Genomic DNA, 144,179 nt, shown 5'->3' with positions numbered 1-144,179 from the left:
AAATTTAAATAAGTGATAATGACTCACAAAAATTGTATTGTTTCTGAAATTCGACAAATAACTAAAGACTTTCGGTCACTGTAGATAAGTATTCCGATAGCTGCTTCTATAAATATATAAATATTATTGCAAGAAGTTACTTAGGACTTGAACCAATGAAAATAAAACGTACAGAATAAAATATTTGTTATTTAGCTGGCGAAATATTAGATGAAACGCAATTAATTAACTTAGATTAAAGTGGAGTTGAATGTGATGGAGAATGTGATTTTGAGACGGTCGTCGAAAGTGATATTATGGATGACATTTATAATGATTACATTGAAATAGATGAAGGCCATGATCTTAAAATATATGTATGTATAAAAATTATGTTATTAACCGCGTACGTAAGTGTTACAAAATATTTAATAAATCGAATGATAAACACATATATTGCAAACTAACGTTTTGTTGCAAGAAAAGCATGTAGTTCATCTTATACAAGATTTTGAACATCGTTGAACATCTTTGTCTAACAGGTAATAAACTTTTTGCGTATTTGTAAATTCGTCAATCATGTACTGCCTGATTTTAAATTAGCCACATTCACTGACAATAATATCAAACTTTGGACAGATTCCTTTTATTGTGTAATTTTCCAAGACCACTTTATTAAGAAAAGATTCGGCAACGTTGATAGAGCTTGATGTATAATATAATTTGATATAAATAATTTAGAAATAGTGAATAATTAATTTACTAAAGAATTAGTTACGCAATTTAAAACCCGAATTATTGAACGCCATAAAAAAGTTCTTAAAACGTTTATATTGTATTTGAATCATGTCCAGCAAGGTAAATTTTTTTAAAGCATAGCTCCAAAACGGAAATTAATGAGTTTGCTAGTCAATTGTTTTGCAGATTGTTCGGGAGTTAACCGATCACAATATTTCTGTTGAAAATTTAATGATGGACTTTGTTTTCGAACGTTTTTTAACATTATCGATACTTGAATTGCTAACATTAACGTTATTTTTGTTTTTCTTTAACAATAAAATATTAAAAAACAGACATCAAAGCTTCATTCTTTGTTTTTTAAAAAAAAAATAAATTATTCGAATAATTCGATTAATTTTAAACGTGTGATCGAATTATTCGAACAAGTTAAAATCTCTTATTCGAATTATTCGTTTTATTCGAACAAGAGAAAAATCGAATAATTCGAATACCCTAGTGTTTACCAACATTTTTAAGCAATTTATGCACGTTGAAGTGATTTTCGGAAGCGGGTCTATATGGGAGCTATGACTAATTATAGACCGATCGTAACAAACTTTGGTGACATACATTTTGTATATATAAAACTTATTTGGAGCGGAATTTGTGGAGATACATATATAAATTAAACATTTATGACCGATAAAGTCCAATTTCGGGAGGACATTTGTATGGGGGCTAGGTGAAATAATGGACCGATTTCAGCCAGTTTCAATAGGCTTGATCCTTGAGCCGAAAAAATAATATGTACCAAATTTCATCGAAATATCTTCAAAATTGCGACCTGTACTCTGCGCACAAGGTTTATATGGACAGCCAGCCAGCCAGCCAACCAGACGGACGGACGGACATCTCTTAATCGACTCAGAAAGTGATTCTAAGTCGATCGGTATACTTTAAGGTGGGTGTTAGACTAATATTTTTGGGCGTTACAAACATCTGCGCAAACGCATAATACCTTCCCCACTATGGTGGTGTAGGGTATAAACAGCAGATGTGGACAATTGGATACCTTTTTGAGCAAAATCAGTGCTGTTGAAAATCACATTGCATAGCTACTGTACATCTATTCGTCAGTATTAAACAGTGTCATCTCCCACTGAATTTCACAAAAATGAATTAAAACTCTTTTTAAGTTACACATTCCATATTTATTATAATCTCATCCTAGCAAACTTCTTAAATTACAAATTATTATTATTAAATCATTATCATTTAATGCACATTTATACTTTTAATTGATAAAGCAGTGTATTTAAAAGTCAACCTAAAAACGACAAAAAACTTTTGAAATAACAATATTTAACATTTTGCCATATTAAACACTTTATAAAAGATAAAAGTATTGCAGCAGTTTTTGAACACACAGCAGAAGTTTTATTTTTTATAATTTTTTTAAAACTTCAAATAATATAAAGAGGAGAACTTTGTTTTTGTGTACAAGACTAAAAGGACATAATGAAATTAGGTCATGCAAATTATGACCGGAAGCAAATAATCATATGGAAATTTAAAATATAATTATTTAAACATACAGGCGAATGATTAATATTAATTGTTTATTGAGTTGTAAATATAAGAAATTCTAAGTTAAACTAGTTAAGGACAAACAAATACAACTTTAATTCAAAATAAAATAGTTTGTTGATTAACTAAAATGTTTTAACAAAAAAAGTTAAACAACGGTATTACTTCCTATGCGTGTTTCTATACAAAAAAACTAGGGTTTTTTTTCTAATTTTCCACTTGGCCAAGCAAAGCAGTTGAATATTTTCTTTATTTCTCTTGTAGTTATTAAGATGCTGGAGTAAAAATTGTACCCTTACAATATTGTTTATTTTACTACGTTTTCTTTATTTTATTTTTAGTAATTTTCCTTTTATTTTTTTCCATATTCATTTATTAAGATTTTTGTACATAGAGTTATACATTATATTTTTAGTGGGAGTGCATTTTGCCTTACTTTGTTTAAGTGTTCTTGAAATCGTTTAACTATCTCTTTCTCTCTCGCTCTCTGGGGAGTCATAAGTTGGTTTCATCATCACAATTTCTTATCATTTTATTTTTTAACAAACCATAACTAACCACAAAAGTATAGAAAATTTATAAGAAACTCAAGATATATTTATAAATTCAGTTTTTTTTCATGTTGTATGCTGTTGCTGTCGTATTTCTGCTGCGGAGTTTTTAACCAAACTGGGGCATAAAAGAAGCTGGAAAAAATAGAAACTATTTAAAAGTAGAAAATTCATTCAGGCGGAATGATTGTTTAACTCTCTTAACTCTGCCATAAAATATATTTAAGTAAAAAGCAGACGCACATGAAAGAAAACTTAAATTTTATTTTGTAGACAACTTGAGTCGCATTATTAACAAAATGAAAGATGGAAAAAAACTACAAATTACCAAACGCTACACATAGATAATGTAAAATAGTTTTATAAATGATTAATAACATATTTATTATGAAATGAAGGGGAAACTCCTAACAGGTTTAGTGAACTGAAAACTATTAAAAATGTCTTATGAAAATGTAGTGTATAGTATTTATACCCTACATCATCATAGTGGGGACGATCACTTTCTGAGTCAATTAAGCGATGTCCATCAGTCCGTCCGTCTGAAATATATTAGTATCCAAATAAAATTCAACACAAATATGATACAAAAGTCATCCCACCAAATTAAAAAGACTTTAAAAAATTCGATATTTTTTACCTTTTTGCCCCTGCTCAGGTCCATAGGTAGCAAACTGTTCAAAATTCAAGGAAACAATCAACTACAAAAATGTACCTAAGATCTCAATAAAAAACTTTCTGGAACATATGAACTTCCTAGGAATGATTCTTAATACCGCTTATGTAGGTCAATATAAGTTAGTAAGAAAACAAGTAAGAAAGTATGGTCGGTCAATCCCGACCATATAATACCCTACACCAAATAAAAGAGCAAAAACATTTTTCTTTTAAAATTTCAATAATTTATATTTTTGAGTGAATTACGGAAGTGGGACTTATATGGGGGCTATGACCAATTATTAACCGATCACCATGAAATTGGGTCGTGCGATTTATGTCTATATGAAAGTTTACTATGTTGCATTTTGTGAGTATACCAACATTTTTAAGCGATTTATGCACGTTAAAGTGATTTTCGGAAGCGGGTCTATATGGGAGCTATGACTAATTATGGACCGATCGTAACAAAATTTGGTGACATGAATTTTGTGTATATAAAACTTATTTGGAGCGAAATTTGTGTAGATACCTATATACATTAAACATATATGACCGATAAACTCCACTTTCGGGAGGACATTTGTATGGGGTCTAGGTGAAATAATGAGCCGCTTTCAGCCAGTTTCAATAGGCTTGGTCCTTGGGCCGAAAAAATAATATGTACCAAATTTGATCGAAATATCTTCAAAATTGCGACCTGTACTCTGCGCACAGGGTTTACATGGACAGCCAGCCAGCCAACCAGACGGACGGACATCGTTTAGTCGACTCAGAATGTGATTCTAAATCGAGTTTAAGGTGGGTGTTAGACTAATATTTTTGGGCGTTACAAACATCTGCACAAACGCATAATACCCTCCCCACTATGGTGGTGTAGGGTATAAAAACTAAAGGAATTAAGCGTTTTGAGCCATAAACTATTAAATTATTATAAACTAAAGCATACTTATAGGCAGCTTTAAACTGATTTATTTCGAAATTTTTGAAGTTTTTTGCGATTTTGATCTTGAAGATGAAGTTTTTTGATTTTATTTTATTCACAATTTTTGTTCTTTATGACAAGGGCGACAACTTTGCCTCGGAGAGTAAATCAAAATTCCAAACTGTTTGCAAGATATGAGCCTGAGAAAATTATAACTTTTTTGCAAAAATTACACCGAGACCCGAGACCCCAAATCTTTGGGGGCCCATAAAAAAGAGGACATGACTATAGGCAAAACTGTATCCGTATATGGTTATATTTCCATGACTCAAAAAATTACACACAGTGTTATAATTAACCATGAACAATTTCATTGTGTCTTTTAGTCCAAAATATAAACATCAAATGTCTTTATTCCATTAAGTATTGAAAATGGCATGGTTAAAATGTAGCTTAGAGGCACACATCCTAGATGTTCAATTTCCAATGACTCTGTTACCACAAAGGATCATGTGCCAATTTATATTAAAAATATATTTTTTTTTTGTCCTAAAAAAATGTTAAAAACCACATACGCCTTTTTGCAAAGACATTAAGACATCAACATATATGTAAATGGTACTTATTTGCTAAAAAAGATCAAAGAAAAACTTTCAACTACTAGATATATACTAGCCCCCTTTAACCACTTAAAATCCCTGAACTATTTAGTTAACCAAAGAATAAAGGACACAAAATGAACATATGTTGAAGGTATTTTCTATTTATTTAGTTTTTTTTGCTACTAAGTATTAAGTTTGCTTTTAGGCACGTGAATTTTTTTTACAAATATTTTAAAATATCAAATAACATTTTTTTGTATCTTTTGTATCTGGTAACAAGAAAACTCACAAAAAAAAACTTAAAAAGGGTCAAGTTATTAGAGCAATAAAATATTTTCATAATTTTGTTGTTTTTTTAAGCCCATAAATTCATATAGAATTTCTCTACATTCCCCCAAAAATTATTTTCCTTTTGCGTTTTTTTTTTTTTTGTTCTTAACAGCTGTATAAAACCATTTTTATATGAGGTCATATTTATACTTCATTAAGTGTCAATTTCAGATAAATTATTGCGTTGTTTTTTTTTTGTTCTGCAAAATAAGAATGCAAAGAAAATAGGAAATTGTATGGAAAACTACACAATGTATGAGGCTGATTTTAAAATATTTTTATTTTCAAAAAACTTTTGTGATTTTTAGATAAAACTGAAAAATAATTATAATAATAATTAAAAAACCAAACGGTGTTAAATTTCAATTAAACATTTTAATTTAAAATACACTTAACAGTCACTAGTGAGAGATACCTTTTAGTAGTAACTTTATTTAAAATGCGGGAAGTAAAATGATAATGTAGAAATTAGCTTTACTCAGGTATATCACAGACATCAAATTCGTATGAAAGTGAAAACTAGGTTATATGGAAGTAAAAAATTAACAAATAAAAGTAGTATATTCGGTTGTGCAGAATCTTGCCATACTCACGATTTAATATGTAAGTATTTATTGACAACTAGCTGAACCGACAGACGTTGTCCTGTCCAAATTAAAAAAAATGCTTGTATTCGATTTGTGAGAAGCGTTTTGAAAAGTCTTGCAACAACAGAATACATGTAAATCAATGTACACTCAGGTCTTGTTTAATGCGGATTCAAATTTATGCGATTTTTAAATAAATTTTTTTTTTTAGAATTTTGAAATTTTAGATGTTTTTTAAAGCTTTTTTAAACCAAGTTTCCAATTGAAGCCCCTAAAAATTCTTTGATGTAGTCCCCTATTTACTAGATTTATTAATGATATTTTACCATATGATGACAATAAGATTATATCATCTAATGATGAAAGTGACGTTGAACCAATTCCAAAACGATGGAGACATTCAGTGATTCAAATTAATCATACATATTTACAAAATTTCCTGAAAAATGGTTTTAGCTCATTTTTTTGGACCATTTTCACTTTATCTGTAATTAATGAATTAATATTATATTTTGGTTTATTTTTTTTAACGTATTTTGTTTTTATTGTTTAAGTAAATTAAATAAATATTATTTTTTTATGCGATTTTGTTCTAATTTTTTAGTTAAAATTTGAATTTATGCGGTTTTTCAGAATTTTGGAACGAATCATTAGTTTTTATATGAAGCTAGAGTATCGTTTTATGCGATTTACGCATCTATCGCATAAAACGAGACCTGAGTGTACATATTTTGAGTTTTTATATAAGTAATACAATTTTGGTCTGAAATATATATGAGTGATCACAGATCGAGCTCCTTTTCTTGATTAAACGCTTATTGGCCAAGTTATTAGCGAATTTAGATATTTTGAGTTTTTATATAAAAACACGATTTTTGTTCAGAAATATGAGTGATCATATTATTAGCGATTTTATATAAAAAAATCTATTTTTGTTGAGAAATATGAGTGATCACAGATTGATTAAACGCTTATTGGCCAATATATTGCCGAATTTAGATATTTTGAGTTTTTATATAAAAAATCAATTTTTTGTCAGAAATATGAGTGATCACAGATCGAGCTCCTTTTCATGTTTAAACGCTTATTGGCCAAGTTATTAGCGAATTTAAAAATTTTGAGTTATTATATAAAAAACCGGTTTTTGTTGAGGAATATGAGTGATCATAGATCGAGCTCCTTTTCTTGATTAAACGCTTATTGGCCAAGATATTAGCAAATTTCGATATTTTGAGTTTTTATATAAAAAATTGATTTTTTGTCAAAAATATGAGTGATTACAGATCGAGCTCTTTTTCTCGATTAAACGCTTATTGGCCATGATATTAGCAAATTTAGATATTTCGAGTTTTTATATAAAAAATCGATTTTTGTTGAGAAATATGAGTGATCACAGATCGAGCTCCTTTTTTGATTAAACGCTTATTGGCCAAGTTATTAGCGAATTTAGATATTTTGAGTTTTTATATAAAAAATCGATTTTTGTTCAGAAATGTGAGTGATCCTTTTTTGATAATTTAACATAAAAATGTTATATGGTCAATTATTCAGCGATCCTCACAACAGTTGGTAGAAAGAAAACTAGTTTGTATCCAATTTCATTGCGATATTAATTATTAGAAAATAAATACAAAAGATCAGCTAATTTTCTGAGACGGACTTAAAACAAACGTTGGCTGATTTTCGCCACACTTTACAGTATAATTTCAGAGTACTTAGCATAAATGTGTACACAATTTTAGCAGATTTGCCGCATAATTAAAATATTTATTACTGATCAAACAGTATTCCGGGGGGACGTTTTTGTGAGTGCTAGCGTAAACCATGCACCTATAATGTCTATTTTCAATATGAGCCAACAAAGTATATATCTTCATTGTTCTGAAATTTTGTCCTTATTCTCATATCTCTGTCTCTGTGAAACACTCGTGCGTCCAAATTACATAAAATAATTATAACTGACCTAAGAATTTAGTATTGAAAATCGGTAGGCAAAACGTGATCTCCAATAAATATATTTTTTATGCTCATTCGCACTTTTCAGTCTTCCCTCGTACAGCTAATGAAAGAAAAAACAACGATAATTTCATAAAACACCCATGTTTAGAAAACAAAAAAAATATTTTATTTTTTATTAAGCAAGCAGGAAAAAAATATTTAGGATTTCTATATTCGATCATATAGAATATTATATACTCTTCATCTGTGAAAAAACGGCATTTGTAAAAAATTGCTTTTGGGGAAACCATTTTGTGTGCAAACCAGATTTTACATGAGAACCATGCAGTCAAAATTTTACTTATTTTTGGTCCACTATTAATGCAAAAGGCATCAAGTAAATCAAGTGTTTTATAGTGTTGCATTTTAAATGATTTAATTCTGACAAAAAATATATCAAAATTGATATGACGATGATATTGAGAACTGCCAAGAACAATATTAACGTAGAATCAAAATTAACTACTCGAAACATTGCTAATGCAACATAAGTAGCTCAAAATGTCCTAAGTATAAATACAACACAATTTTACACCGGTTTAAGTACTTCTGCTAACTCCACTTTCCAACACATATTTTTTTTTAAATAATATGCCAACAAATTATTTTCACATTTTCCCACTTTACTTTAAATATTACCAACAGAGCAGCAAACATGCTTTACTTACTTCCTGCATATACCCTAAACGTATGTGTATTATATTTAAAAATACTGGAATTGGGTGTTTCTTCACCTATAGTCCTTTACAAATTATAAAAATATGTATTAGAAGAGCAAAAAGGAATAGAAATTATGCTAAAGCAAAAAAAAAAAGAATTGCAGTTAAAAAGGAGGCAAAAATGCCAATAAAAAAAAAAAAATTCCTGACCGCGGCAATAAGTATGGCTACAAATCATTAGTTGGCATGAAATATGTTAAGAGCCAAATACAAAAAGCTAAAAAAATAAGAAAGCAAACAAAGTGCTGGTGTGAAAAAAATATTAAAAGGACGTGATACTTTTCACAGCATGATTTTAGGCTGGAATGTAAGAGTGTGTTTGTAAGTGTAGGTGTTAACAAAAAAAACTAATGTTTGTTGCTTTTTATTTCCTTTTCAAAATATGTAGATATAATTAAATGTTGATGGTTATTAACGTTTAATGAATTTGTGGCAGAAAATTATATAATTTATAGTATGAGTAAAAATGCACCATTTTTTTAAATTTTTAGCTTTTATTTTGAAACATTTGTACAATATAAATTTATTCAAAATATTAACCATTTCCCATCTTTCTGGCAACATATGGATTCCGCTCCAAAAGAACTGCTCAACTTTGTAGCCCAAAAATGATTCCAGTTCTGAAGTGAAGCGTATGTCAGAGAGAGCGTTCTGCATCGATCGAAACAAATAGTGGTCGTACGGGTCAAGGTAAGGACTATAAGGCTGGTGAGGTAAAACTTCCCCACCGCTTCTTGTCATAATGGAATATTACGGTTTCATATAAGGCAGCATATTCTTGACGAATCAGTTGTGTTCAGTACAAGTGCCCTGCGATGGTCTGGCCCGATTTTAGAAGCTCAAAATAAATACGACCCTTTTGGTCCCACCAAATATAGAGCACTAGTTTAGCGCCATGGATTTTTGGCTTTGATATCGATACAGCTGGTTGGCCGGGCTTCTCATGTATCGATTACACCGTACGATATTCAATATTAGACACTAACCGGATGATATACATCTGAAACAATAAATTAAATGGAGAAAAACTGCGTTTTCAGTTTTTCATTTCGTGATCCTGTTTCCTTTTAAAAGGACTTAAAATTTAAAATACTTTTAAAATACTTCTGATCATTCCACTATGTCAAGTTTGGTGTCGAATGATCAACAAGAGTTGTAAAATATTTCGTATTATTTTTATTTTATCCTGTAAGGATCAGAAGATGTCAAAAATGTCCTTTCAAATTTGTATCCTTGAATATCCATTTAGATTTCCAATAATTTTTTTTTAAAAAAATAGTATGTTAAAGATCCAAATATTGAATACCACATGCCAAAATTTTATCCTTCTATCTTAACTACTTAAGTGTTAAAAAATATTTAAAATTTGAATTATTTGATTTTTTATATTTTATTTTAATATTTCATTCGAAAAAAATATAACAAAATGCGTTGTGAAAAGCAATGAAGAAGACTTTTTAATACGCAATTAAAATGGTATAGTCTGGTAAGCCCGACCTTATGATACGCTACACCGGGTATATGATTATAAAGAGTTTTCTTTTGATATGAAACTTACTTGTTTTGAATCTTATTTGAATACACACATTTTCGGTAGTGGGCAGCTGTGACTAATTATGGACCAATCGTCACAAAATTTGGTGGGATGAATTGCGAATATATGAAACATATTTGTATTGAATTTTGTTTGGATACTGACATATTTCAGAGATTTATGTATATTAATGACATTTTCGAGAATGTTGCTTCTATGGGAGCTATGGAATATTGTTGACCGATCGTCACGAAATTTGGTCGTGAGAGTATGGCATACATACAACTTAATTGTGCTGAATTTGGTTTGAATATGTTTATAATTAAGATATTTATGAGAGCTTAACTATTTTCAAATAAGCCAATTGTATAGGGGCTAGGATAAATAATGGGCTGATTCTAACCAAATTCAATAGCCTGGGGCAATATAAAGGTTTGTGCCAAATTTTTCGCATTATCTTTAAACCTGCGACCTGTAGTTTGATTACAAGGTTTACATGGATGGACGGACAGACGGACGGACATCACTTAGTCGACTCAGAGATCCTGAGCAGATTGGTATATTTTAAGGTGGGTGTTGGCGCAATATTTTGGTATGTTGCAAACAACAGCCCTAACCCATTATACCTCCCCCACTATGGTGGTGTAGTTTATCAACATGCACTTTTCTTAATAAAACTTTTTTGTATACTAATAAATTTTTTTTATATTTTAATTTGACCTTTATAAATAAAGGATGAAATTTTGAGATTTAATATAGAATATTTGGGTCTTTAACGCACTATTTTTTTAAAAGGAATTTATTGGCAGTCTTAAAGGATATTAAAGGATAAACATTTTAAAGGATACTTTTGACATCTTTTGATCCTTACAGGATAAAATAAAGATAATACAAAATATTTCACAACTCTTGTTGTTCTTTTGACATACAATTTGTCAATGTTGGAATAGCAGGAGTATTTTTAAATATTTTTTGAAAAGTGTACTTCATTGAAACTTTGAAGTCCTTAAAAAAGGGCACAGGATCACGAAATGAAAAACTGAAAACACAGTTTTCTCCATTAAATTTATAGTTTCAGACGTATATCATCTGGTTCGTGTCTAACGATTTGTTTCTCTATTTGTCGGACGGTGTTATTCATCGTAAGGAATCATTCGGTGCTAAAATTATTTTCTTTTGTAGCGTTCAAGCAGAATTTCAGACATTTGGTATGTCTGAAATACATCTTCTATTCGTATGGTGCCCAACATACAGAGTATTACCTTAGCGCCATTGCTATTAGCTTTGGCGTCTATTTGGCTGTTTGGCAGGGCTTCACGTACGATCTTTTACACTTCAGGTTATCGTAATGGATCCATTATTCATCGCAAGTTGAAAAATATTGGTATTAAAATAAAATTCAAGTTATGCCGCCTAATTTAATGGCGATTTGTCCATAATTAGATTGGTGTAGGGTATCATATGGTCGGGCTTTACCGACTATACTTTCTAACTTTTTTATGAAATAAATTAGTTTTTGTCATAAATAAATTCAAAATTACTAAACTTAATACATATGTGTGATAATTGAAGTATTTATTTCTAATACAAACTTTAAGTAGTTTTTTAATAATTAACCAACTCAATTCTAAATTTAATGTAAAGAACAAATAATTATAATTTTTAAATAAATACAATTTAAGTCTATAATAACAAACCGCATATTCAACAAATTATTAAAAAAAAAACAACAAGCGCACGAGTATTTACACGTTCTACATAATTAATTTAGAATTTTTAAAAAGGGAAAAAACACATAACAAACAAAATAATTAATAAATGTGCCAGCAGTATTAGTAATTAATTTAAAAAATATAGGTTTATAAATACGAACGAATACAAGTAACAATGTAACATTAAAACCACAAAACATTATGTTAAAATTAATAAACAAATAAATTTAATATTAATGCATATAAAAAAAAATTAATAATTTACTTAGTTTTAGCATTTTTTTAAAGTTTATTATTATGTACAAAACTGTTGTTCATTTTTTTTCCAACTCACGCCTAAAAATATGTGATTGTTTAGAAAAGCTTTAAATAAACAGTAACACATGGATTTGCATCAGTGGATTAGTATTGACAGTGGATGTTGCTTAAAAACAACCCTTTATAAAATGAATCTTATCATTTTGAATATATTAAACTATTGTTCATTATATTTATGGTTAATTGTATAGTTATGTAAGTTTAGTTGTTGTACATAATGCATTGATTTTATAAAATTTCAATTTATGACCACTAAAACCTCTATTGTATTGTTATTTGTTAAACCGCATAAATTTATTTATTTATATTTCGAATTTTGGAAATAATAATAAACAAATACTAACATTGGGGTTTTTTTATATTAAGAACAAACACTGACATCTTATTGTTTATTCTATTAAATTTCATTTATTTCAATTAAAATTTTAACATTAATTTATTATAATTAATAAAGTTTATTTAAATAAATGCTTGCTGTAGTAGTAAGTAGTAAAAATTTTATTTTAATATGCTTATTAAGGTGACCCTTATTTTAGACTTTTTCGATACAGCTAAGGTCGATATTTTATTTATTTATTTACTCTATGGATACGAAAAATCCTTACAAACTAGAAACTTAAATCTAGATCTAACATTTATAATAAACTAGCTTGACCCGGTGCGCTTCGCTACCCCTGTCAGAGTAAAATAAAAAAATATTTCGGAGAAAGTTTGAAGAATCATGCAATTTTAGTTACTCATATATTCAAAATTGACTAAGTACCTTGTATCCATACCCACTGTTCCTATTACAGTGATGATAAATGAATTCACACAAAGTTTAAATACTTTTACGGTTACAGTTCTCTAAATATATTAAATTAATTTTTCACTTTCAAATGGTCGAATTCCGTCAATTTTCAGACAATTTATGTAAAGTTTGATGAATATTGTAATTTTGGTTTTCAAGTTGTTTAGAAATAACTATTTACTTTGTTTGGTAGGGCACTCATCCCTGATCCGATCCCTACCTTTTTTGGTTAAACCGTATGCAGTGAAAGAAATTGATTCGTATAAAGTTTGAAGACTCACAATTATAGTTCTGCAGATATTCGAAAATACTTTGAATGGGAGGGGCCTCGGCCACAAAAATAATTCTCAGCCAGACTATTGAAAACTATAAGTGAGATATTCGGACAATGTTTGAAGTATATCGTAATTATAGTTCTAAAAATATTTACAAATAACTATTTACTTTTTATGGAAGGTGACTCACCCCCACTTCCGATCCATACTAATTTTCGTTGAACTTCATGCAGTGATAACAAATTGATTCGTATGAAATTTGAAGACTTTCACAATTATAGTACTCCAGATATTCGAAAATAACTATTTATATTGTTTGATTGTGACTATTAATACAATGAGCAAAATTCCGTATAGTGATAAGTAGGGGGCGGATTTTCATGCATTTATTATTGGAAAATATGCGCCTAAAATATGCTTCAACAAAATCAAAATATGACCTAAAAATTTAAAAAATATGCACTTATATTTTTATGCAGAAACATAAAATAATTAAGTATGGATTTCGAAATGTCCAAAAAATGCATAACACTGTTGCCAGCAGTTAGAAATCTTTAAATTATACCAGGAATTAAACAATTAAAGTTCTAAAACTATTTTTAAAATAATTTTTCTACTGAAAAAACGATGGATATATTAATTGTAATATCTTGGTATGAATAGTAGTTTAAAGCCATAATCTTTATAGCTTCTATATTGTGACTTTCCTTTTAAAATCATCAATATTTTGATCGTGATGTAAGTAGCATCTAACTTTAATTTTTATCTCGTAATAACCCAGCAATTAAGCAATTAGTAAATGTATCCCTTATAGACGGAAAATGTTAATAATATCTGATCACTTGGCTGACTCCAATTTATATATTTTGGGTCATTTGACGTGCTATTTGTAATGCAGAGAGTAGGGACTTTAACCTTCGCTTTACCAAAGGTTTTTTTATGTACATGGTTTACCAATACCCAACCGGGTGGTCCTGCACTTCTATACATAGTATATGCGACGAACAAAATTTTTAAAAATTAAAAAAACCTTATAAAAAGTTTAAAATGTTTCTATTATATTCTATAGAACTCTAAAATTAGTTCAGTGAGTATAAATTTCATTTAAATCGAAACAAAATTAAAAAAATATTAAACCAATAAAAACGAAGTGGTCACCCGGGTGGGTATTGGTAAAGCGAAGGTTAAACGTTAATTGTGTAGTGCATTTGTCTCTAAGTTATCCAAAATCACTTGTTTACGACAGTCTCGTAGAACTGCTTAGAAAAGACTGTCAGGAACGGTAACTGTGTATGTGAAGTTACAAAATCTTTCGATAACGAAATCTATAATAAATCGAATTTGCAATGAAAACAAATATGAATGTTTTTCGATACATTTAATGAATTTTTGATACTTAAAAAAACTAAACTTTTTTGAAGAATAATGTTTTGAAATGATAATTTTCAATTACTGATAGAGAAATGAAGAACTTAATGCCAGTTTCTCGATGTCGAAAGAAGTTAGTCGATAACATTTACTGCTATTTCTATAACAAATTCGACAACAAATTTTTGGTCGAAACAATGTATTGCCCATTAACGACAAAAAATTATATTTTTATTAAAAATTGGCATAATATGCATATAAATATGCATTTTGAAGTAAAATATAACAAAATATGCATTATCAATAAAATATGCAAAAATATGCACTAACAAATCGATGCCATTTTGCAGCAAAATGTGCGATTCGGATAGATAATTAGTCTACATTGTTTTTGGACGTTCGAGAAAATACATGCATTTGCATATAAATCCGCCCCCTAGTGATAAGAAATTAATGTGTTCAAAGTTTAAATACTTTTGCAATTATAGTTCTACAGATGTTGGTAATAAACAATTTACATTGTATGGGAGGTGCCACGCCCACTAATTCAATACAGCCAAAATGCAAAAGATGCTCTTCGGACAAAGTTTAAAGACTTCCACAATTATAGCTTTCCAGATATTTGAAAATAATTATTTACTTTGTACGGGTGGTGTACACCCCCTGTTCCGATCCGTCCCGTTTTCGGTTAAAATTGATGTAGTGATAAGAAAAGGATTTCTATAAAGTTTGAGTATTGTCTTAAATATAGTTCTGCAGATATTTTAAAATAACTATTTGCTATATATGGGTGGTGCCACGCCCATTTATACAATCCCGCCCATTTTAAGGAAAGCCGTGCACAATGGTATCAAAGTAAATCCCGCGAAGTTTTGTGACTTTCACAATGTTTTGGAGGTGCCACGCCCTCTTAAAATTTCAAAATAAAAAATATTCTATTGGTCGTTTCAAATATATAGAAATATAGAGTAAAAATGTTAAAAGGGTTGGACCAGTGGTTTAGGCTCCTATAAGGTACAAACAAACAAATAAATAGACATAAATATGGATAAACACAAAATTCCTAATTTTACCAGCTTTTAACCCCCTGCAGGTAGATTTTTGAAAAGGTACTTTCTAAATACATATTTTTGTAAGTATAGTGATCTAAATTAAACATGTTTTCCTTTTAAACAATTATTCAATATTTAAAAATTAAAGGTACCTATTTTTCCCCATTTTTCCCGTTTTTATCCCTTTATGGTCAAAGTTATGAAAAAGTGTATGGCCTATTGATGATCCAAGTAATAATCTATCTATGTTCGTAATTTCAATAAAATCGGTTCAGCCATTTAGTATTTATTGTTTAAGAACTCAAGGTACTAATTTTACCGGTTTTCCCCTGTTTGTCCCTTTCTGGTCCAAACATTGAAAAGAGAAATATCCTTAGCAAAATAAGTCCCAAATATCTTAGATAGGTATTCTTCAACCTTTAAAAAAAAAATTAAAAAAAAAGATTTTTGATATTTTTTTTTCGAAATCAAAAACTGTTTTGTTTTTGACATTTTTTTTAACCCATTTCGCTCTGCTGTTCGATTTTTCGAACAGTAAAAATAAAAGATTTCAAAAAAATGTTTATATGTGAAAAAGGTGGAATTTCTGAAAAATTTTTGTACGAATGTTAAGGCTCATCCTTTAGCTAATAAAAAACTATAAACCGACGTGACCATACAACTCCCCCTCATTGCTTGGGGCAAATTTCTGCAATTACATTAAATTAAAAAAGAAATTATAAAAATAGACACTTTTTAAATAAATTTTTAAAAATAGTAAAAAAAATAAAATTAAAATAATAAACATGAGGAATTATTGCCAACATATGTAGCTGTTTCATAAAATATAAAAACCACGATTTACATGTGTGTAAACTTAACTGTTCGAAATTTTGAACTGGCTTTTCTGGGAAAACGAAAAATCGGAAAATATTTTTGACCAGATATTTGCAATCAGGGGGTCATAATCACACTAAAAAGTTTATTTATTTTTAAAAAATAAATAAAAATTTTATGTCGAAGCGAAATGGGTTAATGGGCCCTTTTTATTACCTCTTGTTCAAAATGTGTCCCAAATAGTTTAGATAGCTATTTCATTAATCTTTCCGAAATCTTGTTTGTTTTTTTTTGCTCAAAAGAAAGCTTAGATATTTTCCTTGAAGACCTTTGTGGTCGCTTATAGATCCCACTATCAAAATAAAAATTTTGTAACTCAAGATATAAAATTTTTGTTTTTTTTTTGCAAAAGAATTATTTTATAATTTTTTCATCATTTTTTTTAATATAAAATTTACTTAAAATTAGATTTATCTTATTTATAAAGATACTAAAATTATATTAAAATTTGTTATTATGAATTTGTTTAATATATAGTCATATTTATCTCCTAGATGTATTGGCCTTAAAGGCTTGTAATCTATTGAAATATTAAATAAAAATAAAAAAAAAATAATCTAACTTTTTCAAAATAACTTTTCAAATTCATACACACAGAAAACAGATTCGTAATAGCAACCGAATTTGTTGCCAATCGAATGATTCGGTTGTACACATAGAATTTTTCAGTTTTAGTAACAGAAAATCAGTGGATAGAGAAGAATTTCGATCGAAGCAACCAAACTTTTGTTGCCACTTCTAAAATTTTGTAGCCACAACTGTAAAATTCGGTCACTAAGGCAGAATCATTCGATTGGCACCAAATTCGGTTGTGAACACGAATCTGTTTTCTCTGTGTAAATTTTTTCCTCAAAAGAAAGCTGAATGCAACATTTGATTCTTCATAAAATAATGAGTAATTAAAATATGACGATCACATTTTTTAAGATTTAAAGGAAGCGCATTTAGACTAGAGAATAATTCTATTTATATAATTCTAAATCACTAAAATCATGATAGTTCATCATCTAAAGACATATTTTCCCCGTTTTACTAGTTTGAAAATAAAAAAAATTCAAAAATTAGAATGCCACTAATTGAAGCACATTTGGATCTACATGAAGTCCAAATTCTATTGAAACTGGCTGAAATCGATCCATTATTTCACCTAGCCCCCATACAAATGTCCTTCCGAAATTGGACTATATCGGTCATAAATATTTAATTTATATATGTATCGCCACAAATTCATGTCACCAAATTTTGTTAAGATCGGTCCATAATTAGTCATAGCTCCCATATAGACCCGCTTCCGAAAATCACTTTAACGTGCATCAATCGCTTGAAAATGTTAGTATATACACAAAATTGAACATAGTTAACTTTAATATAGACATAAATCACACGACCTAATTTCATGGTGATCGGTCCATAATTGGTCATAGCTCCCATATAAGGCCTACTTCCGAAAATCTCTCAAAAATATAAATTATTGAAATTTTAAAAGACCGACCATACTTTCTTACTTATTTTTCATATTAATTCGTATAAAAAATCTAACAAACACAAAACGACACAAAGTAGGTTCGGTTTTAGAGCAAATGGAAAATGCTGCGCTTCTTCCAATCTTAGGCCCGATTGAAATTAAGTTTATGCGAAAATTGTTGAGTATTGGTAATTGGTAAATAATATGTACCAATTGAAAAAATAGTTTTACAACTGGTAAAATCTACAAATTAAATTCTATTTGATAATAAAATAAAAGTAAATCGTGTTTATAAATTGTTTCTGACTAACCCCTGTATTTAATATTTAATTTTATATTACTTCACTATAAAACTATTTATTTGCCATCTTCTTTATTTATATCCTCAGTTAGTGCCCTTTTCAGGCTACTTTCAACTAATTTGAAAATTTGTTACTTTGTAACCTCAAAGGACTCTTTACTATGAATTACTTTCATTCATTCATTAAAATACACAGCAGAAAGTTTTCAAAGGTCTTTAAAATGAAAGTTTATGCCGGATCTGTCACAAAACAACATGATTGTGTGACAGTAAATGTTAAGAATAATTTGCCACATTTACTTGCAGCAAACATTAGCTGCAGCAAAAATGTCCCCTCAGCATTTTATAAAGATTTTTTTGATTTACAAAAGACTAAATTTAATTTTGTATTTATTTTAAAACAATAAAACATTCTACCATTAAATATGACTACTTTTTTCCACAAGTCCACCAACCCAAAAGGCATTTAATCTGTCAGAAACATTAACTTTCTACTAACCATTAAAAAAAAGTACATGGCAAAAAAAATAAATAAAAAAGAGACAGCAGCAGCAGTAAAAACAACAATAGCAAGTTACTTTATGCTTGTAGTTAAGCAGTTTGTGGACTACAAAATTTTTAACAAATAACAGCAGCAACATTGTCATATATTTAAACCAAAAAAAAGAAGCGAAACCCTGCATTGAGCAGGAGGCTGGGCCAGGAATAGCCTGATGCTACACTTTAGCACGGTGTGGTAGGTCATGTACATTTTTATATATTTGCCTAAAGGAATAACTTTATTTTGTTTTAATTTTATTTTTTTATTTTTAATAAATATTAAGTACTACGGGTTGAAAAGTGTATTTAAAATAAAACATGTATATAATAAACCATTTAATGCTTTATGTTGTGGTAGAGATGTAAAACAGATTTTGGTCAACTTATAACAACATATGCACTTATATGCAATAAAAAAAAGTTTCAAAAAAAAAAAAGAATTTAAATGAAAACCAACCAACCAGAAACCAAATAACAACACCCCAGTCAATAATCTTTGAATTTCAACTTAAAGCCTGTTGGTTGGTTTTTTGGCTTTGTTTCAAATAACTGAAATGTGGTGGATTTAAGGATTATTCAATAAATTTTAAAGAGTAAATGATTCAATTTAAATTTAATTTTATTTTAAAGGATAGCAAAGCTGTTTTGCAGTTGATAGAATTAGAATCAAAATACCTCTTCTTAAATATTTTACCGTCATATGAGCCTTAATTTAATATTTTTTAAATTGTTATAAAGTTTTATAAGCGATAATCATGAAATTTACTCATTTCATTTCCTGCCGTATCAATTTAGCACAGATATTTAAATGGTGAAGTTGTTACGGTTTGTTACTTAAATAAAAACTATTCGATTATTCAAGGATAAAACATATTTGACTGATGCCATGAAATTAGGTCGTGCAATGTATTTCTATGTGAATTTTATCTGAATATGAACTTTAATTTGGATACCAACATTTTTAAGAGTTTTAAGCAGTTTAAAGTAATTTTCAAAAGTCGACTTTATATAGATGGCCAATTGTGAATTGATCTGCATACAATTTTATGGCGGCATTTAATTGTATATACAACTTATTAGTGGACCGTTTTTTACCTGTTTGAAAAGGTTTTTTCGTCCTTGGACCGAAAAAAATATATATGCCAAATTTTATCAAAATATCGATCAATATGACAGCCAGACAGACGGACGGTCATTGTTTTATCGATTCTAAGTCTATCGGTTGGGTGCTACAAACATTAGCAAAAAACGCATAATATACTCCTCTTTATGGTAGTGTAATACTATGGAATATTCGATTTTTTTTACTTTTTTCCCCTGTTCAAGTCCATAAGTAGCAAACCGTTCAAAATTCAGGGAAACAATCAACTACAAAAATGTACCTAAAATCTCAATAAATTTCTAGAACTTCCTAGGAATGAATCTTAACACCATATAGGTAGGTCAATATAAGTTAGTAAGAAACAAGTTAGAACGGTATATTTGGCTTTGCCGAATCTTAAATACTCTCCACCTGCATACATATTTTTTAGGTTGATATATATGGGAGCTATAACCAATTATAGGCCGATCATCATAGAATTATATATAGAATTATGTATGGATACTGCAGTTCTGAAGGCATTTATAGACCATAGAACCATATTTCGGGAAGAAATTTGTATGGGGGCTATGAGAAATCATGAACCGATTCTTATAATTTCCATTAGAGTTAGTCCTTTTATTATAAAAATAACGTTTGTAAAGTGTTATGGTATTATCTGCAATAATATGAAAATTGTCAATTTTTTTTAGGTTGTCTCACATTTTGGTTCATAGCTCTTTTTCTACTGAACCGTTTTTACTTATTTTCAATACCAAACTGCTTAGGACAACAATAAACATATTTTTTGCAAGTCTACCAATTTTGTTGGCGTATTTTTGACGTTAGCGTGTTTTACACAGACGGACAGACAGACAGTCGGACATGGCTCAATCGACTTAGAATTTCATAAGGATCAAGAAAATATATACTTTGTTGGGTCTCAGATGAATATTTCTCAATGTTACACACGGAATGACAAACTCATTCACCTCTTGTGGCGGTGGAGGGTATAAAAAAGAAATTAAGTGTTTTGCTATTAAACTATTAAATTATTATAAACTAAAGCATACTTTTAGGCAGCTTTAAAAAATTTGTTTCTAAATTTATTTCGAATTTTTCAAAGTTTTTTGCGATTTTTATCTTGAAGATGAAATTTTTTGATTTTATGTGTTCACAATTTTAATTCTTTGTGACAAGGGCTACAAATTTGCCTCAGAGAGTAAATCAAAATTCCGAACGGTTTGCAAGATATGACCCTAAGAAAATTATCACTCTTTTGCAAAAATTACACCGAGGCCCCAAATGTTTGGGGGCCCATAAAAAAAGTGCATGACTTTGGGCAAAACTGGGAGACACGGATCTTTTTATTTTGGTCTTTTATCACGTAGTGGTGTCCGTATATGGTTATATTTCCATGACTCAAAAAATTAAACACAATGTAAGCAATAGAAGTGCACAAAACAAATTGACGCAAATAAACAATATTTTTGCTCGCCTGAAAAGTTCTTAAGAAAAACATAAATGTTTTTTTTAATTTTGAAAATTTTTCTGGTTTTATGTATTGTATATTTTATTAATTTATTCGAATAATCGAGAAAATTTCAAAAATTAATTGATCACTCGAATAAAAAAATATATAAACTTTTATTCGATTAAAACAAAACTCGAATAATTAACAAACATATTTGCTACCCTAGTTATATGTATTTTGCACTAGGACCAGCAGTTTTTGTCGTCAGATGTGCATTTTTTGTAAGCAGACTCATAAACGAAATATTTGTGCAAAAGTGTGTTGAAAATAAAGTAATATGATGACAAACAGCTCTTTTAGTGATGGCAATACATGATTTTTACTACAAAAAAATATTATTCTAGTGGGAATAATATTTTATATCTCTAAAAAGCTCGAAGGCATACGAACCACCTTCTAATAACAAGTGATTGAATAAAAAAGTATACATCAAATAATTAAATACTAAGCATTATCCTTAGTAGGATTTCTATCAGCCCTCTAACAGAAGCGAGTAGACAAGGCCTTGACACCCAATAACAAGCCATGAAAAATTGAAACGCGGCTGACAGTCATTGTGTCTGCAAAATATTGCCTTTAAGAATGCCTCTTTACTGCATCTTTTACCCGCTGTGATATTGCTAGTGTATAATACATAGATATACCGTATGTGTGAAAAACCACACACATGGGTAAACAAAGTAAGTCTATGGTGATATGGTGATATAAATAGAAGATTACACCCATAGTACTATACATAGATTCATGTTTTTACAATCTATAGTTGTGTAATCCTAACTAAATCACTGACGTTAAGAAAAATGAGTGCAGTTTCCTAAGATACATGATTAACCTTCTATACTTTACTAAGTTTTCTAGGACCTTCTACTTCTGCTTTCCTTTGTAACAATGTGGAAATCCTCCTGAAGTTTTAAATTCATCCTTTTCAGACAATTTTAATTGCTTAATTTAAACTCCATGAAATAATACATAATTTCTATTACAAATATTATTATAATATACCTTTCAGAAACCTTTAAAAATTTACATATTAATTATCCTTTTGCTGTGTTTACTATTATCATTCTCTTTGAATTACTATTAAGCGAATATTTTAGCTTTTTTTAAAACACCTTTTTATACAAGTAAGTGTATGTTTTTTTTTTTTTTGCTGTTGTAAAATATTGTGCCATGTCCCTTAAAAACATTTTGTAATTACAATATAATTACTGTATGACCATGTTAAAATATAATTTATTTTTGTTTAAAAGTCCATAATTCATTGTGATATTTTAAGCTTTTAGCAAAATGTCTAATGTAATAAACCATAATAAAAATACAAAATTAAAGACTTAACCCAGTAAATGCGTTCAATGAATAATATAAAAAATAATTACAATAATTTATTATGTAAAATAAATTATAAATTAAGGAAAATGTCTAAATTAAAGGAATTTGGTTTTTTAAAATGGTCATATACAAAGAATTTCCTAGCACCAGGTTCATAAAAGGTTAACAGCTTAAAATGTTTCCTTAATTTATTACTTTATTTTTGATTGTACATGAAAAAATCGTCTGTTTTAGTAATGTTTAGGCAATGTGAAACGATTTTTCTTATAGCATTAACAGCGAATACATTTAAGTACATAAGTACATAAAGGTCCAGTAAGTAAGATAATTGTATTAACTACGAGAACAATGGTGTCAAAAAGGGGGAAATAGCAAAACTCATAATCAAGTTTTGTCAAACAATAATTATGTGAAATCAACTCATTACTAGGGTTTTTAGGTAGTTCGTTGTTTAATACCTAAAGCAATCAAGAAGTCAAATTGTTTGAAGTAGTGGGGCAGAATCAACAATTTTTGGAAATAAATCTAAACGGTTAGTCCGATCGGCATACAATTTTACGCGGGTGTAGCCAAGGAGTATTTGAGTTTACATTATTAAAATGGGTCCTACAAATGCTCAAGGTGCGACGCCATCGAGGCTCAAACACGTGCCATTTTATTGTTTCCCATCCGATTTCAAAGATTTTTATATTTTGGAAAAGCGTTCAGATATGTAAGTTATTTTTATGGAGAATATTTTGGCATAAAAAATATTTCCTATTTTTCGAATTTATCAAAATTTCAACTTTGTGCTAAATTGTAAAAAATACCAATTTGAGAGCGCTTTCCAAAAAAATAAAAATCTTTGAAATTGGATGCTAACCAAACTCGAATACTCCTTGTCTACGCCCACGTCAAGTTTTATCCCGATCGGACCAGCCGTTTAGAAATGCCAGAAATTTTGACTCTGCCCCAATGTGCAACACAAAGAAAGGATTTTTCTTTGATTTGATTGTCTGAATGTTTAGAAGTTTTTGTATAGGGTTCGACTGTTGACAATTTTGGAACCTATGTATTTTTCGCACATATGCAAAAAGCTACACTGGTGGGTATTCCTATAAACGCGCACTATATTTTTTTAAAAAGATTGTAAAAATTAAACATGAATATATTTAGAGGGCTACAAATTTGTTTGTTAAATTAGTTAAGACTTCAATTAAAATATTGTTTACAAAAAAAAATCATTTGTACTTTATTTATTTTTTTTCCTTAAATTTCTAGATTAACAGCCATTTTTAAGGGTGTTTTCCTATAAACGCACTTTAATTTATGGGCCACTGTAGCATTATTAATAATGTGTGGATGATGCTTTGTTATGGATTATTTCAAAAATACGGCCCGGCATTGATTCCACTAATTTTTTAAGCTGATTGGAATCAATTTCCTCCCAGACTTGTTTAATTCTTAGTTTCAGCTCTGCCACAGTCATTATGCTTTCATTCTGAGCATTATTTGCATAAACTTTACGGGCAATCTATCCCCACAAGTTCTCCATTTGATTTGAGTCCATACTGCAAGCCGGCCAGTCCAACAGAGGAAGGAAATGTTCATTAAACCAAGATTTCGATTGCATAGAAACATGGATTGCAGCATTATCTTGTTGGAATATGCAATCTTCATCCATAAATGAGAGAAGAGCATCTTCCAACAGTTCGTTATAAATCGCACTATTCATTTTTGTCGGAACAAAACACATTTTCGACTTGCTAACTGCAGAAAACGCTGCCCAAACCATAACACTGCCACCACCAAAATTGCGTTTTGACATACGAACATCGTTTGTTCTCAAATCGTGCCGATATCATCCGTCCGTCTAAATTAAATTTTGTTCATCAGAGAATATTACTTTTTTTCCACTCATCTGTCCATTTCATATATTTTCTTGCGAATTTTAGACGATTTTCTTTAAGGTGCTTTTTTAGCATTGGTTCACATTTCGGCTTTTTCCATTTTATGTTTTCATCGTTTCGTAAAATGTGTGCAACATGTTTGGAAGTCACTGGAAGATTCAATTTATTCTTTATTTGTGTGGAAATCAATTTGTTGCGGGTTGCTTCTTGTTTTATTAGATTTAGTTGTCTTCTTGTTAGTTTTTTATTTCCCTTTGTAGGTTTGCGAACTCCATAATTTTGACCTTTCTTCAAGAAATTTCGCACCACACTTTCCGAACGTCCTTGGTCGTGAAAAAATTTAATTTGAATATTTTCTTGATCAGACAAAAAAGTTCCCTTGGGCAACTTTAAAAGTGATGAAATTTATTGATTCAAATAGAAAAAGTTGCAGTAAATTGAAATGTTACTATTAGAAACGTAGCTTTGGTTGAAAAAAAACTAAAATTGATAGTATTTTATTTTTGGTAACTTTTTTAAAAACAAATTCCACGTCTGCGTTTATACGAATCTTCCACTTAAAATAGCACCAAGAACATTAGATCGCATAATTTAGGCAAACAACAAAAATAAGAAAAAAAAAATTGTTTACTTTCAAAAAGTACCGTTCAGTTGTCCCTCATTAAAAAGTTAAATTTTGGTTTAGGATGAGAACAACAAAGATATAACAAAAATACAGAAACAAATTAAGTGTGCTTAAAGGAATATGCACCAGTGTAGCAGATTAAAGGTCCTCATAATTATTTAGTTGTTGGTTCTAAAATTCGTTAACATTTTTATTTATTGAATTATCATATCGAGTGATAATTTAAATATTTGTTCTGGATTGTGCACAAACAGACAAACAACAGGTTATTTGGGGTTTAGAAACGTTTTTTTTTTTTTGGGAAATAATTCGGTATCTCGGGAATTGTTATATACATTGCTACAAAATTTCACATGGTTGGATCAGAGGTGTTTTCGAGTTGATTTACGGTTTTTCAGCTTCCTAGCGCTTTAAAAAAATCGGCAAAAATCCATTTATAATCCGTATGAGCTGAAGTTTTAAATATAAATAGTCCTTAATAAGATCTAAAAAACACGCTAACATGTGAAGGTTATCTATTAATTGAAGAGATATTCAGGTGTATTGATTTATTTGTTTTTAATTTTTGCTCAAAATTGCTCAATCTTTTTATGGTTTTTTAGATATCGCGGGCCTATGTAGGGCCAAAATTTATTTTTAAAATATCAGTTATATTGGCGATAAAGTTCTCAATAAAATAAAGACATCTTGTTAACAGTTATCTCGTCCCTCTAAAAATTAATACGCATCCAAAGTTGGAACATGTAAATAGGTTCGTATTTTTTTACGATTTTTCCCAAAAAAGCCCATATATTTTTTCTTTTGTAGAAACAAATTTTCTTCGGGACTATACACAATTTTTATGTGATCCGGAAAGATAACTTTATGCAAAAGCATCTGAATTAAAATATGACTCACTTAAGCGGACATAACACCACCCCCATACATATCCAAACTTGACCAAATTGAAAAAAAAAACAAATCAGTTTGAGTTAAAAATTCTAAAAAACCAAAGAAGCTATCCGCAAATGAGCTCCATATTTGAATAACCTTATGTTTCTTAAACAACTAAAAATAATTTTTTCTATGACACGGTAAATAACGTCATAGTAGGTACTTTTCTAAAAAAAAATCAGTTTTTGGAACACATTTTCCCAGTTTAAAAAATTTCGGTATTCGAAAATAAAAAATGTTAAAAATTATAATTCCATTGAATCAAGGACAGTTAAAATTTTACATCAATTCAAATTTTATATTTTTCATAGTGGAAAACCACCATATTATAATTTTTTTAGTTTTTAAGGTAAATGGCATCCCAAATATTCATAAACTTATTTAATTTTAATAAAATATCAATCTTCAAGTCCTAGGGTTTTCACCAATAATAAATACTTATATAAAACACCTTAGCATACTTCTCAGAAGTTCCACAAACCTTGCCCTCTTTGAAAAATTTGTAAGTTTTTTGATACATTGCATGCAAAATACCTACAATAGTTCCCGAGATACCGAATTATGTGGGACATGGGAATGTTGATTGAAAAATCTAAGCCGCCAATTATGATGTTGCATTTTTTATTGAATTTCAATTATATGTCCTATTTTTCTTTTATTACATAATTTATCCAGAATATTTTCTTCAGTGAAAAGTGACAAAAACTCTTCTATTTGTATCTGGTAATATTCACTAAAACAAATGCTGTTACAAATTTTCATATACCATAGAAGTACTCATATATATTCTCACTCTTACTTTTTCAATTAAATTGCCTTTCATTGTCATTAAGTCCATAATCCAATATCTATAGAAACGATATTTATTTTAAATATTATGGTTTAAAACAAGAGATGTGTACCGTATCTCGATATTTTGTTGTTGTTATTGTGATTCCAACAGTTTATCCCTTAGAAATACCCAAAAAACAAACTTGATGAACATAAACAAGGTAGAACATAGTAAATCTTTTTCATGTGTCCATGTTTGTGCTTAATGTCACCATGAATGCAGCTTGTAAGAGGATGTGTATCTGTAATCCCTTTTAATGTTATATATGTTTATCTATAGTTAGTTGTTGTTGTTAGTTTTGTGTATCCTTTTTTAGCCCATCACAGCAACAACAACAAAAAAATCCATTAACATTTTGTTATTTAGTTCGTTTTATTTTTTTAATTTGTTTTCTCGAATGATGGATTTTTGGCAACAATCTAAAAAAAAAGAATAACAATTTAGTTTTAAAAAAGGAATTACAAAAAATCTTTACACCACTTGTCGCTGTTATGGGAAAAGTGATTTTTTTTGCAGCTACTTGTATATATTTTGTATTGGTCCATAAGGGACACATACAATTCGTTGAGGTTGGGTGGATGATATGATTATTTTTTTTCGTTTAGCACTGTTGTTTGTTAACAGTTTGGATAAAGGTGAAAACTTGTGAAATTAGATTTAGAAATTTAAAACATACATTCACACTAGGGTGATACCTCAATTGGTCGTGTTTAGGTTCCACATTTTAGTTAAAGTTTCGGGTTTTTGTAAAATAGTAGGTCAAAGTTTTCATTTTTGGTCGAATTGAGCATTACACTAAATGTTAATGTCTGAGAGAATTCTTATGTCAGAGTTATATAGTAGAATTTTATGGGGATAATTTTTGTGGAGATCTTAACCCTTTATCTCCTCAGTTTATGGGTCAATTTGACTCTTCTTTTGAGAAAATATAAAAATGTCCTTTCAAAAAGGACATTTAAGGATTCAAATATTCTACGAAAATTTTAGTGGGGGTAGCTAAAGCTACAAAAGTTGTAAATAACGCTCTCTATGCTTAATTAGCAAAATTACACGCCACCTCGGGTCTCACATTTTCAGAAAAATCGCCAAAAGTCCAAGTATGATCCGAATAAGCTAAAATTTAAAACATAAATAGTCCTTAAGGAGCTCTACAAAAAACATACATATGTAAGTAATCTCTTTTAGTTCAAAAGATATTTAGGTTCATTTACTTATTTTTTTTTTTAATTCTGCTCGATCTTATTTTGGTTTTTTAGATATGGCGGGTTATGGTGGGTCGACATTTTCTTTTAAAATATCAGCTATTTTTGCAATAAAATTCTGAATCAAATCAAAACAACTTGCTAACAGTTATCTCGTATCTATAAAAAGTTACATGCATCAAGATTTGGAACATGTAAAAATGGCAGTATATTTTACGATTTCTCCCAAAAAAGTTGCTTTATTTTTTCTTTTGTAAAAAAAAAATTTCTTCGGGACTATATAACATTTTTATATTATCCGAAAAGAGAACCTAATGCAAAAGCATGTAAAGTAAAATTTAAAACATTTAAGTGGAGCTAGTCGTCCTCAGACCTATCCAAACTTTGGCAACTTAAAAAAATAATTTAGGTTTGAGTAAAAAAAATCCAAAAAGCTCCATTTTTGTATACTTTTATATAAAAACTAAGTTTTTGGAACACATTTCCCTTCTTTAGGAATTTTAGTATTTGAGAATAAGAAATGTCAAAAATTATAATGCCATTGATTTAAGGACATTTGGATCTACATTATTACCAAACTTTGTTATAATATTTTTAACGGTTAAAATGATACATTAATTCAAATTTAATATTTTTGTTCATGAAAAATCCCTATATTATAATTTTTTAGTAAATGACGTTTGAAAAATACATAAAATTATTTCATTTTACTAAGCTGTTAATCTCCAAGTCCTAGGGTTTTCACCAATGCCAATTATTTGTATAAAAAGCTTGATCCCTTTGAAAATGTTTAACTTTTTTTTATTTATTCCATGCAAAATGTGTTTTGGAAAAACGTAAAAAATACGGTAATTTTTATATGTTCCAATTTTGTATAGGGACGAGATAAGTATTTGCAAGCTGCTTTTAATGTATTCGATGCTATTTAAAAAAAAAACTTCGAACCTCCGTAGGCACGACACACAATGGTTGAAGAGTGGCCGAAATTAATTTTTTTCATGTTCGCTGATTTGGATAATTTTTTGGTATTTTGTTGTCAGATATCTGAATATTATGATTCCTAAATATTAGGCTGATATATTTATTATTTGTTTGGACCAGTGTTGCCAATTTAGCCCTTTTTGGGCTAAATTTAGCCCTTTTCAATCTTGTTTAGCCACAAAAAAATTAATTTAGCCTTTAGCCTTTTTTCTAGCCTTTTTTATTTTCATTTAGCCATATATATTTACTCTAATGAAAATTATATATTTACTCTAATGATCTGAAATTTTTGCTGTTGAAAATTAGTAAAATCAGTTCAAAAAAATTGGCAGGGATATTATGTCAAAAATTAACTAAAAATGTTGAACCAGTAAACAATTTAAGCACATACAAATGGTTGGACCTTCCATACATTAAAAACAGGCCATAACTAATATAGAGAAAATGTACGTTATTTAAATAAAAATTGCTAATAAATATGTTAATGTTTTACGCGCGAGTACGGGCGTTTATAAAATCATATATAGGGTTAAAGAGAATACTTTTAACTTTATCTGGGCGATGTATTGAAGTAAATATAGTACTTTAACAAATATTTTATGACACATGAAATGTAGTATACCGTTTTCAAAGACTACAATCCAACCAATTTAGAAAGAAAAATTCAGTTCATTATCGATAATAATTTAGGGGTGATCATTTTTATCTGATCAAATATAGAAAATTAACTTTTTCCAAATTTAAATTAAATATTTATGTTTACATATTTTGGCTACCTTAGTTTTGATATGTTTACTAACTAATGGCAAAATTTATGTTTTTGCCAATGAAAATCAATTCTGTCCGGCGACGTGTATAATTTTTAGAATATTTTTTTTCTGCATTACATGAGAGGCATATTTGCCATATATTCACTTATCAAAATATTCTTCATCGAAGTTATCACAAAGGATTACTTTATACATAATTTGTCTTGAGCATTTTGCAGGCCAGGTGATAAATACGAGGCTTTAAAAACATCGGCATATGATATACGTGTGGCCCCATATTAAGTTATTTTAAAGTTAAGGATCAACATACAGGAATAAATATGCTTATTTTCTTGCATTTGAACGTGTGTTATATTCATACATTTTTGTTTGTCTATTCGACATTCTAAGTTGTTTTTTGTGTCAAATGTATGTATTTTTTTAATTAAAAATTTTAGCCCTTTTTAGCCTTTTTTTAGCCCTTTTTTAGACTTTTTTTCTAAGTATTTAGCCCTTTTTGTTCACCATGAATTGGCAACACTGGTTTGGACAGACACGCTAGAAGTTCATATATGTTCGCTTGTTTAAAATGGCATGCAAATTTACTGTATATTCAATCTTTTGGTACAATCACAGTAAACTTATCATTTGACCTTGATGTATATTTTCGTAAATGGCAATTTGCATTAAAAAAAGTTGGAAAAAGTGCTATATAAAAAATTTCGTAGAACAAAATATAAACAACATCAAAATGTCAATGTTCATCAACTTCAGTGGACTGCATCTTTTTAGCGCTGTGGAGCGCTGTTTAATGAAAGATGTCAAATTACAGCTTGAAGTCTCAGCTAAAAGTTAAAAAAAAATTCAGCTGCTCCTACCTGCTCCTTTCCAAAAAAAACAGTAAAAACTATAAAGTGATAAAGTAACAAAACATGAATTTTCGTTCATGCATGTTGTTGTTGCCATAATTATTTAGTTGTAGGAATAAGGAATTTATCTTCTTTCCTGGGTGTTTTGTTATTTTATTATTTTTTATACTTAAATTATTAAGTAAATCCAAGCCAGTCGATCAACGTCAAAGCTGGGTAATACTTTTTATTTATTTATTTATTTGTTTAAAGGGACAAATCGGACTATAAAAGTCTTAATCTGTCCTCTTTAGTATTATTTTTTATTATTAAAAAAAACATGCATTATATTATTGTCTTCAGACCCATTTATAAATAGATTTCGCTCAAAGCTGCAAATTCAAAAAATTGGAGTACGATAATGATGTTAAAAAATTATTAAAAGCTTATGCTTAAATTACTTATTCATGTTTTTTCTATGGGAGATGGGCGTAAAAATGGGCGGATCAGGTATATATTTTCAGGAGCCCATTCTACAATTATAATATTTATTTTTTGGGAAAATTGAGTTGATGCATTAAAAATCAAGGGAGTTATGCCACTTTTTCAAATTTCACACAAATGATTCTGAGTGTTTAAAAATGCTATGTGCTAAAAAACAATGCCGTAGGTCAAAATTTAATTTTCACTTTGTATGGGAGGTGGGCGTAAAAGTGGGCGGATCATTTCGATTTTTCCAATTTTTCTTGATTCAAACAAAAACTACCTATATGCCAAGTTTCATTGTCCTTCGACAACTTCTTCTATTTTTAGCCGCTCGTTGTATGAACTTCAACCAATGTGCGACATATCTAAAAAACCCAAAAAAGATCGAGCAGAATTAAAAAAAATAAATAAATAAACCCAAATATCTCTTGAACTAAAACAGATAACTTTATGTATGCACGTTTTTGTGTAGATCTCCTTAAGGACTATTTACATTTTAAATTTCAGATTATTCGGATCATACTTGGATTTTTGGCGATTTTTCTAAAAACTGTGAGTCCCGAGGTGGCGTTTAATTTTGCTAATTAATCATAAAGAGTTTTATTTTCAACTTTTGTATCTTTGGTGACCCCTACTGAAATTCTCCCGCAAATATTGTCATAGAATATATTAATCCTTAAATGTCGCCCCTAAGGCGAGAAGCTCGAGGGTTAAGATATTCCACAATAATGATCCTCATATAATTTCACTATATAACTCTTACAATAAGAATTCTCTTAGACATTAACTTATAACATTTTCACAATTATAGGGTCGCTATTCTGTTCCAAAAATGTTGTTGATCAGTGTAATTATCTCATCATTCTTCCCATCCAAACCGACTGATTTGAGGAGCAAATTCAAAAATGTCATGATGGAACGTTCCACTGTTGAGTCTGTAACGATTCTTTCATGAGGTGGTTTGTTTATAGGAACGGTGCTACCTATTAATACGGCCGTGCTCGTCGGTGGGGGGGTGAGGTGTGTTCCCATATTAACTAAAAAAAAACTAATATATTTGAATCCGTTACATTGACTTTACTTTAGGTAGCTAATTAAATAAATAATTCCCAAAGTAGAGAAGGAGAAGCGGTATAAGGTTGATGTGTAGCTTTAGCTGGAATTCGCTACACTGTTCCATAGCCCTCCCTCCATGCTGACAAAATTTAGATTCGACTGTCAGCCCAATAAAATAAAATAATATTAAAATAAAATCAAATAAATCTACCTACACCCATACCCTTGACTTCACTTTTCGCGAAAATAAAAACAGATTTATAATTCCATATTGAAAAGTTTATACAATATTAAAAATATTTATTAAAATTAAATTATAATAAAATTAGTTTCATTTGAATTTAAATATAATTATATAAAGCACAGAAAAAAATTGGTCACCTTAATTTAGGTAAATGTAAATATTATTCAAAATTATGAAAATTAGGTGACCTTATGTTTAAAAGAAATGAGAGGAAATTGTTAAAGTTGTGGAGTTCAAAAACAAATATAACATGAACATTTAAAATTATAAATTTTGTATGTAATAAAATACAAATTAAAATACAATGGCAACTCTAGTAGCCGTATAAGAATTTAATGCAAAATTGTTCATATTATATGTGTGTATTTAAAATTGTGAATGAGAGTGTTTCAAATAAATGTCAAATAATTAAATAAAATTTCACAACTTACGTTTATTTATTATCCATCGATGTCAGCAGGCGCCGGATGACAGTAGACGGTTGCGTATGATTTATAAAGTTTCTCAATCACAATTATAGTATTTAATCAGAGTTTGTATTACGTATTAATGTATGTATTTAAGTATGGATTGTATTATAATATTAAGTTTAAAATCAATTTGTTATACAATACAATCCACAATATAGTGTATAGTGTAGGTTTTTAGGTGTTGGTATAGATTAAGTGTTCAAAGTGTAATTTTACTATAGCATATTTTAAGGAGTTAAAATTTATATAAACAGTAATTAAGGTGACCGTATTACTTTTGAATGAATTTAATTAATTTTGACAAGAATTTGTTATAAAATTTAATTGAATGCAAAACAAGAATTAAAATTGGTTTTAAATTATAGATTTTAGAATTTAGAAAAAGTTAAAATATTAAGCAAAATTAAGGAATTGTTGAATTTAGATTTTAAAGATTAATTTTGGGATTCAAATGTTAGGTTTAAGTTTCAATGTTGAAATTCAGGATCAGGATCTGAAGAATTTTGAATTTAACAAAGCAAAATGCTTAAATATGAATTTACGATCAATAAAAATTTTGTTCAAATTCAATAAACAGAACTTCTGGAGCAATCAAAATATTTAAAGATCTGGTCACCTTTATATGTAACACACAAAATTGGTTTGGGATTTGTGTCTTCCCTTAAGGGAAGACATAAGTCAAAATATACACAAAAAAATCACTGCAATTATAAAACAAACTGCTTCCAACATCAAATCTTAATAAACTCTTCCGTTTAAACTGGGTTCTCTTCACAAAATTGCTACTTGAAGTGATAACTGTACGACACAATTATTATAATCAATGGTCTTGAATGCAATGCCTTCTAAACAACGCCCAATACCCTAAAATAATTAACAAGTTAGACCACTAAAAACCATTACAATTTATAAAATCATTACCTTTAAAATTTGCTTAAAAAACAATGTAATAATTTTTCCTTTCTTAAATCCAGTTGAATGTCTAGTTTCAAAAATTCAAAATTAACGGCGACTATTCGAATCAACAAATTTTTTCATATGATGAAAATTTAAATTTTCCTGACAATTTAGAAATTACAAATTCATAGCCAACTCAAAAATCAAAATAAATAAAATTTAGTATTCCCTTACAAAGTTAAATTTCCTACACCCAACAAAAAATTTAGTAATAATTAAAGGTAAATTTAAATAATTTTAGATAATAATTAGACAGTCACCCTCACAAAGCAGATAAAAAGCAAAGCATGCTGAAGAATTTTATCTGAAAAAGGTGGCAGACTACTTCATATTTCAAAACGAGTTCATACCCATATATCCTTGATATGGTAAACTGCTGTATAACCGCCATGTACGTCCTCTAGCTCATAATTCACGTTCCCAATTCGCTTCCTAACAATTGCCTTAACACCAGTAGGTGCTAACTTAGCATTAAAATTATCAACCAAAGAACTTTGGGCGAAGTTTCGACGTATGACTGTTTGTCCGACATTAAACTCTCGTTTCCGCGATCTCAAATTGTAAGATTTAACGTTTCTGTCATAAGCCTCCTTTATCTTAGTACGAATAGAATTACGTAATAAATTAAAATTGTCCTGTCTTTCAATTTCGGTGTCTGTCTCCTCTAAAAGTTTCAAGTTCCTTAAAATCTTATAATCTTGACCATGAGTTACCATTGTCTGTCCGAATAAAAGCTCGTACGGAGTCCGACCTGTTGTCTGATGAAAACTACTGCGAATTGCACAATTAACACTTGGCAAAAACTCATCCCACTGTCGTTGATCATTGCGACAATAAGAGCGTAGAGCTTCATTTATCGATCTGTTTACCCTCTCGCTCGCGTTCGACTGGGGACTATGGATTGCCGTAAACTGATGTTCAATACCATATTTATCAACAAGTTTCTTAAATTCCGTAGATTTAAATTGGCTTCCGTTGTCTGAAATTATAATTTCAGGAACACCATAACAACAAAAAATTTCGTTCTGAAGATAATCGACAATTGGCTTGGTTATAAATTTTTTCAAGGGCTTTAAAAAAGTAAATTTTGTAAAATGATCTAAAATTATCAAAATTCCTATATTTCCCTTCCTAGTACGTGGAAAAGGTCCAATGATATCAATGTATAAACGCTGCAGAGGTCTTACCGTATCCACCATTTGACCCATAATTGGTCTAAGTGACATAGTTGGTGTTTTTGAAGTTTTGCAAGATAAACAATTGGTAACATATTCCTTGATATCAATCACTAATTTAGGCCAATAGAAAAATTGTCGAACACGATGTACGGTCTTTGCGATGCCACCATGTGCGGCATTTGGTATATCATGTGCTGCGAAAATAACATCCTTACGTAGTTCCAAAGGAACATATAGTTTCCAATTATCAGATTCGTCGAGGTTTCCAGATGTAAAGTTTGTCCTTTTGTATATAAATTTACCAATTACACGGTAATCAGGTAAGTCTGATTTGGAAAATTCATTCAATTGAGTATAATCAGGTGAGTCAAAGGCTGGTGAATTCAGATCAATGGAAGGCAATGTTTGTAATTCAATTTCGGCTACTGTCTCATCATCATCAAAGGCACGCGACAAAGCATCCGGAACAATGTTATCTTTACCTTTTCGGTGCTCTATGGTAAAGTCGAAGCCTTGTAATTTCAGCGCCCATCTGGCCAATCGACCAGATAAATCCTTTTGTCTCATGAGCCATTTGAGACTGGCATGGTCACTGATCACCCTAAATTCATGACCTTCGATGTATGCTCTAAACTTTTTGATTGCCAGAATCACAGCCAAACATTCCAGTTCTGTTATTGAATAATTCCTCTGGGCCTTGTTCAGTTTTTGGGACATAAATGCGATAGGCTTTTCGTTGCCATTGTCATCAAGTTGAGCTAAAACAGCTCCAACACCAACTGTACTAGCATCACATTGGATTATAAACGGTTTTTCAAAATCCGCATGTACCAAAATGGGTGCTGTAGTCAACTTCTCCTTAATGGTCTCGAAGGACTTTTGTGCATCATCTGTCCAAACAAATGCTTTTCTTTTCGACAATATTTCCGTCATAGGAAATGTAATAGTAGCATAATCATCGATAAATCGACGGTACCATCCGGCCATACCAAGAAATTGCCTGAGTTGTCTAACCGTTTTAGGAACCGGAAATTGGGAAATTGCATTAACTTTTCCGGGGTCTACTTTCAATGAACCTTCACCCACGACATAACCCAAATATTGGACTTGACGAATACAGAAACTACTCTTCTTAACATTTATAGTTAAGTTAGCTTTCCGAAGTTGTGTCGCCACCTCCTTTAAGTGTTTCAGATGTTCGTCAAAGTTTTTCGAAATAATCAGTAAGTCGTCAAGGTAAACGAAAACGTTAGTCTTTAAGTTATACGGAATGACTTGGTCCATTAATCTACACATTGTCTGTGGTGCATTGCATAATCCAAACGGCATTCTTGTAAATTGGTACAAGGGCCGATTGGGTATTGTGAACGCTGTCTTTTGTTTTGAGGTTTCGTCCAATTTAATTTGCCAAAATGCATCTTTAAGATCCACTTTAGAAATATAATAAATTGGAGGAAGCCTCGAAATTAGTCCGTCTATGTTTGGTATGGGGTAGGCGTCTTTTTTCGTAACGGAATTTAACTTTCTACTGTCCAAACAAAAACGTACTTTTCCTGGTTTAACAATTAAAACACCAGGCGATGACCAAGGAGATGACGGACATTCTTCGATAACGCCTAACTTTAACATACGGTCTATCTCGCCACATAGCAATTTCTCCCTTGCCGGTGATATCGGGTAATAACGTTGTTTGATAGGGGTTGAGTCGCCTGAATCTATGTTATGTTCCAATAATGTGGTACATCCCAGACCATCTCGTTCGGAGTTAGGGAAATATTCAACAACGATTTGTAATTGTCGTTTCTGCGATAATGTTAAGGGAATTTTATCCGAGTCTTCGTCAGAAACGATTTCATTAACCGAATTCAATGTGACAATTTGAATGCTAAACTTATCCCAAAAATCCATGCCACATATAATATTCTGAGTGATTGAAGGTATTAACAAAAATTCAATCGATTTATTCTGACCATTGTAACCTATTTCAAGACTTACTGTACCATGACAACGCTGGCGTTGACCGTCGGCTGTCCTCACATTACCAATACCCCGTATGTAGTCACCACATTCAATTATTTCGGAACACAATTCTCCGCCTATGACATTAACGTTTGCCCCACTGTCTAATAATGCAAAGTAGTTTCCATTGCGCAAATTTAACCTAACATAAGGTCGGTTGTCATTTTCCCTATTTACCAATGATGATATTGAATATTTGCTAAACTGTTTCCTATTCTTATAGAACTCACGCAGCCTTTTAATAGATCTGTTGACTGTCCGTTCACTATTTGATCCATTAAAAATTCTAGCTCTAGCAAGTTTATATTCCCTTAGGCGAATATGATATGGTCTTTGCAACGGATGAGTAATCGAAATCTCAGTAAAATTTGTCATATCCGGTGAATGTTTCCTCTCTAGTTGGTCTGTTATATCAAGTGTATTCGTATTAGCAGGTGAAATAGTTTTGTCAGGTTTAGTGTTGTGTAAAATATCATTCAATTTATTTTCGGATGTCCGTCCTTTTTCGCACGGACACCCTTTGATACGTTTCCCTGTTTGAGGCAACAATTAGGACATTTGGGTTTGAAAATATTCTTCGCCCCACAACCGTAACAAAAGATAGTCCTTGGTTCTAAACAGTCTATGAAACTGTGACCAATTCTGTCACAATTCCAACATTTTCCCGTTTTAATGATCATACATATTTCCGTATCATCCTCAACCAAATGTTTGTCCCTAACAAACTCATCATTATCGACGATGACTTCAGAAACCTGTGTCTTTTTGTACTCTCGTTTGGTATAGTTAGTCGATGCCATGTCTTTGACAAATTTCTCGTGTCTACGTACCGCACGACGTAAATGTGAAACACGAGATATTTCCAAATGAAGAATATCATGTCTGATCTCCGGTCTTAAATTTCGTTGTATAGTCTCACACAACTCGTGTTCAGATAAAGGAGTACGAAGTTTGTCACACAGAACCATGATTGCCTCATAAAATTCGTCAAAGGTTTCGTTATGTCTTTGCTTTCTTCGTATTATATCATCCCTAATGTCAAAATCCGTTCCACCATCCTTATACTGTCTTTTCATTGCGTCACATAGATCTTCCCAGTCCATGTCAACACAACTGCGGTGGAATCGCCAAAACCACTTTAACGCCTTTCCCTCAAACAAAATATGGGCGTGTCCACAAAGAAGTCCGAAATCACCCCTAAGGTTCGCATTCGTCAAGGTATTTATCCTATATATGAATTCGTCTACGGTAATTTCCGAAGAATCACCAGTAAAACGAACCTTCCAATTTCGGATTATGTTTAAAACTCTTTCCGAATTCCCACCAAAAATCCTATCTTGATATCGATCTTCGCGATTTTCCGGTCCATTTCGATGGTTTCTCGATGTTTCGCTTCTATCATCTCGATGTTCCGTTCGAATCGGAGCTACTTGTTCAGTCCTATCTAATCTCTGCTGTCCTACGGCTGGTTCCCGATTGGTTAAAGAAAAATTCCTAAAACCTTCCGCAATCATATCTGTCATTTCAGTTCTAAACTCCTGCAAAGAATGGTCAACTATACGACGAATATTATTCTGAACATTTTCCTGTTCGATGGCTTCCCTACGCGTTTGCATACGAGTCATTGGTCTTCGATTTGAATTCGCAGGCGTCTGTGCATCACCACCAGCTTCAGGATCTAATATATCCTGTTCCACTTGTGATGGTATATCTCCCGTACTACGAACTAGTGGCATTTTTACGATAAAACTAACAAAAAAAATCTATAGCTCAAAATCTATGTCCTTCTAACAGTTGAAGAAAAATGAAGTAAATAAAAACTGTATATTCGTTAAAATAAATTGTAAAAAAAAAATCTATCACAAAAGGAAATCGCACAAAAATATTTATAATGTAGCAACAATGTCAAAATATATCACTACTAGGTGAAGTCTGAAGGTAGGGTATAAGGAAAAAAAAATAAAAGGATAAGAAAACTAAAAATGAAACTTAAACAAAAGAAAAATACGGATAAATCAATCATCCTATACCGCAAGAAAATAGAGAAAGTATGAAAAAGAAAAAGAAAACTTGTAGCTGATGGATACTTTCGACAAACGTCAAAAGAATCAAATCCTAAACAACCATAAGTTTCAGAAAGATAATAAGAGATTGATTTTTCGTTATAGGAAAGTAACCGATTACAAACTCAGATACTTTAAGTCCATATAAACGAAAAATACAAACTAAGAAAAGTAAATTTTGAAGAATTAGAAGGAATCGAAAATTAAATAGAAACAGATTTAGAAGAGGGAATGTGTCGAACGAGGATTGTATCCGATAACCACCAGATCAACTTCTCAAGTTCGAACCCAAGCCCTGATAAACTTCTGACCCACTAAATATCAGACCGGGAATTGTTTATAATAACCACAATAAACAAATAAGTCCACAGCGATAAAATAATGAAACAAAAGTTAAAGGATAAATGAAAATATGATAGTTAAAGAGTCTACAGTGAAAATCATAACCCACAAAAGATTCAGAGTCCTCAGCATCTAGGTGAAAATTGCACAAAAAAAAATCTTAAAAATACGACTACTGAGGCCCCACGTTGGGCGCCAAAAATCTCTGTAACGATTCTTTCATGAGGTGGTTTGTTTATAGGAACGGTGCTACCTATTAATACGGCCGTGCTCGTCGGTGGGGGGGTGAGGTGTGTTCCCATATTAACTAAAAAAAAACTAAAATATTTGAATCCGTTACATTGACTTTACTTTAGGTAGCTAATTAAATAAATAATTCCCAAAGTAGAGAAGGAGAAGCGGTATAAGGTTGATGTGTAGCTTTAGCTGGAATTCGCTACACTGTTCCATAGCCCTCCCTCCATGCTGACAAAATTTAGATTCGACTGTCAGCCCAATAAAATAAAATAATATTAAAATAAAATCAAATAAATCTACCTACACCCATACCCTTGACTTCACTTTTCGCGAAAATAAAAACAGATTTATAATTCCATATTGAAAAGTTTATACAATATTAAAAATATTTATTAAAATTAAATTATAATAAAATTAGTTTCATTTGAATTTAAATATAATTATATAAAGCACAGAAAAAAATTGGTCACCTTAATTTAGGTAAATGTAAATATTATTCAAAATTATGAAAATTAGGTGACCTTATGTTTAAAAGAAATGAGAGGAAATTGTTAAAGTTGTGGAGTTCAAAAACAAATATAACATGAACATTTAAAATTATAAATTTTGTATGTAATAAAATACAAATTAAAATACAATGGCAACTCTAGTAGCCGTATAAGAATTTAATGCAAAATTGTTCATATTATATGTGTGTATTTAAAATTGTGAATGAGAGTGTTTCAAATAAATGTCAAATAATTAAATAAAATTTCACAACTTACGTTTATTTATTATTCATCGATGTCAGCAGGCGCCGGATGACAGTAGACGGTTGCGTATGATTTATAAAGTTTCTCAATCACAATTATAGTATTTAATCAGAGTTTGTATTACGTATTAATGTATGTATTTAAGTATGGATTGTATTATAATATTAAGTTTAAAATCAATTTGTTATACAATACAATCCACAATATAGTGTATAGTGTAGGTTTTTAGGTGTTGGTATAGATTAAGTGTTCAAAGTGTAATTTTACTATAGCATATTTTAAGGAGTTAAAATTTATATAAACAGTAATTAAGGTGACCGTATTACTTTTGAATGAATTTAATTAATTTTGACAAGAATTTGTTATAAAATTTAATTGAATGCAAAACAAGAATTAAAATTGGTTTTAAATTATAGATTTTAGAATTTAGAAAAAGTTAAAATATTAAGCAAAATTAAGGAATTGTTGAATTTAGATTTTAAAGATTAATTTTGGGATTCAAATGTTAGGTTTAAGTTTCAATGTTGAAATTCAGGATCAGGATCTGAAGAATTTTGAATTTAACAAAGCAAAATGCTTAAATATGAATTTACGATCAATAAAAATTTTGTTCAAATTCAATAAACAGAACTTCTGGAGCAATCAAAATATTTAAAGATCTGGTCACCTTTATATGTAACACACAAAATTGGTTTGGGATTTGTGTCTTCCCTTAAGGGAAGACGTAAGTCAAAATATACACAAAAAAATCACTGCAATTATAAAACAAACTGCTTCCAACATCAAATCTTAATAAACTCTTCCGTTTAAACTGGGTTCTCTTCACAAAATTGCTACTTGAAGTGATAACTGTACGACACAATTATTATAATCAATGGTCTTGAATGCAATGCCTTCTAAACAACGCCCAATACCCTAAAATAATTAACAAGTTAGACCACTAAAAACCATTACAATTTATAAAATCATTACCTTTAAAATTTGCTTAAAAAACAATGTAATAATTTTTCCTTTCTTAAATCCAGTTGAATGTCTAGTTTCAAAAATTCAAAATTAACGGCGACTATTCGAATCAACAAATTTTTTCATATGATGAAAATTTAAATTTTCCTGACAATTTAGAAATTACAAATTCATAGCCAACTCAAAAATCAAAATAAATAAAATTTAGTATTCCCTTACAAAGTTAAATTTCCTACACCCAACAAAAAATTTAGTAATAATTAAAGGTAAATTTAAATAATTTTAGATAATAATTAGACAGTCACCCTCACAAGTCCACAACGAAAATCTGCGTACGACACTCTTATGAATGTTGTGAAAAATGGAACTTTAGGGATTTTTTATTGGACGCTCCCGGTGGAACTGGACAAACTTTTTTAAAGCGTTAATTTTTGCAATGATACGCTCCCTGAATGATATTGCACTTGCTTCATCTGGAATTGTAGCTACGTTTTTGGAAGGCAATCGAAAAAAGTATTATCTTGTTTTAATTGGTTACCTGAACATCGACCTTTCAATCATAATGTAAACTAGAGGAGCAACTGTGAGTAAGCTGAGATTAAAAGTAATTACTCTCTCACAAATTTTATGACTGATACATTAAACACATTGAAGACAGCAGGCTTCACGACTTCACGAATACAAATGCTTCTGGCTGAAATTGCAGTCGTGCGGCAGCCGCTGAATTCTTTCAAAGACGACAGCTTCAAAGTAAACAGCTGATTTATAATTCAGTGGTATCACTTTAATAAAAAATAACCGTGCAAAATTCCAAAGTAATTAAGATTTAAACAATTATTTTGAGTAAATTTATATATGTGGTAATAATTTATGTACCTGTTATTAATTTATTTCAATATGGTTATCAGAAACTTCTCTTAATTAAGTAAAAAAAATATATTTTTTTAAGCACTAATTTGATTTACATTTTTTATTATATTAGCAACACTATTTCTGTTTTGAAGTTGACAAAAATAGAAATTAACCTAATTGGGCAGCAGCAGCAAATGAAGTCGTGTCGTCGTGAAGTTGTGCTGTCGTCAAAAGAATCGTCTTCATATAAACATGTGTATTCTATTTTTGACAGATTGAAGTCGGAAGTCTTCTGTCTTCAATGTGTTTAATGCATGACACAACAGGTTTAGGATTTTTGTCTCTCAGTAACGATTCTATGTATATTTTATTTTATTACCATAAGATTCATTGTACATATTTTCAAATCTAATGTAAATCAAACATAACCCAAACCTACATATGTGAATAAAAATTATCATTCAAAAATACGATTTTTTCTCTTTTTAACTATTTTTACACATTTCAAGCAGCTTTTCACAAATTCACATTTTCTTATGGGGACCTTGTATTGGGACTATTGACAAATTTTGCCCTATTTTCACCATACCTTACAGTATAATTGTAGAGAACTTAGAACTAATTGGTGCAATGTATTGTATCAGTATTGCCGCATAATCAACATATTTATGGCTGCTCGAACAATTTTTTTTAATTTAGTTTTAAATAAATTTTGAAAATGTAAAATTAGTGATTAGAAGAAAAATGTTATAATATTTATTTTTCAGAATTTAATTAGAAATTTCAAATAAAATGTGAAACCTCTAAACTTTATCTGATTTTGCTGAAATTTTCAGAATATGGTTTTTAGATAAGGAAGAACAATTTTAGATCTTGGGAGTATCGAAAATCATAAAATTGCAAATTTTGTGTGCAAATTAATGAACTTTTCTGGAGGAATACAAAAAACATATCAATACTATCTTTCTTAAATAATTTATTGCCTAAAATTTTGCTATAATTTAAACCCTTAAATAATTTTTTTTTTTCAATAATTTAATTTTGTTTCAATAATAATTTCACATTACAATAGTCATATCAAATCTCATATTACAATAAAAGTAAACAAAAATAATAAATCTGTTCAACAATACAAAAATCACAAATACTTAATCGTAATTTACAATTGATCACCTTATAAATATAAAAATAAAATGTAATATAACCATTCACTCCATTATACCCTTATAAATATTTAATTACATTTAACTGGACAAATAATTAACAATGCATTGCACAATCAAATTATGAACGCCATTCTCTTCACTTCTGTTTTATGTACATGAGGTAGCCGGCTCCTTTTTCATTCTATATACTACATAAAACACACTCAATTTTATTTAAATGCGTCTCGTTTCCAATTACATATTTATAATTTGCCCGGGGGATAAAAAGTATTCCAAACACTTTGTATTTTTTGCAATTCTGGCAAATCAATATATTCCAATTTGTTGGAAATATTTAAACATTTAAATGTTTTGTCCTTTGATAGAGGCTCGTATTTAACATCCTGCAGTGAGGGACAGTTGGGATCACTGTTGGTGGCAAAGCTAGTCCAAATATCTATCATGGCCTTAGTGGTGCGATATTCTGCCGAATCTACAGACAAGCGATGGGAGAATATGAAACGGAAGATGTAGCACAAATCATCGCCATGACACACGCCTCTCACTTCACGGTTACACAAGAGGTTGCGTATGGCATTGGCATCGGCTGAATCAAAGTCGAAACGGTATACATAAGTGGGAGCCTTGGCATAGTTCAGACGATATAAAGCAGTGCGATAAATGGGATGCCAGAATTCTCTATAGCTTTCAATCTGAAAAGGAAGAAATTTTAAATTTATAAACTTAAACAAAAACAGTTTGTTATAACTAACCTCTAAAAATTTCATCATGGTTTCCGGTTTACATTCCTCATTACCCAAATAGGCTTTTTTGATTTTCAAACCCATTTCTTTGGCTTCTATACTATGGCGCTCCACTTTCACATCCATTGGCAATAAATTCTCACAATCACCCACTTCATTCAAGGTAGCCTTGCGTCTTGTCACTTCGGGATAGAATAGTAAGCCCTCAAAACTGGTGCCACCTATCATCATGGGTATATCATTACTCCAGGTATTCTTTAACACTTCCAAAGGATCTTCAGCCAATATGGTATCTTTAGATTTATAAGGTTCTATCACTGGACCAAAAGCAAATAAAATTCGATTGTGTTTCTCCTCTTTGCTCAATAATGTTGACACAGCCTTTTGTATATCAGGTCCAGCAGCTGCATGTAGAAATTTATATATATCTACCGACTTATCCTCGCCCTTATAGCCTAACGCCTGGGCCAATCTCAAAGCCCATTGATTAGGTGGTGGCAATACCCAGGGACACAAAACACTGCCCGACATTACTATACCTCTGTTTATTAAACCCTTAGAGCTTTCACTCAACATACATAAGTGTGTTGAAGCCCCACCGGCACTTTCACCAAACACTGTTACATTATTGGGGTCTCCGCCAAAAGCCGATATATTTTCCTTCACCCATCTTAAAGCCATAATTTGATCTTTAATGCCTGCATTACCGGGCACATTGATGCTGGGATCATCAAAACTTAAGAAACCAAATGGTCCCAAACGATAGGATATTGTCACTAGAACAACCTCTTTGGACATAAAGTAATCGGGACTGTACATATCACGTGTAGCTTCACCAATTTGAAAACCACCGCCATAGATCCATACCATAACAGGTCGGGGTGTAGGGGAGGTAATCTGAAAGTGTAAAGGAATTTTGGATTAAAAATATAAATAAAATAAAAACAATTAATTTGGGTTAGTTGAATGGTCTGTCAGAGGGAGTCAAAAAAGTGTCAATTTACCAACTCTTTGGTCAACGTCATGACAAAGTGACAGTTCCATTACTCATTAAGTTCTGAAGACCTCTAATCTCGAGGAAACAAGACTAGAAATGCGAATAGTTCTGTGTCGATTTCTTTCCTCTAGGTTTGAAAAATATATAGAATTTGCCATATTTTAGAAGGAACTTTATTCGTTTTTCATAAAATTATAATTTTTGTTGAAAGATAAGATCAAATTTCAATTTACGAAATTGATTTTAACCTATGTAAGTTCATCATTACCCCCTGCATATACCTGATAAATTTGTATCATGATAAACGTGAAAATGGTTGTCATGATAAAATATTATCTGGTATAGTCTCCATTTATTAGTATTATTGCTTCGTTATGACAAAATTGTTAGTGCTTTTACTTAGACAACTTTGTGTTGACAACAAACGTTATTAATTGTTATGATAAATATTTGTCAAGTATAGACAGGGGTTTAAATTGACTTATCTATCGAAACAAATAATTATAATATTCCAGAAAATACATAATTTATAGATTCGCTATTAATTGCAGAAATTACAATCACTAGGCTAGAATATATAAAAATATCATAATAATGCTAAATCATCCGAAAATTTTGGGCTAGTACTTTTAGACTATCTAGACTTTTACCAGCGTACGAAATATGATAGATTGCCGAAAAGCAAATTTATATTATAATGACTGTGTTAATTTTTCGGTTGATAAGTTTTTATCAGTAAAAGTAGTTCCAATAGATCTATGATAAGTTGATATTGATTTCCTTATTCATTGACAAAGACTAATATAAATATAAAGTATGAAGAACAATTAATTGGTGTTATATTTAAAATCGTTTACTTTAAATGCGTTTTAAAATTTTGTTAAATCTATATTTAAAAATCTGATAAAAGTATAATTTAAAAAGGTTCAATGATCTATATATCTTTTTTAAAGTCCTTAGCATACATTTCTGGCAAACTTTACCATAATTTTCTAAGATTACTTTTATTAAACTAGACTACACCATAATATTAAAAATTTTGTTCACCAAACTACTTAGCCTACAATAACATATTTTGCATATTGACCAAATTATTGCCCCTGAATAGAAATAGTCGATGTCAGCAAATTAGAAATAATGGATCTATTAGTTTGATGTCCTCAATTATCTTCTATAAAAGTTATTTGACATGTAATGATTAATTTTACGACACAAAGTGTACAGAAATGTTAATATACAGTTTATCTTCTGTTTTTTATCTTCTGTAGTTTTATATTGATATTTTTCTTCCATGACTGGATTTTAAATATATAATATATATATATGGGGGATTTCATGTCAAGTCGACCAAATTTTGTAATCTATGTCTTCCAATCGGAATGAGTCCTATTGGATAGTAATTTAGAATTTTCAACAAGATCGGTCCAGAACTCTCTTTGAGTTAGAAGGGGTCAAAATTTAACATTTTGGGAAAACAGGTGTTTTTTTCATATGTAACTTATTACCCAATTGTTCTTAGCAAAATGTGTCCCAAATAGTTTAGATAGCTATTTCTTCAATCTTTCAATAAAAAAATTAAATATTTTTGATTTTTGTTTTTTCAAAATAAAAATCTTTTTTGACTTTTTTCAAAATGGGCAATATTTTTTTCAAAAGAAAGCTTAGGTCTTTTCCTTGAAGAACTTTTCGGTCGCTTAGTGGCATGCGAGTGGGATACACACGCATGTCTCGTTTTATGCGGATTCAAATTTATGCGATTTTTAAATAAACGATTTTTTTAGAATTTTAACAGATTTTAAAATTTTATATGTTTTCTTTAAATTCTAGTGATGAAAGTGATATTTTACAATATGATTATATCATCTAGTGATGAAAGTGACGTTGAACTAATTCCAAAACGATGCCGACAATTATTCAGTGATTCAGATTAATCATACATATTTACAGAATTTCCTTAAAAAATGTTTTAGCTTATTTTTTGGATCATTTTCTGTTTTTCTGTAATTAATGAATTAATATTCTGTAAAGTATATATATTCTGGATCCTTATAGATGCGGAGTCGATTAAGCCATGTCCGTCTGTCTGTCTGTGCGTCTGTCTGTTGAAATCAATTTTCTGAAGACCCCAGATATCTTCGGGATCCAAATCTTCAATAATTCTGTCAGACATGCTTTCGAGAAGTTTGCTATTTAAAATCAGCAAAATCGGTCCATAAATAACGGAGATATGAGCAAAAAACCGGGACAACCTCGATTTTTGATCTATATATGGATTACTAGTCATTAATATAGACAATATGGATATCTAATGATAGATATTTCAAAGTCCATTGCAACGATGTAGATAAGGCTATAGTAAGTTGGACCTACAATGGGTCAAACTCGGGAAAAAGATTTTTTAACCCGAATTTTTTTTCATCAAAAAATTTTTTTTGTCATACATTTTTTTTCCAAAAAAAAAAATTTAAAAACTAAAAAAAAAATTTGGAAAAAACTTTTTTTAAAAAAAATTAAAAAACAATTTCAAAATAAAAATTAATAATTTCTATTTTAATTTTAAATTGAAATTTTAATTTGAATTGAAAATACAACAACGAATTTTGTGTACAAAAACATAAAAACGGCAAATAAGGTATTTGAGATCATTTTTGTAAACCGCAACAACGTCATAACTCAAAATCCGTGTTTTTTGAACTGAGTAATACAAAATATGCGGCGTTCTATAATCTTTCATATAATTTTATCAGTTTTCAAAAAAGTCAATTATTTTTTGTATGAGAGTGTTTTTTTGTTGTAAACATCAAAATTAAAATTCATGTTTTCTCGTATATTTGATAAATAAAGAGTTTGGGTTAAATATAGATTAGAAAAGTATTAACATCTACTATTTATATTTCTGAAATCGCATGATTTGTTGAAAATTTATTTAAGAAATAGTAAAATATCATAAAACATTCAAAGACGTTTTTCTCGAAACGCCTTTTTTTGAATTATGACGTTGTTGCAGCAAATGAGCGATGAGTGAGTTTTTTAGGGTTTTAGTGATGAATTATGTCGCTGTTGCAGCAAATGAGCGGTGAGTGAGTTTTTTAGGGTTTTAGGGAGATCTTCTGAAATAATCTTTTATAAAAAAAATATAATTTAAACGATTTTTTTCTTTAGATTTAATAAAACTTTTCTTGGAAAAAAACTCTCTCGTTGGTTGTATATGTTTCAGAAATCAAAAGCATGATAAAGAATATTACTTTTTGGATAGTTTTAGATTTTGATTAATTTAATAGTTTTTATGATAAAAGACTCATTTCAAAAAAAAGTTTCGTCTATACATGTAAATACAAACAAAGTTTCAGAGACATGTAAATTAAATATGCCAGTTGTTATACATACTCACTAATCATGTTTATTGGATGTTCAAAAAATATCTAATTTTAATTTGTATTTGAATTGAAAGGGAAAAAAAAATACAAAAAAATGTTTAAAGTGCAAAAAAAAAAGGAATTTCGGTTAATCGACACAAATTAATCGGTTTATTTGTTATTTGAAAATCGGTAATTTTAAATTATTCGAACAGTTAACCGTCCAAAATTAATCGGTTAACCGATTAACGGTTAATCGATTGAATACCCTACTAGGTACTCTAAAAAATCACTTTGTACTTTAAAAGTTTTCGTTTTTTTAAATTTTTTGGCGTTAAAACAAAGATTTTTGGTTAAAATTGTATGTTCGAATGTATTGTGCTGCAATAACGAATAATGGGCAAATCATTATCGGTATGACACAGGCGCATCACGAACCCAATCTTGATCACGCATAACCGGCTTGATGCAAGGTATGAAAAAGGTTTTTGGAGCTTCTAAAGAGTAATATAAGCTTCTTATACAAGTTTTTGACGTTGGTGGAAACCTTAGGATTTGAGGATTGACATTTTAGTGAAACGAAATAATTTTGTGTTTTTTTCGGACGTCAACTACCATAAAAACTAAAAAGATTTAAATATGGTGATTTTCCATCAAGAAAATTTTAACTTTGAATGTAAAATTTTAACGGTCACAGATATCAAAAGTCAGTGTCATTAATACTGTTGTCTTTCTTTGTTTTCAAACTCCAAAATTCCTAAAACGGGGAAAATGTGTTCCAAAAACTGAGTTATTTTTTAGAAAAGTGCCCACTTTGACGTTATTTACAGTGTTAAGCTAGGTACTCTGTTCAAAATTCCGTGCGAAATGCTGTCAAACTACATATAAAATATTTGGAATGAAATATATGCGAAATAATTTCGCAAAAGCAGTACTCTGTTTTTATTGTGGAAAACATGTGAAATACATCTGGCAACCTTATTTTTCCACACGAAATAACATAAGCAGCACTTCTTTCGCACGAAATTAAAACTGTCAAACAGCATATAAAATTTTTCGCATGAAAAAACCATATTTTTTCGCAAATATGAACAGAGTACTAGGCTTTATAGTAAAAACGTTTTGTATGTATGTATATAAACAACATATAGGGTTATAAAATATGAAGAGTTTTTGAGGATCGGTGCTTTGCATTTTTAGAATTTTTTACTCAAACCTAAAATTTTGTTTCAAAATTGGATAAGTTTGGATAGGTCTGGGGGGACAAGGTCCGCTTAAGTTAGTAAAGTTTTACTTTATACGTTTTTGCATTAAGCTCTCTTTCCAGATCATAAAATCTGGAAAAATGTAAGCATATTTTTTTAGACCTTCTCAAGACTATCTATATTTTAAATTTCAGCTCATTCGGATCGTAAATGGATTTTTGGCGTTTTTTTTTTAATTATGAGACTTTGTAGGTCCACCCACTGATTCCCGTTCCGCCTTCGAAGCTGAACAACTTTAAATCAACTAGAAAACACCTCAGCCGAGTAATAATATTAAAATAATAATATAGCACAACACAGAAGAGTTGACTTGATCATACTATTTAAAAAAAAAATTCTGATGACAGAATATTTTGAGAGCCCACTGATTTTCAGAAATTTGGGGGCCTATAAAAAAAAATGAGTCACCAAATTAGACAAGCTAAGTATAGGGTTTTACTACCCTTTGATAGTAGAGTTATAAAATAATGGATCTTATTCCTATTAGTATTTTTTTCCTTAATTTTTTGACAAGTAATTATTAATTTTTGCACACACTAGTCCTATTGGACAGTAATTTAGAAAATTTTTCAACAAGATTGGTCAATTTTAATCAAAAACATTTTGTTTGGCCGCGGCTTTTCTTTACGGAGGAGCATTCTCCACGAAAAATTTTGGCATCGAAGGCGTCTCCCCGATTCAATGTCATCCTTATTTTCAACCAAAACATCATTGATCATGGTTTGGTAACGTTCTCCAGTTACCGTAACGCGAGGTCTGGCTACATTTTTGAAGAAATGAGGTCCGATGATGATTTTTCTGGATGAATTGGAGTCTGTAGGGTGTGTTGTAGATTGATTTCACTCCATATGCGGCAATTTTGTTTCTTAACTAACTTGTTAAGCCAAAAATTAGCCTCATCGCTGTACACAATTTTGCGATAAAACAGTCGTATATAAGTAGCGCGATTCGATGCCTGATTTTCAAAGTAAATTTGGATAATTTCAGTCGTTAATCTATTCATGATGATTTGCCAGAGTATTAATCATAAATGTCAGCAGTATGACAGCACGTTTGACAGGTAACCCTGTCGAAAGTTCTAACGGGCTTAAAACCACCATTTATGCACCCTTTTATTTTCAAGTATTTATACTAACCTCATTTGCAAACACATTCAAATACAAACAATCCTCAGAGCCTTTGTATTTCTTGAAAATATAATTCGACTGGAAGGGTATTTCAGCTGGTCCCGTACAATCTTTAACTCCCTGCCATGGTTCAGCTGGTTCGGGAGCTTTAAAGCGTAGTTCACCAACAGGCGGCTTAGCAAAGGGAATACCCTCGAATGTGAAATATGAATTACCCCATACTGACAATCGTTTGGCACCCTTAACTTGACCCTTGGTGGTGTTGACAACAATTGTAGCGCCTGTGTTTAAACGGTATTGTTCGAATTTATAATCGATAGCCCTGAAATGACAAAGAAAAAACAAAAGTAAATAGTAGTACATGAATGAAATTTAAAATCAGTATTATTATTACTACAGAACGTGACATTCGTGTAGTGTTATATTTTATTGTTTTGTGTTTTAAATTATTGTAATTTTTTTTCTTATTTTGTTTTGTGTTTTTTTTTTTGGCTTAACAAAGTACATATTGTGTAATATTTTGTATACAATTGCCGGTTTTTGCCGGTTGCTGATCAAAATGAAAACAATCTTCAATATGTCAACCTAATTGTTGTATGAGTAATTATTTAATGTTTAATTTGTTTTTTATTTTTGTTTTGCTTCGTTTTTCTTTTTTCGCATAACAGTTTAAATTAAGTGACATTTTCAAATATTAATATATATTTTTGTTTGTTGGCTTGTTTGTTTATTTATTTAATAAATTTTTAAGGTGTTTATTTATATGCATAACATGTTGTTTGCTTTAAATTTATTGTATTTTATTTACACTTTACAAATAAGATTTAAATATTGTATGCTTTTGTGGGTAGAGTTAATAGAAAATAAATTAAATGTTATTAAATTAAGACTTAAGAGCACCCTAAAGATTTTCATTTAAGAAAAGTTAAATTTTAAATATGTATTAAAGTGGCCTTTATTTGCCACTTTTGTAAAAGCCAACTACTGAAAATTTTATTAAAATCGGATAATGGTTAGTGTTTGCAGTTTCGAATTTGGATCAAAGAAGCAATATTTTGAAAAAAATTTACATGTTGAAAAAATAGAATTAAAAATTATTTTTGTATTTTAATTTAAAATATAAAAATTTTCTCACACCGATAACACATTATAATTTGATCCCAACAAAAATCAATTCAAGCATTTTCAAAATTCTTTTAAACGAAATTAAAAAAAAAATTATTTCGATTTTAATAAATGCAAAATAACGATTAAAATGGCAAACACTTGTCCCGATAATAAGACCGATTCGCAATTGGCGGATTTCGAGGAAACTTAGTTTTTTAACAAAATTTGATTAAAAATATTTCTTAAAAATACATTTCGTAGCTTATTTTCTAATATTTATTGGGTGCATTACTTAAAAATGAGGAAAACGCGGTTTTTATTTTTATATGCAATTTGGAAGTGTACATTTCTGTAATTTATTCTTACTTAGCTATTGTAAGAATAAATTACAGAAATGACTTTTGCTTTGCTTTATTTCTTTAATTTGAGAAAAAAGTGTCCTCTATCAAAATTTACTGGTCGGACCTTGAAATTTTGGGAAAAATTTGATTTTGTTGTATAGTGTTATTATAGGCGGATTTCGAGGAAACTTAGACAAAATTGGATCAAACATTTTTCTTAAAAATATATTTCGTAGCTTATTTTTTAATATTTATTGGATGACTAACTTAAAATGATGGATTAACTATAAATGGCGTATCTTTTGAACGCGGTTTTTGTTTTTAAATGTCATTTTGAAGGGTATATATCTGTAATTTATTCTCATTTAGTTATTGAACATATTACACTGCAAACAACAAAGTTTTTATACCTTTCACCACCATAACGCTCAAAAATATTAGTCTAACACCCACCTTAAAGTATACCGATCGACTTAGAATCACTTTCTGAGTCGATTAAACGATGTCCGTCCGTCTGGTTGGCTGGCCGGCTGGCTGTCCATGTAAACCTTGTGCGCAGAGTACAAGTCGCAATTTTGAAGATATTTCGATCAAATTTGGTACGTATTACTTTTTCGGCCCAAGGACCATGCCTATTGAAACTGGCTGAAATCGGTCCATTATTTCACCTAGCCCCCATACAAATGTCCTCTCGAAATTGAACTTTATCGGTCATAAATGTTTAATTTATTTATGTATCTACACAAATTTCGCTCCAAATAAGTTTTATATACACAAAATTCATGTCACCATAATAATTAGTCATAGCTCCCATATAGATCCGCTTCCGAAAATCACTTTAACGTGCTTAAATCGCTTAAAAATTTTGATATACACACAAAATTCAACGTAGTTAACTTTAATATAGACATAAATCTCACGACCTAATTTTATGGTGATCGGTCCATAATTGGTCATAGCTCCCACATAAGGCCTCATTTACTTGGTGTAGGGTATTATATGGTCGGGCTTGACCGACCATACTTTCTTACTTGTTTTGCTTTGAAAATATCGAATTTTGTTCCATCAAAGTATCATGCGGGATGTTGTGTTTTACTTCTTTAATTTGAGAATAAAATAAGAAGGAAATTTGGTACCATACGAATTGAAGCTAAGAGAACTTTAAAAACGATTTGTATGTATGAAATGCAGCTTGGACGCTATAAAAAAAAATAATTTTTACACCGACTTATTACTAGCAATGAAAACTGTATCCATTACGATAACCCGAAGAGTAAGACATCGTATGTGAACACCGACTACCCAGCCGAATCGACACCAAAGCCAAATATCCATGGCGATAAGGCAATTATCTGTATTTGGTGGGACTATAATGGTCCTATCTATTATGAGCTGCTGAAATCTGACCATAACATCACAGGGAAACTATACCGAACGCAACTGAATCGTTTGAAGCGAGTATTGACCGTAAATCGCCCAAAATCCGTAATTTTCCATCATGACAACGCTGGGCCACATGTTGTAATACCTATTAAAAAGTATTTAGAAAGAAGTGGTTCGTGTTGCCTCACCCGTCTTATAGTCCAGACCTAGCCCCATCCGTCTACTATTTGTTTCGATGGATGCAGAATGCTCTCTCTGGGATACACTACACTTCAGAACAGAGTACCCGCAATTGGCTTAATTCGTTGTTGGGTCAAGAGATAAGAAGTTCTTTTGGCTCGGAATCCATATGTGGCCAGAAAGTTGATAAAATATAAATCACAATGGCCAATACTTTGAATAAATTAACTATATTGTACAAATGTTTCAAAATAAAAGCTAAGAATTTCAATCGAAAATATTTTTTTTAATTTTTTGTAAATTTTGTTTAAAGCAAGTAAGGCAGCTATATATATATATATTCTTATATACCCTTAACCTAATTATAATTTAAAATAAATTGTTTTTAAATATTTTTAGATAAACAAAATTTAAAAATTTTTAATTTTTCAAAATAACTTTTTAATTTTTTTTTAAAAAGATTTTTTCAAATTTTTTTCTAAGTTTTTGGAAAAAGAATTTATGTAAAAAAAATTTTTTTTTAATGAAAAAAAAAATCGGGTTAAAAAATATTTTTCCCGATTTTGACCCATTGTAGGTCCAACTGATTATAGCCTTATATACATCGTTGCAATTGACTTGAAATATCTATCATTCGATTTTCATATTGTGTATATTAATGACTTAGTAACCCAGATATTGATAACAAATCGAGGTATTCCCGGTTTTTTCCTTATATCACAGCCATTTGTGGGCCGATTTTAAATAGCAACCGAGCCGGAAGAATTACCGATATATTGATGTATGAATCATGTATGTAAGTTGATTTCAACATACAAGGCTATAGTAATTTGGACCTACAATTGGTCAAAATCGGGGAAAATATATATTAAACCGAATTTTTCGTTTACCAAAAAAATTTAAAAAAAAAAAAATTGTAAAAAAAATTATAAAAACAATTTTGAAAGAATAAAAATAAATCTGTTTACCTAAAAATATTTAAAATTTGTATTTTAAAGTATAATTTGGTGAAGGGTATATAGATTCGGCATAGCCGAATATTGCTCTGTTAATTGTTTGGTATCAAATTGTAATGAGTTATCGATGTATGAATTCAAAAACAATTTCTAATTGGAATTGATCCTGATTGAAATGATCTTTAACTCGAAACTTTAAATAAAATGTACAACCTATAAAGATTATGAGATTTGGTTAGAATTTTCAGTATTTGATTTTAAGATGACGGAGAATAATTTTGGAACTTCTTTAAAAAGTTCAAATAATTTTCAAAGAACCTAAGATTAAAAGCACTTTTTCGGGCAGTGTGAAAAATGCACTTCAATGAAGTAGTAAAAAATCCTAAAACTTAAGTCACCTATGCCGGCTCTAAACAATTTTTCACATTTTATTAACATGTTTGTTATCTATCAAAAACACATTGTCATACAATAATTTTCATTTTAATTTTAACAATTACTATTCCAGACAGTTAGACTTTGTATGCCGTCAAAATAAATTGCAGATATGTAAAATAAATTTTAAGAAATACTAGATCAATAGGTCATGATGATGATTGCAAAATTTTTTTATTAAAATCCATTGTTTTGTTTTTAGAATTACCAAAGGTTGATTTATTTTGGCACTGCAAAGAAATTCTAATCTTAGAAATATTAACTTAACTACATGGTAATCATTTTATTCAATATCAAATATTATAATTGATGTGTTTAAGCAAGTCATGGTGATATCTAACTGCTTTTACGACACAAATAAAATTAAAAACAAATAAAGGTGGTTAACTATTTAAACGTAGATATTTGATTAATGTATGATATAGTAACAAATTATTTCCTGATATAAAAATAAATACGTAGGTATATATTTTAAATGCTGTGTAATATTTGCAGTTTTTTAAAGCGTTTTTCTAAATTACAAAGTACAAGGTCAGTTGTACTATGTATTAGAATATAAATTGTTAGAGATTAAATGACTGTACAAATAAATGTAATAAATTGCACTTAAAATTTATACAAATAAAATCTAAACACTTGATAAATATTTATTAAATCAGTAGTAGATTTAATAACAGTAGAAGGCGAGGAAATTTATGACTTTTGTTTGATCGGAAAAAAGTGGTAATAAAACTGTATACTCTAAACTGCAGGTCTGATTGCAAAATGAAGTACAAGCAAATCGTAGATTAGAATACAGGCTTTCACAAAATGTAATCGGTGAAACAATTTAACATACAGGGTATCTGGTTCTCGTAGTTATATCTTAAAGTTACCTTAAAATCTCATTACACCCCTGAACAATTGAAATATATATTAACCAAATGTATTTTAAGGTGTCATAAGATAGATTTAACAAGTACTTGTTTTACAATTAATTTTATAAAAATATCATTTAATATAATTTTCTTAATACATATACAATAAGTATCTACTAAAATCATTAAGCATGAAGAATGTGATTCACTTAACAAATTGCGCTATAAAAAGTGTCAACAATGAACCAGTTGCTATGAAATTATATAATGGAATAAAATATTTTAATTCCAATTAAATTAACAGAATTATTGCTGATAATATATGTATATATAAGTAATTAAATGATCAGAATTATATAGAAAATTAATACAAAATAAAGTCTAGTAGGATTCAATTGAATATCTTAGTGCAATAATGTGATAAGCTACAAAAACAAAATGTTTAACACATAGAATTAAAACATTTGAACAATTTTCTAATAATTATAAATTCTATAGAAAAAAATTACGACAAATCAATTGACTTATTGATTACCAAATTCGTCAATACATTTATTTTTTTTAATTAAAAAAGCACCAATAATCGATTTTGTAAATATAAAAAAAAAATTGTTACTTAAAGTTGTTAACACTCAACAATATTTTTTAACTACAAGATTGTGTTATTGAGTAATTAATTGATTAACAATCAACTATTATATTGAAATATTAACATAATCATCTTAAACAATATTGTTGTTAACAGTTAATTACATTTTCTCTATTGGATTTAAAAGATATTATTACTATTTTATTGACCTTCCTATACTAAGAAAAACAATGAAGGGTTTACTTATGTGATTCTTTATTAATAATTACAAGTTTTAATCTTAAAATTACATTGAAAAGGGAGTTTTTCTTGCTTCTATGCTAAGCTGTTTCATCCCAATCTTATTGGCTGAGTTCTATTACTTAAGTCGGACAATCGTGGATATAATAGAACATTGATCTAATGATTATACTTCAGGTATTGACTTTGGACTTTATAGAGGATTTTTGGAAGAATGCATTGGGGCAACAACACATGTGATCGTTGTATAATTTTTTATAATGTTGGATGGAATCTTGCATTTTATACAGATTTATTCAAAGATGATCAATCGTAGAACCATTGTACGCTTGAACCATTGTACGCTCTTTTAGATTTGTATGTGAACCCTGTGGAAAGAATATCTCTTTAAATGATTTTTCGTCCAACGTTATTCGCTTAAAAGTTACAACAACTTATTTAATAAACATACCTTGTATATATGGTTTTTAATTTCCCGAATTTTTTTGATTCCCGGGAATCGGGAAATTTTTTTCTACATTCCCGAGTACCCGGCTATTCGCGAAATATATAATGATACTGTAAATGAGGAATATTAATGCCAAATTTCATATAAAAACATAGTGTTGAAATCATTATATATCGCAGCTTCGTATTAATTAATTAAATTTGAGCTTAATTCATTAAAATTTTAATCCGTAATTAAAAAATGTCAGCCTTTCATTCCATAAGTCCATTCCCAACATCTAATTATTTAAATATTTTAAATTGAATTAATTTTGAAGTTAATTAATAACAGAATTTATTCAAACTTTGAATGATTAAATTTTTGTTAATTCAAATCTACTACAAATTGAGTTTACATTTTTTTTCTTAATTCAGGTTTATTTAATTTAATCATTTACAAAATGAATTGAAAAAAATTGTCTTAAGACTTTTTGTAATCGATTTGCATTGAAGAAAAAATTTAATCATTTAATATATTTTTTAAGCTATTTTGTTATGGATTTGAAGAAATTTATAAAGATTTAATAAGAAATTAATTCTATAAATAATGAATTCTCAAATAAATAAATTCACTAAGGAATGAATTCAATACATTTAACTGAATTCTTAAGAGACACAATTTATTTTGTCTCGAAAATGGAATTATGAATTAATTAATTCTTTCTATCCTTTGTTATGTATGTTATATAATAAAAACAACTAACCCACAAAAACGGTTTTTTAAACTCAAAATTTTCTCAAATTTTTATTATTTTTTTTTATAGTAAAACAGCGAATTTTAAAAAAAGATTCGAGCCAGGTTGATATATTGATAAAAAACTATTTCCGTTTTTTTGGATAAAAAAAAATTATCTCCAAACTTTACCGCGTTTTGTGGGTGAACTTTTTTAACAAAATCAAGACGATTATGAATTTTGATAATAAAATGTCTGCTTTCATTGTTACCAACAGATATTTATTACGTCAGCAGTACGTATTCAGAAAAATAAATTATCAAATATTAGATCCATACAGTTTAAGAAAAACATGATTTTACGTACGGCTGTTTAAACCTATACCATGAGCGTTAAGTGTAGTTCGTCAAATTTTATTTTGCGACCCCATAAAGGATATGAATATGTATATACTCTGGCATCTTATAAATACCTAAGTCGATAAAGCGATGTCCGTATGTCTTTTTAAATTATTGTATCATTCGAAAAACCCAAATAAAAACTGTAAAAAAAAACTTTTTCCCATTTTTTGATAAAAAATGGCTGTTTTCTTTGAAGTTTCTTCATTTTTTAATTCCCGGGATTCCCGACTAAAAATCCCGGGAATCGTGTAGTGAAAAATTGGCAAAATTCCCGGGATAAAAACCCAACTTGTATTCAATTCGCGAAAATTTCCATTACTAAAAATTAATATTTTATTTATAGATTTTTACAAACTTACAATTTAATTATTCTTTTTGGCGTTATTAAATTTATTGAAATGAATTATTTAACAAATGAAATACTTGATAAGAAAATAATAAAAATTGTTAATATAACAATTTACAAATAATTTAATTAAAAACATTGTTACAAAAGTTAGTCAAGTGTTTACAATTTTTTTAATTATTTAAAAACTGTTGTTATTTATTTCTGTGTATGAAAGTCTAATTTATTAATAAAAATATTTTATTATAAATAAAATGAGGATGTAAAAACAGTTTTTAAATCATTTTGGTTTTCGCGCCAAAAATTTTTATAAACTAGTTGACCGAACGGCTTCGCCCGGTAGCATTTACTAATGTTAAAAACTGTTGTTATTTATTTCTGCGTATGAAAGTCTAATTTATTAATAAAAATATTTTATTATAAATAAAATGAAGATTTAAAAATAGTTTTTAAATAATTTTGGTTTTTGCGCCAAAAATTATTATAAACTAGTTGACATCCCCGGCTTCGCCCGGTAGCATTTACTAATGTTAGTTCTTCAAGTTTCTACAACCCACATACACCTGCCTGTACTTAGTTATTTGCAAATAAAATATCTAAATTTGTACTGCATACTTTAGGGAGCTTTTTAATTATAGTCGACTGGACTCAAAAAAAAATTTAAGAGTTTTACCTGGATTTTTTTTTAATTTTTTTCTTTACAAACCATCTCCTGAAAATTTTGAATCGAATAAAAGAAAAATCAGCCAAATCGCTTCAGACGTTTTCACGTGATGTCATTACATACATGGACCATTTAATTTTTATATATATGTATATATATAGATAGATAGAAGATAAATGTTTCTTTCTTTTTTAGAAAAGTCTAACTCACACACTAGTAAGTCATAAATTAATCTTTCAAATTGTTCCCATGCCGTCTACCCCTTATATTTTACCGTTTATCCACATAAATGATAGTGGAAATTTTTTGCAAATATGGGTTATAAAAACCAGCTTCAAAAATTTTGTAATAGCCAAAGTCTAATTGGGAGACTAACAAGTTTTATAGTTTTTTTTTTATTCAAAAAAATAATATGTCTCAAAATCTAGTCACATTTATTTGCAACATCATTTTTTTTTTTTTTCAAAATCCCAATTTAGCCAAAACTCTACTATGTTGTTTTATTTGTTTTCTTGGCATAAATTTCTTGCAAAACCACGTTTTTGTGCTGTTTCGAAAAATGGAAATGTACCACAAACAAACATTTGCGTTTTTGCTTGAATATAAGCTGTGCAAAAAGACATACCGAAAAACACAAGACTGACTGTAACCCGCCAAAACAACTTAATAAATTGAATAGTCATTCTTCACCACTATATCATAATACAGCCAAACAACTCTATATATGAAATTTATTTAAATTGTTTGAAGATGTATTGTTTTTAATTTTTGGTGAGGGTACAAAATGTTAATAATAAAAAAACAAAATATTTTATGAATCATTTATGCATGTGGTAAAAGTTTGCGTATCATTGTGAATAGATATGGGTACTTCTGTGTTTATTATTGAGGTCTTGGAAAGGTATAAAAAAAATATTTTATCTTTTATAGACCAAATGAAAAATCAATTAATCTTTGTAAGGGAAGGTAGGGAACTGAAAGGATATATTAGTATAATCATGAGTTAAATTTATATAAATCAGCAATTTAAAAACAATTATTTTGAAATAAATATTTCAAGAAACATTACTTTACAGATGTCGTTTTATTCATAAGACAAATTACAGAAGGGTGGGCCCCGGATGTTCCCAAATAAAAAGTTTAATTCATGCTTAGATACCGTTTCTTAAAAATTTGGTGCTGCGTTCATTCTTTGGTACTTCTTAAGGTTTTTATGATTTCTTCATCTATCATGCTATTAGTTGAATGGTTTTTTATAATTGCTTTCAAAGACATATATGAAATTATTGTGTAACCCCAAACTTATTCGAACTTTTATAATTTTTTCCAAAAAGTGTAAATTTTTAGTTTAAATTGATTCGTTCTAGACACAATACATAAATATAGCCGAACCGGATTTTTCCGTTTTACCAAATTCAATCTAGTTCGAATTTTAATTGAATTTTTCGAAAACGATTTTCTTCCCGATCTGATGTTAGCTATATATTCAAGACATAAAATGTCTACCTAAAATTCGTAAAACAATAAACTTGTGATAACCACATTTTTGGCATTTATCCCATAAAATAAATAAAAAAATTCTCTTTTACTTATTGACTATTAATAACCTTACAATTATAATTTGGTGAAGATTTTGAAAAAACTTTTGCTTCACATTATATAATAATTATTTAAACCTAACAATACTTATAAGTAAAATATTATACAAAACTATTTAAAAACAAGTAAGAAAGTATGGTCGGTCAAGCCCGACCATATAATACCCTACACCAAGTAAATGAGTAAAAATATTTTTCTTTTAAAATTTCAATAATTTATATTTTTGAGTGATTTTTGGAAGTGGGCCTTATATGGGAGCTATGACCAATTATGGACCGATCACCGTGATTTATGTCTATATAAAGTCGTGTGATTTATGTCTATATTAAAGTTAACTATGTTGAATTTTGTGTGTATACCAACATTTTTAAGCGATTTATGCACTTTAAAGTGATTTTCGGAAGCGGGTCTATATGGGAGCTATGACTAATTACGGACCGATCGTAACAAAATTTGGTGACATGAATTTTGTATATATAAAACTTATTTGGAGCGAAATTTGTGTAGATACATAGATAAATTAAACATTTATGACCGATAAAGTCCAATTTCGAGGGGACATTTGTATGGGGGCTAGGTGAAATAATGGACCGATTTCAGCCAGTTTCAATAGGCTTGGTCCTTGGGCCGAAAAAGTAATATGTACCAAATTTGATCGAAATATCTTCAAAATTGCGACCTGTACTCTGCGCACAAGGTTTACATGGACAGCCAGCCAGCCAGCCAGCCAGCCAGCCAACCAGACGGACGGACGGACGGACATCGTTTAATCGACTCAGAAAGTGATTCTAAGTCGATCGGTATACTTTAAGGTGGGTGTTAGACTAATATTTTTGGGCGTTACAAACATCTGCACAAACGCATAATACCCTCCCCACTATGGTGGTGTAGGGTATAAATATTGTAAATATGTAAATATTAAACGCATTTGAGTGCCCGATTTTGGGACTATATTTGCAAAAAATGTATTTTATTAACTGTTTGTTTATTTGCAGTTTAAGTTAATAATTTTTTTTTGATAAATAAACGAAAAAAAAAAAAAAATTGGGCGTATGACTTAAAAACGCTGGACGTATCTTTTGAATGCGATCATATGCGGGAAGTTTTGTTTTACTTTTCCGACTGAATGTATTTCATCGGTTTCAACATGCGAGAGATGGTTTGTGCGGTTCAGAAGTGGTAATTTTGACACGAAAGACAAGGATCGCCCAGGCCAGCCAAAAAAGTTCGAAGATAAAGAATTGGAGGCATTACTCAAAAACAGCTTGCAAAATCATTGGGAGCTATACAAGCAGCAATATCAAAATGTGTGCGAGCAGCAGGATTAGAGATGGCAAACGGGGAATCCCGTTCCCGAAAATCTCGGAGTTTTCGGGATTTCTTAAACCCCGAAGCATGGGATTTTTTAATTTTAAATCCCGGGATTTTCGGGATTTCGAAATCCCGTTTTTCATAAATAAATAGGGGAAATTGTCATATTTGTTTCCTTTTTTATGCATTTTGACATTCTACATGCCCGAATATCACAAAGTGATGTTCAGCAAAGTTGTTAAGCTCAACTCCTGCTACAACATAGTTAATAAAGGAAAGCGGTGTTTTTGGTTTTCCTAGAGTGGGTTATAATGTAGATTTGCAACTTGCAAAAGAAATAGATCACTTTATTTCTTAAGGAACATGAGGAAAATACTTGCAGATTTGTTATAAGTATTTGCAAACGGCTTTGACAATATGAAAGATATTTTTCTGCAGCAGCATATGTCGGAAACAAAATTCGTTCCAGAATGGCAGACGAAACCATAGATGCAATAGTATGCTTTTTAGTGTCTAATAAAAATTACTAGTATTTAGAAAAAAGTGGCTGGGAAGTTTTGCCTCACCCGCTTTATAGTCTAGACCTTGTTCGTCCGACTAATATTTGTTTCGATCGATGTAGAATACTGTCTCTGACTTGATTCGTTCTTAGTCTCAAAAGATAAACAGTTTTTTTTTGGCTCGGAAGCCATATGTTGCCAGAATGATGGGAACAGTTCATAGCTAACACATAGCTAATACTTTGAATAAATTGACATTATACAAATGTTCCAAAAAAAAGCTAAAATTTTTAAAAAATCATACATTTTTAAATCAGATAACATATAATCGAACTTTGTTACATGATTTTGTTCCCAAATTTTTCTCTTGCTGGTTTGAGAATATTTAAAATTTTACTTAAAATTGCTGACCGTAGTTCAGTGACGTAATTAAGTCTTTTGCGATAAAATGTGTTGGGCTATTTATATTTTTTACTTCCAATTTTCGATTGTTCTGCTTTCTTGATTGATTATTTCAGACTTATTTTTAGATAGATCGAAAATAATTTAGTCGATACAAAATATCACGTATTTATATGTTTAAGATAACAGAAAATGTTTTTAAACGTTATTTTAACTTTTATTAAAACTGCTGAGTTGTACTTATTTGTATGTTTGCCTAACACATTTTCGCCACCAAACGATAAAAATAACAAATTGATTTCTGTAGAATTTTTATCAGTGCTCATAAATGAATATTTTCTAATAGCAGAAAAAATTCTTATATTTTCTTTCTACTTTTTTAAATTTTTGACTTAATTCAAATCATAATTATGTTAAAAATAAGCAGTATTTTTAATTCATAATGAATTAAACCCCCAATTTTGGGGCCTTAGTTCATTTTCGGTTTGGGGACTTTGTTCATTGGGGACTTCGTTCGTAGCGCCACAAATAGTAAGGTCAGTGATCGGCGGGGGTTCTGCCACCGGGAAATGTTAGGTCGGTAAAAAAAGTTATACCTGTCCCGGCGTTTCGCTTGGTACTACAATCATATATACGATTGCTACAATTATATGAATGGTAAACTTGAACATATTATGATTACCGCAATCATATATACATACATAACATGTACAACTATATTTCTTTTCTGAGTATAGTTTTAGATGATTTGAATTGAGTTTTGTAAGATAACTAACGAAAAAAATTATGAAAAACTGATTTCCAGGGTCCCATTCAATGAAAATCAAAAATACCACTTTTCTTTATTGACTGTGTTGTAGCCGGTGTTGAGCTTAACAACTTTACTGAACATAACTTTGCAATATTCGGACATTTAGATGGAAATGCATGAAAAAGGCAAAAAAATAAAAAATTCCGTATACGATGCATATTAATTTCAAATCGATATATCTCGATTCCTAGAACTGACCCAGCAAAACGCCGGGATACGTAGACGGCAGAACTCCCGCCGATCACTGACCCTACTATTTGTCGCATAGTGTTATAATTCCAAACGAGATATTTTGATTTTTTGGTTTTTTATCTGGTAAAATTTGTAAGATATTTTTAATTTTATTTAACATTTCTTGACTTTAGGTAAGCAAATTGGGAATATTGAGAACTAATTGAAAAAAAATATGTTTGCTGGAAAAAATAATGCATAGCAAGGTTACATTATCGGCAACATTTTTAAAATTATTTGATATTTAACTAAGTTACTGGCTTATAAGTGAATAAATGTACGAAAAACCAAACTAGTACCACTTCATTTTGGTTTGAATCATTGTGTAATTACTTCGTGCTGAGTGGTTTAATGGAATTGTTAAGACAGGTACCTTGGCTTTTAATCAAAAGAACAATGTGTGAAAAATTATATGATGTTCTATGCAATATATTTGAAGTAAATAAAAAAACATATTTGAAACATATCAACTTTTTGAAGCTTGCCGTTTTGATACGTAATTCTGGTCCTACTTAACCGCTTTTGTCCATTTGGGGAAACGTTTATCCGTTTATCACGTTCTTCCCTGGATGTTCTATCGCGCCAACATTAGACAGACGGACGGGAATTTATAGATTGTCTTATATACTTTTTGGTTCTGCGACCAATATTTCGATGGTGGGTATAAAACACAACCACCAATATTTTTGGTGGTTGGTATAAATCAGTAATGTGTATCATATTTTTTGAGTTATTACAATAGAATTTTGTGATAGTGCATGCAACTGTCAAAATTTGATTGGCTAAAAAATCAGTTGCCATCATGAATCTATTTTCTCTGTATAGTATTTATTAGATTCAAGAAAAAATTTAAATTTTTTTTTTTTGATTTGAGAAATTAGTTTAATGTTAAATTATGGATTTGACATATCCATGGAATTTTATTGGTATCTGCATAAATAGCATAAATTTCAAATTTACATAAAAAATAGGTCTAATTCGGAAGGCTCTAGACCTTCGCAATAATACAAATTTTGAAATTATTTTTCTTCTTTTCAAAATGTTACCTTTTAGAAAACTATAAACACATTATTTATTTAGTTTTTATTTTCTGTATAACTAAACATTAACGTAAGTAATTTTTTCAAAAAAAAAATCGCGAAAAAACTACTTTTTTATTTTTTTTTTAATTTGAATGCACGTAACTTTTGACTCAGTAGGGCATTTAAACAATTGTTTCTAAAGAATATTAACAAATTTGCTGCTAATTAAAAAAAAGACATTTCAAGAATATCGGTATGGATTTGGATACGTTATTAGCAAAAAGCAAACTAAGGTAGGTAAAACCACTAAATTTTAATAACGAATAACTCGTAGACTACAAGAGATAATATATAGCTATAGCAATGTGTTTGTAGATCTCTTTTAGTAGATTCTACATGTATAAAAATCTTTCAAATCGAATCGAGAACAAAAATTTGACATCATTTTTAATTTTTGATATAGAAGTTTAGAAGTTCATGATTTATTTACACTTTTTTATACCCTACACCACCATAGTGGGGAGGGTATTATGCGTTTGTGCAGATGTTTGTAATGCCCAAAAATACTAGTCTAACACCCACCTTAAAGTATACCGATTGACTTAGAATCACTTTCTGAGTCGATTAGACGATGTCCGTCCGTCTGGTCGGCTGGCTGGCTGTCCATGTAAACCTTGTGCGCAAAGTACAGGTCGCAATTTTGAAGATATTTCGATCAAATTTGGTACATGTTTTTTTCGGCCCAGGAACCAAGCCTATTGAAACTGGCTGAAATCGGTCCATTATTTCACCTAGTCCCCATACAAATGTCCTTCCGAAATTGGACTTAATCGGTCATAAATGTTTAATTTATGAATGTATCTCCACAAATTGCGATCCAAATAAGTTTTATATATACAAAATTCATGTCACCAAATTTTGTTACGATCGGTCAATAATTAGTCATAGCTCCCATATAGACCCGCTTCCGAAAATCACTTTAACGTGCATAAATCGCTTAAAAATGTTGGTATACACACAAAATTCAACATAAAAAACTTTCATATAGACATAAATCACACGACCTAATTTCATGCTGATCGGCCCATAATTGGTCATAGCTCCCATATAAGGCCCACTTCCGAAAATCACTCAAAAATATAAATTATTGAAATTTTAAAAGAAAAATGTTTTTGCTCTGACAGACCATAATTTCTTCCTTGTTCCAATCTTGTATTTTATTTTGAGACCCCCTTTATTTATTATCAGAAAGCTATATTTTGATTCAATGTAATTTGTAAATTCAATTGTGTAATACATACATGTCATTTAAAGCTCACATAAATTATGCGCCAAAAGAGAAACAAGCACAGAGTTTTTAATTAAAGATTAAACTAATAGATTTTTTAATAAAATTTTTAAAAAGTAAAGAAAACACATTTGCAACCTACTTAAAGTGGTTTGTTGAAAAGTAAAATATGAAAAATAAACAAACTCATATGATCTTTTGGAAAACAATAAGCATTTAGAAATTATTGAAAAATGTCAGCAAAGAAGAGTATGTATAAAAGTGGGTCACAATAAAGCATTCCTACAGTTCTTTAGACAAATTAACTATTTCTATTATAAATAAAATTTGAAATGGAATTGTTTTTTTAAACTAGTATAATAAAAACTTCATTCATATAAACTTTATATTATAAAGCAGACATAAAATTTTAGCATAATTTTATTGAAATTTTGTGTATACTCACTTGACGCTAATTTTTAACATATCCCAAAGACGTATGTTACTCATGTTGAAAGTTTGTTGATGATGCACACTCTCTCTCTGTTGCTTCTTGATGGTTTTTGTTTAATTAAAAATCTCTGTAAGCTATTTTAACTTTCAAACACGTTTTAAATTCTTTTAAAATTTTATTATTTTGTTGAATCTTTTGTTTATATTAAAATGTTTTCATTAAAAATACAATCTGCATAAGTAAAAAAAAAAAGATTTACAAAATATATCTCTTGAAATACACCAAAAAAATATAAGGAGATTGCAACACTCGAAAAACTATTGTACATATCTACATACAAATATGTACATATAAACAGAAAGATATAAAATAAATACAATACACACACTTATGAAAATAAATCAAATGTTTGTAGTGAGAGCTCACTCACTACTCATTCCTCAAAACATTCAACAAAAAAAAGACAAATAAAAAATCCAACAAAACTCATAGATACACCACATGATTACAACAGGTAGTTACACTCACAAACCACAACAAAAGATACACAGAACAACAATAAAAACTACAACAACTCTACACCAAAAACAAATTAAATATTATGAAAACAAATAGGTAAATGGTGTTGTTAAAACGCATTCATTTTTTTTTATAATTTTTGAGTTTGTTTTTCAAATGCTTAATGGGTCTACCTAATTTCTTTTGTTTTATTTTGTAAATTATTTATTTGTTTTTTTTTTGAATATTTGATTTTTTTCTTTCAAACTTGTAGAGTTCTTTTTTAAATTTATTGAAAATTTAAACTATTATTTACAATCTAATCTTAATTATTTAATTTTTACACATATAGATAAGAAAATTATTTTAAATTAGTAAATTTACTTTGTAAAAAAAATTAACGAATTGTACGATCACTATCCGTTACTACGTCTGGGCGTTTTGAATGTCTGTTGATAACTGTTTGGTTGAAGAGAAAGTTGTTTTTAAAGAGAATATCTATCTAAATATTTAGTTTTGTTGATTGCATTTAATTGGGTGAGCCGGTTTCACTTAGCTAATGATCGTGTTTGTTTAACATGTCATTTCCGGTTAACAGTATATCAAGCAGCTGTTAATGTTAAAATGTAATAACAGCAAATGAAAAGAGAAAGAGAGCAGAGCATAGTTGGTGGGAATTGTTTACATTTGCTCTTTACATAAAGTTGCCAGATGTGATAGAAATTAGGCAACTTGTTAAATTGTTGTGTAAAATACATATGGGCAATTCCATATAGTCGTACGTGACATTTGTAAGCCTATAGAGTGGAATAGATTTTGCAAAAATAAGAGAATCTGAAAAATAAGTTGGTCTTTATGTTCCATTCAGAGGGTACTATATTTTAAAATAATAAAGAGTGATTTCGAAACATTGTTGTTCAAAATATCGAGCAAAAAAAAATATGCGAAAATTTTCGAATCGTAAAAGTTGTTATGTTTTCCTTTAATTTCTTACACTAAACGAAATATTTTTCCTTTACAATCCGTCATATTTTAATAAAAATAATCTTTGGATGATTTTATAATAAATAAAAATTAATAGTCGTACGTGACAGATTTTTCTCTTATAGTAAAACAATATATATTCTGTAAATATATGTATACAAAACTACAAAAATTAATAGAAAATATACATTCGGTTTCAATAAACAATTTTATAATAGCAAATAAACAATCAGAGTCAAATTCATTTCACATTATATGCTAATTGGGACCTTAGTTTTAACCGCAATTTTAGCCTAAAACACGCCAATTAAATTAAAAAATTAAATTTAGTCAGCTAAGCTATTATTTTTGCCAATAAAATGTTGAAATAAGCTCTAAATACTTATGCATAGTAATAGTTTAGTGTTATCTCCTATTCAAATCATCTTGAAAAAAAGTTTCAAGGGTTTCTGGGTTTTCAGTCGTGGAATTGCCTATATGTAAACAATAAACAGTGAATAAACAACAAATCAAATGATAATTGATGATACTTATCTTCTAAACTACAGTCGAGTCCGACCGTATAATACGCTACTCCGAGTATATGAATAAAAACAGTTTCCTTTTAAAATTTTATTTGATTTCGCGTAGCACATTTTGTCGTATATCACATTAACACAAATATATATTTTATACAATATTAAAGCATTACTCCTAATAAAGGCTCTTAGACTCTTAGGTCGGGTTTAATCAATGTTAACATATTGTTACGTTTTTAACCTTTTCAAAACGCTGGTTTATTTCCTTTAAATAAACCGGATACTTTTGATTGCAAATAAAAGCCGTTTAGTAGTTTGAAAATTTTAACAACTCTTTATTTATTTAGAATGTATAATAACAGAATTAAATAGTCACTCAGTGTTTTTTACACACGTTTATAAATTCGCAGAAATAAAGACACACTTTATAATGTACACAAATTCAATTGAAAAAGACAGCACACTTTATAGCACTCAGTTGCCACTATTTATAACACTGCCATCTGCACTCTAGATTGTTCTTTAACTGTCAAAATTCGAATATTCTAGATCTTACTAATACATACGCCATCTGTGGTGTACTTTCTACAATGTTCTTTAACTGAATATACGAATTCGAATATAGCGTTGCCAACTTACGATCAAATCAACTGAAAGCTTTTATTTAATAATGCCCACAGATATGTTACAGTTTGCTATTACAGCACTGTTATTTGAAAGCATTATGCTACTTTTAAATCAGCCCTTAAAATCGTTATATTTGAATTCAAGCATAATTTCGTAACAATATATATTTTTAATACAAATTAAATAAATTTTATCTTTGATTAAGCCTAAACTATGTTTAAAATTTAATAAGTTTCCCAGCTATATAAAACTATGTTTAAAATTTAATAAGATTCCCAGCCTTAGGCCGGTTAACTTATCAAAATTTTAAACATAGTTAAGGCATAATCAATGTTTAAGTATATTTTTTTCATACAAAAACTAATATTTAAAAATTGATTAAGTTTAACTATGTTTAAAATTTAATAAGTTTCCCGGCCTTAGTCATTTAATAAACTTTGAGTCTATTATCGATCAAGTGGGATCAATGAACAATTATGATCTTTCCATAAAATTTTCAAGTACGATTTTTTATATGGGCGTGACGTGACATTTGTTCGAAAAATGTTAAAAAAATAATGAAAAAGTCAAATTTGTAAAAAGTTTTTTACGAAGTAATTAAGTACCACTTTATTCAGAAAAAATATTACATCAATTGACCCTAAGGAGTTGAAGATATAGCAAAAATATGCCATTGCCTGACGTTACCAAAAACAGAAAAGCGGTTTAACTTGCATTACAAAATTGCTGAACTCTGCGAATTGGGAAAGACTTTTTTTATAAAACCTTTTGTTGTAGGATTTGGAATAATATAGATCTATTTTTCAAATTATAAAATTTAAAATCCTTCCTCCTTTATTATTTGTTAGCCTTAGTATGTGACGTGACGTTATGTTACTTGAATTTCCATTTCATATATTTAAAAAAATAAGAAAAAGAAAACAAGTAATAAAGTAATGAGAAATATTTTTTTTAATTTTAATAATTTATTTTCGTATTACAAATCGCCATGAAATTAGCTCGCCTAATTTATGTTTATATGAAACTTAATTCTGTTGAATTTTATGTGGATACCAACATTTTTAAGAGATTTATGCTCGTTAAATTATTTTCGGCAGCTATGATTAACCGATACCGATCATAACAAAATTACGTGACATGACTTCCGTATATATAACTCCAAATTTTAGTTGAATTGATTAGTTTTTAATTTGTTGGTCTGGGTGGACTTTTCGGTGGAAATGCCCATATCTTTTACCCAAACTTTAAAAAGCTGAACAAAGTTGCGACCCAATAAACTCAGAACAGCCATCACACAGAACAAATTATATTTAAATTCAAACATTTATCCCATATTGAACTGGTTTCAATTATTTCATAATTAAATCAATCAAAATTTTCTGATATTTTCTATTGAATTTTGAACATAGAGAAACATAGAGCGGAAACTAGAAAAAAACTCAAAAAAAAAAAATTACTCAAAATTATCACACATACGAGTGTTGTTTTTGTTTTCACATAGTTTTTTCTACTAATACATTCTCATCACTTAGGTTTCTGACAACTGAGTTAGGTCTTTGACAGCAGAGTTTCCGCTCTATGTCTATTCTCTATGATTTTGAATTTGATAATTTTGACAATTGAATATACAATTTTTGTTATCGGTTGAATTTCAAATACAAAAATTATTGAATAGATAATAAATTTATCGGCGTGATATATTTCATGGTTTCTTACTTTTATGTTATATAAAAAAAATGAATTTTGAGTGTTGAATTTGATAATTTTGACACAATTTTCGTTATTGGTTGAATTTCAAATACAAAAATTATGGAATAGATAATTTTCGTAATTGAAAACACATTCTTGTTATTTTTTGTGTTTTCAATTACGAAAATTATCTATTCCATAATTTTTGTATTTGAAATTCAACCAATAACGAAAATTGTGTCAAAATTATCAAATTCAACACTCAAAATTCATTTTTTTATATAACATAAAAGTAAGAAACCATGAAATATATCACGCCGATAAATTTAGCCGCAACAGTGGATTGATGCAACCCTTAGTTTTTGCGTTCTCAACACACTTTTTGTTAATTGTTTAACATTTACAAATGCATAGACTGAAAGAAGAATATCTTACCTTTAAGAACAAAATATTTCGAATAGATTGGTTGACTTAAAGTTAGTAACACTTTGATTTAAAAAAAAAAAATCCCACACAAAATTTCACAAATTATGACACTAAAAGTCAAAATGCATTTCGACCTTCGAATCTGTACAAAATGTTGTAAAATTATTAAAAATTCCCTTTTTCTGAAGTGGGAGCTATATTTGTTTCAATATGGACCGATCGTTCAAAAATTTTGTAGCAAGATTTCTGTGTATATAAAACTTATTTCAGTTACATTTTGGAATATGTTGATATTAATTAATACTTATAAAATATTTATGCATGTTTGATTTTTGGAAGATCGATGGACCGATCATGACAAAATTAGGTTAGGATTTATGTATACTATATTGTATTGGATTGGTAAAGTAATTTTTGGAAGTGGATCTTATATGAGAGCTACTACAAATTGTGGACCGATCGCCATGAAATTAGGTAGCGTTATTTCTTTCTATATGAAACATACGGACGGAAAAAGTCTAACAATTACTCACAAAAAGAGTTGAATAGTAGTTAAAAGTAAAAAAAGGAAATTGTTGAACATCAAATTTTGGTGGAATAAAATTTCTGTTAAAAAAATTTGGTGAACAAAACTATGAAAAAATCGAAGTAGTCTTGGTTTTTTGCTTATATTTCAGCCATTTTGGCTTGATTTTAAACAGAAACCTATATTGAACTATAGCGGATATATTGCTGTCTATAGAAATCCAGAATATGAATACTTTGTGGGGACGGAAATGATAGATTTTACTTTAAAATTATGATTGGTTTATATGCTTCCATGCTTAAATTTCTTTTATTAAAAAATGGAAAATCTGTATTTATTTCACGAATCATTAAATTTTATAATTTACCTAAAATATGGCAACTCAGTCAAATAATATAAGAAAAAATCTTTAGCATGCAATGATCGCATTTTTATAAAAAGCTTTAGAAGAGCTTTGATTATCTGTTTCTACATTATGTTATACAACAGAAATTTTTTTAACTTTAACATTTAGTGCCGTGTTTACAGTGTTTTCTTAAACCGTTCAAAAATATGTGTGCAACGCATAGTATTACAGAAACTTTATATTTTAGAAACATTGAAATTATACCTATTATTTTAATTTTTTTTTCGAAAGATTGAAGAAATAGCTATCTCAAATATTTCGGAAACATTGTGCTAAGAACAATTGATAATAAGTTACATGGATGAGAAAAATACCTGTTTGGACAAAATTTATAAAAAAAAAGTTTTTATATTGCTATTGAATCGGTTAACCGATTAATTTTGGACGGCTAACTGTTCGAATAATTTGAAATTGACGATTTTCAAATAACAAATAAACCGATTAATTTGTTTCGATTAACCAATTAACCGAATTTCCTTTTTTTTGCACTTTAAACAATTTTTTTGTATTTATTTTTCCGTTTCAATTCAAATACAAAATTTCAAATTAAAATTAGATATTTTTGAACATCCAATAAACATGATTAGTGAGTATGTATAACAACTCACATATGAGGGGCTTAGAGCACAAGGGATTCAAGTGACTAATGTTTAATAACGAGAAAAATGAGGTTAAAGTTAATTTACAATAAAAAATTATAGATGCTATCTGGAATATTGCCTTTTAATTAATAGAGATCCTGAGATATATTTTAATCTAACATGATAAAAGAATACCATATTTTATATATACAAATACAAAAAATTTACTTTGAAGTGAGGAAAGCCGCACTTATACCCCTTGTGCTTTAATTTTTTTCAAAGTTCTGAATTACCTAATAAGAAAACCACATAGACTCAATTTTTTTATTAACATTTAATTAAGAAAAGCTTTTATGGTTCTTTGTTACATTTTTTAGTCGTCATAATCAGATGACATCATCGGGGTCATCCTCACCTTGACTTTCTATTCTTTCCGGAATTTATTCCATTCCAATTTGAGGAAGTGCTTTAAACCATTCGTGGTAAATTGGTGGTATACAGCAAAGAAGATCCTGTAGGTTCTTGAATTTCTGGAATATTATTGTTTTGACGCTGTTTTTTGGAGGAAGTTATGGTAGTAACTACACGACTCGGTCAACATTTCGAGCTTTCAGATTTAGTTTGGTGAAGTTTTCCTGCACATTCATAAGATCATCTTTGTATAAGATGAGCAGATTCAGAAAATTCGTCAATATTATTTTCAGATTCACTTATTTTTAATGATCTTACGTACCATAAATAATAAAAAATCAAAAATCAATATACTCGATTCCATTATTTTATGTTACTTTTTGTTTTTTGGAAAATAATCCACAAATGTATTTGAAACATGTGTTTTGAAAACAAGTGATGGAATTAATTGCTAGATTTTAGCTGATCACTCATCTGAATTCACTAAATCAGTCCATGTGAAAAATTAATTTTAATATTTGCTTAGAGCACAAGGGGTTTAAGTGCTCATGAACCCCATGTGCTCCAACCGAAACAGGTATTTTAATGACAAGTGCTAGAATTGGTCGCCATATCTCGCTAACGGATGAGAATCCCACATTCAACTCTTGTGCTATGAACTTCACCTACTAACTCCATATGTTAACTCAATTTGAGAAAAAAAGGCACTTGAACCCCTTGTGCTCTAACCCCCTCATATTTATTTTATATGTCTTTGCAAATTTGTTTGTATTTACATTTATAGACGAAACTTTTTTTTGAAATGAGTCTTTTATCATAACTAAATGAAACTATTAAATTAATCAAAATCTAAAACAATCCAAAAAGGAATATTCTTTATCATGCTTTTGATTTCTCCAACACATACAATCAGCGAGAGTTTTTTTTCGATGAAAAGTTTTATTAAATCTAAAGAAAAAAATCGTTTAAATTATATTCTTTTTATAAAAGATTATTTCAGAAGATCTCACTAAAACCCTAAAAAACTCACACATCGCTCATTTGCTGCAACAACGTCATAATTCGTATTATTTGTATTACTCAGTTCATAAAACACGGATTTTGAGTTATGACGTTGTTGCAGCAAATAGGCGATATGTTTACAAAAATGTCTCAAATACCTTATTTGTTGTTTTTTATGTTTTTTTACACAAAATTCGTTGTTGTATTTTAAATTTAAAATGAAAATAGAAATTATTCGGTTAACCGAATAATTTTAAATTAACCGATTATTAACCGAGTAAATCTAAACCTTGATTAATTATTTGCTCGATTAACCGATTAAACCAGAAACCCTATTAATTGAATACTCTACCTTGTACATTACAAATTGTGTCAATTTCAGAAACACCCTCAAATTCTGAAGTTATTCTGAAAAAATCGTTTTCTGTGATGTTCGTCAACTTGTAACTCAGTCAGTTTTTTTCCGACTTTAAATTTTTTAACGGGTTTAGAAAGAAAACTTATTAGTCTAGAAAATGACGTGAATTTTTTGATATACATATTTGTGAGTTATAAGTATTGTTTTTGTTAAGAATATATAAAAAAAAAATTATTAACTTTTTTGATTTTAGTATCTATTCATTTCTTATTTTTGTATGAAATGACACTAAAATCAAATTTAGTTCTTAACAAAACATAGTTTTAAATTTTCAAATCATTTGCCTTTTAGTGGGTTAATAATTCTAACTGCTTTAAGTATGATTTACTAATGAACATAATACAAGAATACAACAAACTTATCTAGAGCTTTCAACATTTTGTTTGCATTAACGATAACATAATCATAATAATTAATTTAAAAAAACTGGAAATTACAAATGTTACCTTGAACATGAACATGACTGATGTCATTAGAGTAAAATAGTTTAGTAATTATTTACCTTTATGTTGAATTTAATCTTTTAAAAACGGACAGTTAGCAATGTTGTATGTGATTAGAACCAAGGAATAAAAAAAAACACTAGATTTATGATGTCAATAAACTTTACTATTACTTTATTGATTTATATTTTCCAAAGTAGCCCCATAAAACCATATTATAAGACCAATAATCTTGATTTAAAAGAAATCTATTTCTGGGAAGTAAAAAAAAACTTAAAATACTTATCAATTTAAAAGAAAAACAAATTTTAAAATTTAATTTGTTTTTGCACATTTTGTCGTACATTGACACATTAAGCTGTTATAGAAAAAATCTGTAACTTCTAAACGCATAGTCCAATTTTAATAAAAAACAAACAAATATTTTCGTTCATCACTTTAGTACAAAAACTTCCCATACTCTTCGGTTTAAAGTTTTAGTATAAATAGCTGATGCACATATTTGCGTTTCTTTTCAATAATAGAATTTCAGTCATTACTGCGAATGTTTGAGCAAAAAAACTTTTTATTTCAACATTAACTGTTTTGTATTTGCTTAGTATTGCTTTGTCAACGTAAAAATTCCCATACGCTTCGGTTTAAAGTTCTAGTATAAATAGCTGATGCACAGGCGTAAAATTTCAGCAGATACATAATCTTGCGTTTCTTTTACACAAATTGAATTTTAGCCATTACTGCGCATGCCTGAACAAAAAAGAATTTAAATCGACATCAACTGTTTTGTATTTGCTTAAGTATTGCTTTGTCAACGTAAAAATTCCCATTCGCTTCGGTTTAAAGTTTTAGTATAAATAGCTGATGCACAAGCGAAAATTGTTTGCTAACAGATACACAAACTTGTGTTTCTTTTACACAAATAGAATTTTGGCCATTACTGCGCATGCCTGAACAAAAAAGAATTTAAATCGACATCAACTGTTTTGTATTTGCTTAAGTACTGCTTTGTCAGCGTACAAGTCAAATATTTTTTGGACATGCGCATTAATTTCTTAGGTTTTTTGAAAATTTCGTTTACAGATTTAGTATAAATACAAGCTGTACGCAAACACCAATATTTATATTGATTTGGTGCACCAAACTGTCAACATCACTGCAGTGAGGAAGAATCAAAATTTGTTGGAAATAAATCTGGCATTTCTAAACGGCTGGTCCGATCGGCATAAAATTTGACGTGGGCGTAGCCAAGGAGTATTCGAGTACAATTTATTTAAATGGACCGTACAAATGCTTCAGGGGTATCTTCGTCATGTAAAATTTTTAAACACGTGTAATTTTTTTGTTTCCCATCTGATTTCAAAGGTTTTTATATTTTTGAAAAGCGAACGGATAGGTATTGTGCGTGCGAGAGCTATTTATCTCTTATAATTTCCGAGTTATAGGCATTTCAAACTTAAAATTTTGCGATACCTTGGTCCGCTTTTTTAAAAATATAGGGCGTACTTTTGGACCGAATTAACAAAAATTTTTTTTGTTAGTTAGAAAACTAAATTACCGATAATATGCGAAAGATTTCAAAGCAATATCAATTATCAATTCAAAAATAAACGATTTTCAATTTAAAAATTCAAAAAAATACGGTTTTTTTAGGCGAAAAAAACTTTCTTTAAGAAAATATATCAATTTTATATATTTCTGTAAGGTATCTTTACGGAGTACATTTTGGTATAAGAAACATGTTCTATTTCAAGAATATGTCGCTCCTAAGCCCTTAGGAATTTGACCAACTTTTTTTATCAAAATTTAAAATTTGTGCCACATGTTCTAAAATCAAAAAGCCGCGATCATAAGGCGGAAAGCAGCTTTGGAAACCTTGATGTGTTCCCTATTTATTAGCGTATTCGAATTATTAGATTTTTCTCATGTTCGAATAATTCGAATAAGAGATTTTAACATGTTCGAATAATTCGATCACACATTTAAAATTAATCGAATTATTCGAATAATTTAAATTTTTTATAAAAAAGTAAAGAATGAAATTTTAATGTCGTTGTTTTTAATATTTTATTCTTAAAGAAAAACTAAAAATAAGGTTAAAGTTAACAATTCAAGTATTGATAATGTTAAAAAATTAAATCATTAAATTTTCAACAGATTAACTCCCGAACAATCTACAAAACAGTTGACTAGCAAACCCTTTAGTTTCCGTTTTGGAGCTATGCACAGTGTGGTAGTGGATCGCAAATCTAACTGGACAAAATTAATAAATCACGTTGGGTTCACTTCTCACTTATGAATCATATAAAAAATTAGTTCAAATATATAAACGATTATAAAAAACCAACTTTTTTTTCGCAATGTATTTTGGGAGTTTTTACCCATTCTTCAAAAATTTTCTTTCGTGAAAAAGTAGAAGTCATACTGGAAAAGTGAAAAAATTTATGGCGGTCGAGAGAATGCACAAGATGTTTTTGATTTACCTTTAAGTGAACACTTGAAAGATTAACTCAAATATAATTTTACACCGGAACTATCCGGAATAAACAGCTTTAACTCTACTAGAAAAAATTAAATATTTTATTTTTTCTTTGTGTAGGTCATACTGGCAAAGTGAAAAAAAAATGTATGGCGGTCGCAAAAATGCGCAAGATGTTTTTGATTTACCTTAAAGTGAACACTTGACAGATTAACCCAAATATAGTTTTACAGCGGAACTATGCGGAATAAACAGCTTTAACTCTACTTGAAAAAAGGAAATATTTTATTTTTTCCAATTTCTGATCTTCTCAAAAAAATTGTTTTTTTTAATAGTTACAATGGAAATAATTAAATGAAAATTGTTGCATATTTCCTCGAAATAGAGCTTAATAATAATATAAAAAAATTATGACAATAAAATCACCGTAGCCTTTTTAATCATAAACCAAAGTCACACAAAAAATACCTCTATCTTTGAAATCTTAATGTACCTGTAGACAACAACTGACTTTGAAGCTTAGTTTTTCCTAATCGGAGCTAAAAACCAAAAAAAAACAAAACATGAATTACAGTTCCCATTTGTATTGAGAAGCTCATTAAATGATCAGAAGGAATGTTGCCAGACATTTATTTTTTAATTTTGTCCAGCTAGATTTGTGATTTACCACAGTGTGCTATACTTTAAATTTTTTTAGCTAGTTGGACATGATCCTGAATACAATATAAACGTATTAAGATATTTTTTATGTCGTTCATTAATTCGGGTTTTAAATTGAGTAACTAATACTTTAGTAAATTAATTATTCACTATTTCTAAATTATTTATAACAAATTGTATTATACATCAAGCTCTATCAACGTTGCCAAATCTTTGCTTAATAAAGTGGTCTTGGGAAATTACACAATAAAGGGAATCTGTCTAAAGTTTGATATCATTGTCAGTGAATGTGGCTAATTTGAAGTCAGGCAGTGCATGATTGACGCATTTACAAATGCACAAAAAGTTTATTACCATGTTAGACAAAGATGTTCAAAATCATGTATAAGACGAACGCCACACAGTGGTATGAGAAGAAAAAAAGAGGGAAATAAATCTGTAACTTCTAAATGTGCAATTTTTTTTAAATCGTAACACAAACGAAGAAATAGGAAATAGGTGCGCTCATGAGGTCCAAATTCAAAACTTAAACTCGACTACACTTCCTCTTTGCGCATGTGAAATTTCATTCAAATCGGCGTAAGGGTTTAGAAGTTACAGATTTATTTCCATCTTTTTTTATTCTCATACCACTGTGCGCCATTCGATTTATTAAATATTTTGCAACCCTTACATACGCGGTTAATAACATCACTTATATACATATATTTTAAGATCATGGCCATCATCTATTTCAATGTAATCATTATAAATGTCATCTTCAATATCACTTTCGATGACCGTTTCAAAATCACATTCTCCATCACATTCAACTCCACTTTAATCTAAGTTAATATTTTAATTATTAATTGCGATTCTTCTAATATTTCGCCAGCTAAATAAAAAATATTTTATTCCGTACCTTTTATTTGCATTGGTTCATTTCATTTGTTTTTAGAATTGTAACTTCTTGCAGTAATATTTATATATTTATAGAAGGAGCTATCGGAACACTCATCTAGAGTGATCGAAAGTCCCTTTGTCTTTAGTTATTTGTCGAATTGCAGAAACAATAAAATTTTTGTGAGTCTTATTACTTATTTATATTTGAAATAATGATAAATTTTAAGCAATCTAATAAATTTAAATATATATGAATATTTATTCGTTTCATTCGATTATTTTACATAAAATTGTTCGAATAATTATTCCTGAGAAATTATTCGATTTATCGAACGATCATTAGTCGAATGAATACCCACCCTACTATTTATCCTCGAAGTATTTTTTCAGCCTCGAATGAATGAGCAAAATTGCCAAAAAAAATTTTTACAATTTATTATTTAGAATGACAAATTTAAAAAACGTTGAAATTTTTTTGGAGTTTTTTTGATAAATAAAAATTTTATTATACACATATTTATTGAGTTTCAAAAACAAAAATTGTATAAAATTTTTAATGGGCTTGCAAATATTAGGAACAATTTGATCCAAATGTATTTCGAACTATTTTTTTGGTTAAGATAAGTTAATATTTTTCAAGTCAATATCTTAATTAGATTAAAAAATATGCCACTATAAAATTCCGTTCTTCGTCCGAGGTGTCCTACTTTGAAGTCCCAATTCAAAACTCAAAATTTACAACACTCTTGGCGCTTGTCAATTTTCATTCAAATCACCGATAAATTCCTATTTCAGGAGGACTTTTGTATGGGTGCTAGGAGAAATAATGCACTGATTCTATATCGCACTCGTTCAACAATACTGTATTAACTCAAAATTTTTAAAAATTCACTTTTTGAAAGAAATTAACTAACAACATCAATATCTATCTATTGTAAAAATTTCAACGTATTCCGATTACTTTTTCATCTCGAAAACCACATTTGACACCATTTTCGTGATAATTAGTGACTACCTTGTATCAACAAAAATGTATTATTTTGAGTTAATACAAAAATTTAAATAGAAATACATCGTATATTTTCATAAAAAAATTATTAAGGGTCCTCATGTAAACGCTTATATGTCTCGCAAACTGTGCAATCTGTGCATTTTTACACTCTCGCAAATGAACTGTCAAAAAATGTATGGAAATTCGTTTGCACAACTCCGATAAGTTTGCGCGTCAATTTAGACTCGCAAACTTGAATTTATTGTGCATTTGATGAATCAGCTGCTTTTGTTTATTTTTATTTATAAGAAATAAAAATCAAAAAATATAAAAATTTTGTGCATGTGAAAATTGTGTAACTTTGGAACAGAATGATTGGATTAAATGGCATTGTGTCTGAGAACATTAACCAACAGATAGAATATAAACAAAATCTTCCAAACTATGTATACCACCATTTGTTCCAAAGATTTAACTTTCATTCAACATTTTTCAAATTAAAATGTATGCAATTTGAACAAATTTTTTTAAAAGCTTTTGTTGAATTTATTTTTATTTGACATTTTTATCAAATATAAATTTTCTGTATAAACTTGCACAAAATTGAAAAGGTGAGTTCATGAAACACGTCGCGCAAAATTTGCACATTAGCACAAATGGGAAACTTAAGCGTTTAAATGAGTACCCTTATTATTTTGAATTGAGCCTTTATTCAAGTTAAAAATAATCAAATTGTTTTATTTAAATTTGGTTGTATTTTGAGTTGATACTGTTTTGTTGATAAATTAATACAAAACAATATTGAGAAGTTTCAGATTTATTTTGCAATAATTTCAAAAATTTTAAAGAAAAACAATGTAAATATATTTTCAAATGGAATTTGCTTAATATGATGTGTTCGGATTTTCAAATACTCTTAAAATGTAATCACAAACAGTTTTTGGCCTCTACTGAACATCTCAAAATTTTGAGTTAATACAGTATTGTTGAACGAGTGCGATATATTCTATCTAATTTCATTGAATTAGCTTCAATGTTGCGATCTGAAATTTGATTACAAAGTTTACATGGAAGTTTACATGGGTATTAGGAATATTTTATATTTTTAAGTATTCTAATGTGAAGGGCTTATATGATTCGGCATTGCTGAATATAAAGCACTCTAATTTTTTTATTTTTAAACGCACGAACTTATGAATATGATTGGATTTTATTTCATTAATTAAATTATAGTGATAAATAAACGTGTGCGTATGTTTTTTCCCTATCATTTCTGATTATTGGAAACACAGATATGAGTGATGTATTAATGTGGTAAATGTGTTTTTTCACCGCATATATTTTTTACAGATAATTATACCCTACATCAAAAATGTGTGAAACACTGCTATTGTATTAAGTTTGCAATATTTTATCTATAGTTTTCTACCCCACAAAGTATATATATTCTGGATTGTTATAGATAGCGAAGTCGATATAGCCATTTCCGTCTGTCCGTCTGTATGTTGAAATCAACTTTCCGTAGCCCCTAAATAACTAACATACATCAATATATCGGGAATTCTATCGGCTCGGTCGATATTCAAAATCGACATTATCGGCCCACAAATTGCTGAGATATAAGGAAGAAACCGGAACAACCATTTTAGTCTATTTTTTTATCTATATATGGATTATTAAGTCATTAATATATACAATATGGATATCTAATAATAGATATTTCAAAATCCATTGCAATGGTTCAAAATCGGGAAAAATAACTCGAATTTTCTTTTCATCAAAAAATTTTTTTTTGTCATAAATTATTTTTCCATAAAAAAAATTTTAAATTTAAAAAAAAATTGAAACTTTTTTAAAAAAAATTGGAAAAAACTTTTTTAAAAAAAATTTAAAAACAATGATAGATATTTCAAAGTCCATTGCAACGATATATATAATTAAGTAAGTTGGACCTACAATGGGTTAAAATCGGGAAAATATTTTTTAACCCGAATATTTTTTTCATCCAAAAATTTTTTTTGTCATAAAGGCATTTACCAAAAAAAAAATTCGACAAAATTTTTTTTTAAAAAAAATTAAAAAATAATTTTTTTTTAAAAAAAATTAAAAAATAATTTTTTTTACCTAAAAAATAAAAAAAAAATATTTTAATATTTAATTTAGTGAAGATTCGGAACAGTCAAATATAGCTATCTTACTTGTTTATATATAAATTAGTTCGGAAATAAGTTTTTCCCTTTAAAGGTTCCTGGTAAAGCGAAGCTGAAATAGTAATGTGACTGGTTCTTTGGTATTTAGTAGGGATCGGTTTTAGTTGTAACACCTCCAGAGAAAGGGAAATATCACTTTAATACGAGGTGTTGGCCTCTAAAGCTGAATTCACCCATGAGTTTCTGAAACATTTTTTGTTCGGAACATTTTTTTTTATATGTAGTTTGACGTTCTATTTTTGAGAGAGACTTCAAACTACATATAAAAAAAAATTGTTCCGAACAAAGAACAATTGACAAATTTTAAACCGTTAAAGTTGACAAATTTTAAACCGTTAAACCGAACTAACACAAACAATTAAAATTTTAAGTAGAAATTTATGACCGATTATGGCTAATAGGCTAGGAAAATAATAATTAAATAAAAAAATTAAAGTTTTGTCCAGAAACTGTGGTTTGAAGATGAACAATTTATATTCAAGAAACAATAAACCTTTTCAGAAGAAATTATAATTAGTTTTTACTTTAAACAGATTCGTAGTTGCAAACGAATTTGTTTCCAATCGAGTGTTCCTGCTTTTTAGAAGAGGTAACAAAAGTTTGGTTGCTTCAACCTAAATTCTTCTTTGTCAACTGAATTGCTGTTGATTGAACCAAAAAATTCTTTGTGTGCTACCGAATCATTCGATTGGCAAAAAATTCGGTAGCTGCTACGAATATATTTTCTTTGTGTATTCCTTTATTCGTGATATGGGTGTATTCTTAACTTACCTGGGCATGAGCACACGGCCATTAATTAATTAAAACCCATTTTTTTATATATTTAAAACAATTTTATTTCAAAATGTAATTTTGAATCCTTCATATTTTATTAATTAAAATTGTATTTCTTTAGCAATTTAAGTTTTACAATAATTTATGTTGTTTGTTTTTTTATACCTGATAAGATTTAAAAGTTTTATAATTTTATAATATAACTATTTTATTTTATTGTTTTGAATTTTGTTTTTTTTATAAAAATACATCTATAATTTAGGTTTTTGTTTTCCTTGTGCAGAATTATTTTTTACTAAAGTGTGTGGTATTTTGTGACAGTTTAACAATATTTATGCAAAATAGTTGATTTAAACGGAGTTCACGGTTTCAATAGTTTGGTTGACTTTAACGTTTATTAAACACTTTAAATTTACGGAGGGTTTTGGTTTTTTATTATTGGTTTTTTGTTTGTAGTTTGCTTAATTCAATTGAATTTTTTATAAGGCTACTTAATAAATAAATTAACAATGGAAATAGTTTAACAAATATTTATGTATAAGTATGTTCATAGATTTAATATTTTTTTTTATTTATTTTAATGCTTAAAATTATAATTTACTCAAATCAATTAACTTATATAAAGTTTTTATATGGCCTTGGGTCATTTTTTATAACCTATATTTAAGTTAATTTAAGCCTAGAATTATGAAAGAGTTGGAGACTTAGTAGAGGAAATTTAGCAGATGTAGTAGTTTTAGTATAGGAAGATTAAAGGTTTGATAAATGGAAAACAGTAAATCTTATAAACACTAATTTATAGTTATAATTTTTATATTCTTTAATTAAAACAATTTAGTTTGTTTTCAATATTTAACTTTCCAAGGTACTTAAGTTGCGTCTTCTATGTTTAATTTAATTTCTTAAGCTTTAGTAGTTAAGTTTTATTTGTTAATTTATTAGTTTAATAACTAAAAAGCTTTCTATACTTTTCCATTCTAACTCATTCCTAAATCACAATAACTTGTCTTCTTACATGCCCAACAAAACTTTGTTTCTTAAGTATATTTTCAATATATCTCTGTCTACTCTAAAAAAAAAGCTTTTTAAAATTTGTAATATATTTAAATATAATTTTTAAGATTTAAGCAAAAGTCTGCCAATTAAAAGTTCTTCTAATAGAATTTTATAATTTTAAACCAGGAAAGCTTTTGAAAAGCTTATTCTTTTTATTAATAAATAAATTTTTTTTTTAAATGATTTAGATATTTTATAAAAATAAAGATAATTAATTTTTTTATAAAAAAGCTTTTATAAAAAAATAAACAATATTTAATATTTTTGGTAGAATTAAAGCTTGGTAATAAGTTGATCTTGAAAGCTTATCTAGATAACATGTTTTACTGTAAAAAAATTTCCATGTTAAAGCTTTTTAATTTCCGTTTGTAAGAAACCTAAGCTTTTTTATAAAATATACAATTTTAAAGTTAGCTAGCTGAGGTTTTTATATTTAATTTATTTTTAGATTTATTGTAAATATAATTTATATTTAAAATTTCCTTTGAAATCCTTAAAAATTTGTTTTTATTGTACAAAAAATATATCAAAAGCTTCATAGAAGTCTATTTGGTTTTAATTTAAAAAGCTCTTTGCTTTCAACACAAAACTATTTTTTTAAAATAAACAAATAATTACAAAAATAGCTTCAGATCTATATGTTTTTTTTATATAAAAACTTTTAGCTTTTTGCTCTCAAGTAAAATAAGCTTTTCTCTGTGCTCAACTATTGCAAAAAAACATAAATATAACGCGACCTAGAGTTAATTTTTTAAAAAAGCTCTCAAGCTTTTTTTTTAAGAAAACTATAAATAACAAAACAATTTTTAAAGACAAACAATAAATATGGCAAGACATTATACTCAAATTTCGTTATTTATCTTATAATTATTAAAAGCCTGTGTTATACTATAACACAAGCTGTTGTGTACCAAAAAAAGCTTTCTTTTTTCTTAAAAAGGAAAGTACAAAAATATATGTGTTTCATATTACCAAATTTATCTTTAACTATTTGGCTTTAATTCCACATTTAACTTAATCATAGCAATTCGTTGCGCGTGAAAAAGCTCTCCCATACCAGCAACTTTTTCATTTCTGGTACATCGATAACCTTTAATTCATCCGTTATATTAAGGCACTTGATTTGTCTCTTCTCCAAGGCAGCCGCAGTTATCGGTTGCCACAAATCACTGTGTTCGGGATCGTAGTTGGGTTCACCGCAGGCTGCGAAATGGGTCCACATTCCCACCAAACGTTCAATGCATTTGTATTCCTTGGTATGTTTCTTTAGCTTACGGGCCACCGAATTGTAAAATAGGTAGGAGAGGTCATCGCCGTGACAGGTGCCGCGTACTTTTTTGCCACAACTTAAAATGCGCAAGTGATTGAAATGCTTTGAGTCAAAATCGAATCGATATAAATAGGTGGGGGCTGGGGTGGCATACTCCATGCGGGACAATACTGTACGATAGATGGGGAACCAGAAATATTCATGGGAGACCATCTGGAAATGAATGAATGTAAAATATATTAATTGTATTTAAATTTAAACAAAAGCTTTTACATCTAAGAGTAAAAGCAATTAAAAGGAGTTTAGAAAGCTAATATTTTCATATTTAGCTAAATTTTAAAGCTTTTTGGAGATTAATTTCAGAATATTTCAAATCTTATCTAAGAAAGATCAGAAAATTTTGAATTTGTCGTTTATTAAAGGATTGCAAGTTATATTATATTCAACAAATTAAATAATAAAAGCTTTTTATTATGTTTAAGCTTAATTTGAAAGCTTTTTACAGATTAATTTCAGAATATTTCAAAGAAAAATAAGAAAATTTAGATTTTTATCATTAATTAAAGGATTTCAAGTTTTATTATATTCAAGAAATTTAAATAATAAAAGCTTTTTACTATGTTTATTTTAAATTAAGCTTTTGAGAGCTTTATTTCAGAAGTCTTTGTAAAGAAAGATTTGTATTTATTTCTGAAAAGCTTTATAACTTTTAAAAGTTTTTTGATATTAAAGAATTTTAAGTTTTATTATCTACAACAAACGAAAGCTAAAGCTCAAAGTTTTTTAGTTCTACAATATATTTGTACTGTGTTTTAAGGTTATATTTTTAGCTTTTTTATTCATTAGTTTCTTGTTGACTCTAGTTTAAAAGCTTCAATGACCTTAATTTAAAGTGAAAGCTTTTATAACTAACTTGAAAATCTAAATTTTTTATGCTCAGATTAATTTAAATTTTTTAAGCTTTAGCAAAGCAGGCATCAAACATTTTTATAAAAAGATTTTTATTTTTAACAAAGCTAAATCTTAAGCTTTGTTATGTTTTCATTAGATTAGCTGTTTTATAACTGTTAAAGTATTATCTAAGCCATAGAAGCTTTTAAATATTGTTATTATTTGCATGATGGCACTAAATTAAAAGCTATAGAGACCTTAACTTTGGACTCTTATTTAGCTTAAACAATATGAAAAGCTTTTATTAATACTCATTATATAGTTAGTCATGATAGCTCAAAAGACTTTTAAAAAATTAAAAGCTTTTTTTATTTTTAAAGCTTTCATAATATTAAGACAATAAGTAATAAAAGTCTTGAGATGTATTATCGTAAACTTCTATGCTTTCAAAAGCATAATACAATTTTAGAATGTTAGTATTCTAAATATTGAATTAAACTCACCAGCAAATATTCATGTAAAGTCTCCAGACTTGGCTCTTTATCACCATAATATGTTGTCTTTAATTGGCTGCCATATTCCTTACACAACTCACTATCACGATCCATATTCAATTCCAAGGGCACCACATAGCGGCAGTCACCCAATTCATTTAATAATTTTGGATTATTTTTGGTTTCTACAATAAAAATCACTTAATGAAATACCAGCATGATAACTAACATTTCTCCACCACTTACCGGTATACAGCAACAATCCCTCATTCGAAACACCACCAATAATCATGGGTATATTGTTGCTCCAAGCTGTACGCATCATTTCAATTGGCTTAGTGGGTACCACACAGTGTTCCGTTACATAGGGTTCTATGACAGGACCAAATGAGAAACCAATACGTTCTCTCTTTTCCGCATCTGTGCACAAATCTTCATTGGCCTTAATTATATCCGAACCTTTGGCACTCTTGAGAAATTCAAATATTTCCTTTTCATTATTATCGCCCGTATAGCCGGCTGCTACAGCCAAACGATAAGGCCAATTGTGCTGAGGTGTTACGGCCCAGGGTGATAGAACACAGCCGGACATACAAATCGCCTTATGAAAAAGATCTCTGCACTGTTCGGTTAACATCATATAGTGTACAGAAGCTCCACCAGCACTGTCGCCAAATAAAGTGATATTATTAGGATCACCACCAAATCTAGCACAATTAGCCTTAATCCAACGCAAAGCCATTACTTGATCCTTGAGACCCGCATTGCCGGGCACATCAAAACTGGAATCTTGTAAACACAAGAAACCAAAAGGTCCCACTCTATAGGTAATGGAAATAACTATCACATCTTCTCGTAGCAAATAGTCTGGACTATAAAGGTCACGAGAAGCTTCACCGAACTGGAAACCACCACCATAAATCCACACCATTACCGGTAAGGGTTTAATGGGATCCAGCTGAAGTAAATAAAAAATTAATTTAGTAAAAAAATAAATTAAAATCTTTGCTATCTTCTAACTTACATTCTTGGTATATACATTTAGATATAAACAATCCTCCGAGCCATCGGTCATTTGAAAGACAAAATGTTTTTGTAAGGGTTTCGGTCCAGCCGACGTACAACTTCTGACTTCTGTCCATGGCTCTGGTGGTTGTGGTGCCTTGTATCTCAACTCGCCAATGGGTGGCTTGGCAAAGGGAATTTTCTCAAAGGAGAAGAAAACATCACCGTATATAGACTTACGTTTTACTCCCTTGACGGGTCCATAAATGGTTGATACAATGGTTTTTTCTTTGCTGCGATATCGGCGCTGTTGAACTTTAAAATCTACCATTCTGTAAGTAAAGAAAGGGAAATTGTTTTGTGAGTTTAATTATAAAAATATACTAAGGGGACGAAACGAAAAATTTAAATAAAAAAAAGAATTTTTGAAATTTTACTCTTCTGAATTAAATGATATTTAAGGTTCTCCAAAAATTTAAAAATTTTCATTTGTTTTTATATGAATTCAAAATGATTAGTATACCCTTCACCATGAGTGGCATTCCGTTTGTAATTTCTACATTTTTCATTTACGATCCCACAAAGTATATATATTGTGGATCGTTATAGATAGCGAAGTCGATATAGACATGATCGTACGGAAAGTCGATTTCAACATACAGATGGAAATGTATGTTGAAATCGACTTTCCGTAGCCCCCAAATAACTTACATGTCATACATCAATATATTGAGAATTCCTCCGGCTCGGTTGCTATATAAAATAGACAAAATCGGCTCATAAGGAAAAAACCGGGAAAACCTCGAAAAATTTTAAAAATTATAAAAAAATTCGAAAAAATTGATATTTTAAAGTCCATTGCAACGATATATATAAGGCTATAGAAAGTTGGACATACGGGAATCGGGAAAAATATTTTTTAACCCAAATTTATTTTTAATTAAAAAATTGTTCTTGTCATAAATCCTTTTTAAAAAAAAAATTTTTTAAATTCTTAAGTAGAAATTTATAACCGGTTATGGCCAATAAGGCTAGGTTGTTGAAAATAAATAAAAAAAAATTAAAAAATTTGGAAAAAACTTTTTTAAAAAAAAATTTTAAAAAAATGTATCTAAAAATATTTATTTTAAAGTATGTTTACCTTGGTGAAGGCCATATAAGATTCGGCACATCCGAATATAGCTCTCTTATTTATTTTTTATTAGATGCGTACGAAATACCTAAAGTGGGGTTATTGCAAACAGCAAGTTTACAAAACCACCAAGATTTGGATGATTTAAAGCAACACTCCAGGATATAATGAATTACCTTTTGATAAGAAGTCACACAAGCGCCACCGAACATAGAGGTCATTTAAATTCAATAATTTTTGGTGCATAATATCTATAAAACCCCTTGTTCAGATAATATTTTTGTTTATAATTTACCAAACAAAACAAATTTATTAATTATTTTTAATTAAAATATACATACATATAAATAATTTAATGTAAAAAACCGAACTGTCAATTAAATGAAATTAACGATTCATCAAGATACTGAAACTAAAATATTTGTTTTTATAAAAAAAAATATATATTAAACAGAACGTTATAAAAACGCTATTATTATAACATTTTTAATTGTTTTGACACATACTAATGATAATAAATACAATAATTTTAATAAAATCACGTTAATATGATAATATTATAAATTATTATTTTATAAAAGTATGTGCTAGTAAATACATACCTATACCTATGTATATATATAAAAAATCATAATACTATGTAAAAATGACAGTTGTAGTCATGCATAAAATAATGCTTAAATACATAAACTGAAGATAATTGAACGCAAATGAAACAAGTAAGTGTGTTATACTCGGCTTTCCCGAATCTTGTATACCCACCATCAATATGTATTTATGGCCTTCTATGGGGACTTGAATCTGTTATGGTTCGAACAGTACAGAATTTTATAGTGATTAATTTCTTAAAACTTTAAAAGACTTATATTGAAATTTATGTTAAAATCATTATATCTTTGGTAGTTTGGAAAAACTAGGTAAATCCATTTTTTGAAAACACGAGAAAAACACATTTAAATTTTTACACAGGGCAACAAAATCGAAAAAATTTTAAACACTTTTTAAAACACTACACAATTTTGATGTATTGTGGTTCCAGTATTATAAATATGCTCCAAATTTTAAATGGTATGGAGAAGTTGTTTATACCCTACACCACCATAGTGGGGAGGGTATAAGATCGCAATTTTGAAGACATTTCGCTCAAATTTGGTACATATTATTTTTGCGGCCCTATTGAAACTGGCTGAAATCGGTCCATTATTTTACCTAGCCCCCATATAAATGTCCTTCCGAAATTGGACTTTATCGGTCATTAATGTTTAATTTATATATGTATCTCCACAAATTGCGCTCCAAATAAGTTTTATATATACAAAATTCATGTCACCAAATTTTGTTACGATCGGTCCATAAAAAAATAATAATTTTAACGTGCATAAATCGCTTAAAAATGTCGGTTTACTCATAAAATTCAACATAGTAAACTTCTATATAGACACAAATCACACGACCTAATTTCAAGGTGATCGGTCCATAATTGGTCATAGCCCCCATATAAGGCCCACTTCCGAAAATCACTCAAAAATATAAATTATTGAAATTTTAAAAGAAAAATGTTTTTGCTCTTTTACATAAAGTAGGGTATTATATGGTCGGGCTTGACCGACCATACTTTCTTACTTGTTTTTTAATTTTTTTTGGTAAAATTGTGAATTTTTTTAAGCGTTTCTCCACATAATTTATGATAACTCAAATAGGGTTACTCTGATATTATTAAAATGAACTTAGTAAAGTTAAACTTTACACAGCCTTTAATCCGTTTATATATTGCGTTTTAATCGGCTTAGTAGTTTCGGAGTTATACTAACAAATGGAAGCAAAAAATATATTTTTTAAGTGAAAATATCAAATTTTTGAGTTTTAAAAAACTCATGAAAAATTGAAAACGGAAGAAATTATTCAAGTTTATTACTTTATCGCAAACACAAATATAATATAAACAAAACGAGATATCGACTATAAAAAGCGATTGATTCTTTTCGAATTTATTTATCGTTAAGTTAATTCGCTCATTTTCACAAAATTTTAATTTTCTAGTTTGATATACATACATGAAATTGAGTAGTTAATAATCTTATATATATTGCGATTCAATCTGCTCATTACTTTCGGAGTTATAATAACAAATTTAAGCAACTAAAATATATTTTTTTACGTGAAAATAGCTAAATTTTTTGTCTTAAAAAAATCATTAAAAATCGAAAATTGTTAAGATTTATTTCTTTATCGCAAAGCCACATGTAATGGGAACAAAATGAGATATTGACCATCGATGGATTATTTTCGAATTTATTCACAATTAAGTGAATTCACTCAGAAAATTGTATACCCATTTTCAATACTAGATCATCTCATAATCTTCTGGGTCCGCTACAAATACAGGGGTTATGACTTAAAAATGCGGGATCTACAATAGATGGCGTATGTTTTCAACGTGGTTTTAATAACTTATATGTCATATTTAAGGGTATTTATCTGTCCATTATTCTCGTTTAGTTATTGAACAACAAAGTTTTTTTTTGCTTCAAAAATGTCGAAGTTTGTGCGAGAACTTTTGCTTTAATTTGAAAAAAGTGCCGCTTAAGTGCATTGATTGCTCACCAATGTTTTTGAGTTTTTGACAAGGAAGACAAATGTCGCCCATGCCAGGCCAAAAAATTTGAAGACCAAGATGTGAAGGCTTTACTTCACGGAGATAGTTTTAAAACTCAACAAGAGCTTGCAAAATCATTGCGAACTATACAAGCAGCAAATTTAAAAACATTTGCAGCCGGATTCATTCAAAAACAGGGAAATTAAGTACCATATGAATTGAAGCCGAGAAATACGATTTTGCATGTCCGAAATGATGTTTGAACTCTATAAAATGAAATTATTTTTGCACCGAATCATTACTTGTGATGAATAAGCAATCCATTATGATAAGCCGAAATGTAACAAATCATATGTGAAGCTCTGCGGAATCGACACCAAAGCCAAATGTCGATGACTCTAATGTAATGCTCTGTATTTGGTGCGACGAAAATTATCTATTATGGGCTGCTGAAATCTGCCCAGACCATCACAGGGAACATGTACCGTACACAACTGATTCGTTTGAAGCGAGAATTGATAGAACAAAGGCGAGAATATGCTGCCAGACATGAAACTGTAGTATTCCATTATAACAACACTCGGCCACATGTTGCAATACCTGTTAAAACTATTTCACAGAAAAAATTATTTCTTAAGCCGTTTCAATTCAAATATTTGTCACATATTGAACTGGTTTCAATTATTTCATAATTAAATCAAGTATTCATTTGCTTAAAAAATAAAATTTCTTGATATTTTCTATTGAATTTTGAGTTTTGAATTTGATTATTTTGACAATTGAATATACAATTTTCGTTATTGGTTGAATTTCAAATACAAAAATTATTGAATAGATAATTTTCGTAATTGAAAACACATTTTTGTTATTTTTTGTGATTCAATTACGAAAATTATCTATTCAATAATTTTTGTATTTGAAATTCAACCAATAACGAAAATTGTATATTCAATTGTCAAAATAATCAAATTCAGAACTCAAAATTCAATATAAAATATCAAGAAATTTTGTTTTTGAGCAAATGAATACTTGATTTAATTATGAAATAATTGAAACCAGTTCAATATGGGATAAATGTTTGAATTGAAATATAATTTTTTCTGTGTTAGAATGAAGAGGTTGGGAAGTTTTTCCAGACCTTTCCCCGTTCGACTACTATTTGTTTCAATCGAAGTAGAACGCTCCTTTGGGAAATGCTTCACTTTGGAACAGAGTATCCGATATTGGCTTGATTCGATCTCGGCCACAAAAGATAAGCAGTTATTTTAGCTCCTTATGCTGCCAGAAAGATGGGATAAGGTCATAGTTTACAATGTCTAATACTGTGAATGAATTTATGTTGTACAAATATTTCAAAATATTGTAAAAATTCCTGCATTTTTAAGCCAAAATCAACCATCTTTTTTGATAATGGGTATAAAAAAACATACAAAAATCTATAAATATAAAAAATTATTTTAGTTATTTTTATAGATTTTTGTATGCTTTGTACGTTTTGTTTTGAAAAGAAAAAATCTCACAATTTCATAATCTTTAAAAAAAGAATATTTTATTTAATTTCTTAATAAAATCTATTAATTTATAAACACGCCTACTTTCATTAAATTTTTTAAATTGTATTTGAGTTTTAACAAACAGCTCACGTTTCAAATTAAATTAGATTTCTTCTTAAAATGACATGCTATTTATTAAGCGTTTAGAGATTATTTTACTTTTTGGATTTGTATTTTTATATTATTATTTTCTATATTATAAGAATCAGTTCAAGGTCAATTTGCTGTGAGGGTAGAGAATAAATAAAACAAATTTTCCAGTGCGTTTTCGTTATCACATGACTATATTATAGAAATATGTATGTAGTAGAACTAAGTATTTGATGGAAAAAACTTCAATTACACAGATAATGTAAAGTAATGCCGTCTGGTCAATTACACTTATAAAACCATATAAAAAGTAATGCCGTCTGCTATGAATTAGAGTATGTCATAATGTCTGGCTTTCTAATCTCTTGCATATTGTTTTTTCAATAGATTTTTTGCCCTTACTTTTATCTATGGCATTGTTTATAAAAACTATAGCTAAGTTATCTAGATTTTTAATCGGCCATCGGTCATATTTTAAATTCAAGGGAGGGTTTAGCAAGATTAAGTTTTAGTATTTATGGTAAGATTAGCTTTCATGTATTACCACCTTTTATAAAAGTAAAATTTAAAAAAATCTAATACTTGAAATATACCTGTTTAAAATACTCGTGATAGAAATACGTCATAGACAATTAAACGTTTTATCAAGTTTTAACAAACAAGTTTGACATACAAATATTCAATCTAACTGTATGAATATAAAAACGTTAGCTCTTAACATTTTAAATAGTTGACATTTAAAACATAGCCAAGAGCTATACATATGAGTATTAATTAATTTATCTTTGTAATAATTTCCAAATTCTGGTTCTTTATTAAATTCTAACCCTCATTAAACTATTAGTATAACTATTAGTTAACACATAACCATACTTAAACAAGTAAGAAAGTATGGTCGGTCAAGCCCGACCATATTATACCCTACACCACAGTGTATTTCGCAGAATAATTAGTTTCCTTCCTAAGTTTTGCAATTTAATACAAATTTAAGAAGTACTGAAGCCCTCCCGCCACGTCACGGCTTATTCTAAGGGAGAGTAAATATGATATTTATCATATTCAAAGTCTGGTAAAGTAAAAATAACCATTATTAATCTTTTTTCATCTCTAAGTTATTATAGGTAGAGAGAAAAGTAAATTTAATTTGAAATTCAGTAAATATATTCAAAATAAATATACTTATGTTTTCAGTAAAATGGTTTGCGTATTACGTATTATTATAACATGATCGTAAACATCGTTTTACGAAATGTATAATTTACATGAAATAAAAGTATAATAAATTGCTTTAAAATAGTTGAAATTAATCAATTATTTAAAATAAATAAAATACCAAAAAAAATGTATACACTTAAAAATTAATATGTGATTATTGTTTACATTTATTTGTTTATTATCATTCCATTTAAGAATATTAAGTCAATATATACATTTATTGTTAAAATTATTGAAACTTTTAGAAATATTATAAATAAACTACCTTAATATGCTAACACATATTGCGTCATGGTAACTATGAATAGTTTCATAAGTTTTAGCACGAATTGTGCTTTCGTTTATATTTGATAGACACCAGTCTATCTGTGTTACACTTTTTGTAGTGCTCGTCGAAAGTAGTGAGTTAAAACCTCTATCTTTGAGCTGCCTTTCAGTTTCACAGCAACCATTTCTTCGACATATATTAAAATCACCAATAATAATACATTTTTCATTAAAATAGTTAGTGTGAGAAAATAGTTCGTTTAACTCTCTACTTAAGGTACTTGCTGGAAAAGTTTTATTTCTATACAAAACCATAATGTGCAAGTCCTGGTATTTAAATATTAAATATTCAAACGTTTTATTCGCCACGTGAACTTGTTTACTATCACAATATTGTAATAAATTTGCAATTTCATTTTTTACGTAAACAATTATTCCACGTTTGCATCGTCTGTTAGCATTTTCGTTTGAATCTAATCGTAGTCTAGGTAAAATGCTAAACCCTGGAATATCATAATTTTCATGACTTAAAGTCCATGTCTCGACGAAACATAGGATATCAGATTCCAACAATAGCTTATCATTGCGAACATCTTCAATATGGGCATGTAAGCTTTGAACATTATGATAAGCAATATTTATTGAATTTCTATCCATCAAAAAATCAAAATTAGTTATTAATTTTTTGCTATTTTGAAGATTGTTCATCTCCACCTGGACTAAGTCATTATTTGTTGTCATATTTGGTAAATGTGCTGGGAACTTTCCAATTAAGTAAAGTCCCGAAGCACTTGTTGCTCGACTGCATGCAACATATAAAGCAGAGCGTTTCATTCCCGATTTAAGATGAACAGCTACACTTGTATATGTTGCACCTTGGCTCTTATGGATAGTTATACCTTCTGCAGGTACAACTGGAAACTGTTTACGGTCAATATTTACACTTTCATTGCGTTTATATTGAAAAGACCGAACTAACATATCTATAGGAGTCCAAAGAACTTCGTCTGGATGTCGCTTTTGTGACCGAGCTAAAACTCCAATAGAAGCATCGGGAAATTTAATCCACAAAGTAAATGGTTTGCGATCATTGTTAAAGTCAATTTGCATAAGTTGTCCTGTTGCTCCATTGACTAAACCATCGCTAGTGTTAATATTCACAGTAACCATATATTTAGCTGTTGTTTTTAGCTTTAACTCATACCGAAGTCCTTGCGTCTCCGAGGTCTTAAAGCTTTTTACACCTTCCAAAATGCGGTTCCTATTGTCTCGAGAAAGTCCCACTGATTTCACGTTATCATCGGCGTACGAAATTATTTCTTCAGTAGATATCCTGTTAAGTTTTATGGTATTCCAGTTATCAACTTCGACATTTGTAGAAAGCAAATGAATTGCTTCATCAGGAACATTGGATTCAAGAACTTCCCGTGATTTCATTAGAGAGATATCTTGTTCAGTCATTTTCCCACATGCCATATTATTTAGAGCTCTAGCAAATGATTGATCTTCTCTTTGGCGCATAATTTCCGTAAGTTCAAAATATTTAAAGGTATCCCACAATGAAGATCCATATATAATACTATATGGATCATTTGAGGGTGCCGAAAATATCCAACTATCACCTACGTGCGGAAGTTGTCTTAGATCCCCAAACACTACCAACGAAATTCCTCCGAATGGTGTGGATGTTTTAAATACCTGTTTTAGTCTAGCATCCAGATATCTAAACATTTTTGACCCCACCATTGAAATTTCATCAATGATAAGTAGTTTTAAATCAATGAATTTTGAGTACAAAGCATTGACTGTATCATTGCTTAGTGGTCTTAGCTCTCCCGAAGATTGGTTTATTGGTAGTGAAAACATTGAATGAAGTGTAGCTCCTCCAATGCCGAATGCTGCCTTTCCGGTAGGAGCACATAACAAAACTTTTATTTGGTTTGGGTTTGCACCAGGTATATAATTATATCGGTAATTGACTGACTGATATATAGCAGATTTTAATCTACTTTTACCAACTCCAGCACCACCTCCTACAAACTCGTGAAATATATTTCCCGATTTTACATTATGTAACAAATGGCTCAAATAAATCTTTTGTTTGTTATTTAAAGATCTCACCATTGTTAACAAATCGGCTACTGCTATAAGAGGTGGAAGTTTAATTAAACGAATCGAACCTTCTGGAGACTCTTCGGTTGGTTCGTTTTCTGGTATATTAAGTACATTAATGTCTGGATTAATTTCAGGTACACCAAGAACTCTAAACTCATTATCAATAGCAGGATTTTCATCTTCTTCATTGCCATTATTTTCATCTTCATTTCTTAGATGATCAAGAACAAATTCCAATTCTCTTTCTTCGAAAACATCATATCTTCTCCTATTGGATTCAATGGCATCTTTATGAATGTTACAAAAAGCATCGTTATCATTCTGCAATAGCTCGGCTTCCTCATTCCTCCAGGGATAATATAACATAATTAACTCTCTGAAGTAATCACTTCGATGAGTATTTACATTGTACCGTCTATATCGAATAACATTGGGCTTTGTTTTCCTTTTGATAAATCCGCTATTGTTTTTGAGTCTTAAGAATCGGGCTGATAAATCATTTTCCTCCAGATCATCGTGCTCTTCATAAGTTTCTTCATTTTGAACATTTCTTGCAGTTCGAGAAAACTTATAATATGCTGCAAAATCTGCCAAGCATAATGATTCTAATTCATCAGGTCGTTGTATGTAATGGTCTAACAGACTTGTTACATAAATATCTGTAGAGTCAGAAGGTAAATTTTGCAGCTGATCACGAGATCTTAAAATTAAAACTCTTTCTTCGGGTTTACCTGTATTTATATATACATCAGCATTACTACTTTCTGAGAGACGCATTCCCAAACAACAATACACAGCTTCTTGTGCTGAAATTTCAGATCCCGAAATAAACTTATGGCCAATGTGTTGCAGTTTTTGTTTAATGGAAAAATTTCCACCTCTTATTTCATCCACAGCTTCGCGTAAAATTCTGGAAATTCCGCGATTGGACTTGTTAATATAATTAACGATATAACTGCAACATGCATATGCATCCAATATAAATTGTATATCCATATTTGCTCTATGTAGTGGTAATATTGTAGGATTATATGCATTTAACATTTTGTCCTCGAATTTTCTATGTAAAAAAATTTTTGGTTTTTTCAATGATGAACGTAAGGCTAATTTATAATCTTCATACGACATATCAATCCGCTCGTCACTTAAAAAATGTTCAAAGTTATTCAAATTAGATATATCCTCATTACTCAAATTTGAATTAAGGAGACTTTGTATTCTGTCATACATTTCCTTATGATGAGCTAAATTTTCAAAGCTTTCTGGAAGAGGAGTGAGAATTTCCGTTTGAGGCATTGGAGGATATGGGATACCATACCGGCAAATTCTTTCTCCTCTGTATTCTCTTGTGCAGGACCGATTGTGGTTATGTTTTTGATAATCTATGTATTGACTAACATTTGGATCGCTACCATTAGTACTTATGTACTTATCAATAAACGCAATTACAGCCGGGAATGTGACCTGATCGTTTAGATCAATTTTTGGAGCATCCTTTAGCCAATACATACCATGTATATGTGGAGAGCCTCTTTGTTGAAACTCTACTCTCCAGTAATACTTTTCTACATGGTGGCTGTCAAAAATTCCATTATCCATTTTAAAAAGTGCAAAGAGTTGTCGGAATCTGAAATCAAAATAACGTGCACAAGTAATTGAATCACTACGTATTAGTCTAGCCTTTTCTGAAAAACTCAGATTAGAAGCATCTTCTTCAGTTATTTCTGTATTGTCAATAGTTTTTGCCAAAATAACTAAAAGTTCTGTCCATTTTGTTTCTGCAGCAGAAAGTGTTATAAAAAATGTGGGAAGGCCAAATTGTCGTATCATTGCAATAGCTTTTTTCTTCTCTGCTTCCCAATGGGCTGGAGAAGAACGAACACCTTTTAAAATTCGATACCCATCATCATGTTGTATTAGGTTGTTCATATATGCATCGTTAAGTGCATTACCCGCTGTGACATTTGTCGATCGTGTATGCTTGCGTAAAGCAATGGATGTAGCACTCTTTATAGATAAAAGTTCCAGCTTTTTGTAACTGTACAGTAGCTTGTCAATTCTACATGCACGTCTATCATATCTACGAAGTTCTGACCTAATAATTTTGCTGTATGTTTCCGGACACGTTCTCTTCGTTCCTCCATAAATAGTAACAAATGATAGTTCTTCCGAATCTTCATCCATTGCAATATCCAGAGGTCGCTGTCCTTCTCCGGGAGCCATTATTACCCTCTGTAAGGGAACATTTTCAACAGGAACATTATCGAGCAAAGTTTCTTGTCCGCCTGGATTAAGATTTTCTACATTAAACTCATCAACATTATTATCATTGTTACCATCATCGTCTCTTTGATTGTTGAAAATGTCGTGGATTATATTTTCATCTTGACGATCGGCAACAAATGGTACAACATTTTGAGAAGCAAAACTATCGAACCAATTGGAGTCGATAGTTATGCCGTGTTTAATGTATAAATCGGTCGTTATTAAGTGTCTAGCAGCTTCAATAACTTTAGCTGGTCTTATTGTTTCAGTCATGTAATCATGAAGATATTCAAGACGGCGTCTCAGATGAAGCTGAATAACCTGTGCTTGGTCAAAAGTCCTCGGTAGAGCTGTAACTGTTTCATTAACTGAAATAGGAACATTTACAACAGCTCCTCGTATTGCACTTTGTCTTTCATATCCAAGAGCTACAATTATCATGAATGGTAGTCTTGCCGTTACTAGGCGTTCTTCTATCGACGTTAAGTCTTTTTGGCATTCAGGTATGTCTGAGAAATCAAGTCCATTAGATAGTCGAATGTTTGGCCTTCGCTTATTTTTTATTAACCTGCTACAAGTTTTACAAAAGTAATACTTATTAGTTTCGGAGGGAAACCTTTCTGCAAGACAAAAAACATCATTAATAAAATCAGTACTTACATTAATTCGATCCCGTGATATTTGCTCTATTTGGTGTTTGAACCATAATCCTCCACAACAGGTACATACTAATGTTGGCCCTTGTTTAATGACGTCATTGTACCTGCTGAATCGCATCGAGTTTCGGTTTACGACTAATAAGCGTCTGTTTTCCTCCAAATATTCTTCAGGTAGTTCCTCCCTGATTTGTCTATTCCGTTGTGCTTGGCGATTGCTTTCCCTTTCTCTGTTGGTATCATCACGTCTATGACGAAGAACTCTATCATGACCATTTCTTTGTACATCATGTTGGCTTTGGCGCTCCATCGTACGTATTAGATGTCTATGTGTAGTATTTTGTTGTTGCTCCAATGCTCTATATTGCATATTTTGTCGACGCAACGAACGACGCAACGTATTCCTAGACTGATCTAATGCATGGTATTGTGGATCATCTCGCATTGTTCGATGTTGTTCCGTATTACGTGCTTGCTCTTGTGATCTATATTCCTCATCATTTCGTCGACGAAGATGCTCGGCTGTGTTTCTGGCTTGCTCTTGTAATCTATATTCCTCATCATTTCGTCGACTAAGATGCTCGGCTGTGTTTCTGGCTTGCTCTTGTAATCTATAGTCATCATCATTTCTTCGACTGAGATGCTCGGCTGTGTTTCTGGCTTGCTCTTGCACTCTATATTCGTGATCATTGCGTCTATTTTGGTGTTCCATAGTATTTCGTCTTTGCTCTTCTTGTTGGTATAATACATAAGAACGTCGGTTTTGATGTGCCAATGTATCCTGGAACTGTTCCGCTTGACGATAAGATGGATCAGCGCGTCTGTGTTGTCTATTAGACATGTCCCGGTCCAGCTCAAATTGATGGTATAATGGATCAGCACGTCTATTTTGTCGATTAGCATCATCACGCTCAAGCTCCATTTGACGGTACAGTGGATCATCACGTCTATGTTGTCGATTAGTATCGTCACGCTCCAGCTCCATTTGACGGTATGAAGGATCATTACGTCTATGTTGTCGATTGGCATCGTCACGCTCCAGCTCCATTTGACGGTATGAAGGATCATCACGTCTATGTTGTCGATTGGCATCGTCACGCTCCAGCTCCATTTGACGGTATGAAGGATCATTACGTCTATGTTGTCGATTGGCATCGTCACGCTCCAGCTCCATTTGACGGTATGAAGGATCATTACGTCTATGTTGTCGATTGGCATCGTCACGCTCCAGCTCCATTTGACGGTATGAAGGATCATTACGTCTATGTTGTCGATTGGCATCGTCACGCTCCAGCTCCATTTGACGGTATGAAGGATCATTACGTCTATGTTGTCGATTAGCAATATCACGTTCCTGTTCTGTTTGTCGAAATTCAGCGTCTTGTCGACGATTGCGACGCCAAGCACTGTTATAAGACCTCTGCATGTTTGAAGCAGGTCTCCTCTGAATTGAGCGATTTGCAACAGAATGTAATATATTGCCCTCTGCCTCTTCGGCAAGTCGTAATTGTTGCATTCGGTTCCTTTGTATAACTTGGCGGTGTTCGGCACTCTGCTTACGTGTTCTTGGCATTTTTAATTTTTTCCGCAGTACGTCTTTCCTTTTGAAATATTAAATTGAAACTGAATTGTTTTCCAAAAATTCCATCACCTTTGGTAAATATTATGTGTATTGCAGGTAATTATGGAATTTTGACCTATCCTTAAGCAGGTACTACTTAATTTATAGCCGTACCTGTTGAGGAATATGTCATTCGTTTGAATAATATACAGGTAAATATACCTGTAATTAGGCATTATTTTGCACGTGTTAATTATTTACCTGTTTTACAGAAAGGTAAATATATCTGTAATTGGGCACTTATTTTGCACGTGCTAATTATTTGCCTGATTTTGGAGTTCATGAGAAGAATTTTATTTGTATACCTACAGTTTTTAAGCATTTTTATGATCGTTAACTGTCCACAGCCAAACAATTTTCAAGCCCACATGCGGTCTGAGGACTCTGAAAGCAATTTATAGGATATTTTGTTTCATGGAGTCCACATATAAAACAAACACCATTATTAGGTGACATGATTTGTGTTTATATGAAACTTATTTGTGTTAAATTGTATATGTATAAAATATTTTTTAAGACAATATTGCCCGTTAACGTGATTTTAGGAAGTGGGCATTATATCGAGCTATGACTAATTATGGACCGATAGTTATAGAATTAGGTGACGTGATTTGTGTATATGTGAAACTTATTTTAGTTGAATTTCAGTTGGATACCTATATTTTTACGACATTTATGCTCGTTAAAGTTATTTTCGGAAGTGATCCTTACAAGGGAGCTATGAGTAATTATGGACCGATCGTGATAAAATTAGGTGACATGATTTGTGTTTATATGAAACTTACTTGTGTTGAATTTTATTTGGATACCAGTTTTTTTAAAACATTAATACTCGTTAAAGTGATTTTCGGAAGTGGGCCTTATATCGGAGCTATGAGTAATTATGGACCGATAGTGATAGAATTAGGTGACATGATTTGTATATATATGAAACTTATTTGTGTTGAATTTAATTTGGATACCTATATTTTTAAGACATTTATGATCGTTAAAGTTATTTTCGGAAGTACTCCTTATAAGGGAGCTATGACCAGTTATAGACCGATTAACATGAAATTAGGTCGTGTGATTTATGTCTTTATGAAAGTTATTTATATTGAATTTTGTCTGTATACCAACATTTTTAAGAGATTTATGCACGTTAAAGTGAAGCGGGTCTATATGGGAGCTATGACTAATTATGGACCGATCGTAATAAAATTTGGTGACATGAATTTCGTATGTATAAAAGTTATTTGGAGCGAAATTTGTGTAGATACATAGATAAATTAAACATTTATGACCGATAAAGTCCTATTTCGAGGGGACATTTGTATGGGGGCTAGGTGAAATAATGGACCGATTTCAGCCAGTTTCAATAGGCTTGGTCCTTGGGCCGAAAAAATGATATGTACCAAATTTTATCGAAATATATTCAAAATTGCGACCTGTACTTTGCGCACAAGGTTTACATGGACAGCCAGCCAGCCAGCCAGCCAGCCAACCAGACGGACGGACGGACGGACGGACGGACGGACGGACGGACATCGTTTAATCGACTCAGAAAGTGATTCTAAGTCGATCGGTATACTTTAAGGTGGGTGCTAGACTAATATTTTTGGACGTTACAAACATCTGCACAAACGCATAATACCCTCCCCACTATGGTGGTGTAGGGTATAAAAACACGAATTGCAAAGCGTTTTGCTCGTCTGCATATACACCCAGAATCTCTGGAGGGAATCGAACCCACAACCTTCAGTGATCCAGCACACTATCGTCTAATCTATCGGTTTATGGGGGTAAGATGATTTAGCTATGTCGTCCATGTGTTGAAATCACGATAAGGTCTAGAGGCGACAACCTAAACCTAGGGAAAAATATAGTACATGTTTACCATTTCAACATTTTTAAAAGTTTTACAAATCCTACTTATATGGCCATGAACAGAATTTGAGACGAATAAATTCGGTTGTAGCTCAAGGCTCGGTAATTGGACCAATACTATTTTGAATATACATGAACAAATTGTTTTCTGTTACTGAATTATAATCAGCTAAAAAAAAACACTAGTTAGGGAGTTTCTATATTAAGGTAATAATATGTTATTAAATTTCTCAGAACTTATTTTCAGCGCCTTTAAGTTATTTAGATTTTCTCCTTTCGTCTATTCCGATAGAAGGAGAAAACCCCATTTTATAATATCACTAACGTTGGGCTTTAATTTTTCGTTTATTATAATTGTTATAAATTGATTATAAACATAGTTTTCTCAAGGTTATTTTAAGAATAAATTAAGCAGCTATTGTTATTAAGACTTTAATTGTGTATATGATTGCGAAGTTTTGCATCATAAAAATGGTTGCCACAAACATATACTTAATTACTACAATCATATATATGATTGCAAAAATCATGTGAATGGTAACGTAAACATATTATGCTTACCACAAGCATATACGAAATTAGAGTGTCAATAATATTGTTAAAAACTTTTAAATTATTTTGAAATGTTTATAGTAAACATGTTCGTTATTGAAAATTGGCAAAATCGGTCCAACACAAAAACAATTTTAGAACAAAATGTCCGTTTTTTTTGCCAAAAAAAAATTATGTTTCTAAACCGACTGCGCAGACCAAAAAAGGTTTTAGTCTTGCTTGAAGGTAATTTTATTGCGGAATTCGGACCTTATTCAATTGGTGACGTGAAATAAGGCCATAGGTAATAAGGTCATATGGCCCTATTACACATTGTGTTGAGAAATAAGACCATATGACTTTATTACCACCATGGGAGTGAAATAAAGTCACAATCAATTATTGGCCAAATTGGAAATAAAGTCATATCTGTGTAAAATTGCTTGTTATCTATATATATATAAATGAAATGGTCCATGTATGTAATGTCATCACGTGAGAACGGCTAGAGCTAGATGGTTTGTAGAGAAAAAAAATTAAAAAATTACGGCTAAAACCGGCTTTTTTGAGTCCAGTCAACTGTAATAAAAATGCCTACTTTAGGGGCTTTTTTAGTACAAATTTATATATTTTAGTTGCAAATAAATAAGAACAGGCAGGGTTGGAGAAACTTGACGAACTAATATTAGTAAATGCTACCGGGCGAAGCCGGGGCGGTCAACTAGTAATTATATAAATATGTATAGTTATTTTAGAGTGATAGACAGTGCCGCGACAAAAAAATATTTTACAATCATTTGCAAGAAAGTCTTCATATAGCGATGCCGCCTGCATCGTTCCATGGAGGAGAAAGTCCCTAAGAGCGGCCACCAATAAAAAATAAAGCCTTTCTTGTAAATAAATTATTAAAAAATACTTTTATTTGGAGTGGATGTTCTTTAATTTTTGATTGAACTTTTTTTTCTTGGCAAATTAAATAATCATTTAAGCAAACAAAAAATTGTCTAAGATGCAATAGCTGCAATGGCTTTATTTCACTTTTTCCATGGAAATAAGGTCATATGGTCTTATTTCTCAACACAATGTGTAATAAGGCCATATGACCTTATTGCCTATGGCCTTATTTCACTGCACCTGTTCAATAAACTGAATTATTTTAGAGTTACGCGAATATGTTGTCCAACCTCCTCCATTTTCGAAATAATGGTATATCTCAAAAACAAAAGCTAACCTAAAAAATCGGTTAGCACCACTGGATTCATAGTGGACGAAATCAATACTGTTTAATTGTTTCTCTAATTTATTTACAACAACAAATTGGACAAATACAAAAGTAAACAAAGCAATGCTTGCTTACTTTTTAGATTAAGGTTCACATGTACACGTTTTTGCATATGTGTTAGTAACATCTTTAAACGCTTATAACTAGGGTATTCAATCGGTTAACCGTTAATCGGTTAACCGATTAATTTTGGTCGGTAATAACGAATAAACCGATTAATTTGTGTCGGTTAACCGATTAACCGAAATTTCTTTTTTTGCACTTTAACATAATTTTTTTGTTTTTAATTTTCCATTTTAATTCAAATACAAATGTCAAAGTAAAATTACATATTTTTTCGAACATTCAAGAAATATGTTTAGTGAGTATTATAATAACTGATATATTTAATTTACATGTAATTGTCGGATGAGAACATAATAATAGACGAAACTGGAGACACTACTGAAATAAGTTTTTTTTTTCACAACTTATCGAAATTATTAAAAGTATTTAAAATCTAAATAGTCCAAAAAGGACTCCAATGGTATAATGGAGGATTTTATATGCTTAGAAAAAACTAAAAAAATAACTGACAAATTGAATATTCTTTACCTTGTCTTACTTTCGATTTCTCCAACATCTACAATCAGCGTGAGTGTTTTTTCCAAGTCGAGTTTTATTAAAACTAAAGAAAATTATTTACTGTTTGGTTGAATTGTTATGTTATGTTTTGTTTATTTTTTATGTTTTTGTTCTTTTTATTAATAAAATACTTCAAAAAGTACACAAAATTCGTGATTTAGTTTCAGTTTAACATTTAAATATAATTTATTCGGTTAATCGAATAATTTAAAATTAACCGATTATTAACCGATTAAATCTAAACCCCGATTAATTATTTGCTCGATTAACCGATTAAACCAGAAACCCGATTAATTGAATACCCTACTTATAACTAATAAAGAAAGTAAAAGGGGTCTAATTATTATGATTTTATACATAATTTTTTGAGTAATTCGTACAAACTGTTTTTATAAAAATTGTGTTGATAGTTTATTTTCGTGATACTTATGTATACTGACATCCCATGTAACCTAGCGTATAGTCAATTGTCACTTTAGTGTCTTTAAGTAACCTAGAGTGTAGTCACTTCAAAAGTTAACTTTGTACTGCACCTTTCTAAAGTGCAGTACAAAGTTAACATTTGAAGTTATTTTACCCACCAAATCAAATCTATTGTAGAGTTGTACAAGGAAGGTTTTTTACCCGCAATCGGTTTTTGGACTGTCTATGGGATGTCTTTTAACTGACTATTCTCTTTTTGTTATTTAACGCGAATTTAAAAATTTCGCAATTAATTTGATAACAATTTTATGATTTTGAAATGTATCTATGTATCTATTTGTTTAATTAATTTTTATTTTAAAATCTCTATGATACCCATCTTTAAATTCTTAATTCTTGTGTTTTACTTAACGTAATGATCGTTGGTCACAATTGCTTGCACTTGCTTTAATAGCTAATTGCATAAAATTCGATCTTCTAAAAGACTGATACCATTTAAGAACACATGGTTTATTGAATCAAATTTGTTGTACTAAAATAATTTGTTTGCAGTCTGTGCACAGTGCATTCTATTCTACATAATGGCCATCTTACACATGTATATGGTGTAAGAAATGGTCTGAAATATATGTCAAGTTGTAATGGCAAATAATCAAGTGTATATCGCATCTGTTGGCTGTCCATTGAGTGTAAATAATACCATGCATTTGGTTAACAAGTGTTAAAAATAAATAAATGTTTGATTTACTTTATATAGAGCAAACAAATTGAAGATATACATTGCAACAAATGGATATTTAACAAGTGAGAATGATATATTCTGCTGCAGCGAATCTTCTATAGTATAGAATCTATACCCATCACCAAAGCATACTTTTAAAAAAGTATTAAAAAGATTTTTTGGTGAAATAAAATTAGGTGAGAAAAAATATTGGGCGAAAAAAATAATTGAGGTGAAAACAAGTAACAGTTCTGAATCTTATATACCCTTCACCAAAGTATACTTTTAGAAAAAGGTCCAAAAAAGTATGAGTTGAAAAAAAAATTAGGCGAGACAAAAATTAAGGTAAAAAAAATTTTCTGAAAGAAATTTGGTGAAAAACTGTTGTTGAAAAACTAACTTGGGTGAAAAATAGGAGAAAAATCGATGCAGTACCGGGTTTTTGTTTATATCTCAGCTATTTGAGGGCCGATTTGGACTAAAGCGGATATATTAATGTATCAATCATGTGTGTGAGTTATGTGGTGGCTTCTGAAAGTTGATTTCAACATACAGAACAACATGTCTATATTGACTCCGCTACTTATAAAGATCCAGAATATTTATACTCTATGGGGATGCAAATTCAAAATGTGGAAATTACAAACGGAAGGACAAACTTATTATACCCCTACAACTCATGAATAGCTAGATCAATTGAGATTTAGACTTTAGATATTTACTAGAGATGTATTTGCCAAATTTGAATATTTTACAAATTACATTTTCTGTTACTGCCCAGTCCCGGTAAGTATAAAAATGCAGCTCATATGTTTAGTTGTTTATTATGATTTTCTATAGAATTTTTTAAAATCATTTCATAACCATTTTTTAATAATAATTGAAAAACGAGTAACTTTTATTAGTCATTTGTTAAGCTGTTCGAACAATAATGAAATCAAAAAACAAATAAACACAAAATATATGAAATTATTTGAATGAAAGCCAAAATTGTGACGACAACAAACAAACAACCGGTATGAGCATCATCATCTTCATCATGATCATGATCAATGTGGCCGTACTAATTCATATACTAAATAAACGGATAAAATAATAATAATAAAAAGCTATAAATAACATCAAACTCAGCATCATCAAAATCATCGTCAGCAGCAACAATAACAAAAATAAACAAACAGCTACCAAAATACCTAAAAGCGATACAATTAAAAATTTTGGCCAACACAAACCTATGACAATTTAACACTGTAGTACAAACGAACAATGCAAGCAAATAAATAAAAATAAAGTGTCTATAAATAAATCCAAACATTTTCGTTTTCATGAAACATTTTTTTTCTCAATTTTCATTTAAATTCAAAGTATGTTTGTGGTACGAGTAAATAAAATCCATTTAAATTAATTTTAACACGTGAGTAAATAAATAAAATACTTTCAAACATTTAGACACACATGCATACAGTTGAAATTGAAATAAACATTTTGCAAATTGTTTTAAATCTTTCCTAGAGATTTGTATTCATTTTGGACTACTTTAAAAATCACTTCTATTACACATAAAATAATAGTTTTTCCTCTTAGAATGCTATAAATTAAATAATCAATTGGGTAAATAAACAATTCAACGGAAAAATTACTATTTCATTTGTTTATTTATATTATTAGTCATATGAAAATGTTGATAGAAAACACATGTCTGTTAATTTTTCTACTGAATAATTTGGTTTGTTTTTGTTTTCAGCCAATCTCTGTGTCCCAAACAAAGTTCAATTACACGAGATAAACAGTAAATTCGAATTTTTAAGACGATGTTTTCTTAAATCATGCATATGAGTTGTGGGTGATAATTAAAGATTAAGTACTAATATATTATTATTGAAATTATGGCGTATTTGTATTGATTATTAAGTTATTATAATATAATATTTCTAAATCATACCTATACATACATTGAAATTTATTGTCTGACAAAAAATTTCCCAAGTTTTTAAGAAATTCAAAGATAAATCTGAACTTGAACGGATGAATAATACATTTTTTAAAAGGGCAACAAATTTATGCCAGTATCGGTTCATAAAATGCACATTTATTTCAAGCTAAATTTAAAATTTAAATCTTTCAAATTGAATTTGTTGTAATGTCGGTCTACATTTATCTATGGTAAATGTTACTCAATCTAAGTTCCATCGATAAGTAGAGAGTATAAGAATAGAGGTCTCTTTCAGATCATAACTGGATACTGTTTGAAGCTGGTCTAAGATTAGTGGCTTCCTGACTCGACCTAGATTTCATCGATAAGTAGCGATTAACAGATTAGAGGTATTTTTCAGAGCATAATTGGATACTGTTTGAGGCTGGTTAAAGTTTAACCAGAGAAAATAGATTCGTAGTGGCAACCGAATTTCTTACCAATCGTATGATTCGGTTGTACACATAGAATTTTTCGATTCTATCAACAGAAAGTCAGTTAGATAAAGAAGAATTTCACTTTAAGTTATCAAACTTTTGTTACCCCTTCAAAAATTTTGTAGCCACAACTGGAAAATTGGTTCAATAAGGTAGTAATTAAGTAATGTAAGGTGACAGGGTCGTCATGTAATATAAATTGAAATATTAAATTTTGTTTTGTTACCGGCAGTGTTTGCCGTTGGTTACGCTGAAAGAGCACACTACAGTAGAATCATTCGATTGGAAGAGAATCTGTTTTCTTTGTGTGAAGCAGAATATCAGCTGTTAAAGACACGAAATTTCATGCTCCCAAAGATACAGTGAGTGTCACTCAAAATCGTACAACATATTTTTTTTTTAAATATTATGAAATTATACAGGCAATAATAGGTGATTATATAAAAAATTAAAAGTCATTTTATTAATTGGAACAAAAAATATGTATTTCAACAAAAAAGTTAACAAAACCTCAATTCGTTAAAAAAATATTGATGAAAATTAAAGAACATCACAAAATTCATATTTCACTTAAATTCGTACAATTATATTAATTTATAATTAAAACTTTAAAAATTAAAAAAAATGTTAATATTAAATAATCCTAATACTTTGTAGGGTATAATTTGCTATTTTTTAGTGCCTTTACGATTTTAAATGAAGCGTTGATATTCTGGGCACCGACAGTCTTACCCAATTATTTTATTTGTGGATAAGGGCAATTAAAATTATACCCAATTTTCTGATAGGTAATAGCACACACAATATAAAAATAGCATTTTAAAATATTTCCAAAACATCAACTTTCTAAAACTAATGAATAAAATTTGACTACGATGGTGTACGATTTTAAGTGACATTCACTGTAGATAAATCAGAACGTATAGTCTTCAATATTACTCCATGTAAAGAAAACCATTAAATTACTCTTTTCAAACGAGAATTGGGGATAACATGTAAACATGGATTTAACATAAGAGTATAAACTACTGACTAAACTGATTAAATGTGGCGTAGGATCTTGTGTATTTTGTGATGCACTAGGGTTAATGATCTCAATACGTCTTCCAGTTAAAACTAGTATCTTTCAGGCATGCAAAGTTCTACGCAAAATTAAATATTTTATAAAGAACCAGACAGTATAAGGAAGAGCTATTCAAGATTTCCAGTCCATAGAGAATATTATGTAAACAAGTAAGAGATCTATATTCGGTTGTGTCGAATCATATATACCCATCACCAAATTATACTTCAAAATAAAAATTTGAAATATTTTTTTAATTTTTTGGAATTTTTTTTTTAATTGTTTTTAAAATTTTTTTTTTTAAATTTTTAAATTTTAAACAATTTTTTTTTGAAGGTCTTTGAAATATCTATCATTAAATATCCATATTGTCTATATTAATGACTTAGTAATCCATATATAGGTAAAAATAGGTCAAAAATCTAGGTTGTCCTGGTTTTTTAATTATATCTCAGCCATTTGTGGACGAATTCCGGAGATATTGATGTATGAATCGTGTATTTAAGTTGTTTGGAGGCTTCGGAAAGTTGATTTCAAAAGACAGACAAGCGGACATGGCTTAATCGACTCCGCTATATCTATAAGGATCCAGAATATATCTACTTTATAGGGTCGGAAATGAAAAATGTAGAAATTATAAACGAAATGACAAACTTCACGAAGGTGAAGGGTATAATAAGTAGGCGCACGAGCTACAAAATAGAGAAGATTTCGCTTTAGATGTCTAAACTGCAGTTTCTGTTGAAACGTCGAACACTATCGTCAGATTGTCCAAGTTGTCAGCAAAATTTACTATTAAATATTATCTACGCTAAGCTTTAACAATAGGTCTTTTCACGGTTCAAGTTTAGCTTTAACAATAGGTCTTTTCACGGTTCAAGTTTAGCTTTAACCATTGGTCTTTATGTAGTCTCTCTTCAGCTTCAATCGTAGCCTTTTTAAAATCTCAGTTGATCTTCAATTTATTTATATAGTCTCAATTATATAAAATCATTGGTCTTTATAAAGGCTCAATCCAGCTTTTATCGAAAGATTAGCTTCAATCATATGTCTTTATGTAGTCCCAATTTAGCTTCAATCATAGGTATTTATATAGACTCAATCCAGTTTTAATCGTAAGTCTTTATATATTCTCAGTTTAGTTTTAATCGTTGGAGTTTATATAGTCTCAGTTTATCTTCAATCAAAGTTTTTTAGAAAGCCTCAGCTTAGATTCAATCATAGGTACTTTTTATATTATAGGAGTTCGACTTATATAGTTTGATAATTTATCTATAATTTATGTATATACAAGAAATTACAGATATATATTTATTTCTAATAAAAAAGTACATCAATGTCATTACACCTTAGTATACTTAGTTCCTTCAACTCTGCTCATTATAAATTAATCTTCAGAATTATTTACCACACTTAAAATTTACGAAACATTAACTGTTAATGACCTGAAACAAATTTTGTGTATAAAAACAAAAGCTTTTCTAAGAAGGCACCACACAGTCTGGCACCTTTGTCAAAGATGCTTATTAATTTACATAATTTTGTTGCTATTTTATTTCTATGGTAAAATACTTAAAATGAAAATTGAGTTTTTTCCAACTTTCTGCACATTTTTGCAGGACGAAAAGCTTTTACTACTGCTATTGTAATCCTTGCAGTGCAGGCACATCTTAATAAAATTATAAAATTTTATGAATGAAAATAAAGCTTTTTTTTGAGTAAGTTGTGTTAGTGAAAAACCTTGAAATCTGAAAGTATATTATGTGTATCTCTTGACTATAATAATATGAATTATGAAAGATTTTAATCAAAAGAACTCATCATAATAAAAAGGATACACATTTTATATAAGTAGTATTTGTCATGCATGTGGAAATTAAGGCAGATAAAATGAATAATATCTAGAATTTAATTTAACAAAAATCATAATTTATATTGTTAGTTTTATGAGAGATTTTTTGTAATAACTATGTATAAGAATTAATCATAGTTTTGCTATTATATCTTATCAAGAATAGTAAGGAGACTGTTTGGGTGAAAATTGTTTACATTTTAGATGAATCATATATGTTTGGAAAATATAGCGGAATATTACGGTCTTAGTAATGAAATATTATTGTACAAAACTGTCTACAGTATTTGAATGAAAGTTTATAGATGGCTTGCCTTTTTTAAATATATTTCCAAAATCTTAGTAAGATTTTTATTTCAGGAAATTTAGTTTACAATTTCCTTTGTTAGTTTATTTCCAAACGATTTTATTTATAAACTAGTTGCAGATTTCTGGAAGATGTTTTAGTTTCAATCGAAGGTCTTGATATATTCTAAATTTAGCTTCCATAGTGGTCTATAGCTCGTTATATAGTCCAAGGATAAGCTCAATCATAGAGCTTTATATAGTTTAAAATTAGCTACAATCGTAGGTCTTAACATAGCTTCTGCTTAGCTTTAATATTAGGTCTTTATATAGTCTCAGATTAACTACAATCGTAGGTCTTAATTTAGCTTAACCTTAGCTTCAGTCGTAGGTCTTTATATAGCTTCAGCTTAGCTTCATCCTTAGGTCTTTACATAGTCCAAGTTAAGCTTCAATTGTAGGTCTTTATATAGTCTCAGATTAGCTTCAATCGTAGGTCTTTACATAGTTTTAGCTTAGCTTCAATCGTAGGTCTTTATACAGTCCAAGATAAGCTTCAATCGTAGGTCTTAATATAGTCTCATCTTAGCTTCAATCTTAGGTCTTTACATAGTCCAAGTTAAGCTCCAATCGTAAGTCTTTATACAGTCTAAGATTATCTTCAATCGTGGATCTTTATATAGTCCAAGTTAAGCTGCAATAGTAGGTCTTTCTATAGTCCAAGTTAAGCCGCAATCGTAGATCTTTATATATTCCAAGTTAAGGTTCAATCGTAGGTCTTTATATAGTCTCATCTTAGCTTCAATCTTAGGTCTTTACATAGTACAAGTTAAGCTTCAATCGTAGGTCTTTATATAGTCAAAGTTAAGCTTCAATCGTAGGTCTTAAGATAGTCTCATCTTCGCTTCAATCGTAGGTCTTTATATAGTCTAAGGTTATCTTCAATCGTGGATCTTTATATAGTCCAAGTTAAGCTGCAATGGTAGGTCTTTCTATAGTCCAAGTTAAGCCGCAATTTTAGATCTTTATATATTCCAAGTTAAGGTTCAATCGTAGGTCTTAATATAGTCTCATCTTCGCTTCAATCGTAGGTCTTTATATAGTCCAAGTTTATCTTCAATTGTAGGTATTTTTATTGTTCAAGTTAAGCTTCAATTGTAGGTCTTTATATAGTCCAAGTTAAGCTTCAATTGTAAGTCTTAATATAGTCCAAGTTAAGCTTCAATCGTAGGTCTTTATATAGTCCAAGTTTAGCTTTAATAGGAAGTCTTTATATAGTCCAAGACCTAAGGTTGAAGCTAAGCTGAAGCTATATAAAGACCTACGACTGAAGCTAAGATTAAGCTAAATTAAGACCTACGATTGTAGTTAATCTGAGACTATATAAAGACTTAATATTAAAGCTAAGCAGAAGCTATGTTAAGACCTACGATTGTAGCTAATTTTAAACAAGTTAAGGTCCTTTTATAGTTCAAGTTAAGCTTCAATCGTAGGTCTTTTTATAGTCTCATCTTAGCTTCAATCGTAGGTCTTTTTATAGTCCAAGTTTATCTTTAATTGTAGGTATTTTTATTGTTCAAGTTAAGCTTCAATTGTAGGTCTTTATATAGTCCAAGTTAAGCTTCAATTGTAAGTCTTAATATAGTCCAAGTTTAGCTCTAATAGGAAGTCTTTATATAGTCCAAGACCTAAGGTTGAAGCTAAGCTGAAGCTATATAAAGACCTACGACTGAAGCTAAGATTAAGCTAAATTAAGACCTACGATTATAGTTAATCTGAGACTATATAAAGACTTAATATTAAAGCTAAGCAGAAGCTATGTTAAGACCTACAATTGTAGCTAATTTTAAACAAGTTAAGGTCCTTATATAGTCCAAGTTAAGCTTCAATCGTAGGTCTTTTTATAGTCTCATCTTAGCTTCAATCGTAGGTCTTTTTATAGTCCAAGTTTATCTTCAATTGTAGGTAGTTTTATAGTCCAAGTTAAGCTTCAATTGTAGGTCTTTATATAGTCCAAGTTAAGTTTCAACCGTAGGTCTTTATATAATCCAAGTTTAGCTTTAATAGGAAGTCTTTATATAGTCCAAGTTAAGGTCCTTATATAGTCCAAGTTAAGCTTCAATCGTAGGTCTTTTTATAGTCTCATCTTAGCTTTAATCGTATGTCTTTCTATAGTAAAAGTTAAGCTTTAATCGTAGGTCTTTATATAGTCCAAGATTAGCTTCAATAGGAGGTCTTTATATAGTCTCAGCTTAACTTCAATCGTAGGTCTTTATATAATCTCAGCTTAGCTTCAAGCTATAATCATCAGTCGTATGTCATTATATAGTCTCAGATACTGCATCTGATGCAATGATGACTTAAACATATAGAATCACTTGTCTCATTGTCTATAAGACACAATTTCCAGCTGGGAAATGAAATAATCAATTTCCATATATATTATATAAAATAATAATGATAATCATGCTTATAATAACGTGTTTTAGTTTAGCCATATAAACACTTAAAAAAATTAAATAGATTGATGTCATTTTGTTTTTTTTTTTTTTTGTTCAGTCTGTCTAAATGACGGCCTGACGTTTTGACCTGTCTGTTGATATGAACAACTACATCCCACACTATTATTTATTATTGAAATGTGTGCTCCCATATACGTCTACATATGTATATGAATATATTTATGTATGTGAAATGTAATCAAATTTGATTTGTTTTGTATATAAAGAAAAAAAAATATTATTGCAAAATTTTAATGAAAAAAAAAACTCTACATATACTCTGGCACACTGTCCATAATCTACATAAAATTTCCAAGCAAATTTGAGTGGTGTTCAGTTCTAATAAATAAAAGTGTTTATTTTTTTTTTCTTGATGTTTTTGATTATCTTGCACATTTTTGCGAACAAAATATTCACATGTTACTTGTAGTTTATTATGGTGTTGTGGGAATTCGACGGCGCGGTGAGCTAATCTATAGGAATTGTTTTTTTTTTTGTTTGAAAAAAGAAATCATAATAATAAACTACATACATACTTCTAATCTACATATGTATAGAGTATACATCATTTACTTAGACCATATTTATTTGAATGAAATTACTTTTGATAATATATTTGGTTAATATATAATATATATTATTGTATGGAATTTATTTCTTTTGTCCTTAGGCTTTTGTTATAAATGAAATACTTCCTGAATCTACTGGACAATGCCACTAATTTAAAGTTTTCTCGAAATTATTACTATAGTTTTAATAATGGACAAACAAACCCAACATGTCTACAACTCTCCTTTCATTTTAAAAGTTTTTTATGAAACCAAAAATAGTTTCAAGCAAACATTCTAATTGATTAACCCCCTGCTTAGCAAGCCAGCAAACAAAATCAATTTAATTTGATTACGGCTGCTATAAATATCAAGCTGCTATAAAAAAGTAAACTGTGACTACCTTAATTAACTATATGACGTTTTTTAATCAAATATTTTCCATTTTTATAAACAAAAACAAAAAAAAAGGAAATAATTTTATCAACCCCATGTGAGCAGGTGACTTGTTGGAGTGGGTTGATGACAGTATTTTTTTTTGTTGAGTTATTTTTTATTGGCTTCGTGCTCCTCTTGTATTGCTACAACTAAATGAAAATTGCCTTTAATTACTGGTTTCATAGAAGTTTTATACAAAAGTAAATTAAACCAATTAAATTGATTGAACTTGTTCGTTGAATTTTTATAGCATTTCCAAATGATATTAAATTAAGTGTCTAATAGCTAAATTGCATTTATAGTTTTGTATATTTTCTGGAAATTTGTTCTAATTTTTTTTAATTAACCTAAATTTTATGATATGTTTTTATGATGGCCACCTACTACAGGTAGCCATAACAAAAAATTGTTTAGTCTAAACACTTGTATTTACATTATTACCAAATTAAATTCTTGTTTGATTAGATTCTTACGTTTTTGGATACATATCTACACGAGTGTGTATAATAAATATTAACATATTTATAATACATGTAGACACACATGTTCATAAATGTTTACAAACAAAAGAAATTAAACTTAAAAAACAGTTGTTAGAAAATTGTCATGAGAAAAATGTACATTTGCTGTTGCGATGTAAAAACATTCACTGGCTGCATAAACAGTGCGACACACAGAAATAGCAGAGCAGCCTAAAAATGTAATGATTATTTCCAAATGTTTTTGGAGTTTACAGAAAATATTGCTCAAAAAATTTTACAGGAATCAATATAAAACTAATGGTTTATAAACAGAAGATTTCAAAAGAAATATTAGTATGTTATAATCGTAAAAAAAGTGGTTAATCATGGTCTCGGATATAGCAAATCTAAAATATAAATATTTCTTGATATATTTCATTTGAATACCCACATTCATCATTCTAGTGGAGGGTGTAATAAAAAAACTATTCATATACCTACAATATTGTAGTAAACATGTAAACTACACATATATTTAAAAAAAAACTAATATTATATAAATTTATCATTTAAGTATTAGATCGATTTATTGCGAATTGATAAACTAATGATAGGAATGGTAAAACTTTTATATCTATAATATATGACACATTTTTCATAGAGTGCAATGATTCAGCTTGATTTAAAAGGGTATTAATGTTAACATATAAGCCGTAAACAAATATTATTTATCAAGAAAATTAATTGCACTAAAAAAGATAAAATTAAAAATTAAAATTTTTGTAAATTTTATTAGTTATATTTGCAACACGTCTGGAAAAGAGTTGATGGTTGCTTTACTTTTTGAGCAGAAAAGCTCTTCAAAATACAGCAAAATACTTTTAAACATAAAAACGAAGGTTTTTCAGTCTAAGATAAACTTCAATAGTACTACTTTATATTGTCTAAGTTAAGCTTCAATGTTTGGTATTTATATAATATAAGTTTAGATCCAATCGTAGGTCGTATACATAGTCTAAGTTCAGCTTCAATCGTAGGTATTTATATAGTCTAAGTCTAAGTTAAACTTAAGTTAAGCTTAACCCTTAAATGCCTGATTTTTACTCTTATTTTTCTATAAAGTATCAAATATTTATTTGATTTTTATTTATTATATTTCCTATAGCTTTAGTTCGATGTAGAATTTCTTTATCTGAAACTTATCGTACTCCATTTGATTTTGCTGAAAGAAAATCTTAATTAGTATTCAGCTTATATTCGTCTAAAATTAAGTGGACCTGGAATATAGACAATTGGCAACAATATGCATTTAAGGGTTAAGTCGTAGGTAATTATATAGTCTCTGTTAGCCTTCAAACGTTGGTCTTTATATAGTCTTAGTTCAGCTTCAATCGTAGGTCTTTATATAGTGAAAGTTAAGCTTCAATCTTAAGTCTCTACATGGTCTCAGTTAAGATTCAATCGCAGGTCTTTTTTTGTTTTTTGTTAAGTCAGTCCAAGTTAAGCTTTAACCGTAGGTCTTTACATAGTACAGGTTAAGCTTCAATCGTTAGTCTCTACATAGTCTCTGTTAAACTTTAATCGTAGGTCTTTATATAGTCTATGTTATCCTTCAATGGTTGGAATTTATTTGGTCTAAGTTTAGATTCAATCGTAGTTCTTTATAAATCTATGTTACATAGTCTCAGTTAAGCTTCAGTCGTAGGTCTTTATATAGTTAAAGTTCAGCTTTAATTGTAGGTCTCTGCATAGTCTCAGTTAAGCTTCAATCGTAGGTCTTTATATAGTGAAAGTTAAGCTTCAATCTTAAGTCTCTACATGGTCTCAGTTAAGATTCAATCGCAGGTCTTTTTTTTTTTTTTGTTAAGTCAGTCCAAGTTAAGCTTCAATCGTAGGTATCTACATAGTCTCAGTTAAGCTTCAATTGTAGGTCTCTACATGGTCTCAGTTAAGCTTCAATCGGAGGTCTCGTTTTTTTTTTTTGTTAAGTCAGTCCAAGTTATGCTTCAATCGTAGGTATCTACATAGTCTCAGTTAAGCTTCAATCGAAGCTCTCTATGTAGCCTAAGTTAAACTTAAGTTAATGTTAATTCGTAGGTCCTTTTACAGTATCTGTCCGACTTCTATCGTATGTCTTTATATAGTCTAAGTTAAGCTTCAGTGGTTATTATTTATTTGGTCTAAGTTAAGCTTCAATCGTAGGTCTGTACATACTCTTAGTTAAGCTTCAATTTTTTTTTATTATACAATTTAATTGACATTTGTTCTTAAATCTAGTCCTGTGAAGCCTTTTGGCTTATCTCAGTTAAGCTTCAATCGTAGCTCTCTACATAGTTTCAGTTAAGCTACAATCGTAGGTCTTTATATGGTCTGATTTAAGCTTCAGTAGTTCATTTTTATATAGTCTAAATTAAGCTTAAATCCCAGGTCTGTATTTACTTTATGTTTAGCTTCGATCGTTTGTTTTTATATACTCTAAGTTGAGCTTCAATCGTGGGTCTGTATATAGTATACGTGAAGCTTTATTGGTAGTTCTTTGGATAGTATAAATTAAGCTTCAATGGCTGGTCTTTATATAGTCCAAGTTTAGATTTGATCGTTGTTCTTTTTATAGTCTAAGCTTCTTTTCAATCATAATGGTTTGTATCGTTTCATCTTAACGTAAAATGTAAGTCTTTATATAGCATAAGTGTAGCTTCAATTATAGGTCTTTAGAAAGTTTGGCAATCATAGATCCTTATTAAGTCTAAGATTAGTTTGTTCTATATTTAGGCTAAGTTTGACATCAGTTTAAGTTATTTATAAAGTCAGAGTTAAGATTTAAATGTAGGTCTTCGTATTTGTAACATTATCGATAAGTCAAAGTTTCCAGTTGGGAAATGAAATATATATATATTTTGAAAAAAAAAAGTCAACAAAGTTTTTGATTTTGCAAAAAAAGTCAAAAATTTTATGTTTTGAGTTACAAAATATTTATTTTGATAGATATCCCACTCGCATCCCACTAAGCGACCAAGTAGGTGTTCAAGGAAAATATCTAAACTTTATTTTAAGAAAAAAAAAAAAAAAAAAAAAAGGACGCATTTTAAAAAAAAAATTTCGGAAAAAAAATATTAAAAATTTTTTATTTTTTTTTTTAAATATTTTTTTTCGAAAGATCGAAGAAATAGCTATCTATACTATTTGGGACACATTTTGCTAAGAACAATAGGTAATAAGTTACATGGATAAGAAAAAACCCCTGTTTGACCAAATTGTCAAAATTTTACCCCCTATAACTCAGAGAGTTCTCGACCGATGTTGTTGAAAAATTGTGTCTGAGTTACTATCCAATAGAGCTAACCTTGGTGCAAATTTCATCCCGATCGGAAGACATCGATTTCAAAAGTTGGTTCACTTGACATGAAATGCCCCATATATAAGGTTTACAATATATTAACAATAAGCATGCGATGATTAACGCGACAAAAGAATACAGCTCGTTTGCTAGTACATCAAGAATAATACAAAAAATTGCTTATTTGACCATAAGACTTTAAAGCAATTTATTTAACTAAAATGGAATAATATGGATTTCTGTCGATAGTTGTCATGTTGAAATCTTTGCTTTTGTTTGTATAATTTACAACATTTTGTATTTTCTATTGATCATACAACATACATACATTTAGCTCTTCAATTCATATTTTGCTTTATTAAACTGTATGGAAATTTCTAATATAGTATAGTCTCAGATAAATATCACCTAAACTACACAGAAATATAATAGAATAAACAGGCAGTTTATTGCCTACAAGTGGATAAACGAATGTATCATTACACCATTGAGGAAATTATATTGTAAATAGAAGCAAAGTTTGGAAAAAATACAGGGGAATTACAGTTTTATTGAAAAAAAAATTCTTAAATATCACTCAATTCAAAATTCTTAAATACACGATTCAATAAACTGTTGGAACTAAACTTATAAACTCCTCATTTAAAGCATATCTTTGTAGTATATAAATCTATATGAAGGTTTTTATTTAGGTTAATTTCTATCAATTATTTTCTATACAAATAAAATCCTCACATTTAAAAATCCCACTATATATTTCCACTCCACTGTTGACATGATTGGTCAAACATTACGAACGCTTTTTTTATGTGCTTCTGTATATTTTCTTGAATGACAATACGTAGTATTTTGAGATAAATATAGATTATTTTGACAATAAAAATTTTGCTTAAAACAGAGATAATAAATTATATTTAATATATATAAATATATAAATATGTTTAGATATATGTATGTATTTTCAAAGCAAATATAAATTTCCTAAAAAAAACAAAAATTTTATTAAAGCGGAAATGTTCTAAAACAATAATAAACACTAATTAAATACGAAAATAAATTATAGTAGAAATAGACAAAAAAAAATGATACCTAAATGCTAAACATCTAGTATAAAACAATAATAATGATGAAATAACAGAAATTTTAAAGATTTTACTAATTTTATTATTAAACTACTAGACATACTATACTGAGTCTTAAACGTTTAATAGTAAAGAATTTTTAAAAATAAATTGAAAAATTACTTACTTAAAGCCCAATTTGATTTGTTCCAGTGTAGGCATCGTACCCATATTGCAGGAATTTAGTTCAACAAACTCTCTTATCTTGGGTAGATTTATTAATTATATTATTTATTTTAACTTTTATTGAAATTTATTAATTTCTTATATTTTATATAACAAATATTTTTATTATTATTCTTTTATTTGTTTAAACACATACACGACAAATTTCAAATATTTTATTAATTCTCAACACTTATATCATTCATAACTAAATGAAAAGCTTTTCTTGTATATGTAGCCTATAAATCCTTCTTGAAAGCTTTTCAATATCCTTTCTTTTATGTACATAAACAAAACACATACACTGTCATTTACTTTTATAACAACAAAAACACAAACAATCTGGGTAAAAGCACCTTCAAAATATATATTTCTTTTCCACTTTGGCTGGTAATCTTATAAAAGCTTTTATCTGTTTTTCTTATATACTTAATTAAAATATATATGTATTTCTTTTTAAATAATTTACAAGATTAAATCTTGGTTTTTTTTTTTATCAACTATTCTTTTGAAATGAATCACAATTATTTTATTTTACTTCTTTTGACTTAAGCTTTTATTTTTATAGTTATTATTAATTAATTTTGTATTCTTTGCAGCCCAAACAATTGTTTATTTATTTATTTTTTTTTGTGTGTAGTGTGTGCCTTTAGCGAAGGCAACTCGTCAACTGTTTGTCTGTTTTTTGCTATCATTAAACTAATGCTCACTGATTTACTTTATGTTTCTGCTTTTCCGTGTAAAATTCTGTATGTGTGCGTGTGTTTGTATCTGTGTGTACGTTTGCTAGTCTGCAATTTCTGTTCGTTGATTTGCTGTGTGTTCTGTTCGTGCGAAAATACATAAACAAACCAGAACTGAAAAGTTCTATAAATGCTATACCGCTTCAGGGTTGTCTATGTAGCGCTTTTAACAAAAGAAACAGAATATTCTTCAATTTGCTCTGAATCTATCCATTAGCTTCAATTGACTAATGTTCCGGGAAAGTCTGACAGATTTGACGGATTTTTTGGACTTAGACTGCACTGACATTTACATCATTTATTTAACAATATCTCAAAATCGACTTTATGCGAAAAAGAACTTTTTTATTATATAAAATTAATCTCTGGGATATCAGAAATTATGTATGTTCTACGACCTTTTTTATTTATGATTTTTTTGAAAAGATACCGTTATTTTGATGTTACCACCGAAAATCGTCTTTTTACCCTAAAAACAAAAAAAATGTGGCTTGACAATGTTCCGCAATTTTATCCAGAACTGTTAGATGTACATTTTGTCTGAATGTACCAACATCGAGAATAATCCAAATAAAAGGTATTTTTTTAAATTTATAAGAAAAATTTCATTGCTGCCACCCTGAGGCCACCTTTAGCAAGAATTGGTGAAACAGAAAAATAGATAATTTCAAAACCTTCCAAAGGAAGTATCAGTGATGAAATTCTGACAAAAAATAAGGAATCTAGACGTAAAAGTAATTAATAGTATCTACACCGAATCTATTTTTCTTTATAATTAAATTTATTAATATCAAACGACTTTATTCAACGTTATTTAATTTTATGTCAAATCAACAAATTTTTATTTAGCCAAATTTGTCACAAATAAAATTTTTTGAAAAAATTTTTTTTTTTTTAAAAAATTTTTTTTTTGAAAAAAATAAATTTTGATGAAAAAAAATGGGGTTAAAAAATATTTTTTTCCGATTTTGACCCATTGTAGGTCCAACTTACTATAGCCTTTAAATATAGACTTTAAAATATCTATCATTAGATATACATATTGTCTATATTAATGACTAAGTAATCCAGTTATATATCAAAAATAGGCCAAAAATCGAGGTTGTCCCGGTTTTTTGTGAGCCAAGCCGGAAGACTTCCCGATATATTGATGTATGAATCATGTATGTAAGTTATTTGGGGGCTACGGAAAGTTGATTTCAACATACAGACAGACATGGCTATATCGACTTCGCTATCTAAAACGATCCAGAAGATATATGTATATATACTTTGTGTAGAAATTACAAACTGAATGACAATCTTATAAGAGGAGCCGCATTTTGGGAAATTGATTTTTTCTAGAAGATTTTAACCCAAATATTATAAAACTACCAAAAAAATAACTCATTGTCACTCATTGCGATGGGTATAAAAATGTTGACTTTTTGTTTTGCAAAATCATAAACAGTTTGATTTTTTTTTAATTTGAAAAATAAAATCAAACACTTTTTATTAAATTTTTTTTCGAATGATTGAAAAAATAGCTATCAAACCGTTTGGAACTAATTTTGCTAAGAACATTAAGTAATAAGTTACATACATGGATGAGAAATAACACATGTTTGGCCAAAATGTCAAATTTTGATCTCCTCTAACTCAGAGAGTTCTTGACCGATACTGATGAAAAATTGTGTCTTAACTACTATTCAATAGGACTAATCTTGGCGATCGGAAGACATCGATCACATGAAATCCCCCATATAGGTACAGTAGACCGCACCTCAAAAAAATAATCCCCGTACACCCCCATATAAAGTATTTCTGCAAGGCAGTTACGGATTTTTTTTTATATATTTTTTTTTTTCGAACATAGCCTATGTTTTATGGCATTTTCAGTCGGATTTTAAAGTATGATATATCAATGTTTTTATAACGAGAAGACCTATGTATTTCTCTAAGGTTAGCAAAAGTTTAATTTCGGACATTACGCTGGTACATTAGGTTGGTAGGAATAGTGATCTGGTGGATAAATACTAAAACGGCATACTTAAGGTCAATGGCCCTTAGAGCTTTTTAAAGATTTTTCAATTGATATATGATATGATCTGTTCACATTTGTATTGTACATCATGCTCGGTTCACCATGTAAAAAAGCAAAAATATCACAAATAGGCTTGTTTGTTTTTTAAATATCACAAAAACGGCTGAAGAGTTTTGATCGAAATGTCAGTAAAACTAAGAATGTTACAGTTTTTCAGTTATTCTTTAGAGTTGTTCAATTTGTTTCCGAAAAAAAGATTATATCGTCATGCGGATTAGATATTGAAGTTCTAAACTAGAACGAGTAATTTTGGCATAAAAGACTTTAGTCATTTTAGTGCCATTTGTGATTTCTCCATTTTCAAATAATTCTTTCAGCAATTTTTTTTCTTAAACGAAAGATTGCTATTCTAACTAAGAATCCGAAAATTAAAACCAATGGTTTTTTAATTTAAAAAAAAACTACAGCGTCTAATTCGAATTATGTTGAAAAATCAAAGTCGCAAATATCAACCTATATTTCACACAACTGATAAATGAGGGTCACCCTAATGTCCGTTTGAGGTAGCAGAATGTATCCCCCAATGAATAGACGTAATTTGGTATAAACAACTTTAAGTTGGAAAAAACTTTTTTTTTGATATATTGCTAGATATGTATATTTCAAGTAAATTTTAATTTATTTCACATTAACAACAGATATTTATTGGAAATAATGTGAATAAATTAATTTTAATAAAAATTCAAGTAAGAGAGGCCATGCCGAATTTTATATACCCTCCAACAAAGTTAACTTTAAGAAAACTATTGAAAAAAATTTTTGAAAAAAATTAAGGAAAATTTGTGAAAAAAATTGGATGAAAAATTAAGGTAGTCACGGTTTTTTGTTTATATCTCCGCCTTTTGTTTTTTTTCAACATAGTCTCCTTTGTCCAACGTTTGTCCAATTTTTTTTTATCCCATCCAAAAAATATGATTTGTTGAGTTGATGACTTCGAGTAATTTAGTATTTTTGTAAGATGATTTCATCGTTAGAGTCACATTTTTTTCTGTAAACTACTGCGTCATGTAGGATGCCTATGGCTTCCGCAATCTCTCGCACTTTCAATCTCCGGTTATAGAGACCTCAACTGTGTGTCCAGAATGTTCGGAAACTTCCGTGCTTGTTGGAAATTCAGTAAATCAATCTGCTTGAAATTCAGTATACCAATCTGCTCGGGATCACTTTCTGAGTCGAGTAATCGTTGTCCGCCCATGAAATCCATTATTACTACTAGACCCCATACGATTGCCGTATTTGAAAATAGTTAAGCTCTCATAAATATCTTAGCTATATAGATATTCAAACCAAATTCAGCACAAATAAGTTTTATATAAATGAAACTTATTTCGTGACGATCGGTCCATAATTAATCATAGATCCCATATATGGTCCACTTAAGAAAATCACTTTAACTAGCAAAAATCTCTTAAAAATATTGGTATATTCGGCAGTGCCCTTCACCAAATTATACTTCAAAATAAAAATTTTAAATATTTTTAGGTGAACAAAATTTTTTTTTTCCAAAGTTGTACTTTTCATTTTTGGAAACAAAAATTCGAACAGTTTTCTTAAATTTAAATTTTTATTTAAATTTTACAATTTTTTTTTTAAAATTTAAAATTTTTTTTTTAAAATTCGGGTTAAAAATATTTTTTCCGATTTTGACCCATTGTAGGTCAAACTTACTATGGTCTTATATACGTCGTTGCAAAGGTCTTTGAAATATCTATCATTAGATATCCAAATCCAGATATAGGTCAAAAATGTTTTTTTCCTTATATCTCAGCCATTTGAAGACCGATTTTGAACATATAAATTAAAAACAAGTAAGAGAGCTATATTCGGCTGTGCCGAATCTTATATACACTTCACCAAATTATACTTTAAATTAAATTTTTTTAAATATTTTTAGGTAAACAAAATTTAATTTTTTTTTAATTGTTTTTCAATTTTTTTTTTTTCGAAATTGTTTTTTAATTTTTTTTAAAAAAAGTTTTTTTCTAATTTTTTTAAAAAAAATTTTTTAATTTTATTTTTTTTTTGGAAAAAAAAATTATGAAAAAAAAAATTTTTTGATGAAAAAAAAATTCGGGTCAAAAAATATTTTTCCCGATTTTGACCCATTGTAGGTCCAACTTACTATAGCCATATCTACATCGTTGCAATGGACTTTGAAATATCTATCATTAGATATCCATATTGTCTATATTAATGACTTAGTAATCCATATATAGATCAAAAATAGGTCAAAAATCGAGGTTGTCCCGGTTTTTTGCTCATATCTCCGTTATTTATGGACGGATTTTGCTGATTTTAAATAGAAAACTTCTCGAAAGCATGTATGACAGAATTATTGAAGATTTGGATCCCGAAGATATCTGGGGTCTTCAGAAAATTAATTTCAACTAACAGACGGACAGACAGACAGACATGGCTTAATCAACTCCGCTATCTATAAGGCTCCAGAATATATATACTTTATAGGGTCGGAAATGAAAAATGTAGAAATTACAAACGGAATGACAAACTTATATATACCCTTCTCACGAAGGTGAAGGGTATAAAAAACTGTTTAAAAAATAACTGATGTTGGAGAGTTCCCATAGTATTTATCAAGCTTATTCTTTATCTAAGTGATGGTTCTTTTCCGCAAAAAATAATAATTTCTCTCAAAGTCGAATTAATGGCTGTCAAACACAAACTAAATGACGCAGCTTGTTCAAATTTTGAGTCAACTTACAGTTAAGAGCCAAGAAGTTCAAAAAGTTGCGGACTTATTGATCCAAATGTTTTGAATAAATGTGGTGATATGAAAACAGACAACTACGGCGATGTAAAATACCATCAAAATTAGTGTCAAATTAAAGTTTTTAAGGACTAACATTTTTGTTAAATATTCCATATTATATTTCGAATTTCATTGTATTAATTTAATAACGCGAACAGCTTTAGGTTACTCTAGTATCGGCGTATACAACTTTTACAAAATATTTTTAGTCAAATTGAAGATTTTCTCTTTTGATTTTCCTCATATGTATATTCAAGTTCCTTACATAATTCTAAGACTTTCAGTTATTTCAGAACATTTCATCCAAATATTCTATATCGGTGGGTCAAAAATCAGGAATTTGAAAAGCTCGAACAATCTGTACAGAAATGTCGAAACGATCAAGTAGGTATTTCAAAAAAAACTATAAGATATGGAATAAAGCGTTGATCCTCCCCAATCTTTATAATAAATATTTTTTTCATTAGGGCTCACTATGATTTTATCTAATCGATCCACCCAAATCGGTAAATACTTCTTTCGCCAATAATGGTGTAATGTTTAATTTTACGGATATTTAAGCGCTTTTTGTAATCAGTTTTTCAGCTCTTACCAGTTGCCATCATTCCTCAAAACGTATAGAATTATTAAAAAGCTTTTTTTGGCGTTTAAAGACATTTTTGTTTGTTATGACTTTTGTGTATGTATGTCTCTTCTGTAGGTTTGTTTTCAGTTTGTTGATGGCGGCAAATTTTCAAAGTCAAGTTTGTTACATTTGAAATTTTATCGTTTCATATTTGTGATTCTATTTGGTTCGTTTTTTTTTGTGCTTTTGATTTGTGGTTTTTTCTGTGTTTGATACGTTTGCTTTTGAACATTTACTTTGAATTTGGAGCAGCATTCTTTTATTTTGATATTTTATTTATTTGCTTGGGAATTTATTTTATCAAAATAAAAAAATGTATTAGGTAAGCAATTTTATTTTTATGATACGAGTATAAATATATGTGTTAACATAAAAATAGTAACTATAAACTGCGGTTTAGTCACACTCATATACTGGCAGCTCTGGGTGCGGAAGCTAACCGATTTTAAGCATTTGTGTATTGAACACTAAACGTGTTTAGTTTTTGGCTTAAGTAAAATAATAGAAGAACGTATGTAAATTTTTGGTTGATATTGTATCATTTTTTGTTATTATTTGGTTTAGTTGGCCTTGAATAGGTTCATGTGTGAATTGAAAGGATTCGATTTATAGTATTATTGAGAACATTTTATTATACTATACACCACCATAGTGGTGAGGGCTTAATGGATTTGTGCATATGTTTGTAATGGGCAAAATTACCCAAAACCCACCTTAAAGAATACCAATCTGCTCAGAATAATTTTCTGAAACGATGTCCGTCTGTCCGTGTAAACCTATATAATTTAAATGGAAGCTGTCCATTATTATTCCTAGCCCCGTACAAAAGTTCTCCGGAAATAGGACTTTATAGGTCATAAATGTGTGATTTATATAGGAAACATTTATGCGGACCGGTCAATAATTAGTCATATAGATGCCTTTATAGTACTGAGAATACCTTTATTTAGAAATTTTTAAAATAAATTTTCTTTTATTTAATTTTTTGAGAAATACCTCAAGAAGTCAGCTTTATGCACCTTATTATAGATTAATTTAATTCAAACAACCTTTATACACTTATAAGAAATTTTTAGTTATTAAGTCGATGTAAGTTTTGGTTAATCTAATAAAATATTAACACCTACTACCGGTTCTCAAAAAAAAACTTTTTTCTTACCTCCTACAATTGTGTGTACTAAGACACTAATGAAATGTTATGTACTTTCCCAAGTATTAACTAAAATAAGTTCGAATGCCATTATCTAATACCATATAATTTGATGAGTCTCGTGAGTATTACACACAACGTCTGTCCATCATGTAGTACATGTTCAAATGTATTTTATATAGATGTGTAATTTGTTGAATTAAATATGAATTTATTGTCACGTGCATGGAATACAAAGAAATGTTATAAAGGTCAATATACTTTAACTAATTGCTTAAAGTGGCTAACAATGGCAACGCATTTCGAACTTTTTATGAATTCTGAGGTAAGTTTTTATTAAGTTGAAGAAAGAAATGTAAGTAAAGTAAAGCTCCCACGAAGATTATTATAATTGAGACTGGAGTTGATGTTAATATGGATTGATTACTGGCGGTATATAGAAAATGTATTTTAAACTGTTTGTGAATTCCGACTTAACTTGTAAATGTAGAAGTAAATTATAAGTGTGTTTTTAAAAAGAGGAGTAAAATAGAAGTATTTTAACCTATATACTAGTTAAAGTGAATTGAAAAGTTATTACACTCATTTAAATTCCTTCTGTATTTAAGGATGGGTGCGATGTAGTCTTGGTCTAGCTGGAGGGGACAGTTTAACATGAGTTAGCTGTCTCTGGTAGGGTATCCCATTCCAGAAGGGCTGTGAGCATGACACTAAGAACTACCCACCCAATTGGAGCGGCTATCCGGTGTTCCACCAAGCCATGTTACCATCATTGAGAGGGGTGGCTTTGATGGTTATGGCCCCATCGGTCCGCAAGGCCTCTTTAATTGTTCGTCTGAAATCCACCATCTTCTGTTTCCCATATTGGGCGGCTGGTGGTCTGCGTCTGTTAATCCACAGTGGGGCGGCAGTTATTCAACAACTGGCAGCAGGTATAAAATGCAACCCAAACTTGTCCGTATGGACACAATGGAAGGTCGCAAGTCATGCCCCATGTACCCGGTCTGGGGCTTCATAATATCCGATGACCATACTCCCACAGCGATGGTAATGGACTGTGGTGAGTCGGAACCCAGGCTAGTGGGGTGATCACACCGGGCCAAACTGCATTCTACTGGTGTCGCATGAGGTCACGCAGGTACACTTAGGTTGACTGAATTTAAAAAAAACATATTCCTATAGGTGGTAGTGACCTAAGCGGCGAGGTGCCTCTGGATTTCTCCCCAAGTACCTCCAAAGCCGCTAAAGCCCAAATCGTCAAGGTTTCGCCTTTCGGCTCTAAAAAAGTCGAGTACCTCACAAAGGAGCAACATGGGCGAATCCTCATAGTTCTGGTCTCAAGACCGCTCCTCCTTCTGCTTAGTCATCAGCGGTGCCTAAACAGCAGCGTTCAGAGGAGGATGCGACAGCCAGGAGCCAGCAAACGGGACCCAAAATGCCCAAAGCGGCACAAAGATCTCTAAATCCTTTGTGAGATTGTTAGGGCGGTTATAGATCGGAGTGCCAATCTCAATCAAATTGGGATATGAAGAAACAAAAGTTGGTGTTCTGGTGTCCTCAATGCGAGACCCTGGTTAGTACCAGATCCAAAATTCTAGCTGATCCATCTAGCCAGGTGGAGATCTTGGAGATCCCCCAGTGATGTAATCCACAGCTTCTAACTCACGATTGGAAAGTTGTTAAGGATACGGACGCTGAGGGGACTTCCAGAAAGGCGATCGTTGTCCTGAATAAGGACTCTCTGGGACCGCTAAGGAAGACATAAGGAAAGGTCTACTATGGATTTGGTATGATCATCCTGCGTGTCTGCCGTAGCGACAACAAAGGCGATACCTCCTCAGAGAATGTAAAGAACATGGAATGCAATGACGCCGCCGGTCAAACCTACACTTAAGATACCAACTAAGTTCTGCAAGCTCATGTTGAGTTTGACAACAATCTTCATAGATTGTTTCATAGATTGCCTCCATTCCAATATATTTTTCATCGCAAGTAATGCTTCGGTGCAGAAATTTTGGATGGTATAGATAACGAAGTTTTTGGCTTATCGCATAGATCTGCGACTCACTTTACCCTCGCGTGCATTTCGCTCATGCAGAATGTCCAGGAATGCCCATGAGTTTTGTGACACCTGGCGCCTCCCTGTTGAAATCACATGTCGTTGGTGTCCATATAATCCAATTCAGTCCAAAATATGTTAGTAATTATCTTCCTTTAGCGCCCGTCGTTACCAGTGCTAGTCTAGCCAACATCGTTCTCAAGGTAATATGGAGCGATGACATCGCCAGCCCAAAATCTACACCAAACAGTGATTTTTTCGTGATGCATTGGACACTATTGGATCTCATGTGGATTGGTATTGTTCCAAATTCTACAATTTTGTTTGATAGGTGAGGTTCCGAACTTTTATAACCCTACTTTGACACTCTATAGGGTCTGTGAATTTCCTTGTCAAAACTTAAACTCGAATACTCCTGTGCTAGACCTATGTGAAATTTCAATTAAATTTCATTTGCCACCGTGAAATATTAACCCTTTACAATAAAAGTGATTGCATTTGCTTGTTAAATTTCTACTCTTATTATAATGTTTAGTGGTTCATTTTGCAAAAGTTCCTGGAAAGTAATTAAAATAGGACTATGGTTATCGAGTACTGCAGATACGGATCTACCAAATGTAGTATTTGAAATTTTGTGTATCTTCCGTCAGTCCAAATTTTCACTTTTAGTCAGTGTGTATAGCGAATTTTTTAAGTTGACCATGGAAGGCAGATTTCAATTCACATTAATTAATTAAAATGACCAATTCATCACTGTTCTTAATTTTTAGGGTAGTATATAAATAAGTATTCTCAACTAAACCAAGAGTCTAGACACAATTGTAAAGAATTAATACATATATTTGTGTAATAATAAATTCACACGCCATCAGTTAATATTTACATGTGATTATGTGATTAAATTGTAAAGTAGAACACCAACACCACAAGCAATATGAAATCATTTTTGAAATTAATAGCAATTTAAGTGTGTGTAAACCACCTGCCTACACAATAAGTTGTAAATATTTTAATATGAAATCTAAAAGAGAGTCTTCAGCGATAAAGACGAATCATGTGAATACTACAAAGTTAGTTGAAGAGTTTGGAATGGGTAAAGTTTTTTCATTCCCACTTAATTTTAAATTATACTCTAAAACTGTAAGTAATTTGGAACCATATTGTTTAAAATTCTATTATGTTATATCATATCTATTAATATGACCCCTATTGGTAACAGAATTGAAGCATATTGTTTAATCTTTCTAATATTATTACTTTTCAAAAAGTAGCTCATAAAGAAGGGCACACGATCAAATTTATAGCAACCACTAGTTTTTTTCATTCGTTTTAGGCCAAACACGAGCATGAAAATTATTGCATATGGAAACATGTTTCATTATGTACACGCGTGCATATGCGTGAGAAAATATGTAAACATATGTATGTACATGTACAACCAATAGTTATACATAAAAATGTACATAACACAGGTGTATGTACTACATCGACAAAAAAAACTTACACAACAAAAGTGTATAAGCGTGCCACACAAACTGTTAACCTATTTTTTCTATATTTGTTTTGGTTTTTTTATTTGCTTTCGTTTACGAATGTGGCAACAAAACAAAAGAAGGAAGAATGATAAAAACATTTTGTTGAAAATAAGCTTTAAAAATCAGCTGTCTAATGTACAGACATATGTGCTTATATGAACACATGAAGCTTTAATATTTTATTTTGCAGACTATGAACAAAGGCCACGAAGCTTTTGAAAAGCTTTTTGGATATTTGCTAACAGCAGAAAATTATATGAGATGACCGTTTGTTTTATTTGTTGTAGAATATACTATATATTAAGTTATTCAACTCAAATAAACTTCAAAACTTTAAACAAACACGAATAACTTTTTCATATTGATTTAATTTGACAGTCTGTCAAATATCTTGTGTGATATAATTTCCATCTTGGAACAGATAAAAAAAAACTACAAAATTAATATATTTTTTTTTTTAAATTTCGGTACTTTTTTTATTATATATATTTCAGCTTAATCAATGGTCCACCGTATACAAATAGTGGAGCAGAATCGAAATTTTTGGAAATGAAGTAATTGGTTCTGAGTCAGTCACATTAAGAAAATTTATAAAATTGTTTTGGTATGAAAAAGTGCAATATTTCTGAAGGACGGAGTTTTAAGGTGGCATATTGACTTGACTTTTTTTGTAACACCAAAAATTAACTTATCTAAACAAAAAAATTGATCCTAATATTTGCAATCCTATTAAAATTTTTATATAAATTTTAGATTTAGAAACTCAACAAATATGTAATATGTAATAAAATCTTCATTTATTAACGAAACTCAACGTTTTTTAAGTTCGTCATTCTAAATAACAAGGTGTGAAAGACCTTGTCAAAAGGTCAAAGGGAATGCGGCAATTCCTAAAAATTGGAGCGAAAATCCCAAAAATGGAATATTTTAAAATTTTGCCTATAGGGTCCACATTTCCTTCGGGGCTGGGAAAATACTTTGGCGATAAATAGGGAATACACCAAGGTTTTCCAAGCTGCTTTCTGTTTTCTGATCCCAGCTTTGGGATTTTAGAACATGTGGCCCAAAATTGAAATTTTGATAAAAAATATATCAATTCCCAAAGGGCGTAGGGCCGACATTTTTGAAAAATAGGACATGTTTTTTATATCAAAATGTTCTCCGTAAAGAAACTTTATAGAAAAACATAAAATCGTTATATGTTCTTAAAGAAAGTTGTTTTTTAATAAAAAAAAGATTTAAGTCACCTTTTTGTCCAAAAAACAGCAAAAATATACTATTTTCTTGAATTTTTAAATTGAAAATCGGTTATTTTTGGATTCGTAATTGATATTGCTCTGAAATCTTTTGTATGTTGTTGGTAATTTAGCTGTCTAACTAACAAAAAAATATTTTTAAAAAAGCGGACCAAGGTATGGCAAAATTTTAAAATTTCAATTTTGAAATGCTTATAACTAGGAAATTATAAGAGATAAATAGCATACGCAAGCATGGTCCAAAATATAAAATTCTTTGAAATTGGATGGGAAACAAAAAAATGGCACGTGTTTAAAAATTCTACATGTTGAATGTACCCTACTTTGAGCCCTCATAGCGCCGCCCCTGGAGCATTTGTAGAGCCCATTTTAATAACTTAAACTCGAATACTCCTTAGCTACGTCCAGTTAAAATTTTATCCCGATCGGATCAGCGGTTTAGAAATGCCAGATTTATTTTCAAAAAATTTCGATTCTGCCTCACTGTTCATCGTTTCTCAATATATTTAATTCCTTTAGTCATTTACATAAAACCAATCCTTATATGGCACTTGTCTGTAATTTCCCAACAATATTTAGATGTTAAGTTTCTATTAGATTACACTGTTCTACACCAAAAATATGCAGCGGTTCTCGTATATATTATATTATATGGAGTCGATATAGTTCGGAAATACTTTTTTTTATTAGACACTAAATACCTAAAAAAAATCAAGCACTTGAAGCTTTTGTTGGAATTTGGCTTGAATACAAACAAAACCCAATAAGCACCAAAAATTCAGGCACTTGAATATTCTGTATTAATTTGACATGAATGCAATTGTGTTTTAAACTTGAAAAATATTTTAAAAAAAATTAAATATTTTTCAAAAAAAACATAGGCTCGAATATATGTTTCCTTTTTTACTGGAGAATGCTGTTGAAATAAAGTGTAATAGAACTGTAATGCAATTGTTTGACTATAACTCAAGGCTTGAATTACATGTATTTTCAACTTGATGTCCAGTAAAAATGCTTATTGGCATTAAATGGTTTTCAAACAAAAAACATGTGGTTTGAATTTATATTTCCTTTTTATTAGAGAATGCTATTGATTTAAAGTGTAATACAACTATAATTCAATTGCTTGATGCTGCACTTATGGCTGTAATTACACTTGTTTTCAACATGAATTCCAGCAAAAATACTTATTGGGTAGAATATCAAGCACTTGAATATTTTCTTGGAATTTGACTTCTATGGAAAATGAAATATTTTTCAAACAAAAAAAAATGTGGATTGAATTTATGTTTTCCTCTTAAGCTACGTTTCCGTATACACCGTAATCGGCACCGAAAACGAAATTCCATACATTTGTACCAAAAAAAGTTCGTTTCAGAAATCTGCAACGAAAATTGGGAACGAAACGACACCGATCAGTAACGAAAAATTTGGGTCCGGAACGAAACCACTTCAAGTATGTTGTTTTCGCAAGAGAGAATTGCTGCAAGGAAATTATTTTAATAATTTTTTTTTTAAATTTAAAGAAAATCAAAATAAATAAAAAAATAAATTATCTTTATTGGAAGAGGAAAAAATAATAGATTTTGTCAAAAATAAAGATATTCTATTTAATTTTAAAATGACAACTATAATTCAATTGCTTGACGCAGGACTCATTGCTGGAATTACTCTTGCTTTCAACTTGAGTTCCCGAAAAAATGCTAATTGATTTTCCTTACAGAAGAGAATTTTTGAAAATCAATAGGATAATAGCTAAGTTAACGATTTATACAAATCTTTCTCTGTTTCAAAAGTATAACTCATATCTTTCAAACAAAAGAAACAAATTTAAAATGAATTTCAAATGTTGCAATTTATGAGGTTCTGAAGTTGTAACATTAAAAATACAGCTAAATCAATAAAACGAAGAGATAGGGAAAAACTATAAGTATTTCCGCACTCTACGGACTCCCACAAGAGAGAATTGCTGCTTCATAATCCCTGCATATTTTTATTCAGACCATCAATATCTATTTTGTCATTTCGTTTGTAAAATATTGTTGTAGAACCAAATATATTCTGTGTCCTCATAATATTCTAAGACGATCTGGCTATGTCCGTCTGTCTGTTGAAAACCCGATACGGCCCAAACGAAATGAGCTGAAATTTTCCATTACGATAAAATTTGGCACATGGATTAGTGTCGGCCTATGAACGAAGTCTATTGAAACTGGTTAAAATTGGTCCTTTCTTTCACCTAGCTCCCATAAACATGTCCTCCCGAAATAGGACTTTATCGCGATCCACAAAAATCTGTCTATGAATAAGTTCTACATACAAATAAATCGCAGCTGAACATTTCATGCGGATCGATATATAACACTATACAACAAAATCAAATTTTTTCAAAAATTACAAGGTCCAACCAATAAATTTTGATAGAGAACACAAAATAAAAAGACACGTGTATCGGCCTTTTGAAAGTCTACATCTGAATTTCATTTGAGGGAAGGTTAAAGTTTCCCCACTCTGGCACATTTTTATTGTTAATCGGCATAAGAAACCAAGTGATCCTTACATTTTAGGTATAAAATATGTTCAGTAATGTTATGGAGAACAATTTTGTAGAATATATTAACCCTCTAAATCCTCAAGGCATGGGTCTTTTTTGTCTTTCTTATAAAAAAGAGCAAACAAAAACATTAAAACAAGGATTTAAGGGGTTAAAATGTTCCGCAAAAATATTATCCGTGAAATTTTACTATAAGTCTCTGAATACACAAAAACGGAAAATTCAACCAGAAAGTCAGTGTCTTATTTCTGACTTTCTGGTTGAATTTTTTTTTGTGTCCTCTATCAAAATTTATTGGTCGGACCTTGTAATTTTTGAAAAAATTTGATTTTGTTGTATAGTGTTGTATATCGATCCGCATAAAATGTTTAGGGTTAATTTCGCATTTATTAAGAATTTTATTTTAAAGTACCCCAAAAATTTGGAAACTCTCTAATTTCATTTTACATGTGTTTTGTTTTTGTCAAAATTTTTGTTACAATAACAAAACACATATAAAATTTACACTCAAAGTACACGCTTGTACGCACATAAAATTTTCTGAAAATAAGCAAATTCACTTAAATGTGAATAAATTCGAAAATGACTCATCGATTTTTATGATCGATATCTCATTTTGTTCCTATTACATGGGGCTTTGCGATAAAGTAACAAATCTAAACAATTTCTGGCGTTTTAGATTTTTCAGGATTTTTTAAAACAAAACAAAATTATATTTTTACATAAAAAATACATGTTTTGCTTCAATTTGTTATTATAACTCCGAAACTACTGAGCCGATTAAAAAGCAATATATATATGAAAATTTGCGCATAGCATGGGGAAAATGTTTTCAGAATTCAATCGATCGAAAGAAGAACATTTTAACTACAAAATTTTATGTATATCAAACAAGAGAGTAAAATTTTATGAAAATGAGCGAATTAACTTAATTGTGAATAAATTCGAAAATAACTCATCGATTTTTTTTGAACTATATCCCATTTTCTTCCTACTACTTGTGGCTTTGCAATAAAGTAACAAATCTAAACAATTTCTGCCGTTTTAGAATTTTCATGAGTTGTTTAAAACACAAAAATTTGCTATTTTCATGTAAAAAATATATTTTTTGCTTAAATTTGTTATTATAACTCCGAAACTACTGAGCCGATTAAAACGAAATATATAAACAGGTTAAAGGTTATGTAAACTTTTCTGAGTTTACTTCAGTAATATTGTACTAACCCTTTTGAGTTATCATAAATTATGTGAAGAAACATTTAAAAAAACTCTCAATTTTAGAAAAAAAAAAAATAAAAAAAAATCTATCCATAGAAATCAATTTTACCATTTTTTTTACTTAGGTAACCATGATGCATCAAATCTATATAGTAGTTAGTGAAGCATTTTTTGCTGTTGACCTGATTAATTGATCAAAAATTTTAAATTCTTTTTAGGAAATTTTAGGATACAACAAAATTATAAGATTTACAGTAGACAACATTTTTTCTTAACAATATTTATTATTATTTATTGATACTTGTTCTGTTTTTCTCAATTACAAATTTTTATCATGATTCATGACCATGTAAGCGTATGAGTAATATTGATCTATCATAACAAGAAATACAGGTAAGCCTCCATTTACGCGGTACTTTATTTACGCGAATTCGATATAACGCGAACTCAAATTAGCAACCATTTTTTCAAATACGCTACTATTTTTACACGATTTTTATATAACGCGGCAACAAACAACAAGAAACGAAAAACCATAAGCGAATAACAGATTTCTATTTTGAAAACTTCGTTAATTTTTATGAATTTTTTTCTTATGTTTTGATCTCTTTTATGTATTAGAATATTTTGGTTTTTTAGATGACATTTTTTCCTTAATTTTCGATAAGAAATAATTTTTTTAGTTGAGTTTTTTTTACCTCACTTTTGTTTTAAGTAAGTTTTTAGAAGTAGAAATAAAATAAGTTTACTTAAAGTATATCTTCGCCGTAAATGCAAACGGACGTAACTACATTTTTAATGTTTTTACAGGATAAGCTATAAAATCAATAATAATAGAGTATTCTTGGCAATTGTTCAATCAATCAAAAACTCGGTTTTGAATTTTTGTGTAGTTACGTCCGCTTTCATTTAAGGTGACGATATTTATGTATGTACATATTTGTTTTCTATTTAACGCGATTTTTAGGTCCCAATTTCTTTTTTTTTATGTGACTGATGTATTGTTTTACGCGAAATAAAAAATTATTGGCCCCACAAAAGCATTTCGTTCTAAATTAGAACCTCGTTTTACGCGAATTTGATTTACACGCTATTTTTTTGGTTCCAACAAACCGCGTAAATGGAGGGCTACCTGTACATATAATACTTTCTCTTAAAAAAATTACGATTTGAAGAATTAACAACCTTATAATTAAATTTTTCTTTAGAAAAATATAAGACTTTTAATTGGTCTTTCATTAAGCGATTCCTGTCATTAAATTTAAATAAAAGTGTCATCATCAAAATTAGGTATACGTTTGAAAGGCCTATCAATGCCATTATGTATGGAATATAACATCGTGCGAAATGTGGACGCTGTGGTTTGTGGCATGTTTTTAGATTTACAAATATATCGTGCATATCACATTATATGCATAAAGCTTTTATCAAATCCAAAAGGCCTTTCCAATAAAATATAACTCAACTTTGAACTTTTTTCCTACAATGAAAAATTTTGGGAAAAAATATAATTTATCCCGCCCTACTTGTGAAGACTGAAAAGAAATTCTAAATAAACTTAGTGAGTACACAAGATATTAAGATTCTGCTCAAGTTCCAAAGATATCGGCAGATTTTCATAAAATACTGGACAAAAACTTTAATAAAAAAGCAGTTTCTCTTAAAAAATGTTTTTTTATTTAAAGTGTAGGGTATTTATGATTCAGCACTACACCATATAGCACCCTTACTTGTTTTAAATATTTTATCAATTTATTTGATTTTTTTATAATGATGTTTATTTTTAATTAAATATAGTACTTGTAGTTATTTATTTATACTTCTTTAGAAAAGACTTGACAATAAGTTATGATTTGTTTGAAAAAAAAAAAAATCACAAGTTTCTTACCTCATAACTGAGTCATATTTCCTGGCTATATGCCAGTACTTAAATATAGTCTTATCAAGTGTTATTTATATTAAATATTTATTTACAATAACCATTGGGAATTATTGTTCCCAGTCAGTTGTCAAATTATTTGCTGATAATGTGATAAATGTATTGAATTTGTGATGAATGATCAGTTATATAGGTGATCACTTTCAAAATTTGTCTATTTTTTTAATGACTTCAGAAGAATTGTACTCAATTTAAAGAAGAGGTCACTATTTAATCATTTTTAAATATAAAATAATAAGGAAAATCATTGAAATTCTATATTAAATCATAGCTTTATTTAGTTCAAAAATAGCAGGACTAAACCAGCAATTTCTTAATATTTACTTAAAATGAAACGGCAACCAATCGGCTGAAATATAAGCAAAAAACTCAAAAAAAAATTTCAACAAATGTTTTTTCACTACAATTTTTGTCAACTTAAATTTGTTTCTTAGGTGAAGTGTATACAAGATTCGGCATAGCCGATTATATCCCCATTTGCTTGTTTAATATTACTTTAGTTTTAGAATTTATTAAATAAATAATAATAATATTTTACTTTTTTTTTCAAATTTCTCTATGTCAGTTTACAATTTTCTGGCAGTAAATCGTTTACATGTACAACTTTCTAATTAAAATTGACATTTACAAATGTGTATAATTTATTCAAGCATTATCTTACGAAGACACACATAAACACACACTTGATTCTTGGTCCTAATACTTTTAACATTTATTTTTAAAATATTATAAATTTTCTTATAACTCTATTAATGCAACAACCCCAAGTATTATAAATGTTTAAACTAATTGTAATTAAATACCGAAAATTATAGTCATACTTTACATTTACAGACGTTTACATTTGAGTGCGATTTGTATGTAAATGCAAATGTACGTATATAAATAATACATCTATAAAACTCATTTAGTCTGTGGTATAAATTGTATTTATGTACATTAGATTGGCCCTTGTAATGGAATTTTTCGAATTTCGATGCTACCAAAGTATGTCATCTAAAAATCAAAAGCAGAAAATTTTAGCAAAATCAAAAAACATTTAGAGCAGGTAAATTTTATTTGAAGTTTCACGTTTTGTGACAAAAAACAGAAAAATTTTGCAAGAAATTGAAAAATTTAAATGTCAAAAAAAAAAATTTAAATATACATGTATTTTATGTTTATTTTACGTATGTTTAAATGTAAAATATAAAAATTTCCGAGCATCGTTTCCCATTAGAATATAGAAAAAGTACCAAAAAGCCCACACTTGTAGTTTCCCAATCACTCGGGTCCATATAAGCTTTATTTCATGTTTCTAGGTTCATTGGTGAAGAAATTACAAAAAGTATCATTCGAATAAAGAAAAAGTACCAAAAGTCTCTCCCTAAAATTCTCACTGACTTAGGACCATGTATGCTTAATTTTATGTTTCTAAGTCCATTGTTATATAAAATTAAAGTCCATTATAATAAAGAAAAAGTACCATAAAGTATCCGCTTGAATTTTCATTATTTCATATTTCTAGGTGCATATTATTATAGAAAATTCAAAAAGTACCTTTAGAATATAGAAAAAGTACCAAAGTAGGGATTACCACCCACTCGGGCCCATGTAAGCTTTATTTCATATTTCTATGTTCATTAGTGCAGAAATTACAAAAAAGTACCATTGGAATAAAGAAAAAGGTACCAAAAGTCTCCCCCTAGAATTCTCTCTCACTTAGGACAACAAATGCTTAATTTCATATTTCTAGGTCCATTATTATAGAAAATTCAAAAAGTACCATTACAAGAATAAAAAAGTACCTATAGTTCAGTTCTCACATTATGGTACCTAAATATTATCCCCTATTCCCAATACTAACTTCACTCAGATACATATCAGCTACCTTAAATGTCGATAAGTGAAATAATTTAAAATATTAAAAAAAGTACCATTATGAGAAAAGTACCAATTTCCCTTTTCTCCTTGAAATTTAAAAATATTCCATTTTGCCAAAATTGTTTAATCTATAGACATGTCTCAAAAGATTAAAATTTGTGTTAATGTGCCAAAGAAAAAATATGTTTTAAAAAAAGTACCAAACTGTTTACCCGGATTTGGCCCAATTCCTTGGCACTCGAAATAACACCCTGTTAGTGAATTTTTGTATGAATCCAGTAACCAATGTTAAAAAAATTTTCAAATTTGGCTTAATAATTTCAAATAAAATGTATTTTCCAGATTTTATCCCTTTTTTGGTACTTTTTTATCGCCATTGCCTTGGAAAATTATATTTAAATATGATTCTGTATCGAGGGAGCTCGTAATAAAATATTCGTATGTCTTTGTCAAATTATAAAAAAAACATATTTTATGAAAAAGTACCAAAAATAAACACAATTTTTATCCCTTAAGGGTTCGAATTTAATAAAAGTACCAAACCTATATTTTTTGTTTTTTGAGAAGTAAAGAATACGATTTAAAATTTGTTTCTATGTTTATTGGTTTAAAAGATACATAGGGTGCCAAAAAAGTAATGGTGTAACATGCAATTTTAATTTTTTTTGTATCTTTATTAGTTTTGAAGATATAAGGTTACCGAATTTACCCGTTTTTGCCCTTTTTACCCCCTAAACGTTCGAGTTTCCAAAAATCGTTTTGGGGAGGGTGGAACCCACAGTTAAAATTTCATGATTCTAGCTACAGCCGTTTGGGCTGTACGATGATGAATCAGTCAGTCATTGAGTCAGTAATGTTATTCTTTTATATATGAAAATATTTGCATTTTTTTCAATATTTATTTATTTTTTTTTGACCCAAAACTCGAAACTTCAAGTAAATTTAAACGATATCTGATAATGCTCAAATTTTCAACATTTGGTTTTGAGATGACGGAAAACAATTTTAAATCTGTAGGATATTGAAAATTTACGAATTCCAAGAAAGTCGCCACTTAGTCACTCCTTATAAGACAGTTTTAAAACAATTTTGGCATATGGAATCCAATTATGAGGAACTTACAGCAATATAAGTATCCTCTGTATATCGATATACTTTATATAGAAATGTATTCTTTTAGTTATATTTAGTTTTAATGTTTTAAATTTCCAATATATGTATTGATAAATTCACTGAAATTTACTGTTGTGGATAAGCTAGTTCCTATGCGCATTTCAAAGAGCCTCCCTAATAATAATATAGTACATCCTTTATTTTTTTTAGAAATAATTATGTAAAGTCGGTAAGGTTTAATTAGCAAATGTTAGAAATAATGTTTTTTGTGCTTCATGCTTTCCTTGAATATTCCTTCACCACTTCCTGCCGCCTTTCAACGATCTATCGCCAACCTTGTTGGGTGTGTTATATACATTGAGTATGTATTGTAATAAATTTTAGTTGCCAACATTTTATTTAAATAGTCGTAACATACCTTAACTGAACCCCAAACTGTAATTTGTCTTTAAGTTTATAATTTGTATGTTTAGTTTTAATTTCAAATTTTTGTATATTTTTTTCTCGTTTTTTTGCCGGTAGCTTAAAACAATTTTTTTTTTTTGGTGTGTATATATTTTCATTTTATACAAAATACGTGTATATGTGTTAAGTAATTATGTAGAAAAGTGTGAGGGTTATGTGAATAAGTTTTTATTGGTATGAGTGTATTGTTAAATTAGTGTACTGGTTATAATTATGCACTGCTACACAAGTGAACGGCTGGAGATCTAAATCTCAAGGACATATATAATTGGAAACACTCTTATATGTCTTATATCTTATTGTTGCTAACATTTATTTGTTCTAATAATAATTTTTAATAAAAATCTTATTTTACTAATATTTCCATACATATTAATAATTTATACATTTCAATACATTTGAAGAGCCGTAGAACAAATGATACTTTTTTGAAAATTTAAAAATTTTGGGAAATTGATTTTTTTCTACCAGATTTCAACCCAAATATAAAAATACCAAAAAATCCTTAACCTTAACTTTCTTAACTCATTTTAATGTAATATTGAATCATTCAGCCGTTTGTCGAGTACCCGGTGTTTAGCCATTAGTACACATTTATTATTTCGGTTGCCTAAATGTAGGCAAACACAAATATAAATATATACACATATAGTTAGTTTTATAATGTATTTCTATTGTATAACTTAAGGCTGTTGAATTGAAATGAAAACACAAAAATATGTATTTTCTAATGTTTTTATATTCAGTTCTTAATGTATGTGTTTTGTGTATGGTTGTATGGTTGTATGTATGCATAACTGTGTGTTAGAGAGTGATTGTACAACAGTATTGGTGAAAGTAAATTATAGGGGAACTAAATTAAATATAAGGGCTAAATAAAACAATAATTGTAATTATTATGTTGTTTAATTAGATGGAATCAAAACATACATAGAGGGGCAATGTTAAACGTAATAATAATTAGACATTTTTCTAACATGGGACCCCTGAAATTGATGTCTTTATTTTAGTGTAAA

General features: G+C 29.5%; 2 protein-coding genes across 2 annotated transcripts; both read right to left on the bottom strand.

Moving 5' to 3' along the window:
* Positions 1-43,464: 43,464 nt before the first annotated feature.
* alpha-Est10 (alpha-Esterase-10) lies at positions 43,465-68,368 on the bottom strand. The gene is made up of 5 exons (XM_065504600.1): positions 68,301-68,368; positions 67,431-67,649; positions 51,172-51,484; positions 44,427-45,314; positions 43,465-44,366 (listed from the first exon to the last, which is right to left on the bottom strand). Exons 2-5 carry the CDS (start codon positions 67,472-67,474, stop codon positions 43,917-43,919), a joined length of 1,695 nt encoding a protein of 564 aa, XP_065360672.1. The 5' UTR covers positions 67,475-67,649; positions 68,301-68,368; the 3' UTR covers positions 43,465-43,916.
* Positions 68,369-85,732: 17,364 nt separating this feature from the next.
* Positions 85,733-122,585, bottom strand: alpha-Est9 (alpha-Esterase-9). The gene is made up of 5 exons (XM_065504589.1): positions 121,753-122,585; positions 88,673-88,985; positions 87,895-88,606; positions 87,658-87,833; positions 85,733-86,476 (listed from the first exon to the last, which is right to left on the bottom strand). The coding sequence occupies exons 1-5, from the start codon at positions 121,794-121,796 to the stop codon at positions 86,012-86,014; spliced, it is 1,710 nt and encodes a 569-aa protein (XP_065360661.1). The 5' UTR covers positions 121,797-122,585; the 3' UTR covers positions 85,733-86,011.
* Between the last annotated feature and the right edge of the window lie 21,594 nt (positions 122,586-144,179).

The sequence above is a fragment of the Calliphora vicina genome, chromosome 1 (genome assembly GCF_958450345.1).
Source record: "Calliphora vicina chromosome 1, idCalVici1.1, whole genome shotgun sequence".
NCBI classification, from domain to species: domain Eukaryota; kingdom Metazoa; phylum Arthropoda; class Insecta; order Diptera; family Calliphoridae; genus Calliphora; species Calliphora vicina.
Note: the sequence above shows the minus strand (reverse complement) of the source record. Positions and strands in the feature narration are given on the sequence as shown.

Coding starts and splice junctions, on each gene's coding strand:
- alpha-Est10 (XM_065504600.1), bottom strand. CDS start 67,474: ATGAGTAACATACGTCTTTGGGATATGTTAAAAATTAGCGTCAA. Junction 51,485..67,430: donor ATGTTAAAAATTAGCGTCAA/GTGAGTATACAC, acceptor TTGTCATTTCAG/GGCTATCGATTATAAATTCG. Junction 44,367..44,426: donor CCATGATGAAATTTTTAGAG/GTTAGTTATAAC, acceptor CTTCCTTTTCAG/ATTGAAAGCTATAGAGAATT.
- alpha-Est9 (XM_065504589.1), bottom strand. CDS start 121,796: ATGGGTACGATGCCTACACTGGAACAAATCAAATTGGGCTTTAA. Junction 88,607..88,672: donor TAAATGTATATACCAAGAAT/GTAAGTTAGAAG, acceptor TATTTACTTCAG/CTGGATCCCATTAAACCCTT. Junction 86,477..87,657: donor CTTTACATGAATATTTGCTG/GTGAGTTTAATT, acceptor ATTCATTTCCAG/ATGGTCTCCCATGAATATTT.